The 132,186-nt window shown below is 62.1% G+C and overlaps 4 protein-coding genes across 5 annotated transcripts; 1 reads left to right on the top strand and 3 right to left on the bottom strand.

Annotated features, from left to right (window-relative positions):
• Positions 1-19,314: 19,314 nt before the first annotated feature.
• MKNK2 (MAPK interacting serine/threonine kinase 2) lies at positions 19,315-28,027 on the bottom strand. The gene is made up of 14 exons (XM_058282146.2): positions 27,942-28,027; positions 27,716-27,834; positions 25,327-25,414; positions 25,144-25,245; positions 24,964-25,061; positions 24,341-24,420; positions 24,083-24,156; positions 23,875-23,979; positions 23,730-23,785; positions 23,550-23,645; positions 22,914-23,108; positions 22,203-22,367; positions 21,445-21,488; positions 19,315-21,338 (listed from the first exon to the last, which is right to left on the bottom strand). Exons 2-14 carry the CDS (start codon positions 27,764-27,766, stop codon positions 21,095-21,097), a joined length of 1,398 nt encoding a protein of 465 aa, XP_058138129.1. The 5' UTR covers positions 27,767-27,834; positions 27,942-28,027; the 3' UTR covers positions 19,315-21,094.
• Positions 28,028-48,961: 20,934 nt separating this feature from the next.
• On the bottom strand, positions 48,962-59,537 carry MOB3A (MOB kinase activator 3A). Its single transcript, XM_058282143.2, is given in 5 exon segments — positions 48,962-50,511; positions 52,685-52,887; positions 59,038-59,059; positions 59,061-59,120; positions 59,122-59,537. Coding segments are annotated over 5 exon segments (654 nt in total). The 5' UTR covers positions 59,461-59,537; the 3' UTR covers positions 48,962-50,481.
• A 16,655-nt stretch (positions 59,538-76,192) lies between these two features.
• On the top strand, positions 76,193-78,292 carry IZUMO4 (IZUMO family member 4). 2 transcript variants are annotated; one of them, XM_058282144.2, is made up of 10 exons: positions 76,211-76,439; positions 76,525-76,605; positions 76,678-76,749; positions 76,932-76,958; positions 77,041-77,116; positions 77,206-77,253; positions 77,329-77,343; positions 77,631-77,648; positions 77,843-77,857; positions 77,998-78,292. In XM_058282144.2, exons 1-10 carry the CDS (start codon positions 76,226-76,228, stop codon positions 78,086-78,088), a joined length of 657 nt encoding a protein of 218 aa, XP_058138127.1. In that variant the 5' UTR covers positions 76,211-76,225; the 3' UTR covers positions 78,089-78,292. The 2 variants fall into 2 exon arrangements, with proteins under 2 accessions (XP_058138128.1, XP_058138127.1); XM_058282145.1 differs by lacking the exon at positions 76,932-76,958 and having other exon boundaries at positions 76,193-76,439.
• A 1,634-nt stretch (positions 78,293-79,926) lies between these two features.
• AP3D1 (adaptor related protein complex 3 subunit delta 1) lies at positions 79,927-124,226 on the bottom strand. Its single transcript, XM_058282142.2, is given in 33 exon segments — positions 79,927-80,157; positions 81,352-81,431; positions 81,517-81,638; positions 81,843-81,928; positions 82,027-82,115; positions 82,420-82,609; positions 82,941-82,988; positions 83,168-83,317; positions 84,048-84,143; positions 84,254-84,364; positions 84,495-84,684; positions 85,928-86,001; positions 86,322-86,363; positions 86,365-86,528; positions 87,206-87,281; positions 88,965-89,036; positions 89,764-89,905; positions 90,186-90,331; positions 96,636-96,867; positions 98,438-98,668; positions 99,838-99,986; positions 100,063-100,208; positions 101,221-101,269; positions 101,971-102,020; positions 103,289-103,338; positions 103,997-104,070; positions 104,232-104,371; positions 107,350-107,479; positions 108,481-108,588; positions 110,339-110,419; positions 111,877-111,957; positions 112,411-112,506; positions 123,992-124,226. Coding segments are annotated over 33 exon segments (3,687 nt in total). The 5' UTR covers positions 124,088-124,226; the 3' UTR covers positions 79,927-80,061.
• Positions 124,227-132,186: the final 7,960 nt, after the last annotated feature.

Genomic DNA, 132,186 nt, shown 5'->3' with positions numbered 1-132,186 from the left:
TGTGGCACAACACTCCTTGCGTGCATCAGCACTGCGCATGGGCCAGCTCCACACGGGTCAAGGAGGCCCGGGGTTTGAACCGCGGACCTCCCATGTGGTAGACGGACGCCCTAACCACTGGGCCAAGTCTGCTTCCCACCAATGAAGGTTCTTGATGAGTTCTGGGAGACGCTGTCTGTCCAAAGATGACCTGGGAAATTCTAACTCAATGCTGGAATCACTTCCTCTTTTAAGGGACTTAACTGATTGGGTTAATTGTCACTCATTGCTGATGGCAATCTCCCTGATTAATGTAACTGTAACCAGCTATCTATGATTTACCACTGCAGTAAAGTCAATGGTGACTAAAGTCCATAAACGCCCTTGTATTACAGCTAGCCCAGTGCTTGCCTAACCAGACAACTGGGCACAATTACTCGACTGAATCGACGCAGTAGCCTAAGCATCACAGAATGCAAACTAAATGTTTTCATTTTTATTTTTTAAATTTTGTTCCCATTTTTATTTATTTGTTTGTTTTTGATTTTTAGGAGGTACTGGGGATTGAGCCTGGGGCCTGGTACATTGGAGCAGGTGCTCAACCACTGAGCTACCTCCACTCCCCTAGACATTTTTAGTTTTTTTTAATTTTTTCTGGTTTTATTTATTTGTGTGTTTGCTTCTTTATTTTTAGGAGGTACCGGGGATTGAACTCGGGGCTGGTGCATTGGAGCAGGTGTTACCTCCACTCCTCTAGATGTTTTTCTTTTTCACCATCCTGTGGGCTGGCTGGGCAGGTCTTCTGGTCTGACTGGGGCTGACTCGGGAGGGTGAGCTGAGCTGGACCCCCCAGGTGGCTTCATTCGCACACGGGCAGGCAGTGCTGGCTGTTGGCTGGGAGGCCTCATTCCCCACACGCCTCTCATTCTCCGAGAGCCCACGTGGGCTCCCTTCCATCACGGCGGTCTCAGGACAAAAGCAGACGCTGCAAGACCTCTTCAAGAGTTGTGAGCCCAGAGCTCCAGAATGTCCACCCCCTTCTTTCTACCACATTCCATTGGTCAGAGCAAGTCAAATGGCCATGCCTGCAATCAGGGAGGTGGAGGAAGAGATTTCCCTTTTCTGGAGGGGAGGAGCATCAGCGTCCCTTTGTAGACGGTGCTGCATATTGGGACAAGAGGACTCGGTGACCACTGTATACACATCCTCCACCAAGAACTCTGGTCTAATTGTTTCAGTTCATGGACTGTTCTAGAGTGTCAAGGGCACCCCAACTCCTGACACTTCTTACTCGGTGAATGTAAGCCATCGGTTCTTACCTGATGTGACTACTTAGTTATTTATGAATCTCAGGAAAGAAAGATTATGTTTGCAAATGAATCTGTGTTTCTGGGTGTAATACCCTTCGATTGCAGTAAATTCAGCTGAGGGGTCTTTGATTAGATTACCTGTTAAGATTAGGGCTTTCGATTTGACTATGTCAGTGGGCATGACTCAGGTGGAGTCTCTGCCCCCTTGCTGGGTGTGATATAAACAGACACTCAGACAGACATACAGAAAGAGAGAGCTCTGTCTCTTTGTTGTTGTTGTTTAATTTGTTCTTCCTTTCTTTTTCTCTGTTTTTGCTCTGTCATTTTTGATCCTGCAATGTGACAGAAAGGAGAAACTCAAACAGCTAAGGCCCCAGGCTGATCCATTTGCCTGATAGCTTACAGCTGACCTTGGGAAGAGGTGTGGGACAGCCAAAACTGATTTAGGAAGCCTTAACAGACAAGCCCTGGGAAGCGGGTGTGGCTCAAGTGATTAAGCTCCCACCTACCACATGGGAGGTCCCTGGTTCACTTCCCAGTGCTTCCTAAAGAAGACGGCAAGCTGGCACGCAGGCAGGTTCAGCAAGTTGATGCAACAGGGTGATGCAACAAGAGACACAAGAAGAAAAAACATAATGAGAGACACAAAAAAAGCAGGGAGTGGAGGTTACCAATGCCTCCTAAAGATGAGAAAGACAGCAAGCTGATGGAATGGGCAGGCACAGCAAGCTGACACAACATGGTGACACAACAAGAGATACAAGAAGAAAAAACGAGAGACATAACAAAGCAGGGAACGGAGGTGGCTCAAGTGATCAGGTTCTCCCTCCCACACTGGAGGTCCTGGGTTCGGTTCCTGGTGCCTGCGAAAAGAAACAAGGAAAACAGACAGACACAGCAAGTGCAAACAACGAGGGGGTAGGGAGAAATAAATAAAATAAATTTTAAAAAGAGAGAGAGAGAGACAAGTCCAATGCCAGCTTGCAGCTGAAATTGGGAAGAAGTGGAGCAGCTGAGCCTGAGAGAGAAAGCCTGGAGGGGAAGGAGAGACCCAGCAGAGCTCACCCGCCATCTTGCCTCAACACGTGGCAGCAGACGCTTGGTGAGAAAGCAGCTCTAACGGTGCCTTGATTTGGACTTTTTACAGCCTTGGAACTGTAGTATTTACCCCAAATAAATACCTCTTATAAAAGCCAACAGATTTCTGGCACTTTGCGTTGGCAGCCTAATACACTTAATGATAGAATTTTACTACGGGAAGGTCAATTTTCAGCAGTTCACTCTGGGAGAAAGAGGGAAGGAAACACGAGCCATTCCACGCCCAGAGGTTTCATGGAGAGACCCGCAAGGGATTCCACAGCACACCTTCTGCTCAGCCCAGTGGCGTCGCCCCGTTCTGACACTGGAGAGCTGCTGAGATCACCCAGCTTCGTGGCAGGTGGGGCAAACAATCGTCCTGAGAGATGGCAACCCCTCATGAAACGATCGTTCAGCCAAAGCTATCGAAGATGTTGTGCTGGTTTGAGGTGTGTGGACCCCAGAAAATCCTGTTCTTCAGCAAACCCATTCCCGTGCCTGTAAACCTGCTGCCGATGGGGCCTTTTGATTAGATTCAGATAAGGCCCTTTTGATTAGATCATGGGGCCCTGGGTGGGTCTTCATTCTTACTGGAGTCGTTTAAAAATGGAGGAATAAAAAGCTGCAGACAGGGGAGCGGAAGTGGTTCGAGCAGTTGAGCGCCTGCTTCCCACATGGGAGGTCCCGGGTTCGATTCTCAGTGCCTCCTGAATAAAAACAAAAAAAAGATAAAACCAGCTCAGGGGAGCCGATGTGTCAGTGGTTGAGTACCAGCTTCCCACATATGAGGTCCCAGTTTCAATCCCTGGCCCCTGTACCTCAAAAAACAAAAACCCACAAACACACAGAAAAAAACTGCAGTGATCGAGAGAAGTCTCCAGATGGTGACAAACCTGGGAGAGAGAAAAACCACAAATGGAGCGGCCCGAAGCTGAAGCAAGGAGGCCCAGAGGAGAGCGGACCCTGCCACGTGCCTGGCCGCCCACGGCTGAGCTCGGGGAGCAGGTGAGCCTGGAGGAGAAGGCAGAGATGGGCAGAGCCGCTGTTGTGCCTCGCCACGTGGCAGGAGCCCAGGACCGCCAGTAGCCGACCTCCGGTGGGACAGCATCTCTGACGATGCCTTGACGTGGGCATTTCACAGCCTCAGAGCCGTAAATTTTTAACCTCATAAATTCCCATGGTAAAAACCAACCCGTTTCTGGTCTATAGCTCCCAGCAGCTTCTAGCCACCCCATGATTGAGCTCACCATTCTACTCTCCGTGGTTTCCATGTGGGGCCGTGAGCAATAGAGCTGTCCTTGGCATTCTAAAATTGACTTTTGTTGAATTTGTGCACACATCTCTACTGAGACTATTCCCAGGATACAGTTGAAGCGGTAGGTGAGTCACCGGTGGGAACCAGCTGACCTGGGTGTGCTGAGTCTCGTCACATACTGTAGTGTTGGTTCCAAGACCTCATACACATAGTGTCATTAAGACAATGGCTTAATAGGCAAGTTGGGAGGCGGGCATGGCTCAACTGATAGAGCATCTGCCTACCATATAGGAGGTCCAGGGTTCAAACCCAGGGCCTCCTGACCTGTGCGGTGAGCTGGCCCATGCGCAGTGCTGCCGCGTGCAAGGAGTGCCGTGCCACACAGGGGTGTCCCCCACATAGGGGGACACGTGCAAGGAGTGCGCCCTGCAAGGAGAGCTGTCCCGCATAGAAAAAAAAAGCACAGCCCACCCAGGAGTGGTGCTGCACACACAGAGAGCTGATGCAGCAAGATGACGCAACAAAAAAGAGACACAGATTCCCAGTGCTGCCTGACAAGAATGCGGGTAGACAGAAAAGAACACACAGCAAACAGACACAGAGAGCAGAAAACAGGGGGCAGGGAAGGAGAGAGAAATAAATTAAAAAATAAATCTAAAAAAAATAAGAATAGGCGAGTGGATGCCTTGGAAGCCCCCTAACAGAGCACACCCACGTCTCAAAGATGCAGTAAGGTGCTTCCCCACAAATGCCGCTGGGACAATCACAGCGGGAGAAAGAATGAGACCCCCCCTTCACACCACGCACAAAACCAGCTTCAGGAGGACGGCAGATCTCGACATGAAAGGTAAAACAACTCTAGGACACAGGATAGTACTCTTACAACCTGGGGCTGAAGGATTTCTGAAACAGAACGCATAAAACACTAACAGTAAAGGAAAAGAATGAGATGTTGGATTATATTAAAACTCAGGACTGGTCAGATACCCAGTAAGAAAGCAAAAAGGCAAGTCACAAAATGGAGATGTTTGAAGCACACGTAACTGATAAAAAAAGGTTCATCTCCAGAATATGTAAAGAATTTGTAGAAATCCATAAGAAAAAGTTAGGGGAATAAGTTTAAAATGGGGCAACACTTGACAACATGATTCACAGAAGGGGAATCCAAATAGCCAACGAATGTATGAAAAGGGGTTCAATCTTATTAGTAAGGAGAGAAAGGGAAATTAAAATCACAATGAGTTACCGCTACAGACCCAACATGTTGGCAACAAAATTTCAGGTCTGTTACTAACAAGTGTGGACAAGGATGCAAGGCACTGGAAATGATCAGATCCTTGTGGTGGGAATGTAAATTGAATTGATGCAACAGCTCTGAAAAAGACTTTGGCCTTATCAGGTGAGTCTGAAGATGCATGAACACTCCAACCTGGCAATTCCACTCTGGTGTATACATACACGTGTGTGTGCCCAGCTACATGTACCAGAGTATTCCTAACTGCTTGTCGTTTTTTTATAATATCCAAAACCTTTAACAACTCAGGTCAAATAACTTAATGTTATGTTCATTATGCAATTATGAAAATAAATAAACTCAGCTACATGGAACAACATGGACTGATATTAAGAAACCAGATATAAAAGACTAAAAACAGCATAATCCCATTCATGTAAAGTTAAAAAAAAAAAAACCACAACTACATTTATTTAGGCTGTGTACTTATGTGGGCAAACTGTAAACTAAGAAAGAAATAAATGATCCTAGAGCTCACATTACTGGTCACGTCTAAGGGGAGATAAAGATGCGTCTCACAGTTGAAGTGGGTGATGACTTCTTGGTTCTGGCAATGGCCTGTGTTTTGGCTTCATGGCAACATGTTAAATTATCTATTTGTATTGTATATGCTTTTCTGAACCTGGGTTAATTTCATAGTAAAAGTGTTTTCCCAATTTTTTTTAAGACACCAGCCAGATTACAGCACACTTCAGTTGCAGAGCTGTATTCACAGCTCATTTTACAGTCTCTGAAAGAGCAGTTCATCTAAAGGTAGAGGCTTTATTAAAGCAAATAAAAGGGGCTCAGGACCTTTAGCCTTTTCAGCAGTGATAGAAAAGCACGAATCTTTGCTGTGGGTAAAATATGCCATGCTTGGATCCCCAATTTTGCATTCAGCTGAAACTGTCCTATTTATTGCAACAGAGATGAAACGCAAGGTTGAAGTTAAAAAAAAAAAATTCCCTGAGACGTATTTCTTTTAGCAATAATAGAGAAATATTATGACATGTGAAAAATAAAAGCTCAATTTTAATATGCCATCTCCTTTATTCTCTTTTAAACAGAAAGTGTTTAACAGAAGCTCTTAATTTTGAAAACGTTTTTAATTTGCAAAATCTAAACACCTTCCGTTAGAACGCGGACCACCATCATCACCCCCTTTAAAATATCAGAGCATCAGGGAAATGCTGATGAGTCTGTCATCCTCGGCTTTTTATCCCCATCAGCAAGATTATTTTTCTAAGCAAAATGAGGATGAAGCACAAAAACTGGCGGGTCCGCCATAATCCTGTTTCAACTCACCGTTTTCAGGACCCACAGGGAGTCAAGGGGGTTACCACTGCTTTTTTTTTTTAATCTTTTTTTTAAAATAGGTCACATGCCATTGCTTCTGAGGTGTAACTGACAAGAGCTTCACTTTGAGTTGTGGGTTTTTTTAAGGTTTTAGTACAGAGTAACGCACCCACAGAAAAGGCACCCACCTCAAAGGCTCCGGGCGATGGTGCTTTCGCCAAGCGAGCACGCCTGGCGGTGTTTCCAGGCCAAGCATTAGAACGGCCGCGGCACCCCCTAGAGCCTGCGTCGTGTCCCCGCAGTTGGTGAGTCCCCCGAGAGTGACATTCCGCTGAGGATCGTCACCATCAACAGCTTTCGCCCGATCTGAACTTTCATAAACGGGGTCACGCGGGGTGTCCTTTCACGCTGGCCTCTCGTGGCCAGTGCGGCGTGTCAGGTCGTCCGTGACTCCGTGGCACCACAGTCCCGTCGCGCGTCTCGCTGAGCGGCCACCCCGCGACGGGGCTCTCGGGTCTGCTCTCGATGGGGTTTCCCTCGCGTCGGCGCTGGCCCTCGTGTCCTGTGGCCTTCGCTGGAGGTCGTGCGTGCATGTCTATCGAGCACCTTCCTCGGACGCAGATGCGCGCAGCCTTCCTGGGCAACGCCGAGCTGTTTTCCCGCGGGAAGACCTTGGAATTTTAAGCCATCTCGCATTTCCGTTCCCGGCAGGGAAGAGCCACACAGCTATCAAGAAAACGGTTTATGGGAGTGGATGTAGCACATGTGGTTGAGCACCTGCTTCCCATGTACGAGGTTCTGGGTTCAATCCCCAGAACCTCCTTAAAAAAAATAATGAAACAATTAAGGGGGGAGCAGGTGTGGCTCAAGTAGTTGGGTGCCTGCCTCCCACATGGGAGGTCCCGGGTTCAGTTCCTGGTGCCTCCTAAAAAAAAAGACAACGAGCCATAAAAAAACAATGAGCAGACAACAAGCAAAAAAACCCCACAAACAACAAACAAAAACAACGAGGAAACAGACAAGGAAGCCATCTCGGGGCGGGGGGAGGAATAAAGGGGGAATTTTTAAAAAGAAAAAAAATGGTTTACATTGCAATTAACATTTAAAACATATTTTTTCCACTTAGAACTCACTTTTTCCAAAGGCAAAATTTTCTTGAAGACTTTCTTCCCTGAACGCAAATCCTCCTACCTCAGGTAATACATTGGCAAAGTCCGGGTTCTTTAACCAGACCCCGAAGGCTTCCGGGTAAAGTTCCAGAATCAGCAAAATGTGTGCGGTGTAGAAATCAGGAAACATGGGTGTCTGGGGTGCTGGAATGTTCTAGATCTTGATGGGGGTGCAGGTGACACGGCAAGCCTTTCTCAGAACTCATCAACTGGGCACTTGGTTCGGCGCTTTCCGCCGTGACTAAATTATACCTCAGTTTAGTCCAGTTGGCGTAAAAAAATCACAGTGCTGCCTTCAGGTCCTGGCAGCCCCAGTCCGCTGCAGTAAAATTTTCAGAGCGTTTTTGAGTTTCTCTCCCCCGTTGTCCTCCACCTGCCACCACCCCGTCGATGCCCGCGGCGGCCTCCAGAGGGCGCCGCGTGCAAAGCCTGTCCCGGCAATTTTGAGTTCGTGGCTGGAAGTTCTACAAGCTTCTGTGACGCCGGCCCTGATGAGCAGGCGCTGCCCCTTTCCCAAAGGGGACCGGCGCCCTCCCACCGCCCAACGCTGAGATGCCACCCGCCCCACAGGAAGCCGACTCATGCCAACTAGGCCTGACGTGGAGGGAAAACAGAGGGGGTGGGGGGGTGCCCGCTGATTTGCCGGGGTCCGAGCCAGGCCTTGGCGACTCGAGGCGCCCTCGGGTGGGCCGGGGGTCCTGAGCAGGTCAGGCTGACCCGGCTGCCCGTGGCCTCTGCCCGGATTTGACCCCTGGGCAGTTTAGAATTCCACGCCCGGTGGCATTTGCCCGGCCCGGCCTAGCCCGCGAGGGAGAGGCCAGCCTCCCGGGCCGCCGGCACGTACCCCGCTAGGTCCTGGGTGCGCGACAAGGGTGTGGGGGAAGGAAGAGGCCAAAGAGCAGCTGTCTGCAGCCATTCGTGAGGCTTCCGCTCAGGTAGTGGTTATCGACCGCGTCGCGGGTCGAGGTGACTCATCGAGCTGGAACTGGGCCACCGCGCCGAATGCATGTCACAAACGACACCGTCGAGCCGTGGCCTGGTGACCTCACAGAAAAGAGGTCAGGCTCATCCTCTAGCCCGACGGTGAGCTGTGGCCCCCCGAGACGTGGAGCCTCTCCGGGGTGAACTAGCCGGCGCCACCCTGAGATTGGTCAAGCCGAAAACGTCTCTCTCGATGCCATCGTCTTCAAATCTAAGTTCCTGCTTGTAAGAAACGAGCTGAACAGGCCCCGGAAGGTGGCGCAGCCTGTGAGACGCGCGCCCGGGTCTCCTCGGCCGGGCGGGCCATGAAGAAGGGGGCAGGGGAGGCCGGCTGTGGGCAGGTGGCCTCGGTTTCCCGCCCTCCGTGGCGCTGCTTGACCGTCCTCACGACATGGCGGCCGCTGCCCCTGGAGCGAGGGGTGGAGAGGGCGTGGGGGGGGAGTCGCAGTGCCCCCTCCGCCCCACCCTGGGAAGCCACACGCCGTCCCTTCACCAGGCTCCAGGCAGAGCCCCGACTCGGGCGTGGATTCCAGGCTGGAGCAGCAAGGACAGCCGTTGGCAGCGGCTGCCCACGAAGCGTGAACGGGATGACCCGGCTCGGCCCTGAGCCCTGATCTGAGGCTGGCGGCTCCCCGCACCGGCCACCCCAAGTGGGGGGCCCCTTGCTAGGTCTTCCACGCGCCCCTGCTTTGGGTACAGCAGGAGGCCCGGGGCTCAGCCCCTCCGACTGCTCTCTTGCCTTGATCGGTTACGGCCACCCCCCGTTAGAAAGCAGGCTGCGGGCCGAGCTGTCCGAGCGGCTACTTGTGTTTGGCGGGTGCCAGCCCTGAGCCGGAGTCTCCCTCCAGGGGCTTTTGTCTGACGCTCCCCCACTGCTGACATGAGGGCCGGGTTTTTCTCTGGGGTGGGGCGGTCCCGGGCACTGTGGGGGGCTGAGCAGCTGCCCTGGGCTCCCCCAGCTTGAGGCCAAGGGCAGCCCCTCCTCCAAGCTGCGGCAACCACACGTCCCCAGGCAGTCGCCCCCCGTTGCAGACCCCTGCCCTACCATGTTTTCCCGCAGAATCCAAATAAGCCGTCTCCCCACAAGTCCCCGTGTCAGGATCCACTCTGGGAACACCACACAAAAAGCCAAACCAGACTTGCTCAGTGTAGCAGTTTGACATGTTTATGAATTCCAAAAATAGATACTGGATTATGTTTGTCATCTGGTCTGTACCTGGGTGTGACTGAGCTATGGTTGGGGTTTTGATTGGGCCACGTCATTAGGGCGTTGAGTCCCAGCCTCTTGGTAGGTGGGGACTCACAGATAAAAGGCATGGCACAGGACAGAGGTGAGGGTTTCTGATGCTGGAGTTTTTTGTGTTTTTTTTAAGATTTATTTTTTATTTATTTCTCCCCCCTCCCATTGTCTGCTCTCTGGGTCCATCTGCGGTGTGTTCTGCATCAGCTTGCATTATCAGGCAGCACTGGGAAACTGTCTCTTTTTTGTTGCATCATCTTGCTGCGTCAGCTCTCTGTGTGTGCGATGCCACTCCTGGGCAGGCTGCACTTTCTTTGGCGCTGGGCGGCTCTCCTTGCGGAGTGCACTCCTTGCGCGTGGGGCTCCCCTACACGGGGGACACCCCTGCATGGCAGGGCACTCCTTGCGCGCATCAGCACTGCGCATGGGCCAGCCCCACACGGGTCAAGGAGGCCCTGGGTTTGAACCCTGGACCCTCCATATAGTAGGTGGATGCTCTGTCAGTTGAGCCACGACTGCTTCCACGATGTTGGAGTTTGATGCTGAAGCCTTAAGCTGGAGCCCCGGGAAGTCAGCTCACAGAGGAAAGAGAAGCCAGCACAGGGAAGAGAGGAACCCTGAGCCCAGAGAGAAGCAAGACCCTGGAACGTAGGAACCCAGGAAGCCTGAGCCCTCGCAGACGTCGGCAGCTGTCTTGCTCCAAATAGACTTTGGTGAGGGAAGGAACTTACGCTTTATGGCCTGCTAACTGTAAGTTTCTACTCCAAATAAATACCCTGTATAAAAACCAACTGATTTCTGGTATTTTGCATCAGCACCCTTTTGGCTAATACACTCATAAACAGAAACTTGGGATGTCTTGTTTTGTTTTTTACAACCCCAAGCAAGTAAACCCTACATGGATCACATTCTAGAGATGGACGGAACTCTCCAATGTGTGACAAGCGTCAAGGTTGGATATTGCAGTCCAGGGATGTTAGCCAGGAACTTATATTTAACAAGAGGGAATAGTCCGGAATATTCCGGAAGAACTTTGCACACCGCTCAGAAAGGAATGTGCATCTCTCTGGAAGCTTCTCTCGAAAGCGGCAAGCGGCAGGCCCTGAAACAAGTGAGTGGACTCGCACACACTCCTCTCCGTCCTCCACCGCCCCCTCTCCCTCATCGAGCCGCGCGAGAGCCACCTGCCAGCCTCGACCCTGCAAACTCCAAAGTCCCCGGCGCAGGAGGGCTGCTAGCGAGACGCAGCACCGATGTCTTCTCACGCCACGCAAGCTGCACAGAAGCTCTGAGGGTCGTCGCTTCTGTTTCTCGGAGCTAGCGTCTGGGAAAGGGGGCCCTGGCCGTAAGACCTCGCCCGGCACAGCGGCCCACAGGGCGCCCGACGCTGTGGGTCTGTGCTCGGGGGGCTCGCCCGGGGCCCGCGTGGGGACACGGCCGGGTCTGCCCTGCTCATCTCCGCAGGGACGCTTCTGCCACGTTCGTCCGCGTTGTGTGCAACGAGCGGCTCTGGGCTGGGGCTCCGGGAGAAAGCACGCAGGGAGCTGCGCATGGAAAGGGGGGGGGTCTCCCATGCCTCGGCTGTAAAAGAGGGGTGCTTCCTCCCTGCCCGTGTGGCACGACGGGGACGGCCAGGCCTGCCCCTGCTCCCTGCCCCTCTCTTCGGGCTCATCTCATCCTTCAGCCTGCCCGCTGCCAGGCACGGCTCTCGGTCCTGCTCCAGGTGCAGGTGGACGAGGATGTGGGGTTACGCGGGTGGGGGGGCGGCCCGGGGGGGGGGGCGGCCAGGGATGCTCCCCCCACGAATTGGGGCCTCCACCTTCGACGGGCGCTTCCTGATCAGGGGGATGAGGGGTTCCCGTGACCCTGGCCAACAAGCCATCTGCACTGTCCCCCCAGAGAGGGGCCGCCTCTGCCCGCCCGCACTGGAGCTGGAAAATAACATGGTTATTTAAAAAAACCCAAACGGCTTTATGGGATAGAATTCTCGTACCACTCAGTTCACGTCTTTAGTGCAAACAATTCAGTGGTTTTTAGCATAGTCCCAGAGTTGTGCACCATTGCCACCATCAATTTTATTTTTTTATTTTTTTAAAGATTTATTTTCTGTTTATTTCTATCCCCTCCCCACCCCACCCCAGTTGTCTGCTCTCTGTGTCCATTCACTGTGTGTTCTTCTGTGACCGCTTCTATCCTTATCAGTGGCACGGGAATCTGTGTTTCTTTTTGTTGCATCATCTTGCTGAGTCAGCTCTCCATGTGTGCGGCGCCATTCCTGGGCAGGCTGCGCTTTCTTTCGTGCAGGGCGGCTCTCCTTATGGATGCACTCCTTGAACATGGGGCTCCCCTACGCAGGGGACACCCCTGTGTGGCATGGCACTCCTTGCGTGCATCAGCACTGCGCATGGGCCAGCTCCACACGGGTCAAGGAGGCCCGGGGTTTGAACCACGGACCTCCCATGTGGTAGGCGGACGCTCTGTCTGCTGAGCCAAATCCACTTCCCACAATTGATTTTAGATTCATTCATTAACCCCCAAAAGAGACCCTGGGCCCCTCCGCCGTCACCCCGTCCCCTCATCCCTCCCCGGCCCTCGGCCGCTGTGAATCTGCTTTCTGTCCCGTGGACGTGCCTGTTTGGGACGTCTCGTAGGAAGGGTCCCGCGAAACGCGGCCCTGGCAGGCTTCCTGCGGGGAGCGGCTGCGCCCGGGTTTCCGCGTCGTGGCGTGGCTCCGAGCGCCAGCCCTCTCCGTGGCCGGTCGCAGTCCACTGGGGGGTGGGCCCTGTTTTGTTCGTCCTGCACCGGTGGGACCTGTGGGTCGTTTCCGCTAACCGGCTCTTCAGAGGGCCGCCGCCGTGAGCGCATGTGCGTGAGGTTCTCATTTCCCTATGTCTCTCTTTATTTTTTACTTTTATTAGAGAAGTCGTGAGCTTACAAAACAGTCATGCGTGACGTGCAGAATTCCCCTGCTGTGCCCTTCCCCCCACGCCTTACGTCACAGTGGACCACTTGTCACGGTGAGGGGAGGTCACCACCAGAGAGTGGCCCCCTGACCACGGTCCAGAGCGAGCACTTGGTTTATTTTCTCCATACGCCCTGTATCAGTCAGCCCAAGGGTGCAGACGCAAAATACCAGAAATCTGCTGGCTTTTATGAAGGCACATTTATGTGGGGCAGGAGCTTACAGAGACCAGGCCATAAGGAGAAGTGCCTTCCTTCACCAAAGTCTACCTGGAGCAGGACGGCTGCCGACGCCTGCGAGGGCTCAGGCTTCCTGGGCTCCTCCCTTCCCGGGCCTTGCTTCTTCCTGGGCTCAGGGCTCCTCTCTTCCCGGTACTGGCTTCTCTTTCCTCTGTGAGCTGACCTCCCGGGGCCCCAGCTTAAGGCTTCAGCATCAAACTCCAACATTAGAAACCCTCAGCCCTGCCCTTTGCCTTTTATCTGTGAGCCCCCACCCACCGAGGGGCCGGGACTCAACACTGTAATCATAACTCACTCACGCCCAGGGACAGACCAGTTTACACACATAATCCAGTATCTGTTTGTGGAATTCATAAGCATATCACGCTGCCACGCGCCCTGTTATTAGCACCACATATTAGCATCGTACACTTGTCATAGTTCAGGAGAGACGCTCTCCCGTCTGCTCTGACCGCCACAGCCCACCTCCCGCCACGTCCTCCCCGTGCGACGCGGTCCCGTGCCCGCACAGCCCATCCCGAGGGGACACAGTGGCGCGCGCTTTCATCACGGAGTTGTCCAGTCCTCGCCTCCGTAAACCTGTGAAAGTTTTCCTCACTCCAGAAGCAAAATCCCAGGTCCCCTATCGGGGGCGGTTAGCTTTTATGTAGCACCTTCTTGACACGGATGCAGGAATAGTACAATATTGCTGTTAACTGTAGTCCCTAAGTTACATTAATTGCATTTTCCCATGCATCGCTGTGTTCTTGCCACCTTGGAAAAGTGACGTGCGTTTGTTCTAGTTATAGAAGAGCATACTTGTGCTTTTAGCCACAGTCTCCATCCACCTCTGGGCTCCCTGTGTTACTCAGTCCCTAGATTATTCTCTTTCTTTCCTTTGACATTTACTTCCCTAAACCACCCCTTTCAGCCACTGTCCTATTTATAAACCAGCCGTGTTAGTCCTACTCACTCTAATGTGTTACCATCAACTATTCATTTCCGCACTTTTCCGGTCAAGCTAATCAAAACCTCTACATACATTAGGGATCAGTGCCCCTTCTCAGCCCTCCTTCTTTCTCCTAGGAAATTATACGCTAGTGTATCAGTCAGCCCAAGGGGTGCTGATGCAAAGTACCAGAAATCTGCTGGCTTTTATAAAGGGCGTGTATTTGGAGGTAGAAGCGTACACATACCAGGCCGTAAGCAAAAGTTACTTCGCTCTCCAAAGTGTATTTCCACGTGTTGGAGCAAGACGGCTGCCGACGGCTGCCAGGGTTCAGGCTTCCTGGGCTCCTCCCTTCCTGGTGCTCGTTTCTCTCTGGGCTCAGCACCTCTGTTCTCTCCACAAGGCCAGCTGTAGACTGTCAGGTGAACGGCTCTGTCTCTCTCTCCCCGGGGCTCTTGCCATGTCTAAGGAGCTGTGTCTTTTCCTCTGTGTTCTTCTCCTGTGTTCACTTCCCAGGCTCCAGCTCGAAACACCAGCCATCTCTTTGTCCACGTCGTTTTCTCTGTGAGTCCCGGCTCACCAACGGGGCAGGGATGCAAGGTCCTACTGATGTGACCCAACCAAAGCGTTGATCATTATTTAACCAAATAAACCTCTGAATCCAATATAATCTAATATGCCCAGAGGAAAAGGCCAGCTTACAAACATCATCCCATATTTCTTTTTGGAATTCATCAATAATATCAAACTGCTACAGCTGGTGCTCCTGTTTCTTCCACATCCTCCCCAGCCCTTGTAGTTTTCTTTTCTTTTCTTTTTTTAATAATGGCCATCTGTAAGGTGTGAAGTATCTCATTGTAGTTTTGGTTTGCATTGCCCTAATAGCTAGTGATATGAACATCTTTTCGTGTGCTGTTTGGCCATTTGTATTTCCTCTTTGGAGAATGTCTGTCTTCTGCTCATTTTTCAATTGGGCTGCTTGCCTTTTTATCATTCATTGTGTGATCTGTTTCTATAACATGGAAATCAAACCCTTATCCAATATGTAGTTTCCAAATACTTCCTCCCATCAGGTAGGCTGTATTTTCACCTTTTTTTTTTTTAAGATTTATTTTATTTATTCCCCCCTTCCCCTCCTCCCGCCCTGCTGTTTTTGCTGTCTGTGTTGTCTTATAATTTTCTCTCCTCTAGGATAGAGAGGTTCCCTGTCAGCTATGCCACTTCAGTTCCTGGCTTCTGCTGCGCTTCACCTTGACTCTCCCCTGGTCTCTCTTTTGATGCGTCATCATCCTGCTGCGTGACTCACTTGCGCAGGCACTGGCTCACCGCACGGGCACTCGCGCTCACCGCGCAGGCACTCACACGGGCACCGGCTCGCCGTGTGGGCACGCTTTCTCTTCTTCTTTTTCACCAGGAGGCCGCAGGGATTGAACCCGGGTTCTCCCATATGGTAGGCGGAAGCTTTATCCCTTGAGCCACGTCCGCTTCCCTTTTCACCTTCTTGACAAAGTCCTTTGAAGCACAGAAGTGTTTAAATTGAGGAGGTCCCTTTTATCCATAGATACAGAGATCATACAAAACACACATGTATTTTATATACGTTTGTTCTGGGAAATAAATTACCTCTAAGCCGGTTCCAAATACAGGTTATTTCTATGATAAAAAGGAAGTGGGGGAAGGGAGAAAAATAGGGGAGAGGGAGGGAGAGAAGGAGAGAGGGATGGAGAGGAGGGGGAAGGGGGAAGGGGAGGGGGGGCTAGGTCTTGACGAAGCTCTGATCCACGCCACGGCGTGGAGGAAACGCGCAGGCACGATGCTCAGGGGACAAAGCCAGACACCAGCGGACACCCAGTGTCTGATTGCGTGAACGTGAAGTGTCCGGAACAGGCCAATCCCAAGGAAGAAAAAGTCGACGGGTGCTTGCCAGGGGCTGGCGGGGGAGGAATTTCACCTAAAAATACCCTCGCGGCTGCCCCACTAATGAAAGAAGCTGTCGATGTGGGAGGAGCGGGGGTGTGGGGAGCGGGGTGTACGGGAACCTCGTGTATTTTTAATGTAAAGTTTTGTGTCATCCATGTATCTTAAAAAAAAAAAGATGAAAAACGAAAATGAAATAAAAATATCCTTATCGCAACGAGGACAAGAGCCTTTTCGGCGCCCCCTCGAACTCGGCGCCTGAGGAACGTGCCTGGCGCGGCTCGCCGCGGGCCAGCCCTGGTCGTGGGTGGGCTCAAGCTGTGCTGCCCAGGCCCACGGAGAAGGGCCGGCTGGCCCAGGCTCGGCAGGGCTGGGCGGCGGGGAGGCGGGGGTCTCTGGCACGGGAGGGGGGTTGGACACGGCTTCCAGGGCCCTGGAGGTCCGCAAGGCCTTCCTTCGGTGCAGGCATCCCGGGACCCCCGGAGCACCCCCCACCCTGGCCCCTGAGCTCACAGGTGCCCACGAAGGGAAACTGAGGCAGGGAAGAGCAAAGGGTTCCACTTGGGGAAACTGAGTCACCATGGGTGGGAGGCTGCCTGCCTCCATCTAACAGAAGGAGCGGCACTGCCCAGAGAGGGCAAACGACGGGGCCGGTGTCACACAGCGAGTCCGCGGGCACTCGAACCCGGGGCCGCCGGCTCTCTCCACCCCTCCCCCACGAGTCTGTCCTTCCTCACGTCTGACCGGATCCCCTCATGCTTCGCGTTTGGGTCAACACCGGGCCCTGGGGCTGCCGTGGGACTCGGGGCCGCAGAGGAGCCAGAGGGGAAGCGGCGCCCCACGGCGTCCGGAAGTCAAGCCCACTCCCCCGCGCGGCTGTTGAGCAACTACTGTGTACGGGACCCCAGTTGTTGGCTTCTTTAGCCTTCGTTTGAAGTTCACAGTCTTGGTTGTTCTCAGAGCCGCGGCGGGCAATGCGCGTCGCCGAGATCGAGTTCCAGAACATTCCCACTGCTCCCAAGGGGGCCAGGCCCGCCAGCCACCACCCCGCGGTGGCCTGGGCTCTCCTCCCTGCCCCTGCACGGGGAACGGGCTCGCGTGCCCGGCTGTGTCCCGCCGGGTGACGTCCTCCAGGCGCGCCCAGCGCCACCTGCGTCGGGGGCCTTGTTCCATCTCACTGCTGGGCCCCCGCGGTCTCGGCCACGCGCCGTTTCTGTCGCCCCCTGACGACACCTGAGCCGCTTCCACCTTTTGGAGGCCGGGCGATGGCGGCACAAATGCGCGCAGCCAAGGACGGAGGTCCCGGTTCCCAGTTCCCCGGGGCGTTCTAGGAATGTTCTAGAATGACCGTCCCAGGCCAGCCGGTGACTGAGACCATCAAGTTCTCCTGCAACATTTTAGAGCTTTTTAAAAAGAAACGACTTTTATTTTTTTTTAATTTATTTCTCTCCCCCTCCACACCCAGCTGTCTGCTCTGTGTCCATTCGCCATCTGTTCTTCTGTGTCTGCTTGCATTCTTGTCAGCGGCACGGGAATCTGTGTCTCTTTGTTGCGTCATCTTGCTGTGTCAGCTCTCCGTGTGTGCAGTGCCATTCCTGGGCAGGCTGCACTTTCTTTTGCGCTGGGCGGCTCTCCTTACGGGGCACGCTCCTTGCGCGTGGGGCTCCCCTATGTGGGGGGACACCCCTGCGTGGCAGGGCACTCCTTGCGCGCATCAGCACTGCGCGTGGGCCAGCTCCACACGGGTCAAGGAGGCCCGGGGTTTGAACCCTGGACGCCCTATCTGTTGAGCCAAATCCGCTTCCAAAAAGAAACTACTTTTAAAAGGTTTTAGGTTTGGAGAAGTGTTTGCAAAAAGAGAGAGGATGTGGCGTGTCCAGATAGCCGTCGCCCAGCTCCTCTGACGCTGAAGTTTCCCGCTGCTGCATCCTGTTGTGTTTTCACGGGGGGGGGGGAGCGCGGCTCCCCCAAATCACAGGCCTGACGTGGACGTGAGTCCGGGTGACACGCGGCCTGTGAGCGGCGCCCGGGCCTGTTTCTCCGGAACCTTCCTGCCACGCCGGGCGCACAGGGCCTGGTGCAGGGCGGGCTCGGCCGGGAGGAACCGCGAGGACAAAGTCTGCAGAACCGGCCCGGGGACCAGCCGTTCCGGGCGGCTGGGGCTTGGCAGGTGGCTGGGCAGGGAGCGGTCGGCGGCCTGGCAGGCCCGGGCGGGGCTCGGTGCCACCTGGGGGAGGCGGCCTGGCCTGGGGCCCCCACGGCAGGCGGCTGCTGCCTGCCTGCGCCCTGGCCCGCACCCTTTGGGGGGAAGTCGGCCATCGTCGAGCTGGTAGAGCCACATCCCCTGCCCTGAAGGGCCCCCACGGCGGATCACGAGCTGTCCCTTGGACAGAGACATGGGCCTGAGCTCCTCGGGGTGGAGGCGGGGGCATGCTGGGAGGGCTGCCTGGAAGAGGTGAGCTATGAGCTGGGAGCCACCTGGGAATGTGTGCAAAGGTTCAGCAGCTGGAGGAAGCTGGGGCTGCAGAGATGAGAGGACGGCCTGATGGGGGGAGACCAGGGTACTGGGTGGGGGCCCGGGGCAGGCAGGAGCCCGCAGGCCCGGGGGAGGTGCTCTGGCTCGATTCTGAGGGCCGTGGGAGCCATGGCGGTGTTAGAGTGAGGGGCGGGTTGGTTTTAAGGTAGAAGGGAGGCAGGGAGGGGGTGGGGGCGGGAACGGAGCCGGCTGGCCTAGGGGTGAGGCTGGAGAGGGCGGGGGTCCGGGGCACGCTGGCGAGGACAAAGGCAAGCTCCGTCTATGCAGAGCTCTGCGCGCCCAGGCAGCCGGTGGCGGGAAGGGGCCACAGCCCGGGACCCCCGGGGGGCCTCTGGCACCGGGTGGCACTCGCCATGGAGAGGACCGAGCTTCTGGGACAGTGAGGACAGGGTGCGGCTGGAAGGCGAGGCGGCCGGCCAGCAAGGGCGAGTGCTACCCGCGTCCGCACAGCCAGGGGCAGCGAATCCGGACTGAGGGCGGCCGCGTTCGCGGGGGGCGGGGGAGGGAGTGGGGGTGACTGTACGGCGGGTGACAACAGCGTCCTGGAACTAGCGGGGACAGTTGACTAGGCAGGGAGAACACTAAGTGCCACTGACCCGGACGCTAGAACGGGTGGCCTGTATCGAAGAAGTCTCACTTGTGCCGTTGGCTGACCCCGGCCCCGCGCCACCTGCTCGCGACCTCACCTGGCAGGTGCACGGCAGCCGGGGGGGCGGCAATGGCTTCTGGGCTCTCTTGGGCCCCCCCCTCCCGGAAGCCCTCCCTGGCCTCCCCCCTGGCCGACGGGCTCACTGCTGCCACGGGACCTGGTGCAGGTCACTGCATACAGCAAGAACTTAATCACAGCGGAGGGCACGGGCCCCGTGGGGGTTGGTGCTCGAGCCAGCCGGGCTTGGCTGGACGGCGCTGCCTGGGCAGTGTCTCTGGCCCCCCAGCGGCCCCCCTCGCATGCTCCCTCCCCCCTTGACCTTGGCTTGGCCTTGCTTTCCTGACCGCAGGGACGGGATGGGCGAGGCCACAGGACCCCAGGCCGTGCAGCCCCCAGGCTCTCGGCCACCCTGGGCGGGCACACGTAACAAGCAGGTTTAGCTTCGCTAGCGCGGGGGCCGCTCGTTTCACAGCAGCAGCAGGACAGGGAGCAGGTGCACGCGGTGGGTTTTTATGACTTTTATTAAATCCTTACAAAACAGGATACAAAATTCCGGCGCTGACGGCGGTATAAAGGACGACTCCGGGGCTGTGTCCGTTCCCTGGTACACGGAGTTAAAGTGCTTGCATGTTCTTCCCCCGCTTAGAAAACCTCTGAAAACTTTTTTTTGTCTTTTTTTTTTTTTTCCAAACATCTCAACATTTAGACGCTGCCGTCCCCCCGCCTCCTGCATGGCCGGGGGCTGCCCAGGTCCTGGGCATGGCCAGGTGCCGCCTCGCAGTCCAGGCGCTGCAGGTGGCATGGTGGGCGGAGGGCACGGGCGCTCTTTTTATGGTTTTTTTTGTCTTTTTTTTTTTTTACAAAACGGCAGAGAATCCCCAGTTGCAAAAACGCGGAACCGCCGACGGGCAAGAAACGCTGTGGGGCGGCAGCCCCGGCCCCTCCGGGAGGCCGGCCCAGGGGTGGGGGCGAGGCCCGGGAAGGGGTGCCGGCTCGCCACCGCCCCCGGGACCGTGGCCGTGACCTGGGAGGACCGGGCGGGCCCCGCCCCCAAGCCCCCGGCCCGTGCCCCGACATTCAAGTATTCTCTGAGAACAGGGAGTCAAAGTCACCTGATGGTTTAAAAAAACTAACTAGCCGCGCGCAACCCCGACTGGGGGACGAGGCCAGCCCTGCCGGGGCCACCTGAGCAGACGGTGCCCCGGCACCGCCCGCCCCGACAGTCCACGGCGGGGCCGCGTGTGGGCGGCGGCGCGATTGCATAGTGAGTGTTCGCCCGCGCCGAGGCCGGTGGCGGTGTCCCCGAGCAGCGGCCACGCGGTGGCTGACCTGAGGGGCCGGGCGGCCGGGGCCGCTGTCCTGGGCTCCTAGAGGGGGCGGCCGCGCCTCTTCCTGGAGGCAGGAGGTGCAGGGGGCCGTGGCGGGGGCACCGGGTCCAGGCCCCAGCTCTGGGGGGGGTGACGGCCTCTGCAGCCAGTTGCCCAAGCCCTGGGGGGGGCCCTCGGCACCCAGGCAGGTGCCTGTGGCCCCCGCCTCGGCTGCAGGGCCCCCCCGGGGTACAGATGTGGGGGGGGTCAGGCAGGGCTGAGCAGCAGGTGCCGGCCCCGCCCCGGGAGTGAGCGGGAGGGTCGCGGTCCCCAACGTCCCCTGAAAGGCAAGGTCAGCGGCCGGGGCCATCGGCCTGGACAGGCGGGGGCCTCTGAGGAAGGCCCGATTGTCAGCTCTCACGGGAAAGGGGCGGGGGGGACACAGGCGCGGCTGGTGGGCCACAGGTGGGGGGGACCCAAGGAAGCCCCAGGGAGGGATGTGGGGCGCAGGGGAAAGCGAGCTGCTGCTGTCTCGAGGGGGTGGCCCGGGGCCGGCCTGTCCCTGAAATACTGAGGATGGGGCGAGAGCGACCCAGTGGGGGGAGAAGAAAAAGGGGAGGGGGGAGGGAGAAAAGGGGAGCGGCAACCCAGTGGGGGGAGAGGAAAGGGGGCATCCCTGGGCCACCACCCCAACCTGGAAGACGGGGCTGCCCTCCTAGGCAGCGGGGGGCACGTGGGGGGCACGAGGGGGCGCACGGGGGCCAGGAGCAGGCTTCACAGTACAGGTGGGCGGGGCCACCCCTGCGCGGGCGGGGGGACGGGGCAGGCCCTCCCTTGGCTACCCGAGCACCTGCTTCACTCTTCACGGGGTCACGAAACACAAAAAGGAAAGAAGCAGAGAGAAAGAGGCGCCCCCCGGGGAGGCCCCGCACCCCCCGGCCCGCGGGGCGGGCAGCAGCTCTGCAGCGCGGGCCGCTCACGCGCGCTCGCCCACCAGGACCACCGGGCCGGGCGCCGCCGACAGGCTGGCCCTCTGCCGCCGCTGGGCCAGCTGGGAGGCTGAGGGCGGCGACAGCTGCGGGCAGCGCGAGGCGGCCCGGATGATCACGGGCTGGCCCGGGCCGGCCTCCCCGGCCGCGTCCTCCTGGCGCTGGGCCAGCTGCCGGTTCACGGCGATGGCCTCTGCTGCAAACGACGTCAGGTCTTTGGCACAGCTGTTCCTGCAGGTGACGGGTAGGTGTCACCAGGCGGAGGAAGCTATCCCCACTGCCCTCCCCCACACCCCCGCGGAACCTCTTGGAGGGGGGTGTCCCCACCCGCCCTCACCTCTGCAGGACGATGGGCGTGGGCAGCGTGTTCTCCGGGGCGCGCTGCAACGAGAAGGGGGGCGCTGGAGCCCGCGGCCTGGCCACCTGGAGGCCTGCGTGCCACCCCGGGGAACGGGATCCCGGGACTCGTCAGGACACGGGGGTGGGGACAGAGGCCTCGACGCCCACCCAGCTCCCGTGGAACGCGGTCATGGAGACCAGCCCACCTGCCCGCCCGGGGCAGGGGGATTCTGCAGGCCAAGCCTGGGGCCCCTGGTGGCCCCGCCTCCCGCCAGGATTGCCGCAGGGACGCCGGGATGGGGGCAGCGGCCCCCGGCCCTGTGAGCAAGGCACTCCTGGCGACAACCCACTCTGCACCCTGCCCGGCCCCCTCTCCTTCCTGGGCACCACCCCCAGCTTCCACCGTGCCCCTCAAGCCCCCAAGCCCCGAGCCTGGCTCCCTCGCTGGGGTCACCGACTAGCAGTCTTTCTGCTGCCCTGGGCGGGCGCGGACCCCGCCACTCCTTGCCCATGGGTGTGCCAAGGCCCCCAGGCCTCCCTCCTGAGCTCTGGACCGCTCCCACACTCTGCGCTCCCCACCCGTGCTCCCCTGTAGACCCGCGAGGCCTGGAAGGGTTACAAGAGGATCCCCAGGTGACCTCTAAGTAAAGAGCAGCTCCGAGATGATAAGGTGGGACGGGAGGGAAGACATGCCCGCGGGAGCCTCCTAGGGGCACCGGCCCCACCCACCCGGCCTGCGGGTGAGCCCACACTCACCCCCTGCACCCAGGGGTGCTGCAGGACCTGGGCGGCGCTCAGCCTCTGCTTGGCGTCACGGACGAGGAGCTTGGAGATGAGGTCTTTGGCAGCGCAGGAGACGTGCGCCCAGTCCTTGTCGGGAAACTCGTACTTGCCCTCCTGGATGCTCTCGAACAGCATGTTCTGTGGGGGCAGCGCGCTCAGCCCGGCCACCCCGGGGGAGAGGGCACCCGCGGGCCCAGGCAAAGGGGGACCCCAACCCCCCAGGGCTGACGGCAGGGAAACGGGGAGGAGAAAAAAAAAGGTAGGGATAAAAAACAAGAATTTAATAACAAGTAAACAAATAGGCAGGATTAAGATTAAGATTGGGAACAGCTATAGAAAATGAGATGTAAGAGTAGAAAATCAAGGATAGAGAATTATTGTATTAAAGGAAAAAGCATAAAAAAGAAAAATACAAAAAAAAAGGTAAGAGTAGGAAAAAGTAGGGGTGAGAATTAGGAATTGAGGAGCACAATTAACGTTAGAGTGACTTGGTTAAGAAACACAAGTGCATTAAGTTATTACACCTAAAAGACAAAAACATGAAAAAGGAGACAAGGTGCGACTCCAGAGAGTAAAGCGCCCCCTCCCCTCCCCGCCCAGGCCCCTCCCCGCCCCGCCCGGCCCCGCCCCCGCAGGCTCGGCCCCGCCCCTGCAGGCTCGGCCCCGCCCCCGACACGCCCCCACCTGGCAGGCGGGGCAGGCCTCCCCGCGGTCCCAGCCGCAGTCGCTGCCGCAGCGGCCCACGAAGGGCGGGTAGCCGCTGAGCAGGATGTAGAGGATGACGCCCAGGCTCCACAGGTCGCAGCGCTTGTCGTAGATGCTCGCCTCCTCGCTGAAGGCCTCCACCACCTCGGGCGCCATGTACTCGGCGGAGCCGCACTGGGGGCGGGAAGGGGCGGGGCCGGGGCGCGGGCCCGGCGTCACGTACATCCCCGGCAGCACGTACAGCGCGCCGAGGGGAAGCCCGCCCCGCCCAGCCAGCCGCGGCCCCTGGGCCCGCCCCACAACCCTGCGGCCCTATCGGCGGCGGCCGCTGGGCCCACCCAATCAGCGGCTGTTGTCGAGCGGGACCCCGCCCGCCCGCCGCCCCCCGCCCAATCAGCGGCTGTTGTCGAGCGGGAGCCCGCCCAATCAGTGGCTGTTGCCGAGCGGAAGCCCGCGCTCCGCGCCCCACCCCCTCAACGGCGGCCGAGCGGGTCCGGCCCGCGAGGTCCGACACCACAGGTCCCGGTCCTGGCCCCGGCCCGCCCGCCCCTCCCCGCCCCGCCCCTCCCGCTCCTCCCCGCCCCGCCCCTCCCTCTCCGGCGCCCCGGGCCTCACCGGGGTGAGCAGCTCCGGGGTGGAGATCGGGGAGCAGTCCCCGTTGAGCTTGATGCCGCTGCCCAGGTCGAAGTCGCAGATCTTCACCGGGGAGACCTGGGCGGTGGGCGTGGCGGGGAGGGGGGTGAGGCCAGTCCCGGCCCCCGGGGGGGTCCCGCCCACACACCCCGCGCCCCTTACCTGGTTGGGGTGTTCACAGAGGATGTTCTCGGGCTTCAGGTCCCTGTGCGCGATGCCTGGGGGGAGAAGCAAGCCGGAGGGTTATTAGGGGTGGGGGCAGGGCGCGGTCGCCCCGGGGGCAGGGCGGGGTGTGGGGGGGGCGCACCCTTGTTGTGCAGGAAGTCCAAGGCGCTGGCCACGTCCTGCACGACCTCACTGGCCTCCAGCTCGTTAAAGTGCCGCCGCCGATGGATGTGGCTCAGGATGGAACCTGCAGAGGGGGCGCGGGGGCTTCACCTCCGGGCCGGCCCTGCCCGGTCCCCACGGGACCCCTCTACCCTCAGCCCCCCAGGCAGGACGCGGGCCCCGCCCACCTCCCCGCATCTTCTCAAACACCAGGTAGAAGCGGTCCTCCTCCTCGAAGAACTCGATCAGCTCCAGAACGTTCCTGGGGGTTGGGAAGGAGGTGCTGTGGCACCCAGAGGCCTCTGCCTCCTCAACGAGCCCACCTGCTGACGTCCCCCGGCCCACCCTTCCCCTTGGTCCCCAGCAGGGACCCCCACGACCCCCAGCACAGGCCTGGTACGCAGGTGGTGCCCAGCACACACTCGCTGGGCTGCATGCTGCCTTACCTGTGTCCCTGGCACTGGTACAGCATCTCCACCTCCCGGAAAACCCTGCCCCGGATGTGGCCCGGCTGCTTCTCGATGATCTGGAAAGCGCAGGGGACCTCGGTCAGCCAGACCCCTGCAGCCGGGGAGAGTGGGGCTCGCCCCATGGAATGTGCCAGAACCTGAGACTGCGTGGCCCACACAGGCCAGGGTACTGGGGTGGGCTGCAGCAGGTGGCTCTGAGCCCCTGGTCCTGGGCCAGAGGTACCAGCAGCCCCTCCCACCTTATCTGCTGCCAGGACCACCCAGGACTCAGTGGCCTTCCCGCCCCAGGCAGGTGCGGTCAGGAGAGCTCGGGGCACTGGCCAGCCCTGACTCGCTGCATGGCCCTCAGCCAGCCTGGGCAGATGCCCCTGGCCCGGGAGCCTGGCTCATGCTCGTGCCAGCCCACGTGGTCGCCTCCCTGTCTCAAGACTTAGCGCGGAGTGACCCGGATCCTCAGGGGTGGCCTGAGTCACCCGGCAGAGCAGGCGCTGGGGCCGTTTTTAGACGCGGGTTTTCCCCAGCACCACCCCAGGCGTGCCGAAGCCAGGGCTGCAGGGAAGGGGCCGGGCGGTGGGGCCGGGCGGGGCGGCGGCCCTCACCTTGACGGCGTACTCCTGATTGGTGATGAGGTTGACGCAGGTCTGCACGCGCGCGTGGGCGCCCTCCCCCAGCACGTCCTCCTGCAGCTGGTAGACGTCTGGGGGCAGCGGGGCGGGGCCATGAGAGCCGCCCCTCTGGCCCCTGCATCCCGGCAGCACCCCGGCCCCCGGCCCACTCACCTTCGAACCTGCCTGAGAAGCTGTCCGTGGCCCGGCACCGCTTCTTCTTCTTGCCCCTCTTCTTGGCGTCGGGGATGTCAATGGGCTGGCTGCTGGGCACATCTGCGGGGAGGCGGGGGTGAGGCCGGGGCCCCCAGGCTGGCCGGCGCCCCTCCCGCAGGTCCTCACCCCGTGGTGCCTCACCAGGGCGGGCCGGGCACTCCAGGCCAAAGTCGGGGTCTCCGCGGTGGACGTGCTCCAGGGAGAAGGCCAGCTCGAAGGGATTCGGGCCCTGCAGGGAGACGAGGCCCAGCTCAGGCCCGGGCCCCGCCCAGCTCCCCGAGGCCACACCTACAACCAGGGGGACCCCCGCAGGCTGCCTCACCCCGAGGGCCTCCCTGCTGGCAAACGGGGGGCTGCAGCCTCGCCCCTCATCCTGCGGGGCACCTCCCAGCCCCCACCCAGGTCCCAGGGAGGGGGGTGCGGCCAGGCCAACCCCTGAGCTGGCAGGGTCCTCCGAGGCCACGGGAGGGAGGGGTGTCACCAGTGTCCCTACAGGGCTCAACACCCCACCCGGGGCCTCAGGCAAGGCCCTCACCTCTCAGACCTCAGTTTCCCTCCTAAGAAATGGGTGCTGCCGCCTTCCCTGCCTTTAGCCCCGGCCTGAGCCAGGGGTATCTGTAAATTTAGTGCAGAGCTGGGTGGGGAGAGGGGCTGGCCCGAGGGTGGGGCCAGGGGTGCCGGCACGCTGAGCCAGAGTCCGGGCAGGCTGCTCTGGTCCCCGCAATAAGGGAGGTCGGACAGCCCTCGGCATGGGTGGGCTGCGCCTGGACAGCGGGACACAGAGCTCCCCACCCCATGCTGGGGACCCTGGGGTGGGCAAGCACTTGTAAACGCGGGGTACGGAGGGGACTGACGAGGGGTGAGAAGTAGGGCTCCAAGTCCTGACTGAGGACTGGCCACAAAGTGGGGGCTCCCCCAGAGGAGGGACCGTCCATCCCCACCTGCCAGGAAGGCCGGCGGCAGGGGCAGCGCAGGTCAACGGGAGGCTGCGAGGGAAGGGTCCCTAGTCCCCAGCCCGGGCCCCTGCCCACTCCTGACCGTGGCTGGGAGTCCCAGCAGGGACACGGCCACAGCTGTGGCCAGCCCCGCCCCGCGCTCCTTGGGGTGCCCCACAGGGAGCTGGACGCCACACACGGGCAGCTCCTGCCAACACTGGCTGGGCCGCCCGATAAGGCCTGATAAGGCCCCTGCAGAGCACGGGGCTTGGCGGGTGGGAGGGGGCGGCGGGGCAGGCTTCCTGGCTACCTGGCCGCCACCTTGCCCCGCTCAGCCGCACAGCTGAGATGGGGGACAGGGGAGCACCCCCAAGGACCCAGGGTGTCCGCTGGACCTGGCTGCAAGCCCTGGCTGTAGCTGCCACACCCCACGCGCCCATCCCAGAAATCCTTGACCCTAGAGGTGGATGGGGAAGCCACAGCAAGTTGGGGAGGTCACCCACCTGCGGGGACCCACGCCAACGCCCGCCTTTCCGAACCTGCCAGGCCACCGAGCACAAGACCCCGACAGAGCTGCCCTCCTGCTGCCGCAGCCGCGGGGGCGACTGGCCCGTGCGGTGCTCCTCCGGCCCCCCGGGGGGGTGGTCCGGTTCCCTCCCCTCCGGCCTGGCGGGTGGCCGTGCACAGACGGCCTCTGGGCCCAGCAGCGTGGGCGGCCGCTGGGCCCGGGGCTGGCCGCAGCCCGAGTCAGCAGGCTTTGGCAGGAGGCAGCTGGAACCATCCAGAAGCACGAGCCTGCCTTGGCGGCAGCACCAGCCCCGCGCGCTGACCCCGTCTCGGGGCCCAGGGGAGGCTTGGATCCCTCGCGATCCCGCCAGGGCCCAGGGCCTGCCCGGGACGCCCATGTCCCGGGGACGCTTCTGGCCCCGGGGTCCTTCCCCAGGCACTCCGCTCGCTCCTCCCACCGGTGTGCACACAGCACACTCACACCCGCAACCACGCTCACTCGCCCCCAAGTCCCTGCCCGAGGAGGCCATTACATAAGCCAGGCGGCCGGCGGGTGGGGCAGCCCGCTGACATCACTGCGTCCCCGGGGCCAGGCCCCCGGGGCCCCCTGCGCCACACCTGCCCTCCCCCATGGACACGCTCAGCTGCCACCCGGACCCGGCGGCCACCAGGGCCACCGCGGAAACTTCCCGCTCTGCCAGGAAATGGCCCTTGGGCCCGGGGTGGCCGGGAGCACCCGGCCCTCTCCGTTCCTGGGGGCACCCCGGCCCGGGCCGCGGCTCCTTGGGGCGCACTGCACCACCCCATGGCCTCCCACCCCTCCCGGCACGGCGCGTCGGGCTGGGGCTTGCAGGGCCCCGCGGGCAGAGGGCACCCAGCGCGGTCTGGGGACCCTGGAGACAGGTGCCCCCCAGGCCGCACAGAGGTGGGGACCCACCTGCGGCCCGCCGGCTCCCAGGGCCTCCCCCCCCACCAACGCACACTGAGCCCGGGAAGCGGGGCGGGGGCAGGGCACGAGCCCCGCGCCCCCACCCACCGCCGCTCGGAGGGGTCCAGCCCCGGGCCCCCAGACCGCCCCCGGGCCTGACCTGGAGCGAGCGGCGGAAGCCCTGAGGCTCGGCGGCCTTCCTCTGCACCATCTTCCGTTCGGGCCCCGCCAGCGGGGTTGGGGGCGCAGGGCCGGGGGGCGGGCGGCCGGGAGGGGAGCCTGCGGCGGGGCAGACAAAGGAAGGCGCTGAGCGGCCGCGGGGCCCGGGCCGGGGGGCGGCGGGGCCGGGGTCACCCAGGCCGCCGGGGCCGGCGGGCCGCGCTCACCGGGGTCGGGCCCGGGCCGGGGCCGCAGTGCCGCCGCCCGACGTCGCGCCGCCCGGACCCCGCTCCGCGGACCGCGCGGGGAGCAGCAGCAGCGCCGCCGCCGCCGCCGCCGCCGCCGCCGTCGCCGCCGCGGACGCCTCCGCCTGGGCCGCTGCCGCCGCCGCCGCCGCCGCCGAGAGGAGCCGAGCGCGCCCCGCCGTCGCCGCTTTTATAGGCACGGCCGCGCCCGGCCCCGCCCCCGACGGCCCCGCCCCCCGCGCGCCGCGGGGCGGGGCGAGTCGGGCGCCGAGTGCGGCTGCGCGCTCCGGCGCGGGGCGGGGCCGCGCTCCCTGGCGCGCACCTGTACCCCGCGGCCTGCCCGGCGCTCGGACCGCGCAGCCCAGGGACCCTTCGTGGGCACCCGCGGGACCCTCGCGCTGGGCCGTGTCCTGTCCCCCAGGCCCTCACGGGGCAACTCCCCTTGCCTGGGGGCCTGAGCTCAGGATACACTGACTCCTGCGTGCAACTCCTCCGCTCTAGAACCTGCTGTGGCTCCGTCATTCCTATTGTTTTTTTATACAAGTGAAAACCGCACGACATAAATTAGCCTTTTGAAGTGAGCAATTCAGCGTCATTTAGCACAGTCACCATGTCGTGTAACCACTACTTCTATTTAATTACAAAATAGTCCCTGTCAGTCTCCCCCAGCCCCTGTCTCCGTGGATTTGCCACGGGGATAATTCACGCAAGCAGAACCACGTGTCCTTTTGGGTCTGATCCCTTTCACCCAACATCGTGTTTTTGGGGTTCATCGGCCGCATCAGAATTCATTGCTTTTTACGCTGAACGAGATGACGGTTCCCGCCTGCCGCTTCCCTGACCCGGCCCAGGTGTCCCCAGACCCAGGGGCATCCCCCCTCCGTCCGGCCAGCGCTCAGCCTCCCTCCCCAAGAGCCCCTCCCACTGTTGGCAGGACGGTTTCAGGGAGAAGTGGGGACACATCTTCACCCCCATCCGGAACAAACCAGGACCGAGCCCGAGGCCTGGGGTCCAACAGTCCCACGGGGCTGGGCGCCCCCAGCAGGGGGATGGACGCCGCCCCCCGTCCCTGATTCAAGCCCTTCGCCAGCCCCCTTTCCTGTCGGACCCCACGCCCTGGGCACGCCGGGTGGACTGCCCTTCCCTCGGCCCCAGCCCCCAGCTTGTCCTTCCAGAGGCTTCCGCCGCCCATCCCTGATCGCCCCCCACGCAGACCCTCAGCTCAGAGAGGACGCAGCCGCAGTCGCCCCCTGGACAGCCCTCGAGGACGCCTGTCCTGAGCTACCCCGAGGGGCCTTCGGAAGGGACCGCCAGGAACCGGCCAGCCAGGCCCCAGGCCTCGACGCCGCCCCTCTGGGGCCGTGCGTGTGTGGAGACGCGTCGGCTGGCCCAGCTCCCTGCTGGCCTGGCCGGTGCCCTCTAGCCACCAGCAGGTGGGAAGGACCGTGGGGCCTCAGTACCTGCTTGTCCACGTGCACTGGGAGTCCACGCGCCCCTTTCCAGCGGGAGGCTGGGGCGTGTCTATCCCCCGGGGGGCGGGGGCAGGCCCCAGGTGCTCAGGGCTGGCTCGGGGTGCGATGGCTGGCGCAGGTGTGCTCCCCAAGCAGGGATGGGGGCCCAGCACTGCTCCCAGGACCTGCTCCCCCCTGGCCCCCAACAGCCCTTGCTGGCCCTGGGCTGCAGGTGAGAACGCCCAGAGCATGCTGGGAGCGGAGGCGGCCCCTGCCCCTGGCATCTTCTACAGGGCCAGGGAGGCAGGGAGGTCTGGGGGGCGGGTATGCGGGGCCAGCTCGGCCACCCCCATATGGCCCCCCAGGTGTCCTGGGGAGGGGACCTGCCTGGCTGGAGAGGCGGGAGGCCAGCACCCTGCCCCCCCGCACTGGTGGCCCCTACTTCTCCTTGTCCTTCCAGAGGCCATGGGGGCTGGGCTGCCCCTTGGGATCCCCCACCCATACCCTGAAAAGTGGGGGGCTCTGGACTGCCCTGGGGGATCAGAGCCAGCCTGGCGCCACGGAAGCCAGGAGAAGGTACTGGAAGGACAAACAGGAAATGAGGCAGGGCCCCTGAGTGGCGGGGGCGGAGGAAGCATCCTACCTCAGTGGAAACCAAACCCCCAGCCCCCAGCCGTCCCCTCCCCTGGCTGCAGGCCACCTCGGCCCCAGCACCCAGGTTTGCCAACAGCTAAAAAACACACCCACTGCCAGGGATGAGGGCAGGGCTGCACGGGAGCCACTCTGACCCTCTGCTCAGGCCCGGCCAGGCAGCCAGAGCCCAGGATCCTGGGCTAAGTCTACCCCAGTTACCCAGGGGCAGTCTGGATCTAAGTGGGCACCCCGTGTTTTGTCTGTACTCCCAACATCCGATAGTGTGTGGCCGCAGCTTCCCAACGCTTGCGGGTACATCCCAGTGTGTGAGCGGATCTGGGGGACGTGCTGTGCCAGTGGAGGCAGGCGCGCACTTAGAGCCGCCTGGGGCCGGGTGTACGTGTGGGGGCAGAGACGGGTGTATGTGGCCGCGGCTGAGACCCCTACACTGTTCTCTGGCCACTCCTCCCAAGCCTGTGCCTTGGGGGCCGGAGGGCAGCCGTGTCCCCTGGTTCCTCCCCAGAGCCAGGCACCTGGGTCAGGGGTCTGTGTGGCTGGCCCTGAGCCCCACGGCGGGTGTGCAAGGGCTGCCATGTGGCCTCGCGGGGATAAGAAGCACCCACCCCAGAGGGGGGGTCCCCGGATGCGCGAGGGGCAGGGGTGGGGTCCTCCGGGGCCCCCGGCCAGTGGGGCCACGCGGCTGGAACATCTGATGCAAGTGGCTGTAAAGTGTCCCTTCTGCCGGCTGACTCACGCCCGCCCCATTCCAGGGCTCAGCAGTCCTGGGGACACCGCCAGGGCCGGCACTGGGGGTGGGGAGAGGGCAGGGACACTGGAAAGCAGGAGGGTGTGGCCGCGAGCTCAGGCTGCACAGGCCCCAAGTGGGGTGGGGTCAGGTGGCGGGCAGGGCTGGCTGAAGGCCACCACCCTGCCCCAGGGACCGGGAAGGCATTTGTGCTCAGCTCATTTCCTCTTCTAGGAGCCTAGAGGACAGGGAGGGGGTTCTCCCGGGGACATTTACTCCGGGGCTGGACAGGTGTCTGGCTTTGCTGGCCCCTGCCCTGGCCGGGCCACACACCACTCAGCTCACTTGGCCCCAAATCCTCTGCCAGTCCCAAGAGCCTTTCCCGGCTGGGGGTGGCGGATGACCCTCCGCTTTGGATGTCCTGTTGACAGCCGGGCTCACCGCGATCTAATCTCAGAACCCGTGACCGTGGCCCCTGATGGGGAGAAAGGGACTTGGTGGCTGTGATTAAGTGAGAGGCCCCAAGGAGGTGGCTCAGAGCCAGAGAGGACTTGACCACCATAGCAGAGAGACCGGAAGATGCTCACAGGCTGGCCTGATGGAGGAGGGTCCCGGCCCCTAGGAGCTGGGGGTCAAAAGCCACGAAGCAGATTCTTCCCTGGAGCCTGGGGAAGGAACCTGCTGACCCCTGACGTTAGCCCAGCGAGGCCCACGCCGGTCCGTGACCTCCAAAACCGTGGGGGGCTGACAGGCGTCCTCTCCCGCCACCCCGGTTCCGGCCAGGTCCCAGCAGCCGCGGGGGACTCCCACGTGCGTGAACTGGCGTGGCACCAGGGCGGTCCCATTTTGCAGATGGGGAAACTGAGGCAAGTCCGCCCAGCTCCCTGGCCGCCGCCCCTGGATGGAAGGGGCCCTTGCGGGGACTGGGGCTGGGGTGATGTGTCCAGAGTGGGGACCCTCCCTGCACGGGGACATGTGCTTGCGTGGCCGAGTGCTGCGCGGCCCTCGCCAAGGGTTCCCACGCGCGGCCACCACCGAGGACCGTAGTCTCCTCCTCATTCCGGTTAGCCGGGGCGCCCCCCACCCTGCGACACCCCCACCCTGGCGTCCCCACTCCGGCGTCCCCACCGCGGCGCCCGCGGACGTGGGGAGCCCGGGCTGCGCGTCCCGCGGGCTGCGCGCCTGCGCCCTGGCTGCAGCACCCAGGCCCCTTCGCCCCCGGCGCCGGCAGAGGTTGCCGGGGCAACGCGTTTGCGTCAGCGGAACCCGGCGCGGCGCCGGGGCTCTCAAGGCGAGGGGCGGGGCGGACCCAGACGCTGGGCCAATAGGCTTCCAGGGGCTGAGGGCGTGGGGCGGGGCCGGGGCCCACCGACCAGCCAATGGGGTTGTTGTTGTCGCGGCCCCCGCGCGGAGGACCGCGCCCCTTTTAAAGGGACCGCGCGCACGGGTGTCTCCGCGCACGGGAATCTCAGCGCTCGGCTCACCAGCGGGCGGAGGGCGCAGGCCGCGGGTGGGGGTCCGCGGCCCGGGGCCGACCCCGGCTCTTTGCCTTGCCCTGCTGTGTGGCTCCAGGCTAGGCCCCCAGGCTCTCTGAGCCTCAGTTTCCCCAGGTGGGCAATAGCAGGGCAAAACCCACGGTGTGCCCCCGAACCGCAGGCCTCGCGGGGAACCTCCAAGAACCGACGCCGGACACGTCTCGCCCACCCTCCTGTGCAAATGCGGGGGCGGGGGCCCGTCTGCGGGTTCGAGGCCTCCAGCCCCGGGCACCCCCACGGCCCGCGAGGGCCCGGCGCTTTACCAGGGGTCCCCCGAGAAGGTCGGGGGTGCGGCGGTTTGACCCCAGACCCGGGGACGTCCCCCTACCAGGACCCTCCCTGGACCCCGGACCCCCGCCCCACCCCCCGGGCCCTCCCTCCCCTCCCTCCCTGTCCCCAGTCTAGGAAAAGCGGCACAGGAGGGCCAAGAGACGACACTGGTTGGCCCGGAAAGAGCTGGGTTGAGCCGGAGTAGAGGAAGCAGACACCCACAAACCACCCAGCCTGGCACCCTGGAGTTTGGGGGGGGACGCTTGAGGGGGTGCTTTGAAGGAGGGGGAGGGGTGCTGGGCCAGGGTAGGGGAATGGCAAGAGGAGGTGCCCAGAGGTGGGGGGTGGGCACTGAAAGGGGGCGGGGGCCCTGGCTCCGGCAGGCCAGAGCTGAGGGCAAGCCTGGCTTTGGGGTGCAGACACTCCCCAGCTTGTCCCTCGTGGCAATCCCCCTGCCGCCAGCTGCACCCCACACCTCCTGCTCTTGGCCGCACCCAGCCCGGGCTTTGCGTGCGACTGTCCTGCTGGTCCCAAATCACAGCGACAACCCAGGCGCCCGGCCCCGTGCGAGCGGATCAGCAAAACGAGGGCGACCTGGACAATAGAGCGTCAGTGGGCCGTGAAGAGGGGACGGCGTGGGGGCCTGGCACACGGTGCTCCATGAAAGGAGCTGGCCACGAAGGCACATGTCCTGGATTCCCATCGCAACAAAGGGCCGCAGGAAGCAAATTCCTAGAGATAGAAGCGGCCGAGAGGTTACCCGGGGACGAGTGGGGAGCGCCTGCTGCATGGCTGCAGTGTCCGTTTGGGGTGATGGAAACGTTTTGGTCACTGGTGGCAGTGATGAGAGCACAGAATTGCCAGCGTGGTCAGTGCCACCAAATCCTACTCTTAAAAGTGCTTGTGGAAAGCAGATGTGGCTCAGCTGATAGAGCATCCGCCTACCACATGGGAGGTCCAGGGTTCAAACCCCGAGCCTCCTTGACCCGTGTGGAGCTGGCCCACATGCAGTGCTGATGCACGCAAGGAGTGCGGTGCCATGCAGGGGTGTCCCCCGCGTAGGGGAGCCCCACGCACAAGGAGTGTGCCCCGTAAAGAGAGCCGCCCAGTGCGAAAAAAGCACAGCCTGCCCAGGAATGGCGCTGCACACACGGAGAGCTGACACAGCAAGGTGACACAACAAAGAGACACAGATTCCCGTGCCGCTGACAAGAATAGAAGTGGACACAGAAGAACACACAGTGAATGGACATAGAGAGCAGACAACTGGGGAGGGGAGTGGGGAAGGGGAGAGAAATAAATAAAATAAATCTTAAAAAAAAAAAAAGGTGATTTGATGTGACAGGCAGGCATGGCAAGCTGACATAACAAGGAGACACAAGGAGGAAAACACAATGAGTGCACAACAAAGCAGGGAACAGAGGTGGCTCAAGCCATTGGGCTCCTCTTTTCTGCATGGGAGGTCCCAGGTCCCTGGTGCCTCCTAAAGAGAAGCAAAGCGGACACAGAATGCACACAGTGAATGGACACAGTGAGCACAAACAATGAGGGCTAAATAAATCTTAGGAAAAAAAAAAAGGTTAAAGAAAGAGAAAAGGAATGGTGAGGGCAGGGCCTGGCAGGCAGAGAGCTCTTGGAGCTCTTTGGCCATGGCTCTTGGCTGACCCTGCCCTGCCTGGGGTGACCCCCCCCCATGCTGGATTGGGAGCCTGGGGGTCTCCCTGGGGGCAAAGCCCATGGCGAGGTGTCCTGAAAGACTTGCAGTACAACCCATCAGCACGGCCCCTGCAGTAGACAGACAGCCTGGCTGGGTTCTGCCGTCACTTCCCGTGCAAGCCTCTCGGGGTCTTTGGAATTTGCAGCTTGTTCTTCAAGGTCAAGACACCTGGTTGCTCAGGGCGGGGCCAGGACACACCTGCAGCCTTGCGGTGGGGGGCTGGCCCCCCTAGAAAGACCAACAGGTGCCTGAGCTGCGGCCCACAATCCCACCTTCCCAGCCTCCGGGAGCCTGGGTGCCGAGGTCCCGTAGAAATTCGGGGTGCTGGGACCTCAGAGGGGTCTCCAGGGTTGACGGCGACCGTGCCAAGCTGGAAAGCCACGAAGGCTGCACCTGAGACCCCAGACCCCTCAGGGCCTCTCCCTTCTGCTGCTGCTTCTTTGCATCCTTTTTCTAGATGAAGCGGCTGTCATGATGCGGTTTTTCACGAGTTCTGCGAATCGTCCCAGCAAACTAACCCCAGGGGCGGCACGAGCCCCGGTGACAGCGGCAGGTTTCGTTTTTTTTCTTTTCCTTTTTTTTTTTTAGGTACCAGGGCCGGGAATTGAACCCGGGACCTCGTGTGTTGGAAGCGGGTGCTCAGCTGCTCGAGCCACATCTGCTTCCCCCAGGTTTCTGACAAGCTGCACAGCTGGGCTCGGATCGGGCAGCCGGAATGTTCCGCACCGGAGCCGGGCTTGGCCATGGAAAAGGCAGGAAACAGCTCTGTCCCGCTAGGCACCGGCCTCGCGATGTCAAGGTTTCGGCCCAGGGGGGTCCGGCCGGCCGGCCGCGAAGCCTCACGGGTTGTTTTCAGCCGCCAAGTGTGTGGTGTTTCATCCCCGCCGGGCCTCCTTGAAGGGAGCGTATGAGGCTCCCGGTGCCACGTAACAAACAGCCCGCGCAGCCGCTTGGTGTCTTTGGGTGCCTGGACTGATGGACGAGGAGAAGGTGGGGCACGGGGAGCAGCCTGTTCCGGGCCTTTCTCCTTGGCTCGGCCGACTGGGTCGAGGGGGTCTCTCCTTCCCCTGTCCTTTTTAGTCCAGGCTGACAGCGGTTTTGCTCCTACAGCTCTCTCACCCAGCATTTTGCTATAAGCTGCGAGCAGAAGCCAAGCCGCATTCTCCAGGTGTATTTTGGAAATTTCTTCAGCTGAATGCCCAGGCTCGCCATTTTCAAATTCAGCCTTCCATAAAACACCAGGAGTTAATCTTGCTAAGTTCTCTGGAACTTTTTAAGATTTATTTTATCTATTTTTCTCCCCTTCCCCCTGTTGTCTGCTCTCTCTGTCCATTCGCTGTGTGTTCTTCTGGGTCTGCTTGCATTCTTGGTGGCACTGGGAATCTGTGTCTTGTTTTTGTTGTGTCATCGTGCTGCATCAGCTCTCCATGTGTGTGGCACCACTACTGGGTGGGCTGTGCTTTTTCACATGGGACAGCTCTCCTTGCAGGGTGTACTCCTTGTGCGTGGCAGCACTGCATGTGGGCTAGCTCACCACACGGGTCAGGAGGCTCTGGGTTTGAACCTTGGACCCTCCATATGGTAGGCAGATGCCGTATCAGTTGAGGCACGTCCGCTTCCCAGTTCTCCGGAACTTTCCTCCAGTTTCCAGTAATAGTTTCATCATTTACTTCTAAGGCACCATAAAAAGTCTCTTTAGCTTCCATATTGCTATCAACAGTCTCTTCAAAGCCTTTTCCATCAAGCATCTCACAATTCCTCCAAACAATACCCCTTACCCTTTTATCAAACTGTTCCAGCATTTTGGTAATTGCAAAAGCACTTCCCCACTCCTGGCACCAAATTCTGTATTAGTCAGCCAAAGGGGTGCTGATGCAAAATACCAGAAACTGGTTGGTCTTTATAAAGGGTATTTACTTGGGGTAGAAGCTTACAGATACCAGGCCATGAAGCATAAGTTACTTTCCTCACCAAAGTCTATTTGGAGCAAGACGGCTGCCGACGTCTGCGAGGGCTCAGGCTTCCTGGGTTCCTACGTTCCTGGGGCTTGCTTCTCTCTGGTCTCAGGGTTCCTCTCTTCCTGGGGCTGGCTTCTCTTTCCTCTGTGAGCTGACTTCCCAGGGCTCCAGCTTAAGGCTTCAGCATCAAACTCCAACATCAAAACTCCAACTTCAGAAACCCTCAACTCTGTCCTTTGCCATGCCTTTAATCTGTGAGCCCCCACCCACCAAGGGGCAGGGACTCAACGCCCTAATCATAACTCAATCATGCCCAGGGATAGATCAGATTACAAGCATAACCCAATATTTCTTTTTGGAATTCATCAATTCTATCAAACTGCTACAGTGCTCCACTTTGGCTCGCTCCCATGGCATGTGGATATATCTCAATAAAACTGCTCTAATATAAAATGTTTAACGAGTCAGAGGACAGTTCCTCTTCCAAGCGCATCTCTCCCTCCATGTCCCCGCGGAGAGGATCTGGGGGTGACGGAGAGAACGAGGTCCGCGTGAGGCCGTGACGGACACACGCGTGGACCGAGGGCTCAGCGCCCAAGACCGTGGAAATCCTGACAGTCGGACACGTTTGAGAAGATGCAGCTCGGCGCAGGCTCTGGCAGCAGCGCCCTGGGCGGCGTGGAGGCCAGTCTTGAAAGGCTGAGGTGCCTGTGGGGTGCCCGGGGCCCTGTCTCCTGCATGTAAAGCCACGAACCCGCACCCCCCCCTCAGAAAACAGAACACGAACGAGCAGAGGGTGGCGGGGGTGTGACGTCGGCAGGAACTCCCAAATTCTATCCAGGGGCGTGGCAGGCGCCAATGTCCTGGGGTCGGCAGCGCCTGTGCCGGGGCTAGCTCTGCCCCCGGGGGATGTCGGGAGGTGTCCCGGGACATCTGGGGTCGTCACGCCTGGAGGGACTCCTGGCACCTGGGGGGGCCCAGGGAGGCCGTTCAACACTCCACAGTGCCCAGGACGCCCTCGCCCCAGAGAAGGTTCTGGCGCGGACGTCAGCAGCGCCGAGGCGGGCAGCGGCGCTCCGGAGGGAGGAAAGCTGGGGACCGCGTCCAGAGGCGGCAGGTTCCGGCCCCTCGGCCCCCGCTCGCCACGTGGGCTGCGGCCCGGCGGCCCGAGGCAGCTCCAGGCAGGCGACTGGGGAGCCCCGCGGCGAAAACGCCGCGCAGCCTCGAAGGCGGCTTCTCCAGGGTGCGGCCAAGGGTCAAGTTTAATTTCCACCCGGGGAAGCCGAGCCCGCGGGCTGTGGGAGGGGGGAGGGGTGGGGGCCAGCGGCTTCCGAGCGCCAGGAATTTGAAAAGTGGCACCAAAAGGAGGGGGCCAATGGATAGTGCTGGGGGCGGGGCTAGAGTGGGGAGAGCCAATGGTGAGTGCTGGGGGCGGGGCTAGAGTGGGGAGAGCCAATGGTGAGTGCTGGGGGCGGGGCTAGAGTGGGGAGAGCCAATGGATAGTGCTGGGGGCGGGGCTAGAGTGGGGAGAGCCAATGGTGAGTGCTGGGGGCGGGGCTAGAGTGGGGAGAGCCAAAGGTGAATGCTGGGGGCGGGGCTAGAGGGGGAGAGCCAATGGTGAGTGCTGGGGGCGGGGCTAGAGTGGGGAGAGCCAATGGTGAATGCTGGGGGCGGGGCTAGGGGGAAAGAGCCAATGGTGAGTGCTGGGGGCGGGGCTAGAGTGGGGAGAGCCAATGGTGAGTGCTGGGGGCGGGGCTAGAGTGGGGAGAGCCAATGGTGAATGCTGGGGGCGGGGCTAGAGGGGGAGAGCCAATGGTGAGTGCTGGAGGTGGGGCTAGAGTGGGGAGAACCAATGGGGCGTGCTGGGGGCGGGGCTAGAGGGGGAGAGCCAATGGTGAGTGCTGGGGGTGGGGCTAGAGTGGGGAGAGCCAATGGGGCGTGCTGGGGGTGGGGCTAGAGTGGGGAGAGCCAATGGTGAGTGCTGGGGTGAGGCTAGAGAGGGAGAGCCAATGGTGAGTATTGGGGTGGGGCTAGAGTGGGGAGAGCCAATGTTGCATGCTGGGGGTTGGGCTAGAGTAGGGAGAGCCAATGGTGAATGCTGGGGGCAGGACTAGAGTGGGGAGGGCCAATGGTGAGTCCTGGGGCAGGGCTAGACCAAGGCGAGCCAATGGTGAGTGCTGGGGGCGGGGCTAGAGTGGGGAGAGCCAATGGTGAGTGCTGGGGGCAGGACTAGAGTGGGGAGGGCCAATGGTGAGTCCTGGGGCAGGGCTAGAGCAAGGCGAGCCAATGGTGAGTGTTGGGGTGGGGCTAGAGTGGGGAGGGCCAATGGTGAGTGCTGGGGGCGGTGCCAGAGCAGGGAGAGCCAATGCTGAGTGCCAGGGGTGGGGCTAGAGCAGGGAAAGGCAACGGTGAGTGCTGGGGCGGGTCCAGAAGTGAAAATGGTGCCAAATTTGAAAACTGTGCAGGGGAGTGAAAGTGGCCCCAAGCCCACGCAGCCTGGGGAGTGTAGGGAGCGGGGACTCAGAGCGGGAGCCGGGAGAGTCAGCTAGATCTCTGGATAGGCTGTCAGCCCTGAAGGACCCAATCAGGGGGGCACAGGGGAGGGACCCGCTGTCAGGTTTAGGGTATAAATGTCAGCGTTCCTTGCTGCTTGGCGCCCTGGCCATTTCATCCAGGTCCAGCGCCTGTTCCTGCAGGACGGTTAATAAAATTCTTTTCTCCTCCACAACCGGGTGAGCCCTTGTTTTCTTATAGGTGCAGCGTTCTTTCTAACAAGGGCACCCTCGGTGGCCCCTGCCCCTAACTGGGGAACGCGGCAGAGGGGACGGGACAAGGGCCTCGTGCCCCTGGTGGCAAAGCCGGCGACGTCCTGGGGGCCCGGGAGACCAGGGCTTGGAACGGGGTGTGGCCAACCGGCGCGCGATGGAGAGCCTGCCCCGGTCGAGCCTCCGGCTGAGACCCCAGCCCAGGCTGACCGCGCCGGAAGCTGGAGCCGGGGACCCCGCTGAGCTGCGCCTGGATTTTGGGCCCACGGAGACTGGGCGACTGAAAGTTTGTTTTCTTTGGTTTTTATATTTTATTTATTTTTTATTCTTTGTTTGTTTGTTTAAGGTGCGCTGCTTGAAGCTGGTATGTTGAAGCAGCCCGTGCCATGGTAACAGGTCAGGGATGCAGCCAGCTGCTTATCCGTGGTCAGCGGACAGCAGACGCGGCGAGTTGCGGTGATTTGTGCGCGGGCTCCGTTCTGCGGAGAGGAAGCTGGTGCCTTGCGGAGTCTGAGCCCCACTCTGGGATGGTCTGGCTCGAAAGCCAGTGCGCTCCTTCCTTCCACGTCGCGGGAGTCGGGGTGCGGCGCCCCCGTGGCCTGGAAAATCCGTGTAAAATTTTCGGCCCTCCCTTCGTACCAGAGAAGAAGTCTGAATTTTTTCTTTTGTCTTTGGTGGGGTGTTTATGGTACATTCTTGTAAATTTGGGGGGATGTGTATGGTATTAAAAGATAAAATGTGTTCTTATAGAACATGGCGGATATATTCCATGCATTTCTGAGTTTCTGAACTTTGACTGTGTCGTCTTCGGCTTCCGCAAAACTTCCCCCCAAATTCCCATTTAATTTCTCGTGCCACCCCGTGACGTGCCGAGACCGCGATGGGGAAGGGATGGCCGTCGTCCCCTGTGAGCGCCGGGCGGCGCTCCCCTCCGGGGGGCTCGGGAGGGCGGGACAGCCAGGGGCTTTCCACGTTCCCGGGCTGAGCCTGAGGACGCTTCCACTGCCGCCTTCTCGTGTCACTGCGCTCTGGTGACAGACAATGCCCTGGACAATTTCTGTTTCTGTTTCCTCTGGGGGAGAATTTACCATTTTTCTTATAGTCTAATCTAGTCTAATCTATGGCCAAGTAAAAACTAAAATCATTTTCACCAATGCTTCCACCGGTCTATGGCATTCTGGCAAAAAAGGGGATTCTCTAGTTTTAAGTTCTCTAGTTTTGGCATTCTGGCAAAGAAAAAAGAGGTGGGGTGGATTCCCTAGTTTCAAAAAATTTTGAAGAGCAACCAGTAAATCAACCTAGAAAATTGTGTGTGTGTGTGTGTGTGTATATATATATATATAATATAAATATGTATAATATAAATATAAATATTTGCCTATGAGAAATGTCAAGTAACTTAAAATGTTGATTACATTATTTCACTGATTGTTTTCTATATTTTTCCTTGAATTTCAATTTTATTTAATATATTTCCATACAAAAAGTTTTTTTCTACCTGGTGTATCTTCCCCGTAGATTTTACCCTGGGTCAAAATCAGCAGAGTCTGTCCCGTACATGCTTGGAAGTCAACTTGGATATTAAAATTGCAATCTTTGCCTTCCTGTGTTTGCTTTATTTTGAGGTAACTTGGCCTAAGTCTCTGCTTTCACTCTTTCGATGTCTACTTTATGACAGCTCCATTGTAACATAATTCAGATATATCTTAATAGCTGCTCTTTGAAAGTGGACAGTTCCAGGCTTTTAGCATGTTTATTCACACGCGTGTGCAGCCATCCTCCCTGTGCCTCTTTTAATTAGTTTGTGTTCACTTGTGGTAAAATGCACGTAATGTAAAAATCATTGCAGGGAGCAGAGGTGGCTCCAGTGGTTGAGCACCTGCCTACCACAGGGAGGTCCCGGGTTTGGTTCCTGATTTTCCTAAAAAAGATGAGCAAGATGGCAAGCTGATGCAACAAAGAGAACACAATGGGAGACACAACAAAGCAGGGAGCAGAGGCGGCTCAAATGATTGGGTCCCTCCCTCCCAAGTTCAGTTCCCAGTGCCTCCTAAAGAAGATGAGCAGACACAACAAGCTGATGCAACAAGTTGACGAATGAACAGACACAGTGAGCAGGGAGTGGATGTGGCTCAAGCAGTTGGGCACCTGCCTCCCACATGGGAGGTCCTGGTTTCGGTTTCTGATGCTTCCTAAACAAGAAGAGCAGACAACGAGCTGAGACAATGAGCAGACACAGCAAGCAGAGACAATGAGTAGATACAACAAGCAAACAATGAGCAGGCAGACAAGGGAGCCATCTTGGAGGGCGGGAATCATTGTGACCATTTTAAACGTACGATTCTTTGGCATGAAGCACGTTGACAGGACTGTGGAACTTTCACTGCCACCTGTTTCCAGACAATTTCCCCCATTCCCAAGCACCCTCCTGCTCGTTTAGCGGTAACTCTCCAGGCCCCCTCCCGCCACCCCTGGTAACCACCGTTCTGCTTCCTATGTGGGTTCTTTAAAATGTGCTTTTCTTAATAACGTGTTTGTTGTTAGAGAAGTTGTAGGTTTACAGAAATATCACACATGAAATACATAAAACGCCGAGCCCCGTTGGGGACACCTTGCATTTGCGTGGCCCATTTGTCACGATTCAGGAAAGAACGTGTTTACCCGTGGACTAACCAGGGCCCAGCGTTCACGGTCGGGCTCGCTGCGCTGCAGTCCCACCTTCCAGCTCTTAATCTCCGTTCCCCTGACACACCTGTGACCTCCGGCTCCCCCGCCTACCCACACTCGCACACACAGGCCACCGCCGTCAGCACCGCGCTGGGCTCAGTCACCGCCATCCGGTTCCGAGACTCGCCCATCCAGCCCAGCAGAGACTCTGCACCGTGGGAGCATCACCCCCCACCCCCTGCCCCGACGCCTGCGGCTTCTGAAAAGAAGAACAAGACAAGGCTCTGCTTTTACCCCGACGTGGGGGTCTTCGTGTTTCAAGAGGAGAACCAGCCTGTGTCTTTACGTCAGGGGTCCACAAGCCTTTTCTGTCCAGAGAGTTGATATTTTCAGCTTCGAGCCTCGAGGGCCTCTGTCACAAATAATCGGCTCTGTTGTTGCCGTGCAAGAGGCCAGAGATGAGCCCACACGGGAGATCTGAGGGTCAGTTCCCAGTGGCTCCTAAAGAAGATGAGCAGACGCAATGAGCTGACACAATGAGAGATGCAACAACCGGGGAGCAGATGTGGCTCAAGGAGTTGGGCACCTGCCTCCCATACGGGAGGTCCCAGGTTTGGTTTCCAGTGCCTCCTGAAAGAAGACGAGTAGATACAAGGAGCTGACGTGACGAGCAGTGAGCAGGTGTGGCTCAAGCAGCTGGGCACCTGCCTCCCAAATGGGAGGTCCTAGGTTCAGTTCCCAGTGCTTCCTAAAGAAGGTGAGTAGATGTGATCAGCTGACGCAATGAGCAGGTACAACGAGCAGGGAGTAGATGTGACTCGAGTTCTTGGGCACCTGCCTCCCACACGGGAGGTCCCAGGTTTGGTTGCCAGTGCCTCCTAAAAGAAGGCGAGCAGACGCAACAAGCAGACACGATGAGCAGACAATGAATAGTCAGACGAGGGAGCTACCGGGGGGGGATTTTACTGACAAAACAGCCACCTCCTGACCTACGTGTGCTTTACGTGTGCTTCTCTTGTTTCAGAAGATTTAGGGACATCCACTCTTGCCGCCTCATTTTCAATCACTTGCTTTTAAAAGCTACTCGTTTTCTGCCTTTTGCCCCCTCCAGCTAATTCTGCCTTCACCCACTGCCTTCAGGTGCACCTGCGGCCCACTGCCTGGCTTTGGACAACACACACACGTACTTGCTGTCATTTCCCAGGCCGCTCAGGCAAACGCCGCGAAATGAGTCGACGTAAACATGGGCATTTTTTTGCTTAGGGTTTTGAAGTCGAGAGAAAGTTCAAGTCCAGGCGTCATCTGGGTGATGCTGTCTCTCGAAGACCATGGCCTGCTGGTGCCGCCGGCGCTCCGTGGCCCGTGGCTGCGTCTCGCGGCCTCTCCCCGCTCCTCCGGGGTCTGGTGACGTCCGGCTCCCGGCTGCTGCTCTGCGCCCTGCTCCGTCTGCATTTCATTCTCTCGGGAAGGACTCGAGTAACAGACCACGGCCCCTCGGCCTGGGCCCGGCCATGCCCGGCTGAAGCCCCCTCCCGGCAAGGTCCTGTTTACAACACATCCACACCGCGGGGTGGGTCAGGGTTAAGGACGTGTGTTCCTTTCCCTTTTTTTTAAAAAGATTTATTATTTATTTCTCTCTCCTCCCCCCATTGTCTGCTGTGTCCATTCACTGTGTGTTCTTCTGTGTCCGCCACTCCTGGGCAGGCTGCGCTTTCTTTCGCGCTGGGCGGCTCTCCTTACGGGTGCACTCCTTGCGCGTGGGGCTCCCCTACGCAGGGACACCCCTGCGTGGCACGGCACTCCTTGTGCGCTGTGCATGGGCCAGCTCCACACGAGTCAGGAGGCCCTGGATTTGAACCCTGGACCTCCGGGTGATAGGTGGACGCTGTATCTATTGAGGCAAAACTGCTTCCCAAGAACGTGTTTTTCTGGGGTCTGTCCAGCTCCAAACCACGACGACACTGAACTTAATTTTGCTGGTTCTCGTCATCTGTGAACCACTGTCAGCTGATTCTGGTCACAAGGGACGCAAATGTGAGTCCCCGCCTAGCAAATGCAGGAGAATAAACTCAAAATTCGGCCAAGAGTGAAGCAGACTTGGCCCAGTGGTTAGGGCGTCCGTGTACCACATGGGAGGTCCAGGGTTCAAACCCCGGGCCTCCTTGACCCGTGTGGAGCTGGCCCATGCGCAGTGCTGATGCGCGCAAGGAGTGCCTGCCACGCAGGGGTGTCCCCCGCGTAGGGGAGCCCCACGCGCAAGGAGTGCGCCCCGTAAGGAGAGCTGCCCAGCGGGAGAGAAAGTGCAGCCTGCCCAGGAATGGCACCACACACACGGAGAGCTGATGCAGCAAGATGACGCAACAACAAGAAACACATATTCCCGTGCCGCTGACAACAACAGAAGCGGACAAAGAAGAACACACAACAAATAGACACAGAGAGCAGACAACTGGGGGCGGGGAAGGGAGAGAAATAAATAAATCTTAAAAAAAAAAATCAGCCAAGAAGCCAGGGACAAAATCACTGACCGGATGTACTGGCCTGAGGCTTTCGTGGACCCTAGAAAATGACGCGCTGACGCGAAGCCTGGGTGAGTGGCCCTTGCGTGCGGGACTCTGGATTAGACCGCTTGGCTGGGGGCCTTTGCTTAGATGCGGGGCGCGGGAGGGTCCTGACCCTGCGTAGACAGGGAGAGAGAAGAGGTGCCGCGCGACCCTGCGAGGGAGAGGACCCCGGATCACCCACACCTGCAGCAGGAAGCCCCGAGAGGCCGAGGCGGAGGCCGAGCTGGGGTCAGCGGGCAGCCCAGAGCTGGAGAGTCGGGGCCGGGGAGGTTCGAACCCGGGCCTGGCCGCCCACAGCTGAGCCGGGGAGAGAGCCGGCCTGGGGGGAAGGGCAGACCGGCTGCCATCTCGCCTTGCCACGCGGGAGAGTCCGTATCGCCAGCAGCCGACCCTGGCGACTGCACCTCTGACAGTACCCTGATGTGGACGTTTCCAAGGCCCCGGAATTGTAAGCTTTTACCCTAATAAATTCCTGTTACAAAAGCCCACCCATTTTTTGGTATTTTATATTTTAAAGATTTATTTTATCTCTCCCCACCCCCTTGTTGTGTGCACTTGCTGTGTCTGTTCGTCTTTGTTTCCTTAGGAGGCACCAGGAACCGAACCCAGGACCTCCGATGTGGGGGGGAGGTACCTGATTGCTTGAGCCGCCTCCGTTCCCAGCTTTCTTGGGTCTCTCATTATGATTTCCCTCTTGTCGCGTCATCTTATCGCGTCAGCTTGCCTTCCTGCTCTTCCTCTTTAGGAGGCACTGGGAACCTCTGCTCCCTGCTTTGTCGTGTCTCTCATTATGTTTTTCTCTTTCTGTCTCTTGTTATATCATCTTGTCGTGTCATCTCGCCACGCCTGCCCATCATGCCTGCCTGCTCTCTTCTTTAGGAGGCACTGGGGGGAAACGGACTTTGGCCCAGTGGTTAGGGCGTCCGTCTACCACATGGGAGGTCCGCGGTTCAAACCCCAGGCCTCCTTGACCCGTGTGGAGCTGGCCATGCGCAGCGCTGATGCGCGCAAGGAGTGCCCTGCCATGCAGCGGTGTCTCCCGCGTAGGGGAGCCCCACGCGCAAGGAGTGCACCCGTAAGGAGAGCCGCCCAGCGCGAAGGAGGGAGTAGCCTGCCAAGGAATGGCGCCGCCCACACTTCCTGTGCCGCTGACGACAACAGAAGCGGACAAAGAAACAAAGACGCAGCAAAAAGACACAGAGAACAGACAACCAGGGGAGGGGGGGGGAATTAAATAAATAAAAATAAATTAAAAAAAAAAAAAAAAAAAGGAGGCACTGGGAACCAAACCACGGACCTCCCGCGTAAGAGGCGGGAGCCCAATCCTTTAAGCCACATCTGCTTCCCGGTGTTTTTATTTTTTTCTTCAGGCGGTACTGGGGAGTAAACCCAGGACCTCGAACGTGGGAAGCAGGTGCTCAACCACGGAGCCACACCTGCTCCTATTTCTGGCATTAAGACTGTGTCAGCAGCCTCTGGCAAACTGAAACCTGAGAAGTCACCGTTTCAAATGTATAATGGGAAAAAAAAAGTCATCATGGGAAGATATGCCAATCACTGTAACAACCAGAAATAACTAAGAATTAATTGTAAGAGAATTGGGCTGATGGGAAATGTCCAGAGCGGACAAAACCAGAGCGAAAGCAGATGACCGGCGGCCAGGACCTGGGAGGGGAGGGTGGGGGTGGCTGCGCCTTGGCACGGGGCTCCTTCTGGGTTGAGAGAATGTTCTGGAACGAGGCAGTGGTGACGGCTGCACAACCTTGTGAATACAATAAAAACCAATTAACTGTACACTTTAAAGTGGTGAATTTTATGGTATGCAAATTTTAAAAATTATCTGAGAGGGAAAAGAAAAAGTCACGCAGCGATTTTTATGGGGTTTCTCCGGCCAGAATCAATTAAGACGCAGCTGGCCTTGGGACAACTCAGTGTCCTGAAGGTGACAGCAGGAACCAAGTTATTTTCCAAATTCACTATTTTTACCAAAACCCTAAAGGGAGGCTTTTTGTTTTTGCTTTGGGACCTTCAAATAATTCTGAAATACATACTTAGAAGAGTCAAGAAAATACAAAAATGGCCACGAGGAGGCATTTGTACTGCCAGATATTAAAGTTACTCTCACTTGATAAAATACATGAAAACGGGATGAAGCAAACGCCCAGAAGATTCGGAAACAGAGTCCTGTAAATAAGGAGCCCCGAGTCCCCTGGACGGGCCGCAGGCCAGCGGGAGAGGTGGCGAACGCGTTAAAAAGAAAGCCGCCAGGTCCTACCGCACACCGTACGGGGAGCTTAAACCCTCTGGCTTTTCTGGAATTTACTGGAAAAATAGGAAACCACGGAGAACTAGAAGAAAGTAGAGGTGGCTATTTATTTATATAAAGGCCTTCTCCAGCCTGAGTCTGTGAATTTGTCATCGAGGAGTGAAACCATCAAGGAAAAGTTTGATCAGAACTGGGACTAAAAGGTGAACACTTGTTCAGCAGGTCAAAACTGCCAGGAGCAGAGGCCGACGTGGCTCAGTGGTTGAGCGCCAACTTCCCACACACAAGGCCCCAGGTTTAACCCGGGGCCCCAGTACCTCAAAAAAAATTGCCAGGAGCAAAATCAAAGGCATAAAACAAAACCAGGAGAAAGTTTTGTGCCTTCGATGTCAGATATGTAAGAAAGCTTTTATAAACCGTTGTGGAAAAAATGTTTATACCACAGTACGTAAAAAGGTTTTACAAACCAATAAGAAAAAGACCATTTCCCAACGGGAAAATGCAAACGAATTGGCCATAAAAATAGGCAATAACGCATTATGAATTACTCTTCCCTCCAAACTGTTAAATAACCTAAGACCTAAACTGCAGTGTTGGAGGCTGTAGGGAAACGAGTGAGCAAACACAGCAGCGGAAGTCCCAGTCAGGCCCCCGTTCCTGCAGGGGAAGCACAGCATATTAAAATCATCCCCAAATTCAATTCCCTTGGGCACAGATATCGGTCTCAGTATTTTTCCTTATTAATAATTCGGGAAAGCAACTAAGTTTCAATTAAAGACACATAACAGGATTAACCAACATTTCCACCAAGAGGGGACTGGTAAATCATGGGGCGTTTTGGGGACACTGGAACTGTCCTGCGTGACAGTGCAATGACGGATACAGGCCATCATACCTGTCAAAACCTAGAATTGTGCGGTGTCACGTGTATACCACAATGTCAGCCATGGCTCACGGTTAGCAGTGCGGCTTGAGTATGCTCAAGTGTGTAACAAACGTGCCACACAGATGAGGGATGTCAATGCGGGAAAGTGTGCGAGGGGGTGAGGTATATGGGGGTCCCCTACATTTCCCGTGTAACTTTCCTGTAAGCGAAAACCTCCCTAGGGAGTGGATGTGGCTCAAGTGGTTGAGCACCTGCCTCTCACATAGGAGGTCCCGGGTTCGGTTCCCGGTGCCTCCTAAGGAAAAACAAAAAAAACAAAAAAACCGAAAAAGCGAACTCAGGGGAGCCGATGTGGCTCGGGGGTTGAGCGCCGGCTTCCCGCACACGAGGTCCCGGGTTCGAGCCCTCAAAACAAGAACAAGTGAATCGCGTCTGGAAATAGAGCTGCTCACACGGGACTGAGGGGCGTGCTCGTCTCCACGCGCGGCCAGGCTGCGCCTCACGCCCGGAGGTCCCGGTGCTCCCCCAGGCCCCCCAGAAGCCGCTCTGGGCCCTTCCCAGCCCCTCCTGGCCCGTGGCCCCCTCCACCCGCGAAGCCCCCGGGGTCCTCTCCCCACCCCCGGCTCTGCCCCCCGCCCCCTGCAGGGCCGGTCCCGACGCCCCCCACGGTCCAGGGGAGCCCCCACCCCAGTCCCTTCATGCGGCCCCACGTGCAGGTGCACCCGAGGGTCCCAGGCGTCAGGGGGAGGGGCTGTGAGCGCCGCAAGCCCCCAGGTGCTGCGGAAGGTTCTGGAAACAGCGGGGGGGGGGGCGCTGGTCTGCCGCAGGGGGGCTCCCTTGGGAGACGGAGGCCCAAGCGCCTGAAGGAGAAAAGCGTTCCCTAGGGACCGAGCCTTCCAGAAAGGTTTTCCCGCAGAAGGGCGGGGGGGCGGCCGGTGGGGGGAGCCTGGAACTGCGAGCTCCGCAGCTGAAAGGGGCCCCTAGGGCGACACAACCAATGCCCCACTCCTTTTCACATTAAAAAAACAGGTTTTGGGAGCGGATTGTGGCTCGGTGGCTGAGTGCCTGCCTCCCACGTATGAGGCCCTGGGTTCGATCCCTGGTACCTCCTAAAAACCAACCAACCCTCACTGGGGAGAGGGTGTGGCTCAGTGGTTGAGCACCCGCCTCCCACATATGAGGCCTTAGGTTCCGTCCCCGGTACCTCCTAAAAAAAAAAGTGTAGGGTTAACGCACCACCCCTTCCCAGCTTTCCCCCCAAACCCTCCTGATCCTGGGGGAACGTTTCCTGCGCCCCTTTCTTTGCCGAAGCCAGCGAGGCAGAGAGCTGTCCCTGCGCCCGGCGAGTGCCAGCACCTTCTCGCCGGCCTCCTAACGACGGGGCTTCTGAGGGCGGCGTTTCCAACCGGCGCCCCTGCCCCGTGGGGATCTAACAGCGCCAGCGCCGCCCCCTCGCCGCGCCCCGGGTCTTTGTGGCCTCGCTCTGCGCGTCCACCCAGCCGGGCCCCGGGACTGCACGGCGATCGACGACAAGGCAGGCAGCCGTGGAGACAGCAGGGTTTATTCCGCTGCCCCCCCTCCCGGCACGAGGGTGCGGGCGTCTGGGCACTTGAGCCCCGGGCAGGGACCCTCATCGCGCGGGCTGCGTCTTGCCACCCACGCTGGGCCTCGGACCCCCTGCCCGGTCGGGCCCGACGGCGCCACACCGTGTCCCCGAGAAGGCAGGAGTGGTTTTGGTCCTTGGGCGGTGGTGGTGTTGGGTTGGAAAGGAGGTACATTTGGTAAAGACGGCCCCGGCTCCGTGGGCTGCGGGCGCGGGGTTCGAGTCCTGGCCCCAGCTGAGCCCCGTGGGGGCGGGGGCCGCAGGCCACTCCCAGCGCGCGCACAGCGTGGTTTTAAGACAGTGGAGAGCCCCGTAATTGCACTTGTTCACGCTCCCGGCAGGAGCCGGAGGGGCAGGCAGATGCCCCAGAAACCAGAGACACACGCGGGGTCTGGGGGAGTGAGAGGGGCCACCGCGCAGCTTCGCCGGGTCACCTTGGCGTGCCGGGGTGGAAGCGGTGGCCGCAGCGTCCAGGGCACAAGGCTTTGGGGCGGTGGTCCCTCGGCCTTGGGGGGGTCATGCAAACCAAAGGGGCTGGCGGGAGGCTTGCGGGCGAGGAAGAGCCCACCCCGGCCGAACGTGCCGCACAACGCGGCAAGATGCCAAGCCCGGGAGCCTGGGGTGCGCGAGCAGAGGTGCCGGCGGGGGGCACGGGGCCGGGCGCCATGGTGTACAGGTAAAAAAACGTTAAAAAACAACAACAAAAGCATCTCGAGCTGGGCGTAAACGAGGCTGCGCGAAGACGACATCTTCTGGGGCACGTGACGGGCCTCTGGGGAAAGACACGGCCCCGGGGTCCCAGGTGTGGCTGCCGGGGTCATCTGTGGGTGTCGGGGGACCTGAAGGAGAAGAGGGCAGGGAGCGAGGCCCACGTCGTACCGCTGGGGAGGGAGGCCGTGGCAGTGCTGGGGAGCCCCCGCCCCACCCCTCACGAGTGGGCCTGGGCTGGGGGGCCCGGCACGCCGGCCTCCCCAGGGGAGAGGGGCCCAGGGCCGTCGCGGCCACCTGACCGTCCCAGCTGCTTCCCGGCGTAGGTCCAGGTGGGGCGGGGGGATTGGCGGCAGAACTGTCCCAGGAGGGCGAGACCAAAGGCCGGGAGCAGTTCTGGAGACACTCCCCGGCGTCCCAGTGCAGGGAGGCTGCTTTAAAAATGAGGTGGGCTTAAAAACAAATTGCTGTGTGCGGGCATGACACAGGACAGCCTGACAGACGAGGAGACTGAGGGTCAGGGAGGTTCAAGGAGGAGGGCGGGCCGGGGGTGTCGGCCTTGACCACCCGCTGCCACTCCACCAGCCGAGGGCGGAACAGGCCAGGTGTGGGGTGTCCGGGATGGTCTCCGTGGAGGCGCCAGGGGACGCCACATCTGGTGGGGAGCTCAGGCTGGAAACAGAACGCCCTCCGCATCGGCGTGGCTGCGCGGCGCGTCCTGGGGGCGGCGAGGGTCTCAGCGGTGGCGAGGGTCTCAGTGGCACATCCGCGCCGTCATCTCTTTCTGTTAAGAACAAACGCCCTGAATGTAAGACATCAACGACGCTCGTACCAGAGGCGACGGAGCCGCACGTGGAACGGGGGCGCGGTGGTGTGCGCCGGGGGGCCCTGCTCAAGCCTGAGACATGAAGGCGGCCGCAGGCGCGGGGCGGCCCCTGCCTCTGCGAGGGCCGGAGACGGGGTATTTCTGGCTTTCGTGGGCCTGAGCCTGTCGTGACTACTTAAATCTGAAGCTCTGGCCACAGGCAGGCCGCCCGAGCACAGGTGGGGCCGGGGGCCAATAAAACTTTATTTACAAAGCCAGGTGGCGCATGCGGGCCGTGGTGGCCCGTCCCTGCCCCGGACCGTTGCCCTGGCCTTGGGACCAAGCTCCCGGAAACCGCCTGGAAATAAAGGTGGAGGCTGTAACGCTGCGTTGCGGCCTGGTGGCCCCGGCGCTGCAAACGACCCCAGGGGGACGGGCAGCAGGTGCAAGACAGCTGGGCGCGAGGAGCCTTCCCTGCCGGGCGGCGAACGACCCGTAACGCGCACAGAGCCTCGTCACGCGAGGACAAAGGATGGCCAGGCCACAACGAAGGTCACCCGTCGAGTCAGTTCCAACGAGAAAACCACCGAGGGGAGGCGGATGTGGCTCAGGCGGCGGCTCCTGTCCACCACACGGGAGGCCCTGGGTTTGATTCCTGGGGCCTCCTGGTGAAGGCGAGCTGGCCCGCGCCGCCGTGGAGAGCTGATGGCAGGCAGCAAGCGTAGACAACGAGGGGGCAGAGGATAAATAAACGAAATGAGATGAATAAATCAAAAGAACAAAAACAAAAAACCCCATGTGACAACATGGAGAGAAGTAGGGGATGGATTTCTTTATCCCCCAACTTTCTCAGAAAGAGTTGTGGGCAATTTGTGTAAGAGACACTCTAGAAGAAAAAAGCTAAAAGCAATAAACTTAAAAGAACTAAGTTATTAAAAAAAGAAAAACAGACCACAGAATATAACTTCCACCGGGAAAATGTCAGCCTAGGGGCAAATCCCACCAGAGAATATACAAAATTGGAGAAGTTGCATGAAGGATTTTCTTCCAATTTTTAAAGACTTGTTAAAAAAGAGAGAGAACGGTCTCCCCAGTCCAAGCCACTGGGGAAAGGAGAAACGCCGACACCGGACTCAGGCTGCCCTGAGAGGCCCCCGTCAAGGAGGAACCCCAGGAGAGCGACGGCTTGGGGCGTCTGGAATCCAGCCGGGCCGGCTACCGCGGCACTCCGAGGGGGACGCCCGCGGGGACCGCCGTGGCCACCAGGAGAGGGCGGGGGCCGGGCCGCTGAGCCCTGACGTCCGGCCGCTGGCTGGGCGCCCTGCACCCCCGGCTCGCGAAGGCCTGGGTGTTCGGTTGCCCCTGTGGCCCCGAGTGGCCGCCATGGAACGTTCTGGAACCAGGGTCTCCGGGATCCTGCTCCACGTGACATGGGGGCCCTGAGTGACCCCGGCTTTGGGGGTCTCCACGCTGGCCGCGTGGCAGACCCGTGGAGTGGCTGGGGCTGGGGGGGTTCTTTGCGGGATGAGAATGTGCTGGAACCGGCGGGGGCGTGACTCCGTGGGCCTGATGAGAGCCACTGCGCCGGGGCTACAACGGCTCAAATGGTGAACTGTACCTCGACTGCAAAATTAAATTTTTTTACTCTGGAATATGAAAAAAATCCCACCAGGAAATGCCCCCAAGGACGCAGGCTGGGGGGGTGGGCAAGGAGCTGGTGGGGGCTGGGGGAGCCACCGCGGGGTCTGCAAGGTCGTCGAGGCTTCTTTCCACGCCCCCGCCCCCGCGCCCAGCCCCCAGCCCCAGCTCCGGGCCCCGTGCCCTGGCCCCCTGGGCCCTCACCCTGGGCCCTGCCACCGGCCCCCGCGCCCTGCGCCCAGGCCCCCTGGGCCCTCACCCTGGTCCCTGCCACCGGTCCCCCGCGCCCTGCGCCCAGACCCCCTGGGCCCTCACCCTGGTCCCTGCCACCGGCCCCCGCGCCCTGCGCCCTGGCCCCCTGGGCCCTCACCCTGGTCCCTGCCACCGGTCCCCCGCGCCCTGCGCCCTGGCCCCCTGGGCCCTCACCCTGGTCCCTGCCACCGGCCCCCTGCGCCCTGGCCCCTGGCCCTCGGTGCCCCCAGCCCCCGTGGCCTCGCCCCCGCGCCCCGCGCACCAGCGGCTCCAGCTCCTTGGTGTCGATGAGGCCGAACTCGGTGACGAAGTAGTAGAAGTGCTTGTAGCAGGTGTTGACGTGCGCCTCGGAGCCGAGCTGCGCCAGGCGCTCGAAGTGGTGGATGTAGACGTGCACGAAGACGCGGAAGAGGCGCGACAGCATCTTCTTCACCACCTGCAGGAAGTTCCGCGGGAACGGCGTGCCTGCGGGCGGGGCGGCTCAGCGGCTCCACGCCCCCACCGCCCCCGCCCCCGCCACGGGCCGCGCCCCCCTCCCACCCCGCCCCCATGGCCCCCCCCCGCCCCCGCCCCCGCCCCCCACGGCCCCCATCCCCACCCCGGGCCGCGCCCCCCACGGCCCCCCGCCCCTGCCCAGGGCCGCGCCCCCCACGCCCCCCGCCCCCGCCCGCGCCCCCCACGCCCACGCCCAGCCGCGCCCCCCCCCCCGCCCCAGGCCACGCCCCCAGGCCCCCTGCCCCCGGCCACGCCCTCCACGGCCACCCCGCCCCCCCTGCCCCGGGCCACGCCCCCCCACGGTCACCCCGCCCCCCCGGGCCGCGCTCGCCCCCAGGCCGTGGGGACCCTCAGGATACACCGGCCGCCCCCCAGGAAGCTGAACCCGGAGGCCGTGGGCGGGTGGCGGCCAGAGCGGGACGTGGACAGGTGTCCCCCCCCCACGCTCGCCGCGGGCGCCCCCGACAGTGGGGGGGTGGGGGGGGCGGAGGCCACAGTGCCCGCCGGGGACGCACAGAACGGAGGGCGCTCGGCCGGGAGGGACCCCGGGCGCCGCTGGGGGAGGGAGGGGGGCGCAGGTGGCCGCCGTGGGACCCTCCGGGCCAGCAGGCGGCAGAGGCCGGCCCCCCCCCTCCCGGGGCCTGCGCAGGGGGAAGACGTCCCCGGGGAGGCAGGGCGAGGGCACGGGGCGCCGTGGGCGCAGGCGCGCTGGGGGATCGCGCACCTGCCACAGGTAAGACAAAGCAAAACCGAAACACAGGGAAGGAGGGCCCGCGGGCCGCGTCAGGCCTGTCCTGGGAGCGCACGTCCCGGGGGCCACGCGCCCTGAGCCTTGCCCGGCCTGCGCGGCCGGCTGCTCCCGCCACCTCTGCGCCTGTCCCCGCCCACCTCGCCCCACGCCACCCTGAGCTGGCTCTAAGCCGCGTTTCTTTCCTTTCTGTATTTCTAGCGGTGGGGACAGACAGACAACAGGTTTCCGCCTCAGCCCCTCCACGCGCTCCGCTCCCTGGGGCCCTCGCCGCCTCTGGGCTGGAACTTTCCCGTCTCTCCAAACAGAAACCCCCGCCCGCCCCCCGCGCGGGCAGCCTGTGCTCTGGTTTCAGTCCCCGCGAGCTCGGATACGCCGGTGCTTTCTCTGGAGTTACCCCGAATCTGGAAAGATCCCCCACGGCGTTGGCACCAGCTTCACATCACTAGTTACCCACGCTGGGTCCCTCCCCCCAGCCGTGGTCCTTGTCACACATTCCGAGTCCCAAAACACTGATTTCTCATTATGTTTTGTCCGTTGGCGTTTTTTTTTTTTTAAGGAGGCACTGGGAATTGAACCTGGGGCCTCGTTCCTGGGAAGCAGGCGCTCAACCCCTGAGCCGCCCCTGCACTCTGGCGTTTATCTGCCTCTTGCGTCCGGCGGAAGCAAAAGTGGGGTCACCGATGCACAGCAGGCAGTCCCGGCCTCTGCACCCACCCACTGCCACGCTCGCTGGCGGCCTCGCTCCATCTGACCAGGACAGCGGCCACCAGGGCGTCCCGCCCCCAGCGCCAAGCTCTCCAAGGGCCCGGAAGACGGGTGGGTGGCGAGCCAGGGCTGGCGGGGAGAGGCGAGCCCGGTTTTGGGGACGCCGTGAGCTCCAAGGGGCCGTGGGAGCCCGCGTGACAGTGGCAGTGCATGGACAGGCGTGTGACGTCCTTCCCCTGACAGCTCCCCCGTCCCCTGTGGTGGCCACAGGGGCCTCTGTCCAAGGACCTCCACTGCCTTGTCTGGGAGGGTTTTCTCTGCCGACTCACTAGAGAAGCTGCTAGAAGGCCGCCGTGCCCCTCTCCCTCGCGGGAGGGGTCCAGGCTGGGTGGAGGCAACGCAGTGGACGAGGAGGGGGCTGCTTCAGTATTGGCTTTTTTTGTTTTTTAAAGATTTATTTATTTCTCTCCCCCCCCGCCGTTGTCTGCTCTCTGGGTCCATCGCTGTGTGTTTTTCTGTATCCGCTTGTATTCTTGAATCTGTCTCTTTTTGTTGTGTCATCTTGTTGTGTCAGCTCTCCGTGTGTGTGGCGCCATTCCTGGGCAGGCTGCACTTTCTTTCACGCTGGGCGGCTCTCCTTACGGGGCGCACTCCTTGCACGTGGGGCTCCCCTACGCACGGGACACCCCTGCATGGCACGGCACTCCTTGCGCGCATCAGCACTGCGCAGGGACCAGCTCCACACGGGTCAAGGAGGCCCAGGGTTTGAACCCTGGACCTCCCATGTGGTAGGTGGACGCCCTATCCACTGGGCCAAATCCGCTCCCCCATATTTCAAATATTAGACACGGAGCGTCGAATGGGCCACGTTTTGGTCTCTGTTTTCCTTTTTGGTGGTGGGTGGCAGGTTGCGACTGCTTTGAACGGAAAGAGGAAAAACCTTGACTCCATGATGAGGCGACAGGGGAGTACGGAAACACCCAGAGGGGCTGGCAGCTGGCACAGGGCGGAGTCAGGCGGGTGAGGTGGCGCCTGCGTGTCAGGAAGCGCCGGCAGCGCGCCCTCAGTAAGCGCGCTCACCCGTGCAGAATCCTGGGCTGAATCCTGGGCTGGTGGTTGTCGCCTTCGCCACAACCAAGGTGTCACTCCACCGTTTCTCAATGGCTCACCGCTGCTAAGCTGTCACCGTGACCACTGGTCTCTGACCATCCTGTTGTCTCAGATGTGCTGCAGTTTCGTGGCATTCCACTGAGGAATGGATTTCTTTTTATCTTATTTTTAAATGAATTATTTTGTTTTAAAGAATTATTTTAATTCATTTCTCCCCCACCTTGCTCATGGCACTTGCTGTGCCTGTGCTGTGTGCTCGTCTTCCTTTTAGGAGGCACTAGACGTCCCATGTGGGAGGGAGGCGCCTACTTGCTTGAGCCACCTCCACCCCCTCCCCTTCTGTATCTCATTATGTTTTCCTCCTTGTGTCTCTTGTTGCATCATCTTGTTGTGCCAGCTGGCTGTCTTGCTTGTCTTCTTTGAAGAGGCCCCGGGAATGCCCATGTGGTAGGCAAGCGCTCAATCACTTGAGCCACATCTGCTTCCTGGATTTTTTTATTTATCCTGCCTGGTTCCTCAGGTGCTTTGTGGACTGCATCCCTTGGGTGAGTTTTCGGCCCCCGTTCCTTTGATCGTCGCCCCTGCCTCAACGCTGCCCCCTCTCCTCTGGGAGCCTGGGCGGGGCCCTCGGGTCTCTTCGGCTCCAATTCTGACCCTCTGTGCTGTGTTCTCCGGGCAGTTTCCTCCTCACTACCTCAGGGTTCGTGGGTCCCCGTGGGTCCCAGCTCGGGGAGGGCCTCCCGTTGGGTTTCCCACCATGGCTGGACCCCCGGCTCCGCGCCCACTGCCGCTCGCCCTGCGAAGTCCCCGGCTGAAGCTCACGTCGCCGGGAGGGCAGGCGCCTTCACGCGCTCGAGCCTTTGTGTCCCCAAAGTCCCTGCTCGCACGTCGACGCGGGGATGCTTGCACGGTTTCAGCAAACACCCCGCCCGGTGTTTCAAAAAACAGCCCGGCCCGGTCCGGAAATGACAGCAGAGTTTGAAAATCCCCAGCGCCCCGTGACCCGGGAGCTGCACTTCAGAGCCTGAGTCCGCAGGAACAGACCTGCCCGCGGTGACCTGCACGGGAGCAGAAGCCGGTGAATTTCTGTGAAGCAGATCAAAGGCGGCAGAAAGGATCGGGGACCCTGGTTTGCTGCGGACAGGAGCAGCTCGCGCGACGCCTGCTCGGGAGCACGGAACAGAGCGTGCTCCAGACCCGAGTTTGCACATGGAAACGGGGACAGAAGCACCTGCCCCTGCTCGGCCACGTCCGAGGCCTCAGGGAGCAGCGGGATGGCCTGGAGAATGGGGCGTCCAGGAAGGGTGTCCGTGTCCTAGGAGAATGCGAATAAAGGAGAGCGGGGCGGCGGGCGGCGGGGTGCCGAGGACTGGCGAGTGTTTTTGACATAACGAACCAAAAAAATTTTCTTATTGTCAGAGGTGGGGGCCGAAGTGAGGGGCTGACGGTGGATGGATAGATGGATGAACAGATGGATGGAAAAATGGACAGATGGATGGATGGATAGATGGAAGGATGGATAGATAGATGGGTGAGTAGATGGATGGGTAGACGGATAGACAGATGGTTGAGTAGGTGGATGGGTAGATAGATAGATGATGGATGGATGGATGGAGAGATGGATGGATAGATGGATGGACAGAGAGATGGCTGAGTAGGTGGATGGACAGACGAATGGATGGATATATAGATAGATGACAGATGATAATGGATGGGATGGATAGATGGATGGGTGAGTAGGTAGGTGGATGGATGGAAGGATAGATAGACAGACAGGTGAGTAGATGGATGGATGGATAGATGGACAGATGGTTGAGTAGGTGGATGGATAGATGGATGGATGGATGGATAGGCACAGAGATGGTGGAGAGATGGATGGATGGGTGGATGGATGGACAGATGGATAGATGGATGGATGGATAGAAGGATGCAGTGAACAGGCAAGAGTTAAAGCAGATGGAGCGGGGCCTGGGGGCGAGGCGGGCGCCCCGGCTGGCTTGCACGCGCCCCTGACTGCGCCGTGACTTTGGGCGCGCTGCAGAGCACAGCTTCCCCACACACCGCCCAGTGTCCGGGGCAGACTGGCCATGGCGAGAGGCTGGGCTGGTCCGCAGCTCCCACAGGGTTGACCTTGACGTCCAGCCGACCTCCTCCGCCCGCTCGGGCCCCCGCAGCGGGACCACGACCAGTGTTGGACGCATGGCGGTGCAGGGGGTCTAAGGAGAGACCCCTGCTCCCGGGGGCAACCTGCAGGCTGGGTGAGGCCGGGTCCGAGTGCTGACGGTCACCACAGTGCGGCTGTGCTGGCAGGCAAGGTGGGCAGCCCAGGTGTCGGGGCTCAAAACGCGGCCGAGCGCACCAGGCCCCCCTCCCCCTCCCCAGGGGACACGCCAGGGCGGTGGGGGAAGGGCCACGGGCCCAGAGCAGGGTGGCGTCAGCAAGACGGATGAGAGTGAGGGGCAGCGGGATGGGTTATGAGGAGGGGGACGGGGGATGAGGGGAGGGGCATGAGGGGAGGGGGATGGGGCGAGGAGGGGGATGGGGTACGAGGAGGGGACGGGTTACGAAGAGGGGGATGGGGTGGGGAGGGGGAGGGAGCGAGGGGAGGGAGATGGAGTATGAGGAGGGGAGGGGGGAGGGGAGGGGGATGAGGGGAGGGGGAGGGGAGGGGGATGAGGGGAGGGGGAGGGGGTACAAGGAGGGGACGGGGTGAGAGGAGGGGACAGGTACGAGCCGCGGCCTCCTCCGCTCTGTGGCCACTGTGGGGACCCCTCCCCACTCTGAGGACGGTGAATGAGCGGCCCCCAGGTGGCCTCCCCTAAGAAGTGGCCGCCGCGTCCCCACAGACGCAGGCTCACGAGCGTCCGCGAGGCCACAAGAGCTAACATGAGGGAATGGGCCAAGGGCCTCGCCGGAAGGACGCGTCAACGCGGACGCGGATGGTCACTCCACTGTGGACAGGGACGCCGCGGCCGGGCGGACCCTGGAACCCCGTGGCGTCGGCAGCCAGGGGCCTTCTGGAACGGGGAGCCCCTCAAGCATGGGGCGGGGCACATGCCCCGCTGAAGCCCCACGAGCCCAAAGCTGGGGCTCCCGGAGAAGCACCTTCTCAGGGATGGCACTGCCGCCTGCGTTCACCGCCCGCCAGCCTCCCCGTGGCCTCGGGTCTGCCCGCGCCATGGCCCCTAAGCTGCACCAGCCCGGACTCCAGAAAGCTCCACCCGATGGACGTGCTGGATGAGCCGGGGCTCAGTGCCTGATCCCGCAGACACAAAACCCCCAGATAACCGCGATCCCTAGAGACGGGGGCTGCGGGGTTGCCCTGGGCTCGGGGGGCCGCGCTGGGGTGGGGACTGGACACCCACAGACGCGGCGTGCTGAGAACGTTCCAGAATGGGTTACGTGTGCCCGACCCAGCACGCGTGCTGAGAAACGCCGCGCGCTCGCTCCGTGTGGCGGGGGGGGATGGGTGCCGTGCCGGTGGAAACCACCCCGAGGGGCGGAAGACGGGGCGGGCTCCCGCGGGGCCCTTGCCGCCCGGCCGGCCACTCCACCGACGCTGGTGGGGAAGACGTCCCTCGTTGTTGATCTGCGCCTCGATCCAGTCCATGAGCAGGTCCATGTACTGGGGGGGCGGACAGCGCCGTGGGCTTGCGGAAGCGGTGCTCGTCCTGCCAGCGGTACTCGTACTTGGGGCCGCCCGCCATGACGGGGCAGGTCAGCTCGGTGCAGCCGTCGCTGATGGTGCCGTAGATGAGGTTGACGCGGTTGAAGAAGTCCACCACGTGCACGGCCACCCAGTCGTGCAGGTCCTCGCCGGGCGGCAGCTGCACCGCCAGCTTCAGGTCCAGCCCGGCGTTGAGCGACGCCTGCGCCCGCTTGTGCAGCTCGAAGCGCTGCGTGCCCGGCTCGAACTTGCGCTTGGGCCGGAAGGTCTTGTCCTTGTTGAACACTTGCTTGAGGAACGGGTTGGACATGCTGAGCCGCCCACACGGGAGCCCCCGGCTCCGCCCCGGCCGCCTGCGAGAGGAAACCGGGGTCACCGCGGCACCGGCCGGGGCGCGGCCAGCGCTTCCCGCCCCTCGTGGAGAGCGTCGGCACCCGCGGGCGCCCAGGCCGCCCCCCAGGCAAGACGCCGCGCGCGCCGACGCCCTGGGCGCCCCCTGAGGCCAGGGAAGAGGGCGGCGGCGGGCGCGGCAGTGGGGTTCGGGAGCGCAGAAAGGCACCGGCTCTGTCCCCTCCGTGCCCCGCGGGCCGGGGCCTTCTGAGCCGTCCCCGTCCATCTGTCCGTCCGTCCGCCTCTCTCCCGAGTCGGCCCCCGCGCTCCTCCCTAAACACGCCGCACGCGTGGGTCCCCCGCGTCTCCATGGCCAGACTTTCGCCAGCCGGGCCTTCCGCCGGCCGAAGGGGCCTCTGGGGGCCCGGCCCCGGGAGCGTCCAGGCAGGCGGGGCCGTGGAGGGCGCCCCCCGCCTCTCGAGGGGGGAGGGCCGGCGCCCAGGCTGCCCCCTGCTGCCCCCCTGCGGCCTGTCCCTGGGCACCAGGGACATCACAGACTCAGCGTCACGCAGCAGGGGCGGAAGGACGAAACGCAGGGGGCAGGGGTCCGCTCGCGGCTGGGGCAACTGGTTCTCAGTGGCATCAAGAGCGCCGAAGAGGCGATGACACCCACCCCAGCCCCACCCACCTGGGCTCACCTGGGCACGTGCCCACCCCAGCCCGCTCACCCTGGGCTCACCTGGGCACATGCCCACCCCCAGCCCGCTCGCCTGGGGCTCACCTGGGCACATGCCCACCCCAGCCTGCTCGCCTGAGCTCACCTGGGCAGATGCCCACCCCAGCCTGCTCGCCTGAGCTCACCTGGGCACATGCCCACCCCAGCCTGCTCGCCTGAGCTCACCTGGGCAGATGCCCACCCCAGCCTGCTCGCCTGAGCTCACCTGGGCACATGCCCACCCCCAGCCCTGCTCGCCTGAGCTCACCTGGGCACATGCCCCACCCCAGCCTGCTCGCCTGAGCTCACCTGGGCAGATGCCCACCCCAGCCTGCTCGCCTGAGCTCACCTGGGCATATGCCCACCCCCAGCCCGCTCGCCTGAGCTCACCTGGGCGGCCGCCCACCCCAGCCCGCTCGCCTGAGCTCACCTGGGGCGGCCGCCCACCCCAGCCCGCTCGCCTGAGCTCTCACCTGGGCACATGCCCACCCCAGCCCGCTCGCCTGAGCTCGACCTGGGCACATGCCCACCCCAGCCCGCTCGCCTGAGCTCACCTGGGCACATGCCCACCCCAGCCCACTCGCCTGAGCTCACCTGGGCAGATGCCCACCCCAGGCCCGCTCGCCTGGGCTCACCTGGGCAGATGCCCACCCCAGCCCCGCTCGCCTGAGCTCCCCTGGGCACATGCCCACCCCAGCCCGCTCGCCTGAGCTCCCCCTGGGCACATGCCCACACCCAGCCCGCTCACCTGAGCTCACCTGGGCGGCTGCCCACCCCAGCCCGCTCGCCTGAGCTCACCTGGGCACATGCCCACCCCAGCCCGCTCGCCTGAGCTCACCTGGGCACATGCCCACCCCAGCCCGCTCGCCTGAGCTCACCTGGGCACATGCCCACCCCAGCCCGCTCGCCTGAGCTCCCCTGGGCACATGCCCACCCCAGGCCCGCTCACCTGAGCTCACCTGGGCGGCTGCACCCACCCCAGCCCGCTCGCACTGAGCTCACCTGGGCACATGCCCACCCCAGCCCGCTCGCCTGAGCTCACCTGGGCACATGCCCACCCCAGCCCCGCTCGCCTGAGCTCACCTGGGCACATGCCCACCCCAGCCCGCTCGCCTGAGCTCACCTGGGCACATGCCCACCCCCAGCCCGCTCGGCCTGAGCTCCCCTGGGCACATGCCCACCCCCAGCCCGCTCGCCTGAGCTCACCTGGGCGGCTGCCCACCCCAGCCCGCTCGCCTGAGCTCACCTGGGCACATGCCCACCCCAGCCCGCTCGCCTGAGCTCACCTGGGCACATGCCACACCCCAGCCCGCTCGCCTGAGCTCACCTGGGCACATGCCCACCCCAGCCCGCTCGCCTGAGCTCACCTGGCACATGCCCACACCCAGCCCGCTCGCCTGAGCTCACCTGGGCCACATGCCCACCCCAGCCCGCTCGCCTGAGCTCACCTGGGCACATGCCCACCCCCAGCCCGCTCGCCCTGAGCTCACCTGGGCACATGCCCACCCCAGCCCGCTCGCCTGAGCTCTCCTGGGCACATGCCCACCCCAGCCCGCTCGCCTGAGCTCACCTGGGCACATGCCCCACCCCAGCCCGCTCGCCTGGGCTCACCTGGGCACATGCCCACCCCAGCCTGCTCACCTGGGCTCACCTGGGAGCAGAGGATGAGCTCTTGGGGGGCTCCTTTGGGCGCCTGGGGGCTCACAAGGAGGAAGCGGCTGGGAGGGGAAGTGGCCCGGCGGCTGCACGCTGCCGCCCCGGGCGCTGACGTCCTGGCCCCCCCGATGGACCCGCCCGCGTCCTGGCCCCTCCCTCTGCCTGACCGCGGGGGCCACTCTCTGCTGGGACGAGTCTTGGGGGCAGCTCTGCTTGTGCCCCGGCTGCTGCCGTGGTGACCACAGAGGCCCAGAGCCACAGCACCCGCTGCCCTCGGCCGGGCCGGGAGTTGAGATGTCGAGACGGGGCCCTGTGGCCGCCCGCGCTCCCGGGCCACGGGCCCCTCCGCCCGCGCAGCCCCCGGCGGCGCCCCCCACCCTCTGCCCCTCTGAGGACCTGCGTCGGCATCAGGCATCCAGGGACGTCTCCACTCGAGACCCCCAGCTCGTCCTGTGCCGAGTCCCCTCCGCAGCGCCCCTGGCAACCCGCCCGGTAGGCGGGCAGAGCCACCTGGGGGGCCGGCAGGCATGGGGGGGCGTCGGCTTCAGAGCCGAGCCAGCCTGCCGTGAGGCGGCGGGGGGCCCAGCAGGGCAACGGGGCGCACCGAGGCCACGGCTTCAAGGGGTGGGCCCGAGGTGCCTGGGGACGTGAGTGGCCTCCCCACGGGGGGGCGCAGCACCTACAGGCCTGACCCGCGCCGGCAGAGCGCCCACGGAGCCGTGGTGGGAGGTGAGTCACGGCGCTCCTCACCACGGAGTTCCAGAAACTCGGGGGGGGGGGGGGGCGAGGCGGGACTGGGGTCACCACGGGTCCAGCTCCCAGAGGGACCCAGCCTGGGCTCCGGCCTCCACAACCCTGGGCTGGAGGCCCCCAGCGTGGTGGGGGGGGCGGGGAGGGAGGAGAGGAGAGGGAGGAGAGGAGGGGGGAGGGGGGAGGAAGAGGAAGAGGAAGGAGAGGAGGGGAGAGGGAGGGGGGAGGAGAGGAGGGAGAGAGGGAAGGGGTAGGAGGGGAGGGGAGGCGGGAGGGGCGGACGGGATGAGCGGCGCCCCTGCTCACACTGGCCCAGGGTACATTGCCGGGGGGTGGGGTAAACCGGGCGCCCCCGCTTCTGGCCCCCTCGGCCCCCACTTGCATGTGAGCGGCTCCTGGCGCCAGCAGGGGGCACGTTGGGACACAGAGTCCTCGGGGTCGGGGGTCTCAACAGGGGCCTCAGCTGCGGGGACACGGGGGGCACCCCGGCTCCCGGCGGGGGCCCAGGGAGGCTGCTCAGCACCCGCAGGGCCCCGGGCGCCCCCACCCAGGGGGGCCTGCCGTCGCCGTGCGGGGGGCCCGGGCTAACCCCGCTCGGGCAGCGCAGACGCGGGCGGGGGGCTTCACGGGGCCGGGCGCTCAGGGCCCCGGGTGGGGAGGGGTAGGGGCTCCTGCCCTCTGCGCCACCAGGCTCTTGGGGTCGGGCCTGGCGGAGCCCAGCGGGGGGCCCGGAAGCACCCCCGGGCAGCGCACCAGGGGCCAGGGCGGCCACGAGCGGCCCCCCTCCTGGGAGCGGAGGACGCGGCCCCACGGAGAGGGGGCTGCCGGGCTGGGGGGTGGGCCAGTGCTGATGCCATCGGGTCTGCAGAGCAGGGGGGGGCGCGGGGGAGCCGAGGCTGGGCTGCGCAGATCCCCGGACGCGGAAGGTGGCCCCGGGGCTGCCGGGGCTGGGGGCCGAGGCGCCTTTTGGGGTGATGGAAATGCCCTGGGCTGTACCGTGGGGACAGCTGTGTGAAAGGGGGACCCACGTGGCCTGCGTGCCGCTAAGGAATTGGAGCCAGGGCGGGCCGGCGAGCCTCCTCAGGCCAAAACTGTATTTATTTAAAACCTGATGGTGTTTTTTTTCACCTCAGGGTGTAGCACAACTAGAGAAGAAGGACCCAATAAAGGGGTGCCGTTCAAGGACACCCGCACCCACCACCGTGATGGTGGGGCCCCGCCCTGGGGGGCGGGAAGGATGCTAACGAATTAGAGCCAGGGCGGGCCGGCGAGCCTCCTCAGGCCGAAACTCTATTTATTTAAAATCTGGTGGTTGTTTTATTACTGTGGAGTGTAGCACAACTAGAGAAGAAGGACACGATAAAGGGGTGCTGTTCGAAGACCCTGCGCCCACCCCCGTGACGGCGGGGCCCCCGCCCTGGGGGACAGGAAGGATGTCTGTCCTGCCCCCCCCCCCCGAGGTGCCTCCACTTCCCCAAAGCTGCCGGGGCCTGGGGCTGCACGTCACTTCCTGTTTCGGTCAAGGCTGAGCTGGGCGCTGGGCGGCAGCTGGGGGAGCTGAACCGTATCCCGTTTTACAGCTGGAGGGCCAAGGCCCAGGCAGGCATCCCGGGGGCTGCGGGGCATGAAGCAGCAGCCCTGGGCTCCCCCCTCGATGCCAGGAGCGCCCCCAAGTCATGACGGGCACAAATGTCCCCCAACCGTCACCAGTGTCCTCTGGGGGCAGAAGCTCCTGGGTTAGTGGCTAACAAGCGACTGGTTAGTGACGAGTTAAAACCCGAGCCCCCTGGGGCCCTGCCTGTCACCGCGTCGTGGCCCCGACACCCACGCCCCCTCCCACTCCGGCCCCTGCCCCGGCCCCCCCTGCTGTGGGCTTGGGACAGCGCCTGCACGACAGGCTGCGCGCCGTGCGGGGGGCTCCTGGCTCCGCGTCCGGGGGGACGGCGGGCTGGGCAGGGGCCAAGATCAATGGGGGCCGACGGTTCGCGCTGCCCTCGCGCTCCCCGTGTCGCAGACATACCGGCGGAGAGGGCGACGCCCCCGCGGTCAGTCCAGCCCCGAGCTCCGCGTCCCGGCCTGGGCTGGGGGATCGCGCCGCAAACTGGGGCTGCTCTCGGGCCGTCCGCCTTGTTTCGGGCAGGACCTCCCCCCTGGACCAGCGAGCAAATGGTCGCGTTCCCTTTGGCCCCTCTCCCGCGCCCCCACACGCGGTCTTTGGGCACAGGAATCCCCGGCCCCCTCCCGTGGGGCGCATCGCCCTTGTCCACCAATGGTGAAACAAATGGGGGACGCTGAACCCCTCGTCCGATGAGCCCGGGGCGAGCTGCGCCTGCCAGGAGCTTCCGCGTCCTTGTTTGTTACGCAGCTGACTCTCTGACGGTGACAGCACACAAAGCAACGAGAACTGTGAAGGTTCACCGGGACCGGGGACACGGAGCCCCCGTGCGCAGTGCCTGAGGGGTCGCGAGGGGCCCGGCCTGCGCGGCGGGCGGCTCCTCAGGGGCCCCGCTGGCCCCCAGCCCCACCCCACGGGCTCATCTTTGGCCATGGCTGCCCGCCGGGCCGACCACGGCAGTTCTTTAGACAGGAAATCAGGAAACGGGGCGCGGCGGCGGTTCTGCCGCTTCTAGAAGGATTTACGGCTGCTGGTTCCGTCCTGTCAGAGGTGCCGCACCCCTCGCTGCCCCCCGCGTCCCCCAAGCCCCGTTACCGTCTCTGGGGCCCCTTTCCCCTGCTCCTCCGAGACGCCTTCTGAGGACCCCGTGGGAAGGACACGCTGGCACTGGCGCCTCCGGACCTCTCCGGGCCTGGAAGCTTCTAGAGCAGCACCAGGTAAGGCGACGGAAGTCCCCCGCCTTTTTCTTCTCCCCAAAACAAGGCGACACCGCAGCTGCTCCGAGCGGCCGGCGCGGGCCCCGCCCTGGCGCGGTGCGCAAACGCCCCGTCACTCGGCCTCTTCCTTCCGGCGACAGTCTGTGGGGACGCGCCTGGGGCAGCCCTAACCTGCCCCCGGCCCGCGGCCCGCGCTGGAGCCCACCCAGCGCCGCGGGAGGCCCGGCCCCGGCCCCGGACGCCTGGGTTTCTCACTCGCGTCTCCGCTGTCGGGGGGCAGCTGGAGGGGGAGGCTGGAAGGGGGCTTGTCGGGTGCCCCGGCGGGCGGGGGCTCCGGGGGCTCCACGAAGCCACGGGCCGCCTCTTTTATTTCGATCTCAGACCATGAAGGTCCCCCCAGAACGCGGACAGGCCGGCGCCAGCGGTTTATCGCGCAGTTCTGCGACCTGCGCCGCTGTCCAGTTCTGGAACATTCTTGCCAGCCCCTCAAAGCGCTGAGCCCGTGAGCGGGCCCCCGCGCCGGCTCCCAGCTCTGGCGACCTTGATCCTGTGGTGTGTCCCTGCGCCCGGCAGACAACAGCCCACGGGGGGCTTCCGAGGAGCCCAAGGCCTGGCCAGGCCGGACCCTCGGGTGGGCTCAGGCCCCGGGGCTCCTGTGCGGCCTGCGCCCCAACGGGCACACCCCACCAGGCCCCCCGCCCCCAACGGGCACGCCCTGCCAGGTCCCCCGCCCCCAACGGGCACACCCTCCAGCCCCCCGCCCCCAATGGGCACGCCCCGCCAGGCCCCCCCGGACCCCGCCCCCAACGGGCACGCCCCGCCAGCCCCCCCCTGGGCCCCCGCCACCAATGGACACGCCCCCCCAGCGCCCCCCCAGCCCCTGCCCCCACTGGGCTTCCCACATACAGCTCCTGCCCTGCATCCCCACCCCAACGGGCTCACCCCGCACAGCCCCTGCTGGACCCCCGCCCCAACGGGCACGCCCGGCACAACCTCCCAGGACCCCTGCCCCCAACGAGCTCCCCCCCACAGCCCCTGCCTTGCACCCCCGCCCAACGGGCAGCCCCCGCCCTGGACCCCCACCCAGTGTTCCCTGCAGGTGGGTTTGGGGCCCCGAGCGCCCCCCGCGCTCACTTCCTTTCCCACCACTGGCGCCTCATGCCCTGTGGGGTTCCAGGGGGCTGAGTCGGGACTGCCCGCCGCGCCCCCCAGGGCAGGTGGAGGGGCCCGCGGTGAGGGGAAGGGGGGCGGCCGGGGAGGGAGCCCGTGTCGGGGGAGCCCACGTGTGCTGCGCCGTGTGGGGTGGGCCGTGTGGGCCGCGTGTCGTGTGTGTTTTGCTTGCATGTGTGCTGAGTGCGGAGGGGTGTGATTGTTTTTGTGTGGGCTTTGTGTGGTATTTGTGTGAGCGCTTGTGTGTTTGAGTTCATGTGCATGTGACGTGTTCGTGTGTGTGCTGCGTGTGAGTTCATGTGTGCGTTGTGCGTGTGAGTCATGTGCTATTTGTATGGTGTGGGAGTTCGCAGGTGTGAGTCCCGCGTGTTCTGTGTGGGGGGCGTCTGTGCTGCTCACACACGTGATGGGTTTTGTGTGTTGTGTGAGTCTTGAATGCGTGTGTGGCATCTGCTGCTCCCACTTGCTGTGTGTCTTGCGTGTTGTTTGTGTGTCTGACACCTGGCTGCTCACGTGTTGTCATGCGTGTTATTTGCATCGCGGTGCCTGCTGCCCACACGTGTGTTGTCTTGCATGTCATTTGCATGTGCACACGTGTTGCCTTCGTTTTTGTGTTAATCGCATTGTGGTGCCCGCTGGGCACATGTGAGCTGCGTCTTCCCCTGGCTCTGAAGGGCCCTGACCCCGCAGTCTGTGCAGAAGGCGCTGCCCGACCACCCCCAGGCAGGCAGACCCCGCTGCCCTGGGGTCCCGGCGCCGCGGAGCCCCCCGTGCGCCCACGCACCCAGCGGTCACGGCGGGCTGAGGGCCCTGCTCTTCCCTGGAGAAGCAACGCCCGCCCGAGCGTGGAAGCGTCTGTGCGGCCGGCGTGGGGCCTTCACAGCAGCCAGGGCGGCCCCCATGCGTCCGCAAATGCGCAGCCGCCCCGGGCGCGGCCTTCATCGCAGCCCCCCGCTGTCCCCAGGACCAGGCACGAGCTTTCCCCGAGAAGGGCCGGCAGGTCGACACCCTCGGCTCTGCCACGTGGCACGTGCGCAGGCCGCACGCCCGGCTCAGTGGCGAAGGGCTTGCGTGCCGGGAAACGTGCTCGACACGCGCCTCGTGTCATGCCCGTGAGCCACGCCGCTCCTCTTGCGACCTTTTTTCCCCCAGGGGAACATGTAAGCACTGGCGCTCGAGGCGGCGGCACACGCTCAATTTGGAACAATACAGAAAGCGGGCGGCGGCGACGGGAGCCCGGAATCGCAGACGCCGCCAGCAGCGTGCAATACGGATACGACCGAGGGGGGACGCTGCACTGTGTGCAGGGTAACGGCATGAAAACGTTTTAGGAGTTTGCGGACCTATGCGACCCCAGAAAGCCTGCGTTGAACCACGGCCGTCCGCTAACGGCACCCGTTGCTGACGTTCCACTCCTGGGCAAGGCGCTGGGGTGGCGCGTTGTATGGGAATCCTGGGTTTTGTGCACAATTGTTCTGTAAAGCCACAATTTCTCTACTAAAGAAGGTTAAATAAGAACAACTCTGATTGGGGAACGGATGTGGCTCAGTGGTTGAGCGCCTGCTTCCCATGTACGAGGTCCTGGGTTCAAGCCCTGGCACCTCCTTAAAAAAATAAAAAATTTAAAAAGTATACGAAAATCGTTGTTAACTGCACAAACTCAGGGGGTGGGACGCGCGGGGCCGTGGACGGTATTTGCCAAACGCCGTGTCAGATGGGAGCCCGTGCACCGGTGTTCACTGCAGTGCTGTTTACAACAGACAGAGGGCGGGGGCCACCGCAGCGGACATCCGCAGGTGACGGAGAAACACGTGGAATACTACTCAGCCCTGGAAAGGGAGGCGGGTCCGGCTCACGCGGCAATGCAGGTGAACCTGGAGGGCGTCCTGCTGAGGGGCAGAAGCCAGGCACAGAGGAAGAGACGCCGCACGACTGCGTCCGCTGAGTATCTACAGCAAGGCGCCCGTAGGGAGGTGGGGGTGGGCGCGGCTGCTTTGCAGGCGCCGTTTCCGTTCCGGGGGCATGAAGTTTGGGAGCTGGGTGGCGGTGAGGGGGGCACGACAGGGTGAATGGAATCGGTGCTGCCGAATCATACGCTAGAAAGGGGATGAAATGGGGAATTTCATGTTTGTTTACGTTACCATGGTAAAAATGGAAAATTAAAAAAGGAAGTTACCCTTCCTACCAGAGAACTTTCCAGAGGGTGTGCACCAGCAACCACTGGGCAAAGAAGAGCTGGGGTCTGGGGCTCTGGAACCCTCTTGTGCCATGGCGGGGGTGGCATGGGGGCTGGAAGGGGTGGGCGGCAGGCAGGGCGGGGCACAGACGTTCCTGCCGGAGCACTCTCAAATGAGCAGCTCAAACCAGGGGGCGAGAAATAAATTAACCAAATAAATAAAAAAATAATACATAGGGAAGTGAATGTGGCTCAACCAGTTGGGTGCCCGCCTACCACACGGGAGGTCCAGGGGCTCAGTTCCCGGTGCCTCCTAAAGAAGACGAGTAAGACAGCAAGCTGGCGCAGTGGGTTGGTGCGGAAAGCTGATGCAATAAGGAAACACACTGAGACACAACAAGCAGGGAGTGGAGGTGGTTCACGCAGTAGGGCACCTCCCTCCCACATGGGAGGTCCCGGGTTCAGTTCCTGGTGCCTCGTGATGAGCTCACAGCGAGCACAAACAACGAGGGGGAGGGAGAAGAAATAAGTAAATAAAGTAAATCTTGAAAACAATAATAAATAATTTAAAACAATGCTGGGGCAAGCGGCGCACCTCCTGCGTGGGAACAGACGTAGCGCTATCAACAGGGAACTCGAGCCGACTCACGGCCGCCTTCTCAGGCATCTGGCGCGGGAACGTTAGGGAGAACGGGCAGGATGCCCCAAGACGGACAGGAAGTCCGTCTGCTGTGAGACGTGGGCTGCACCCTAAAATCCAAAGGGCTGGCAGGCGCGGGAGGCCCACGGGGACAGCCCGGGCGGCCGGGGTGGCAGGAGGCGGCGGCAGTGGCCGTGGGCTGTCCCCTGGGAGCCCCTCGGTCCCCGGCAACCCAGGATGGCTTGTCCCACCGCCCGCTCCTCGGGACGCAGCCCGCAGGTCAGCGGGCACCCGGGGAGGCCTGTGGCATTTCTAGGACCCCGGGAAGGAGAAGCCAAAGCCTCGTGCCGGCCAGGTGATGGGAAGGAGCTGGGGGCTCCCCCGAAAGGGGGTGCAGGGGCAGCCGCGGGCCCGGCCCCGAGCGAGCGGCCCGGGCCGGGGGTCACTGGGCAGCAGGTGGCCCCGGGGCCTCTGCTCAGGGCTCGGGCGGGTCACTGCCGCCCCACACCTCCCTGGAGCTGGGGACACGTGCTAAGTAACAGCGCGGGGCCATCCTGCCCCGGGGACTCCGACAGTGTCTGGAGATGTCAGCAGCAATTGTGACTCAGGGGCACTCCTGGCATGGGGCGGAGGCCCGGAGAGGCTGCTCAGCACCCCACAGCACCCAGGGCACCCCCGCCCGAGAGCGACGTGCCCTGCTGCAGCGCTGCCGTGGGCGAGCCTCTCTGGGCCTGGCGGGTGAGGTGCGCACAGTGGGCACGACGACCAGGGAAACACGGAGGACGTGTGCAGGGGACGTTCAAAGTGAGAGACTGAAACGTGAGCGCCGCGTCAACTTCCAGAAGGCCCTGGAGGGAAATAAAGCTAAAGAGCTTGTGGGAGACAAAAGGGAGCGACCAAGCGAGAAGACACCTCTGCGTGGAAGATCCCTCACGGGGAGGCAGAGGTGGCTCGAGCAGCTGGGTGCCTGCCTACCACATGGGAGGTCCTGGGTTCAGTTCCTGGTGTCTCCTAAAGAAGACGAGTAAGACAGTGAGCTGATGCGACGGGCTGGCGCAGCAAGCTGAGGCAATAAGGTGATGCATCGAGGAGACACAAGGAGGAAAACACAACGAGAAACCCAACAAGCAGGGAGTGGAGGCGGCTCAAGGGATAGGACACTGCCCTCCCACACGGGAGGTCCCGGGTTCGGTTTCCCGGTGCCTCCTAAAAAGAAGACGAGCAGATACAGAGAGCGCACAGCAAACAGACACAGAGAGCAGACGGTGAAGGCAAACAACAAAAGCGGGGGGGAGAAATAAATAAATAGAAAAAAAAAATCCCCTCGTGGCTCAGTTGAGAGGCGGCTCCAGCTGTCCTGCTCTGGCAGAGCCACTCTCAGACCCGTGAAGGCAAAGAAAAGCCGTCAACTTTCAAGAAAACCCACAACCGGCCCCCGCACAATCAAGGCCGGCACAGCCACGAGGTCTAAAAAGGGACGAGGTGCCTCCGAGGTGGACGGGCATCTGGGACATGTGGCGTGGAGAGAGCTGGCGGGGATCCGCTGGCAGTAGGACCGCTGGAGCTAAAATCGCCACCGCGACAGGCCGGCCCGTTCGTCAAAGAACCAGGACGAGCTGCGGTGGCCTTGACGTGGTCACCGGGGAAATCCCCTCCCCGTGTCACGTGGTTCTGGCTTCTGGGAAGCGTTACGGGGAATGGACATGATATTTTTCCTGGTCTGGTTATAAGAGAAGAAAAAATGATTTTGGTATCATCCTAAGGAAAAGGAAACGGCCCGGGGGGTCGCCCGCCGGCAGCCGCCCATGTCCGATGGTGGAGGCCCGCGGGGTGCTCTGAGCTGGGCCGCAGAAGTGAAGGTCTCCTTCCCAGAACCCAGTTTCTTAACTTGGACTGGCCTTTCCTGGCGAGACCATCTGAATCTCTCAATTCCAGGAAAGCAGGGAGAGGGACTGTTTAAAACTTTCCAGAGTCAAAGCCTCGTTTCCAGGTCAGCCGTGTGGGAAATTTACTTTATAATATTTTTTAAGCCTCTGTTTTATGAGGCACTTAGCACGGGAAAAAAACTCACTGCAAGTTATTTATTACAGTGTGGGCGCGGCTTCCCGGAACACCAAAAGCTCTAGGAGGCTTTTCGCGCGTGGGGAGGACTCTCGTGGACTGCGGTGAGGATGCGAACCCACGGTCTAAAGAGTTCAGCAACTTTTCACCCTCCCGGGGAGCTTTAAAAGGCTGCTTTTTGGGTGCAGCTCGGCGGCTGAGCGTCTGCTTCCCGTGTACAAGGTCCTGGGTTCAATCCCCAGTACCTCTAAAAAAGATAATAAAGAAAATAAAAGACTGCTTTTGCAGAGCAAAAAAGAGAGGCACAGTTAGTTAAAAATCGGTCCTAGGGAAGCGGATGTGGCTCAGGCGACTGGGCTCCCGCCTACCACACGGGAGGCCCTGGGTTCAGTTCCCGGAGCCTCCTGGTGAAGGCGAGCTGGCCCACAAGGAGAGCTGGTACAGCAAGATGACGCAACAAAAGACACAGAGAAGAGAGAGAGACCCCGCAGACCAGGGAGCTGAGGTGGCGCAAGCGATCGAGCGCCACCCACATGGGAGGTCCCAGGGTCGGTTCCCAGGGCCTCCTAAAGAGAGAGATGAGAAGAAAAGACAAGCAGACGCGCAAAGAACACACAGCGAATGGACACAGCAGCAGCGAGCACAAACAACGATGAGGGGGGGAATAAAAATAGAATAAAAATAAAATCGATCCTAATCCTAAAGGTGAAGTTAGAATTCTTGGTATCCAATTCGGTTTGTCGCAAAAGTTATTTTGGGGAGCCCGGTAGGCTGAAAGCACCGCAAAAGTGTCAGGGGGGTATAGAGTAATGCAAATCAAAACCACAGTGTGGGTGACGAGGTTGGAGCTCAAGCGACTGAGCTCCTGCCCACCACACGGGAGGTCCCTGGTTGGGTTCCCGGTGCCTCCTAAAAAAGACAGCGAGCTGGCACGGCGGGCAGGTGCAATGAGCTGATGCAACAAGAGGCACAAGAAGGAAAACAGAATGGGGGACACAACAGAGCAGGGAACGGAGGCGGCTCAAGCGATCAGGCACCTCCCTCCCACATCGGAGGTCCCGGGTTCGGCTCCTGGTGCCTTCTAAAGAAACAAGGAAGATGAACAGACACGGCAAGTGCAAACAATGAGGGGCTAGGGAGAAATAAACTAATAAAATAAATCTAAAAAAAACACAAAAACCACATCAGGGTGCCATGTTACACCCACTAGGATGATTGCAAAGCCAGAAAACGGCAGACATCGGTGAGGACGTGGATGGGAACGCGTGTGCGTTACTGTGGGATGTAAAGGGCTGCGGGAAACGGCGCAAAAAACAAGCCAGACGCCGAAGGCCATGGGTTGTGATTCCACGGCTTAGAAACATCTAGAAGAGGCTAAGTCTCGGAGACCGAAAGCGGTGGCCGGGGACTTGGAGAGGGAGCTGCAGGCAACGGGGGGGCGGGGGGAGTGACTGCTTCCTGGGCCCAGGGCTTCTCTTTGGGGTGGAGAGAAAGTTCTGGAAAGAGTGGCGATGGTTGCACAACCTTGTGTGTTCAGTGGCCCCGAGGTGTAGGCTTGAAAGCACTTTAAAATAGTAAATTTTAAGTGATACACATTTCACCATATAAAAAAGAAAAAATGCCCACCCAGTCCCCCGCCTTGGGGAGGTTTGCGTAGAAGCTAGAGCTGACGTGACTCCACCGACGGCCACGCGCCCCCGTCTGGGCAAGTCCCTTGAGTTACTGGCCCCCCTTAAGAGGTAAAAAAGCCACAAACAGGAAGCGGGAAACAACGACCTGCGTGAAAGCAGGGCCTCTGCTGTCCCCTGACGAAACGCGCCTTCCCAGGGCGGCATTTCACACGCGGCAGGGGCGCGATGGCGGTACCTGTTGGCTAAAAGAATAAACGCCACAGAAAGTGCTAGAAATATAATGGGGGAGCAGATGTAGCTCGGTGGTTGAGCGCCTGCTTCCCATGTGTGAGGTTGCAGGGTTCAATCCTCACGATCTCCTATTAAAAAAAAACGTCAGCGACGCAGTCCGCGTTTTCCTTTTCCCTCCACGCTAAGTCTCGGAGCGCCCGCGTGCAGTCTGCCCATGCGCCACGTCTCGGCTCGGACCGAACACGTCTCACGTGGCTGCTGGACTGGCCGGCACGGCCATCGAGGGCAGGAAGACAGAAGGGGGGTGCCACAGAGCAGCCCCCAGGAAAGGGGGGCCCTTAAACCACAGTGGGATGGGGGGGAGACGCAAAGGCCGCTCTGGGGGTGAGGGGCGAGAAACGGGCGCCACGGGCGCGGGGGCGGGCGGGACGCTCGCTCGGTCTGCTCTCCCTCTCGGGAAAACGTACCCGACCTCGGATTCCAGGCATTTCCGGAGCTGCTGGGGACTGAGTCACCTCCCCCAGCAAGGGCGCGTTCGAGCAAGTCCCAAGCCCGTCCCGTGGCTGCAAGGCCATCGCCAGCGGCTCCCTCAGAAGATGCCATCGTCACTCGGAGTGGGGCCAAGATGAGCTGGCAGGCCCTGGTCCGCCCTGCGGGCGGACAAAGCCAGAAGCCAGGGGGACGGGCAGGTTGCCGTGGGACGGACGTTGGCTGCCACCACGTTCCAGGGTACCAAGCCGGCACTGGGATTTGGGGCTTCTGGTCTCCAAACTGCAAACCAGTAAATGGGCTTGGTTTGAGCCGTGTCACGGGGGGTGTTTGTCATAGCGGCCGTGGCAAACTGAGACACCACTGGATAGTCCTTCCCTTCTCTCTTTGCAGGTGCAGGACTGGTTGTGAGGGCCCAAGGGCCCACCTGCCTCCTCGGGAGTTCACAGGAGTTACTCCCCAAGTCACCTACACTTCTAAAACACACATACACACACACACCAAAATCCATCCTCCCCTCTACTGGCCAGAAAAGGAAGAGCACACGAGTTTGATCTAAACCCAGGAGAGGGAAGTAGACGTAGCTCAATTGATAGGCTGTCTGCCTACCACATGGGAGGTCCAGGGTTCAAACTCCGGGCCTCCTGACCCGTGTGCTGAGCTGGTCCACGCGCGGTTGCTGATGCGCGCAAGGAGTGCCCTGCCCCGCAGGGGTGTCCCCCGCGTAGGGGAGCCGCATGCACAAAGAGTGCGCCCCGTTAGGAGAGCCACCCAGTGTGAATAAAGTGCAGCCTGCCCAGGAATGGTGCCGCACACACGGAGAGCTGACACAAGATGACGCAGCAAAAAGAGACACAGATTCCCCGTGCCATTGACAAGAATGCAAGCGGAAACAGAAGAACACACAGTGAATGGACACGGACAGCAGACAACTGGGGGAGAGGGGAGAAGAGAAATAAAATAAATCTTTAAAAAACAAAACAAATGAACACCCAGGGGACCACAAAGATGGGGGGCAGGAGTTTTATGAAACGGGAGGTGCTGGCCAGGGACCCTGGTAAAGGAAGAGGCTCGAAACCCCCCGGTGCAGGCGGCGCAAAGCTGCGCGCCCATCGTCAGGCCTGAAGGGATCGCCTGGACACAAGTGCAGGTTTGTGGCGCGTGGATTCCACCTGCCAGCAGTTAAAAAGCGCAGAGAAGGAAAGCCGCCCCAAGGCGCGCCTGGGGTGGAGGCGCCGACTTCTTTCCTCTTGCCAGCCCTCCCCTTTTAGTGACTTTTCAGGGAGCCAGTGGTGGACAGGGGGGTGTGGAAACTCGCCCAGGAGCACCGGCAGCCCCGGCCTCGGCGCCACGGGCTGCCACGCGCTCTGCGGGCCTGGCCCAGAGGGGGTTTCCGCGGACACCGAGCCCAGGCCCCGACCTCAAAGGGCGTTGGTAAGCTCCCCCTCCAAGGACTGCCCGCCGGCCTCCCCGCCGCCCGCGTTCGCTCCTTAGGTCGGCTCGGGCCTCCCCGCTGCCCACGTTCGCCCCTCAGGTGGAATCGGACCTCCCGCCGCCCGCTTTCGACCCTGGGGTGGGATCGGACCTCCCCGCCGCCCGCGTTCGCCCCTCGGGCCTCCCTGGCTTCCCCGCCGCCCGCGTTCGCCCCTCGGGCCACTCTGGCCTCCCCGCCGCCCACATTCGCTTCTTGGGCCTCCCTGGCCTCCCCGCCGCCCGCGTTCGCTCCTCGGGCTTCTCTGACCTCCCCGCCGCCCGCGTTCGCTCCTCGGCCTCCCCGCCGCCCGCGTTCGCCCCTCGGGCCTCTCTGGCCTCCCCGCCGCCCGCGTTCGCTCGTCGGGCCTCTCTGGCCTCCCCGCCGCCCGCGGTCGTCTGCTCACCGCTCACCGCTCACCGCTCGCCTCCGCGCCTCCGCCGCCGGCCGCGCCCCTCGGCTCCGCGCGCCCAAGCCCCGCCACCCCCGCGGAGGGACACTGGACACCAAGCCCGCCCAGGCCCCGCCCACGAGGGCCGGATCTACTTCCCGTAAAGGGCCACCGCGCCGGTCCCCGAGGGCTCCAAACCGACCTCGACCTGACCGGGGCTCCCGGAAGTCAAGGGTCCCCGAGGCAGCCCTGGGAGGCGGGAGACCTCACTTGCCGCTGCCTAGCAACCGGGGGCGACCCCTGACGCCATTGGCCAGCGGCCACGGACGGAGCATGCGCAGTCGACGCAGCGCGGGCATGGGCGGTGCGTGGGCGGGGCCAGCGCGAGGGGGCGGGGCCCGACCCCGTCTGTTGCCCGGAGGGGCGTGGCCGCGCGGGGGCGTGGCGCGGGAGGCGCCGTTGGTTGGCGGGCGGGCGGGGGCGTGGCGCGGGCGGCGCCGTTGGTTGGCGGGCGCGCGGGCGGGGGCGGGCCATGGCCCTGCTGCTGTGGCTGGGCCTGACGGCGGCGCTGGCGCACGGCTGCCTGCACTGCCACGGCAACTTCTCGGAGAAGTTCTCCTTCTACCGCCACCACGTGAACCTCAAGTCTTGGTGGGTGGGCGACATCCCCGTGTCGGGCGCGCTGCTCGCCGACTGGAGCGAAGACACGATGAAGGAGCTGCACCTGGCCATCCCCGCCGAGATCAGTGAGCGGCGCCCCCGGCCGGGACCCCGGCCCCCCGCTCCCCGCGGCGCCCCCGCGCCCTCACCCGCCGCCCCTGCTGCCCCCAGCCCGGGACAAACTGGACCAGGTGGCCAAGGCCGTGTACAAGAGGATGGACCTGCTGTACCAGGGCAAGATGTACTTCCCAGGTAAGCGCGCGGCCGCCCCGCGGGGCCCCCGGCCCGGGAGCCCGGCCTCACGCCCCCCCGCGCACCCCGCAGGCTACTTCCCCAACGAGCTGCGTGCCATCTTCAGGGACCAGGTGCACCTCATCCAGAACGCCATCATCGAGAGTGAGCGCGGGCACCGCAGGCCCCCACAGGCCGCCCCTGCAGCCCCTGGCCCCGATGGCCCTTTGTCGCCCTGAGATAGAGGCACACATGGGAAATCCGGGGTGCCAGGGCCCTGGGTGGCCATGGGCGGTGGGCAGAGCAGGGGCTGGGTGAGGACCCGCCGTTTCCTTGTCCTTGCGCAGGCCGCATCGACTGCCAGCGTCACTGCGGTAGGTGGAGGCCCCAGGCGGTGGCGGCGGTGGCCCCGGGGTGGCGGCCGAGGGGAGCCCGCGGCCTTGTGCTCTGTTGCAGGAATCTTCCAGTACAAGACGGTCTCTTGCAGCAACTGCACTGACTCGCACGTTGTGTGCTTTGGCTACAACTGCGAGTAAGGGCTGGGGCAGGGTGGAGGGGGGCCGTGCCGGGGTGGGCGGGGGGTGTCCCGCCCGCAGCCCCCAAGCCCCCATGTGCCCGCAGGTCGTCGATGCAGTGGGAGACGGCGGTGCAGGGGCTCCTCCGCTACATGTGAGTGGGGTGGTGGGGCGGCTGGGCTCGACCGAGGCCACGGGGCCCCCTGACTCTGCGCTGCTGTCGTTGCAGAAACAAGTGGCACAAGTAAGTCCCCCTTCCTTAGCCCCGGGGTGTCCGAGGCAGCACGCGCAGGTGAGTACGTGCGGGGCCCGGGGCCACCAGGAGCAGGAGCACCTGCTGCTCCGGGCCTGCGGAGGGGGCCACGTGGACCCTTCACCCCCCAGGGACTCCGGGCTCAGCGCTGCCAGGGCGATCCCTGGAGAGGCCCGGGGCAGTCATGGCCCAGCTGTGGCCAGACCCTGGTGGAGGGGCCCGAGGTCACAGCCTGCCCAGGCGCGGCGGCTAATGGGGGCCCCTGTCGTGTCTTTCAGAGAGGAAACCAACACCAGGTAGGCGGGCCTGGGTGGCCTTTCCGGGTGGGCGGAGGGCAGCGCGGGCTGGGCGGGCAGGGCCGGGCACCGCCGGGCAGGGCCCTGCGCTGCGGATGTGATGCCAGCTCCCCGAGTGGGCCCCACATGGCCGCTTTGTGGCCCTACCATGTGCTCCTCCTCCTCCTGGGACTCGCCGGATTCCGGGACCACAGGAACACCCCAGCCTTGTGAGTGATGGGGGGCTCGGGAGCCGGGCACGACACCCAGTGGCCCCCAGCGGGGTGGGCACCCGGGGCCGTGGCCTGGCCTGGCCCAGGCCCCGGGCAGGGAGGGAGGCCGGGGTGACGCCACCCCACTGCCCCTGCAGCCTGATCTCGCCGAGCTTCACCTGCCTGGAGCCCCCGCACCTGGCCAACCTGACGCTGGAGAACGCCTCCGAGTGCCTCACACAGCACTGAGGCTGCGGCCGCGCCCCCGGCAGTGCCGGGAGCCCTTGGCTCTGCTGTCCCAGCCGCGCCCCAAGGGAGCAGGCTGGCTACTGCCCTGGGGACCCCTGACCCAGCCCGAGGGGCCTCGGGCCGGGAGGTGGGGGAGAGGGAGATATGTCTGTATAGGAGAACGCAGGGCGATGCACTGTACCCATTAAACTGCCCTTCCGATTCTCCTAAGAGGTGTCTTGAGAGGGCCTGGGCAGGGAGCATGGCTGGGGGGCAAAGGTCCCAGTGGACCCCGGGCGGGCCGGCTCAGAGCCCCCAGGCCATCGAGCGTGTCCTCCACGGCCAGCCTGCGATCCCCCAGTGCACGCGGTGAGACGCCTGGAAACAGACGTCGGCGGGTGGGTTCTGTGGCCTCAGGTGAGCCTGCAGCATCCACCGAGGCAGCGCCAGCACGTGGGCTGAGGTCACCCCCAGCTGAACCCCAGCCCCGACCCGGGAGCCGCCCTCTCGGTCACAGCGTGGCAGCATGGAGCCCCAGACGGTCCGACACCCAAGGGCATGACGGCTCGCCAGCTCGGCCCCAGAGCTGGCCCTCATCCCCGCCCTCGTCGCTGGGGTCACCGGTGCCCGTGCCGCGGTTTCCTCCCCTGCTCCTGGCGCACCCTCCAGGGAGCTGCCCCGTGGCTGTTCTCACGGGGACACCCGCATCCAGGCCACGAGAACACAACCTCCCAGCTAATGCCTGGAGCCGGCAGCGGGCGCGAGGCCAAGGGGCCGCCCCCCCCGCACCCACCGCAGCTGACGCCTGCCGGAGGGGCTGAGGCGGGAGCCCAGGGTGAGCGTCCCCGCCGCCACAGCCCTAGAGGCACGGCAGGGCCGGGCGGCCCGGGGAACGGGCTCCTGGCGGGCACTCTCCCGCACGCAGGCAAGGAGGGGCCCGGGCGGGCAGCGGGGGTGCCCAGCGGCAGTGCTCAGGGCCTCGCCCACGCGGGAGCGTGCCTCCAGCTCGAGCCCACTGGCTGTGCCTTTTGCTGACGCGGCGTGACCCGAGCTGCAAACCTGAGTTTTGTGTTTTTATTGGATCATCTTGACACAGAATCATTACAGCAGCATGATATGTCTCCTTTATATGGGAATGTCGATAGCAAGTAGGTGCTCATATGACACGTCATACGGGTAAAAGTCCTAGAACCACTGCCGGGATTCCGCGGTAGATCACATGCTAAAGTGATGGTTTTCATCAAAAGGAAAAGTTAAAATGTCACAAGGACCATCATCTGAGGGACTTCAGCGTCACACGCAGCTGCCCAGCACGGAGGGGTCTCGGCTGGGGTACCCTCACCCCAGCAGAGCCGCCCCGCCCAGCGGCTCCCCACGTGGGGCACCCAGCCCCCTGGCAGCCACGGGCGACAGGAGCCAACCTCGTGGTGCGCAGTGCAAGGCGGGGGGCACGGAATGGCCGAGGGCCACCCACGCAACCCGGCCGAGCAGACGCGCTTGTCCTTAGTGGGAAACCAGCGCAGGCGCGGCCCCGCCCTGCCGGTGGCGCGGGCTGTGGCTCCACCTCACGACCGGGTGTCCGCAGTCCCCACAGCCTGGCCCTCAGCCAGGGCAGACGTCCAGGACGCCCACAGGGGCAGTGGGTGGTGGCTCGGGTTCCCCAGCGGCGGCCAGTTGGGTCTGGGCGGGCGGGTGCCGGCCATGTCCTGCCCACTCGGCTGTCACGCTCGTCCCTGGGGGCGGATGGGTGAAGCCGCTGCCTGAGAGGGGCACAGAGAGCGAGCAGTCGGGGGCACGAGACAGGAGCCCCTGGTGTGGGGACCGAACAGGGCTCCCAGCACGGGGCACGGAGAGTCAGAGTAGAAAAGGCAGGAAGGTAGAGGAAGGGGTGGGAACGCTGGGCTGCCCAGGTGCGGCGCCCGCCTGGCCGGGCTCTCGCCCCGTGGGTGCAGGAGCCACGCACACCCGGGCCCCACCGCGGCTCCCACCGGCCGTCAGCACTGCGCCAGCGTCGCCCGCATCTCCTCCAGCACGTTGCTGAGCAGGGTGGCGTCGCTGCACTTCCCGTCGACCGACACGGAGTTCTCCCCCTGCAGGGAGCGGGTGACACGCGTCAAATGAGGAGCGGGGCGCCCACGTCCTGCCCACGCCTCCCCAGGGGCACCCGACACCGTGCTTAGGGGGGCTCCGGGCGAGGGAAGCGCAGCCCCACCGGGCGGTGCAAGGGTGCCGCTGAGATGGAGAAGGCCTGGCTTTGCTCCGCTCTGTCCCTCCAGTCCTCGCCACAGGCCCGGGAGGGGGCAGCTGGGAGGGGGCCGCAGGGCGGGCCAACAATGATGGGGGCAGGCCTCGGGGAAGGCCGCCCCACGAAGCCCGGGGAGCCCTGGGGGCCTGAGCGAGGCACTGAGGTGGCCCCAGAGCCACCGCCCACGAGGGCGCTGGGAGCCGGGACCGGCTGAGCCTGAATTCCAGCCTGCCCCAGGGCCCGGGGGCCCCGAACCTCGCGCATGACCAGGGCCCCTCAGCGGAGCCGGGAGACCTCGGGCCACCGGGAAGGTCATTGGAAGCAGGCACCGGACCAGCTGACAAGGCTGAGGGGACGCCCGGGGGCCCCGCAGGGGCACTGCACAAGGGACCCCGAGAGGGTCTGGGAGGGAGGACACGGGAGCTGAGCGGAGCCCTCGAGGGGGTGACAGCCCAGCCAGCCTCTGCCCAAGCTCACCAAGGCAGAGCAAGGGGCCAAGAGGCTCCAGAGGCCGCTGCCCGCGGCCCTGCCCTCGCGGGTTCAGTGCCCAGGTGAGACGGGCATCCCGGGGACACTGCGACTGCTAGAAGTCACCGGGAGGAGGCAGACGGCCTGAGTCCTACGGCGACCACAGGGCCAACGAGCCCACCCGAGACCCACCCCAGGGCCGCACCGGGGGATGCCACCGGGTGTCCAAGAAGGAACTAACAGTCTGTTCTGGAAAAAGAACGCTTCCCAACCCGCTTTACGAAGCTACTGTCGCCTGATGCCAAAACCAGACTGAGGCAGCACCAAGAAAAGCCACAGGCCCACCGACTGCCACAGGCGCCCGTCCACGGCCGACAGCCCACCCGAGTCCCACAGCGCGGACGGACAGCCACCCCCTTGGCGCCCTTCCTGGGAAATCAACGGCAGGAGGCCGGGGGCCTGGGCAGCTGCGAGCGTGGGGGCTGGGCCTGAGCTGCCCCCGCGCTGACGGGCGCCCAGGGCAGCGGGCGCCCGGCCCCACGCCCCCTCGGGCCCATGGCCCGGGACTCACCTTCTTCACCAGGAGGCAGACGTGGTGGCCCTGGATGGAGCGGCTGTACATGGATGCGCAGGAGTCCACCCGCTCCACGACTGCAAGAGCGCGAGGCGGCAGGTGAGGCCCCGCCCCTGGGGCCCCCGCCCCTGCGCGTGGCCAAGGCCAAGGCGGACCCCTCACCGGAAAAGTGGTGGTGAAAGGAGATCTTGGCCAGGAGGCTGGAGAAGGACGTGCTGATGCCGTCGACCTTGACTGAGCTCATGCCCAGGTCCCCGGACTCGAGCAACTTGGCGAAGGCGTCGCTGTGGGAGGGACCCAGGCCAGGGGTTCGCCGAGTGGGACGGGGCCCGGGTGCCCCCAGGGCCTCAGCCGGGCCCAGCTCCCGCGCCAGCTGTGGGCTCCCACCGTCCAAGGCCGAGGTCCACGCGGGGCACCCCACCTGGGCAGGTGGAGGAGGAGCTGGACAGGCCGACGCCCCGGCGGCACAGCGGGTGCAGGGCCCTCACCTGTAGCAGGGCGTCGTGACCAAGTAGGACGAGCAGCTGAAGTGGAGCTTGAAGTCGAGCTTCTCGTGGGTCGACCCCTCGTCGTTCTGCAAGGGGGCGAGGGCGGCCGGCGTGGGGGAGCCGCTGGGCCCGCCTGCCCTGCCCCGGGGCCCCGGCCAGCCCGCCACCCCCGGGGCCCGCCTACCTTGGCGATGAAGGACAGGGTGCCCTTGAGCTTCTGCGCCATGGCGATGCTCTGGACGGTGAACACAAACTGGGCTTCGTTGGAGACCCCTGGCAAGGCGAGAGGCGGAGACTGAGCAGCCCGGGCAGAGGCCAGCGACGCCGCGACCGAGCAGGAAGCCGGCCTCGTCCCCAGGTTCAGGGGCAGCCGAGGGGCCCTCCCTGCGGGCCCCGGGGTCTGCCCAGCAGGCGGCGCTGTCCACCGCTGCGCAGACGACAGCGCCCCGGGGAAAACGAGCCGCTTGCTTGAAGACCCCTGGCTCGCGGGAGACAGGCCGAGGCAGGCCCGAGCACGCAGCCCCGGCAGGGCCTGCCTCGAGCAGCGTCTGCCGCGGGGAGACGGGGCGCAGCTCACCTGGGGGCAGCTGGAAGGGCACGGGGACCCCGTCGTGCACGGAGGCGCCCTCCGGCCGGCTCATCTTGGCGTTCAGCGCGTCCAGCACGTTCACCTCCATGCTCTTGAGGAAGCTGCCGCTCCGGTTCTCCAGGATCACGGACACGGTGACCTGGCTCTCCTTCTGCAGGCTGGCCTGGACGTCGTAGGTCTGCGGGGCCCACGGTCAGTGGGCAGGCCACAAGCCCACCAGGGACCCCGGGCACCACTTAGTGCTTCAACTAACGGTAAAAGCGCGCTCCTCTAAGCGCAGGAGGAACCGCAGGAGAGCACTCTCGCCCCACCCAGAGGAAACCTTGCTCCAACGGGCACCACTTCCGGCCATTCCCGTCCTGTCCTAGACCCACCGCGGGCAGCAGGACATACGGGACGCACAGCTGGCGCTCCCGAGGGGCGGGCCCCACGCGGCGTCTCGGGCGCCAGCCTTCCTGCCAGCGAGGAAGCCCCCAGCCCAAGCCCCCCGCCACGCCCACGCCGCTCACCATCTTAACGTAGGCATTCTCGGCAAGAAGGCAGTAGCTGGACATGGGCTGGGGAGCAGGAGAGCGTGCTCAGCCGCGGCGCCGAGGCCGCCAGGCGCGCGCGGGGCGGGGCTGTCGGAGCCCGGCTGCGAGGAGGCGCCAGCAGCCCTCAGCTGCCCTGCCTGCCCCAGTGTGGAGGCCCTGTGGGCCGGGACGCGGAGGGGGGGAGGCGCTGAAGTACCCCTCACCGGGAGTGGCTCCTCATCCAGCGTGCCGTTCTCCAGGCCCTCGGCCGCTGGCTCGCCGCTGGGCTGCTGCTTCCTCTTCAGCTTCTTCTTCTCTTTCGACTTCTCCTCCTTTTCCTTCTTGTGCTTCTTCTTCCTGGCTTTGGGAGATTTCTAAAACGGCACGCGGGGGTCAGCCCCTCACCGGCACGCGGAGGTGCCGCGCAGAAGGCCCGGCAACAATCACATTCCTGTCCTCGAGGACAGGAGGCAGGGCCTGGAAGAGGCTGGGCCCGGCTGAGACCAGGGCCTGGAGCTCATTCGTCACCAGCGTGCAGCGCAGCCAGCGGGGAGCACGGGGCCGCCGGGCCCAGCCCTCTGCTCGCAGGACACCGGGACTGGAGAGCCACAGGCCAGGGCAGCAGAAGCCAAACGCCCACAGGAGCAAACCACCCCGTGCCTGCCACAGCCCGGGCAACCAGACAGTGGAGAGCCCCGTGCCCCGCAGGGGGCTCTGCTCCTCATCGGGGGGCCTGGGAATGCGAGTCAAGCCGAACGAGACACAGCGGGACTGACGGGGCCCGAGGACGAGGCCGCGTGGCTCCCCCACCGTGCACGTCCAGACGGGCCGGCCACAGGCAGGAGGCAGCCTCGTGGCCCCGGGGACGGGAGGGGAAGGGTGGGAGGGGGCAACTGGGCACTGCTGACAAGAGCATTTTGGAGGACGTGGTGGCCACAGAACCGGGCTGGACTAAAGCCAAGAGGCATGCTCTGGTGGGGACGTCATGGGGCACGAGCCCCCTCAACGAGGCTGGCACGGGGAAAAGCAGCGTGGGTGGTGGGAGGGCGGCCCGGGGACACGGGCGCGCCTCCTGCGGGTGGGACCGGTGGCAGCCCTCCTCACCTGGCCCTCCTCCTTGGCCTCGTCCTCGTCGTCCTGCTCGGGCTCTCCCCCCTCCTCTTTCGGGGCAGCGACAACGGCGCCCAGCCCGGGCTCGTCCTGCGGGGACGGGCCGTCAGGGGCTCCAGGCTTGCTCGAGCACGAGGGGCAGGAGCGAGGCGCGGGTCCAGGCCCCAGGGTGCGGGGCGAGCGCGCCGCGGGGCCCTTACCGTCGGCGGGGGCAGGGCGGCAGCGGGCGGTGGCGTGGTGGACAGCCAGAAGTCCAGGTCCTCGCCCTGCAACGCGGGAGGTGGCCGTGGGGCAGTCTGCTCCGTGCCCGGCTGCGGGGCGGGGGCGGGGACAGGAGGCGGCAGTGGGGCAGTCTGCTCCGTGCCCGGCTGCGGGGGGTGGGGGGTGGGATGGGGGCGGGGACGGGGGCGGGGCGCACCCCTCGGCCACGGGTCTGGCTACCTTCCTGTCCTTCTTCTCCTTCTCCTTCCTCCTCTCCTTGTCCCGCTCCTTCTCCCTGTGCTTCTTCTCTTTCTTCTTGGCTTTCCTGCTCTTCTTCTCCCCCACGGGGACTTCCTCCTTCTCGGGGGACTTCGGGGTCTCGGCGTTCCTGTGCTTCTGGACAGGCAGCTTCTCGCTGTCGGCCAAGGGCCTGGGGGGGAAGGCCGCTCAGCCTGGCTGCCCCCGCCCCGGCCGCAGTGCTGGACGGCGGGAGGACGGGGAGGGTGACAAGGACGAGCTGGAGCTGGCCGGGGCCTCCGGGCGGCCAGGGCTCGCCGGGGGCTCCCCACGTGCGCCCTGTCCAGGGGTGCTCGTGCGGGCTGCAGCCCCGGCGGGAGGCGAGCTGAGCCCGGGGCGGCACATGGGGCAGGCGGAGGGGCGCAGCGCAGCCGACCCGCGAGGCTTTCCAACCCCAGGCCCAAACACAAGGGCAGCGCTGGCCCGGGGGCTCGAGGGAAGACGAGAGGGAGGCAGAGAAAGGAAACAGACAAAGGGACTGGAGACACGAAGAGGCGAAGAGGCGGGCGAAGGAGGGAGCGAGGGAGCGAGGGAGCGAGGGAGCGAGGAAGCGAGGAAGCGAGACGTGGAGGGCGCGGGGCGGGGAGGGGAGCCAGCCTGGGGGCAGCAGCCCCGCAGTGGCCCTGGAACACTGCTGCAGGGGCCAGGGCCACGACCGGGGTTGCAAGTGAGCACCGCCCTTGGCCTCGGGCGCCGATGGAGGAGGAGCCGGCCTCCCCGCAGGTCTAGGGATGGCTGCAGGTGTCCCTGAGCTGGGCTGGCGGGGGTCTGGGAAGGAGGGCAGGGCCCCAGGCGGGGCTGGGAGGGGCCGGTGTAGGGAGGGCATGCGCCCGTGTGTGTAGAAACTCGAAGGGTGCAGCAGGGGCGGGGCCGGGTGAGACCCAAGGGGCCTGGAGGGGACCTGCCCTGCTGCCAACGGCCACCGCACAGGTGAGCAGGGCGCGCGGACAGGGGTGGGACGTTCAGCCGCGGGAGGTGGCGAGGGCCCCGCCGCAGCATGGCTGGGATGAGCCCCTGACCAGAGAGGGCGGTCAGGTCACTGGTTCCCACGTAAGAGGAAGGTACGTGGGAGGGAGGGGACGCTGTGTGGCGGGAGGCCCTGGTGGGAGCCGAGGCCAAACGAGGGGAGGCTCGAGGGGACGGTGTGGGGCGTGGGAGGAGCATGGGCTGAGCTGCAGCCTGAGGACGGCGCCGGCGTCGGGGCTTAGTCCTTGCCTGGGGAGGTGCTCGCCACCCGGCCCGGGCGGCTGTGGCCTGAGTGCAGGGAGCAGCGCGACGCGGGCTGGCTGCGGCCAGGGTGGGGGGCGTGACCGGGCCTTGGTGCATGCGCTGGGACGGGACGCCCACCCGGCAGCTCCCGAGGGCTCCACCCCTACCTGTCCAGGTCCATGTCCAGGGCCCTGTAGGGGTCGTTGGGGTCTTTGTCATCCTCGTCGCTGGGCAGCGCGTTCTAGAGGCAGGGGGGGGCTCAGTGCAGCCGCGTAGGCCCCTCCTCAGCCCCACCCCGTCACTGGGCACCACGACGGGCCCCGGCCCTGCCCTGGGGTCCCTGGTCAGCTGGCACAGAGCGGCTTGGTCGGGCACTGCGGCCGCAGCCGCGCCCCCTGCCCCGAGGCTCTGGCGTCTCCGGGGCACGGATCCCGCCCACCCCAGAGGGGGAGGGGGCGCAGGTACTTAAGAGCGGGCCGCTCGGCCAGGTGGGCAGGGACAGGCCCCTCCGGAGCCAGCGCCCGCCTGCGGAGCCCTGCGCCCGCGCCCTCCGCGGCGTACCTCGGGCATCTCCTCCGTGACGATGTCCACCTGCTGGGCGGGGCGCGATGTCCTCGTCGCTCTCCGTGTGCAGCGAGCTGTGGCGCCGGTGCCGGCCGCGCTTCTCCTTCTCCTTCTTCTGCTTCTTCTTCTTCTTGTCCTTCTCGAGCTTCTGGCGGTGCCTCCGTTCCTCCTCCAGCTTCACGTACTGGTCTGACATGGGCATCCCTGCGGGGTGGCGCAGGCGGCTCAGCGGGCGCAGGGGACCCTGTCCGTACCCAGGAAGGGCTCTGCAAGGCCAGGGCCAGGCGCAGCGCACGGAGCGGAGGCGCGGGGCGTCCCAGGGCTGGCGGGGGCACCCGGGAGCCGGCGGGGGCTTTCCGAGGCACGACGGGCACCCCCAAGGCGGCGGGGAAGGCACCAAGGGCATCGTCCTTCCAGAAAGGATGAGGGGCCGGGGGCCAGGCTCCCCGTGGGGGAGGAGAGCTCACGTAACGGAGGGCAGTGCTGGGTGCAACCCTGGCGTGGAGGTGACACCACCGGGCTGTACGCCACAGAAGGCCGTCACCACTTGCCACTGGGGGGTCCGCGGGGAGAGGCCTCCGGAAGCTTCCGCCTGCCTCCCTGCACTTGGCCTCCAGCTTGTGCCCTTGCTGAGTGTGCTCAGGCCCCCGCTGTACCGAGCCCCGGGAGCCCCAGTGAGTCCCCAGCCGGGGGACAGTCTGGGGACAGAACCCAGTAGGACCCCCGCTCCCGCCTGAGCTGCCCTGGGGTGGTCGAGTGTGTCCTTTGGGATACCTGCGGCCGCGAGGCCCCATGCCCAGCTGCCAGGCTGCTGGGGCCGCTCCAGCCCCCCGCCCTGGTGGCCCCGCAGGGCAGAGCCTCACCTGGGCCGAGACACCTACCTGGGACCTTCAGAGGGACCGAGAGGTCGATGTGGACCACGGGGATGTGCTCCACGCCCGGCGCGTCCTGGTACCGCTGCAGAGGCAAACGCGGCAGCGTCACGGGGAGGGCCGGCGTGCGGGTGGACGGCCGAGCCCTCCCTGGAAGAGAAGCGGCGTGTTGGGGATCGGCCCCGCCCAGCCGCGGGCCTGCTGTAGCAGAGGCCACCTGTGCCACCTGTGCCCAGACCCCTCAGGCCAGGACAGCGGCACAGGCCGAACTGCTGGCCATCTCTCCCCATTCGGACCGTGAGGCCCTCGGCTGGCCCTGGGCACCGGCGAGGCAGGCGCTTGGGGCAACAGGCGTGTGGCCGCCGCTCAGCGTGCCAGTGATGGCAGGAGAGGGGCGAGGCCCTGTGGAAAGCAAGGCCAGACGCTGACCTTCCCTCAGATCCAAGAGCGGAGGGGACAGGACCTGCGTGCCATCGACACTGCCGGCCCCCACGGGGACTGTGGAGGCAGGCGGCTCCGGTCGGCCGCGCAGCCATGGGACGCGGGCGCGGCACCAGCAGCCAGGAGCAAGGGCCCTGTGGCACCAGGCCTCAACTGCACAGGACCGCCCGCAGAGGCGAGGCCGTGGGGGCTGGGGTCCGGGGCAGGGTCCTGGCCCCTGGCGGGGGGTGGCTGCGCAGCTCTGCAAACACGCTGAAAGCCGCTGGCCCGGGATTTAAATGGGGGTGTCAGTAAGCGGGCGTCACGCCAGCGGAGACGCCAGCACGACGCTGGCAGCCAGCCGCCCGTGGACTGGGGGGGGGGCAGGGAGCCTCGTGCCCCCAGCAGCTTTCTGGCTTCTCCGGCCCCACCCTGGCTCCCCCGCCATACGGCACCAAGTGATGGGGGCAGCGGGCACTGGTCCTCTCCCGGACATGAGAGGGAACACTTAGGACGGCCACGCAGGCGAACCAGGAGACGCTGTGCTGGGCGAGGGAAGCCAGGATAGGACTGACGGACGCGCCCATCAACGAGATCGTTAGGACGAGCAACGCGGCTCGCCAGGGGCCCGGCCGGGCGTCCCACGTGGTCCCTGTGTGGGACGGGGACACCGCGGGGGCAGGAACCAGCGCTGGGAACAAGGCGCAGCACCGTGTCTGAGCGCGGTCGATAGGAGTGGTTAGGGCGCACACGGCATCGGAAAAGGATAAAAACCGCAGGGCCAAGCGGCGCCGGCCATGAGCCCTGTGGAAACCGAGGCCCAGAGCCGGCCAGGCTGTCCCGACAGCTCCCGTTGACTGTAGCAGCGCGCCATGCCAAGGCACAGGGCTGGGGGCTGGTGTGTGGGCACCGCGCAGCTTCCGCAACTGCTCTGCAACCCGCACCCTGACACACGGAAAGTCAAACGGGCGACGTGAGCTGCCGCGGTTGGCAAACCGAATCCGCCCAGCTCTGCCCTGCCCCGAGGCCCAGCCCAGCGCCTGCGTCTCCCAGGGCACCCCCCTTCAGGCCCCGCCCGGCCCGGCCCTGCCCTGCACACGCCTCTCTACCTGAGCACTAACGCTGCGGGTGGGCCCACGTCCACCTCCCCTGCACGGGCGCCTGCGACCCGCCCTGGCCGTGCAGCCTCGGTGGTTCGTCTCTCCTCTGCACTGGACGGTGTCCGTGCTCAGTATGGATCCCCTGTGACCACCGCCCTCTCCTGTGCACGGATGCTAGCTACGGGCATGGCTTCCGGAACGTTCCCGTGCACTTCTGGAGGATGCGGTGCGCGCCTGGCCAGCCTTACCTTCTGGGGGGACGGGGAGCTCTTGATGTAGAACGGGTTGTTGGCCTGCTCCTGCTTTCGGGCCTCCCGCCGCTGCGGGGGAAGGTCACGAGTGCGTAAGTGGAAGGTTTGCGGGCCCCCTCCCTCGGCCCTCGCCGTCTCTACCGCCGGACACAGGCCCAGAGGGGGCGTGGGAGCTGTGGGGCTGCGGAGCGGCTTTGCGCAGGAGCCTGGCAGGAGGAACAGAGGCCGAGGCCGCTCCCGGCACAGGCGCAGAGCCGAGCCCAGCACCTGGCCGGCAGCACCAGCCAGAGCTCCCGGCGCGGGTCACACTGCCCAAAACTCCGCCAGCAGCACGCAGGCCCGGCCCTGCAGACGCACAAAGCTGGAATTCACCCGCTCCCTCGGCCTCCATTAGGTCCAAACCGGGGCCAGCCGCCCTGCCCCGAGCCCTCCAGAGGGCAGGACGCAGAGCGAGGGCCGCCCTCCTCATAGAGGGGGGGCTGGGATGGGGGTCCGGGCAGGGACGAGAGCTTTTCAGAGGAGTGCGACCGTTCCCTGTTTTTTAAGAACTCGGGGCACCCACACCCCTGGAAAGCAGGGGCTGAATGCCCGGGTAGGAGGCGCCGAGCAGGCAGGGGCCGCGCCCAGGACCAGCGGGGGCTCCTGAGGACAGAGCAGCCCGCCCTGGCGTCTCAGGGGAAACCTCGTTCAGAGGGGAGCCTGGTGCCCGCGCGGGGCCCAGCACCCGACGCGCACGCGGGGCTCCTGGGGATGCAGGTTCCGGCACCTGCTGGGGGGCCCGGCCCGCAGCACCCACCCGGGCCAGCTCCTCCTCGTCCGCCTCGGGCGGCCGCGGCCGCGCGTGCCTCTGCTCCTCGTCGTGGAACATGGCCTTGGGCTTCTCCTCCTCAGACTCGCTGTCCGAGAGGGGCTCGTTGATCCAGGCGTCCAGGTCCAGGCTGCAAGACAGGCGCGTCAGCGCGCCCCTCCTGGGCCCCTCCCCACAGACCACGCCCTCCCCGTCCCCCCACCCGAGAGGCCGGCTGGCGCCCCACAGCCCTGGTGAAGAGCAAGCGCACAAAGCCAGTCCTGAGCGGGGCGCCCGGTCCTGCCCTGAAGCACAGGGAGAGGCCGTCCTGCCCGACGGAAGCGCCTGAGGCCGCCTGGTGCCAGCATGGGCGGCTGGGAGCCCAGGCCCCACCCTGCGCCCCCCTAGCCGGGTCGCGGGCACGGGCTCACCCTTCGGGAACAGGCACCTTCTTCTGGGCCTTGGGGGCCACTGGGTTCAGCTCCCCAGCAAAGAGGGCGCCCACCTCCTCTGCCACCGGCACATCCTTGGCCTGGAGCTTCTGGATGTACTTGACCAGCTGCAGGATGCAGGACGCCTGTGGGCATAGCTGGGTGAGAGCAGGGCCCAGGGCCCAGGGCGCAGGCCGCAGCCCACGGGGCCGGAGCGCAGGGCTCGGCGCAGCGACACAACCCGTGCCTCCTCCCGCGAGCGGGTCTCGGCTGAACCGCCCCAGAAGGCTGGACGGGGAGAGGCTGATGGAGCACGGCTGCGCCCTCCGGGTCTGCCTGGCCATTGGCCGTGCGCCCCCAGGCCCAGCTCCCGCCCACCAGCTGTCATGGGCTCCTCCTGTGGCCACAAGCAGGGTCCCCGTCCTGCCCTGCAGGACAGGCTCCTCTAGAACCACCAGACACATTACACCAAATGTCAAAATTCAAAGGCAGGATCTCAATAAACTTAAACTGAAATTACACAAAGCACTTCCTCTGATCATAATGAAATAAAGTTGGAAATCAACAAGGAGCAGAAAAAGAGAAAATTCATACACATGGAGATTAAAAACACTCTTTAAATAACCAGTGAGTCAAAGAAGAAATTTCAAGAGAAATCAATAAATATCGTAAAACAAATGACAATGAGAATACAACACATCAGAACCTACCAGATGAACTGAAAGCAGAGTTGAGAGGAAATTTTATAGCCCTAAATGTTACATTAAAAAAGAGCTAAAATCAATGACCTAACTACACAGCTGAAAGAATTAGAAGAACAGCGAACTAATCCCAAAGCAAGTAGAACGAACGAAATAACAAGGATTAGAACAGAAATAAATGAAATTGAGAACAAAAGAACAGAATTAACAAAGCTAAAAATTGGTTCTTGGAGAAGATTAACAAAATTGACAAACCCTTAGACTGACCAAGAAAAAGAAAAAGAAAAAGATGCAAATAAATGAAATTAAAAAAGGAAAAGGGGAAGATTATTGATTCTACAGAAATGAGAGAGATCATAAGAGGCTACTATGAACAACTTTATGGCAAAAAACTAGACAATGTAAACGAAATGGAAAAATTCCTAGGAACGAACGTACAGGACCATACAAACAACCTACACTGACGACCTCAACAAGCCAATCACAAATTGAGATCGAAACAGTCATCAAACAGCTCCCCAAGATGAAAAGGCCAGGATCACGTGGGTACACAGGTGAGTTCTGCCACACAGTAAAGAATTAACACCAGTCTCACTCAAGCGCTTCCAAAATACTGAACAAGAAGGAGCACTACCAAAATCATTTTATAAAGCCAGTTATTACTCTAATACTAAAGCCAGATAAAGATATTATGAAAAAAGAAAATTACAGACCCATTTCTCTAGTGAATACAGATGCAGAAATCCTCAACAAAATACTTGCTAATCGAATCTAACAACACATTAAAGAATTATTCATCATGATTAAGTGGGTTTTATAACAGGCACGCAAAGGTGGTTCAACATAAGAAAATCAAGCATAATACACCGCATTAATAAATCAAAGAAGGAAAATCACATGATCTTATCAATTGATGCAGAAAAGGCATTTGACAAAATATAGCACCTTTTCTTGATAAAAATACTACAAAAAATAGGAATTGAAGAAAACTTTCACAACATGATAAAGGCCATACATGAAAAACCCACAGCTAACACTGTACTCAGCGGTGAAAGACGGAAAGCTTTCCTCTTGAGATCAACAAGACAAGGGCCCCACTGTCCCCACTGCCCCCACTGTCCCCACTGTCGTTTAATATAGTGCTAGAGGTTCCAGCTGGAGCAATCGGGCAAAAAATAAATAAATAAAATAAAAGGCATCCAAATCAGAAAGGAAGAAGTAAAACTTTCACTATGTACAGACAACATGATCCTGTATCTAGAAAGTCCTGAAAAATCTACAAAAAAGCTACTAGAGCTAATAAACTACTTCAGTAGAGTGTTAGGATACAAGATCAATACCAAAAATCAGTGGTGTTTCTACACAATTGTAATGCTCAATCTTAGGAGGAAGTCAGGGAAAAAATTCGGTTTGCAATAGCAAATAAAAGAAACAAATATTTAGGAAAAACCTTAACCAAGGATGTGAAGCACTGTATCCAAAGAGCTATAATGCATCGCTAAAAGAAATTTAAAAAAGACCTAAATAATTGGAAGAACATTCATTCCACGCTCGTGGATTGGAAAACCAAGTACTAAACATCTTTAAAAGGACAAGGAAGGACTCTCGCTTCCAGACTTTAAATCATATTACCTAGCTACAGTGCACACAGCATCGTACTGGCCTACAGACAGACACACAGACCAACTGAACCCAACTGATGGTTGAGAAACAGCCCCGCACGTCTGCGGCCAAGTGGTTTTTGAGAAGCCCCCCAAGCCCTCCCAGTTGGGGCAGAACAGTATGTTCAACAAATGGTGGAGAGAACTGGATATCCACAGCCAGAAGAAAGAAAGAGGACCCTCTCTCACACCTTACACAAAATTAACTCAGAATGGATCAAAGACCTACACATAAAAGCAAGGACCATGAAGCTCCTAGAAGATGTAGGGGAACATCTTCAAGACCTGGTGGTAGGTGGTGGATTCTTAAACTGTGCAATGAAAGCAGGAGCGACGAAAGAAAACATGGATACATGGGACCTCCTCAAACTTCAACCCTTCTGTGAGCCAAAGGCCTTCATCAAGAAGGTGAAAAGGCGGCCCACGCAATGGGAGAAAATATTTGGAAAAAACTTATCTGATAAAGGTTTGATTTCCATTCTATATAAAGAGATCATACAACTCAACAAAAAAAGAGCAAGCAATCCAATTAAAAAATGGGCAAAAGATTTAAATAGACATTTCCCCAGAGGAGATAGAAATGGCCAAAAAGCACATGAAAAATGTTCCATATCACTAGTCATGAGGGAAATGCATATCAAAACAATAATGAGTTATCATCTAACATTGCATAAAATAGCCATTATTTTAAAAACAGACAACAGTTAAGTGCTGGAGAGGATGTGGAGAAACAGGAACACTCTTTCGCTGTTGGTGGGGGTGTATAAATGGCACAGCCTCTGTGGAAGAGAGTTTGGGGTTCCTCAGGAAGCTAAATATAGAACTGCCATCTGATCCAGCAATTCCTCTACCAGGAATCTATCCAGAAGAACTAAAAACTATGACACGAACAGACATCTGCACACCCATGTTCACAGCAGCGTTGTTTACAGTTGCCAAAAGGTGGAAACAACCCAAGCGTCCGTCCACCAATGAACGGATAAACAAAATGTGGCATATACATACGACGGATACTATGCAGCTGTACGAGAAAACGAAATTGGGACACATATGATAATATGGATGAATCTCGAAGACATTACACTAAGCAAAGTAAGCCAGACACAAAAGGACAAATATTGCATGATCTCACCAATATTGACTAAATACAAAGAATAAACACATGGGATTATTTAATAAAACCTAGAATATAGCTTATTAGGAGATAAGGAGAAGACTGAGAACTACTGATGCTTCATATGTTTAGAAATTTTAATTAACTTGATTGTAAAAGTGTAGAAATGGATAGAGTTGATGGTAACACATTATAGTGAGTAGCAGCTGGTTTATAAATGGGACTATGGGGAAACGGACTTTGGCCCAGTGGTTAGGGCGTCCGTCTACCACATGGGAGGTCCGCGGTTCAAACCCCGGGCCTCCCTGACCCGTGTGGAGCTGGCCTAAGTGCAGTGCTGATGCACGCAAGGAGTGCCGTGCTACACAGGGGTGTCCCCCGCGTAGGGGAGCCCCACGCGCAAGGAGTGCACCCGTAAGGAGAGCTGCCCAGCGCGAAGGAGGGAGCAGCCTGCCGAGGAATGGCGCCGCCCACACTTCCTGTGCCGCTGACGACAACAGAAGCGGACAAAGAAACAAGACGCAGCAAAAAGACACAGAAAACAGACAACCGGGGTAGGGGAGGGGAATTAAATAAATAAAAATAAATCTTTTTTAAAAAAATAAATAAATAAATGGGACTATGGCTGAAAAGGGTAGTCTGGGGAAGTAAATGTCAATCGAAAGAAAGCTAAAGAATAATCTAGAGACTGAATAACACAGTGAACCCAGAGTAGATGAGGATTGTGGTTGAGGGTACAAATGCAAGAGAATCCCTGTGAGCTAGAGCAGATGTACATCAATATTGCAGGGTTGTGGGAATGTGGAGAAGCATGGGAAAACTATAATTGGTGTGACCTACAGACTGGTTAACAACAATACTGTTAATATTCTTGTATCAATGCCAAAGATGTACCGCGTTGATAATGGAGGTGTATGGGAAAAAGGTGCCAAATGTACGCTGTGGACCATGGTTGGGGTAACAGTCTGATATTATCATCTCATAATTTGTAACAAATGTTCCACCATGGTGTGGTGTGTTGGTGAAGGGGTTTTGTATGGGCATTCTACACATGCATGCAATAGCTTTGCAAGTTCACAACTTCTGTAATAAAAATATATTTTTAAAAAATAGGGTGGGTTGGGGGGAAAATACACCAAACGTAAGATAGGAACTAGAGTTAGTAGTAGTATTTCACCAAGCTCTTGCACAGTTTGTAATACATGGTGGAGGGGTGATGTAGGAGACCCCTGTATGATGTCATGCATGCTTATTTTGTAAGTTCACAATCTTTACTATACACTCATTGTTTATGCATGTTCATGTGTTAATGCTATACTTCAATGAAAAACTTATTTTGAAAAAAAATCCAAAAGCAGAGAGCGGATTTTGAGGGCAGGAGAGAAGTGGCGTGTCTCACACAAAGGGTCCCTGCGGAGATGAACAGAGGATTCCTCCTCAGAAACCGGGGACAGAGGCGGTGGCATGATCAAGTCCTCAAAGAAAACACTGTCCGCCAAGAATCCTAAGGGGAAAGATAATTTCTCAAAACTGAAAAAAATTGAAACACCTACAAGTGAACAAAAGCTGAAAGAGCTCATTACTGGGGCCCCTTCCCTCCAGGAAATGCTCAAGCGAGCCCCCAAGTCGGCCTTGACAGTAACTTGTGGCACAACCCTCAATTACGGCACTTCTGGTGGGTGACCGCCCCCGTAACTGGACAGGCAACGCGTAAAAGGACCTTACAGATCAACATTAAATGGCAGGCAACATTTACAGACACAACCTGAAACGACAACCAATTAAAACAGAAAGGGACAAAAAGACAGGAGTTGGCAGACGAGTAAGCCTAGGGGCAGTGGCTTAAGAACCCCAGTTACAACTGCAGCTAACCATGAAGGAAATTATGAAAAACAGAAACAGAAAAGAGGGACCAAAAGGGTGTATTACAAAAGCAAGTAAATACAAATAAAATGGTAGTAACAGTAAAGGAGGAACAAAAAACATACAAGACAGAAACAAAAGCTCAACAGCAGAAGCACATCGTTCCTTCTCAGCTACTACCTTAAACGTCAAAGGACAAAACTCCCCACTAAAAGGCAGAGACCAGCAGACTGGATGAGGCCTGTCCACAGGAGCCTCGCTTCAGCTACAAAGACGCAGAGAGGCTGGAGGTGAAAGGGCAGGAAAGAAACATGACACGCAGAGCGCTGGGCAAGAAACGTCTAAGGCTGCGCTGTTGTGCGGCCACAGCCGACAAATACTAAGAGGAAAAGCCTGTGAGAGAGAGAGAAGAGCACATGTGATGGAACACGGGCCTGCGGAGAGCGGCTGCGCTCTGCACTGTTTGTTCAGCGTGCGCGCAGGTCAGGGATGAGCAAGAGCCCAGCACGCGGCGGTGCTGAGACCACCAGGGCCTTGCCCAGGGAAGACCCTCAGGGCTCGGCCAGGGTCACACACAGCCAGGCCAGGTACCCCCACCCAGGCTGTGCCAGCCCGGCCGCACCTGCTGAGACCCCGGCACGCCTGCCGAGCCCGGGAGCACCTGCCGAGCCCCAAGTGACTTACAGCGACCCCGGCACGCCTGCCGAGCCCGGGAGCACCTGCCGAGCCCCAAGTGACTTACAGCGACCCCGGTGCACCTGCCAAGCCTGGGAGCACCTGCCAAGCCCCAAGTGACTTACAGCAACCCCGGTGCACCTGCCGAGCCCCGCGTGCAGCCATGGAGGCACGGGCACCTCAGGCCCAGAAGGCTGAGCCCCAAGAACCCCGCAGACTCACTCCCCAAGGCCACCCAGGGTTCCGGCAGAGAGGGGGTGGCCGCGCAGGGCTGCTGGCTCGGGTGGGGCATACGGGCCCTGCCACGCTGACCCGTGCTCCCGCTGCCAAGGGTGAAGGGAGACCCCAGCAGGGCTGCTGACAGGCCCGGGTGGCACGGGGCGGTGACCGAGAGCACAGAACCGCAGCGCGGAGGCCCGAGGCGCACGGCGCTCACCCGCTCCTGGACCTCCAGGTCCGCACTCTGTACGAACTGGGGCAGCCGCTCCGCCAGCAGCTGCGTGACGTCCCGGGCCGCCTCCCGCTCGGCCGCCTGCTCCCGCTGCTGCAGCACGGCTGCATAGAGCTTGGCCACGTTCTGCACGTACACGGCCTGGATGTGCCCCGGAAGGGTGGTCACGCGGGGCCGCAGCATGGCCTCCAGGGTCTGCTGGGGCTCCTCCAGGTGCCTGGGGGCGAGACGACGCTGAGTGCGGGCCTGCTGAAGCCGCGGTGCCGGAGCCAGAGTGGGGAGGACCAACCCCAGCTGTTCCCGGCGTGGCTGGTGGCACTTGGTCGCGGTGGCCCCAGCCAAAGAGACTGGGAGCTGGGCAGTGGGGTCGCGCTCCCACGGACGGGTACACTGGAAACCTCCCTGCTTCCAGGCAGTGTCAAGGGCCTGGCGGCCTCATGAGACGTAGGAGGCCATCGTGTCCCCTTAGGGGACCACTTCAAGAGGCCCCCGCGCCAGCGCCGCAGTCTCAGCCCCAGAAAACCCACGGCTGTGTCGGGCAAGGCCAAGGAGGCACCTCGGGAAGGAGGCCCAGCGGCCGGGGAGCGCGAGGGCCCTGGGGCTGGCTGGCCCGCGGGGTTTTGGCTGCTACAGTCATCAATGAAGCTAAGAAGCTTCCTAACAAGAAAGCGCCATAACCCCCGTGGGAGCCGCGTTACAGGAACAGGAAAGTGGCTGAGGCGGGTAGCGGTGAGGCCGCAACTCGGGGCCAACCTTTAAGATCTGCCAAAAGAAACCGCAAACCCAGGTTCTGGGGCAAACACCGGATCCAGAGGCTGCGTGACAATCCTGAACTTCACGTGGGGCCCGACGAAGTTGCCTGCAGGCAGCTCCGCCCGATGGGCAGCGAGAAATGGGCCTCGGAATTATAGCTCCCCAGGGTGCACACCGCGGAGCTGTCCCCACCACATGGGACGCCCGCCCACCCGCCCTGCAGATCCTCCCCTGTGGGCACAGGCAGGGGTGTGGCATGGTGCCAGGGGAGCCCCGCCGGCAGCCCCACCCACGCCCGAGCCCCCCCAGCACCCCGAGCCCCTGCTGCGGAGGAGCCCCCGCCGGCAGCCCCACCCACGCCCGAGCCCCCCCAGCACCCCGAGCCCCTGCTGCGGAGGGGCCCCCGCCAGCAGCCTGCCTGCGCCCGAGCCCCCCCAGCACCCCGAGCCCCTGCTGCGGAGGGGCCCCCGACAGCAGCCCCGCCTGCGCCCGAGCCCCCCCAGCACCCCGAGCCCCTGCTGCGGAGGGGCCCCCGACAGCAGCCCCGCCTGCGCCCGAGCCCCCCCAGCACCCCGAGCCCCTGCTGCAGAGGGGCCCCCGACAGCAGCCCCGCCTGCGCCCGAGCCCCCCAGCACCCCGAGCCCCTGCTGCGGAGGGGCCCCCGACAGCAGCCCCGCCTGCGCCCGTGCCCCCCCAGCACCCCGAGCCCCTGCTGCGGAGGGGCCCCCGACAGCAGCCCCGCCCGCGCCCGAGCCCCCCCAGCACCCCGAGCCCCTGCTGCGGAGGGGCCCCCGACAGCAGCCCCGCCTGCGCCCGAGCCCCCCAGCACCCCGAGCCCCTGCTGCGGAGGGGCCCCCGACAGCAGCCCCGCCTGCGCCCGTGCCCCCCCAGCACCCCGAGCCCCTGCTGCGGAGGGGCCCCCGACAGCAGCCCCACCTGTGCCCGTGCCCCTGCCTGCACCCCGAGCCCCCGCCACAGGGGAGCCCCAACAGCAGCCCCGCCTGTGCCCGAGCCCCTGCCGGGCAGGGACTCACTCGGAGAACTCTCCGCAGATCCAGGCGGCGGCGTGGAGCACCTCGCAGATGCCGCTGCGCTGGGCGTTGCTGGCGACCAGGTGGGCGTTGTCCAGGAGCGTGGCCATCTGGGACACGGCGAACCTGCGGATGGCCTTGACACGGATGGCCACATCCAGCATCTGCGCGGCGATGAGGTGGCCGTGGCGCGTGCCCTCCAGCCGCGTCAGCTCCACCAGGATGCTGATGTACCTGGGGGCAGACCGTGAGGGCGCAGGGCCGTGAGGGCGCAGGGCCTGGGGGGGGGGCAAGCCGTGAGGGCGCAAGGCTTGGGGGGGGCAGGCCGTGAGGGCGCAGGGCCGTGAGGGCGCAGGGCCTGGGGGGGGCAGGCCGTGAGGGCGCAAGGCTTGGGGGGGGCAGGCCGTGAGGGCGCAGGGCCGTGAGGGCACAGGGCCTGGGGGGGGGGGCAGGCCGTGAGGGCACGGGGCCTGAGGGGGGGCAGGCCGTGAGGGCGCGGGGCCTGGGGGGGGTGGGCGGGCCGTGAGGGCGCGGGGCCTGAGGGGTGGGCGGGCCGTGAGGGCGCGGGGCCTGAGGGGGGGCGGGCCGTGAGGGCGCGGGGCCTGGGGGGGGCGGGCCGTGAGGGCGCGGGGCCTGGGGGGGGCGGGCCGTGAGGGCGCGGGGCCTGAGGGGGGGCGGGCCGTGAGGGCGCGGGGCCTGAGGGGGGGCGGGCCGTGAGGGCGCGGGGCCTGAGTGGGGGCGGGCCGTGAGGGCGCGGGGCCTCAGGGGTGGCAGGCCGTGAGGGCGCAGGGCCTGGGGGGGTGGGCAGGCCGTAAGGGCGCAGGGCCTGAGGGCGGTGGGCCGTGAGGGCGCGGGGCCTGGGGGGGGCGGGCCGTGAGGGCGCAGGGCCTGAGGGGGGGCAGGCCGTGAGGGCGCAAGGCTTGGGGGGGGCGGGCCGTGAGGGCGCGGGGCCTGAGGGGGGGCGGGCCGTGAGGGCACGGGGCCTGGGTGGGCGGGCCGTGAGGGCGCAGGGCCTGAGGGGGGGCAGGCCGTGAGGGCGCAAGGCTTGGGGGGGCAGGCAGTGAGGGCGCAGGGCCGTGAGGGCGCGGGGCCTGGGGGGGGGGGCGGGCCGTGAGGGTGCGGGGCCTGGGGGGGCGGGCCGTGAGGGTGCGGGGCCTGAGGGGGGCGGGCAGTGAGGGCGCGTGGCCTGGGGGGGGCAGGCCGTGAGGGCGCGGGGCCTGGGGGTGGGCGGGCCGTGAGGGCGCGGGGGCCTGGGGGGGCGGGCCATGAGGGCGCGGGGCCTGAGGGGGGCGGGCCGTGAGGGCGCGGGGCCTGAGGGGGGCGGGCCGTGAGGGCACGGGGCCTGAGGGGGGGCGGGCCGTGAGGGCGCAGGCGCCTGCCCGCCCCCCGGGCGCGGCACGCACCACTCGAAGTTGGTGATGTGCTGGTAGTTGGACTGGCTGCAGATGTCGATGATCTTGGTGAGCAGCTCGTCGCGGTAGGTGGTGCCCTCGGCCTTGTCCACGTGGGTCATCAGCTTCTTGACGATCTCCATCAGGTTCTTCTTGGACACCTGAGGGAGGGCGCCGTGAGGGGCTGCGGGGAACCCGAGCGCCGCGAGCCCGCGGCCGCAGGACCCCGCCACGCACCATGCCGTAGAGCAGGTCGAGTGCGCGCAGCCGGATGGACTCGTCCTTGTCGTCGAGGCACTGCAGGATGAGGTCCTTGTGCGCCTGCACGGACTTGGGGTGCGTCTTGAGGATCTTGGACATGGCCAGCAGCCCCAGGTACTTCACTGCGGAGTGGGGCAGGCGGACACTGGCCGTGGCTGCTCCCGGGATGGGCACAAGGCCAGGAGCCGCCGGGCGCCCTCGGGGCAGAACCCACGGGTGGACGCGCAGCTCCCCAAGCCCCGAGCGCCCGACTGGACGCCTCAAGGCCCTGAAGCCACCGCACCCTCCAAGCGCCACTGCTGCTGTGCCCGGCGTAAGCCACCTCCACGCGCTGTCTCTTTTACGAGCGCACGACACGTGCCGATGCCCGCCTAGGGCAGGTTACCCACCCCGCGGGGCAAAGACGGCTCCCGCAGGCCGAGGCCAGGCTCCGTGTGTGACAGGGCCGCCCGGGGCAGAGCCGAGCTGCAGCCTGTCTGTGCGCCTGCTCTCTGCACTGCTTTACTTCAGGCACAGCTCTGGGGGCGCACGGGCGGCTGGGCCCGTCCCAGGCTGGCAGCCGTGCAGACGCCCTGGCTCTGCTCAGGCAGAGTCGGGCTCAGCAGGCCCCCGCCCGCCTGTTCGTAAAGCTTTACTGCCCAAGCCACAGCCCCGCACGCCCACCCTGCCTGGCTGCTCCGCCCATGGGGCCAGGTCAAGTGCTCAGGACAGCGGCGCCCGGCCGCACAGCCAACCAGCCTTCATGGGGAGCTGCGCGTCTCCTGGCCTAACAGGGCTAAGAACGGCGCTGAGCTCTCCTGGATCTCTCTCCAGACCTCGCCCCGAGTTCAGCTACCTCACAGAGCCCCCCGGAAACTCCCGGCCTGGACACAGGAAGGGCTAACCCCCCCAAGAGCCGGAAGCCCGAGCGTGGCAGCCACAGCCGGGGCAGAGGCCACCAGGGGCTGCCGGGCACCGGGGGCTCAGCCCTGCCCGTAGCGGCCCAAGGGCCCCTCTGCTAACGGGCTTCCCTGGAGGACGAGGACGAGCGCACCAGTGGACCGGGGCCCACGCCCTCCTGCGCCCCAACGCCGGGAAGCACAGGACGTGCCAGGTCAAGCCCATGGGATGCGGAGGAAGCAGAAAACCACTCACAGTTTTGGTCGGAATCTTCTATCAGTATCCGTAACTTCTGGACGCAAAGCTGGAAAAAAGGGGCGTCGCTGGGTCCTCTGGGCGTGAGCTGAGCTGGGGCCCGCCCCGCCCCCACCCCGTGCGCCCCCAGCCATGAGGCGGCAAAAGCCAGGAGGCCAGGGGACTCCCAGGACGTGGGATGCACAGCGAGCCTGTCGTCAAAAGGCAGAGGCGGGAGATGGCAGCGACAGACACGCATGGAGGTGCGTGATGGCTCCCACGAGAGCAGAGCCACCACTGCGGGGCCGCACAGGGGCTGCTTGGACTCTCAACTATGAGGCTGTGCCCTCTGGGAAGGGGACTGGGGCTGGGCAGTGACTTCACGTGGGTCTCGTGGCCCCTGGGCCAGCGGGGGAGCCTGAGGCTGTTCCAGGTGGGCGAGGCCTGGCAAGGCCCAGGGCACAGGCCAAGGGGACGGCGCCCAGGGACTGGCTGGACCTCGGGGACTAAAGAGTCACACAGCCGGGATGGGGGCAGGGGAGCCGCCGATGCCTGTCACTGCCTCCGGCTGGCACCAGTGCGCCCGTGTCCCAGCAGCACGGAACCAAGCCAAGGCCAGGCCCCTGGGGTTCTTGGGCTGTGGATGCACGACGGGTGGCCAGGCAGAGACAGGGGCACAGCCGAGAGGGACACACAAGAGCCAGAAGCTGAGGCCAGGAGGGGCCCGGGCCTCGAGACCCCTTCCGCCGGCTCGGCAGGGTGGGTGCGTACCTGGATGCTGGCGCTGTGGTTGGGCATGCCCGAGGACAGGGAGATGAGCACTGCAACGCAAGCGCAGCGCATCAGCCACCGGCGTCTCCTCAGGGGACCTGCCCCAGCCAAGGGGACCCCTGGAGGGACGCCCTGCTGAGGCCCGAGGCTGCGCACGGCGCCCGCATGCCAAGCAGCCCTCAGCCAGGTGCGGCTGGGAACGCCGGCTGGTGCCCTTCCCCTGGGGCCGGGCCAGGCAGAGGCGCCACGGGACCAGTCCCAGGAGGCCCCGCGCAGCGTTCCGCTCGCCCGCTCCTCCGTGGATGGGTACCGGGGCCTCGCCAGCCTGCCAGGCCGCACGGCAGCCCCCGAACCTGCCGCAGCTGCACCCCCAGGCTCCTGCCGCCGTACGAGGGCGCCTGCGCCGCGCCAGCACGTAGGTCCGGCTTTTAAACTGCAGCCCTGCGGGCGGGAGGCGGGAGGCCGGGCCGGGCCGGTGGGGGTTTGCGCCGGCCGCTCATCCGCCCCAGCGCCTTCCCTCGGAAGCCGTCGGCACGTCTGCCGCGGCGAGGGGCCTCCTGGGCCATGGGCCCTTCTGCGCGTGAGCGCCACCTCCCACGCGCTCTACCCGGGCCCCGCGTCAGTCGTGTCCCCAGGCCCCGCGGCTTCTCTTCACTGGAGCGGCCTCTGAAGCACCAAGTTCGCTTGGCCCCGCCCCGCCCACCTCCTCCTTTCGCGGCCTGGCTTCCGGTGTCCTATCGAACCAAAGACCCCGCGGGCCAAGCAAGATCCCCGGGACCTCCTCCTCCGCTCTCCTCTGGGTGGGGCACAGTGTGGGCTCTCACAGGTGGCCTTTGATCTATTTTGAGTTTTGGTGTTTTTCCCCCAAGGAAACAAAAATCATCCAAGAACCCCCAGACAGACCCCCCGACACGTGACCCGCCTGGTGCGCACGTGACCAGCCCCAGCACAGCGCCTGGCACGGGGAAGCCGGAAGGACTGCGCGGCTGTTGGGGGGCAACGCCGCTGCCGCCCCCTGCGGGGCAGCCTGGGGGTTGCCCGGCGGCGCCCGGCGCAGGTTTCCTGCTCCTGCTCGCACACAGGTCAGGAGCTGAACGAGCCCCGGGGGTGCCGGCAGGGACGTCCCTGGACTCTGGGGCGAGCTGAGAGGCTGGGCAGCCTCTCGGGGATGCAGCTGCCACGCACCGAGCACCGCAGATGGCGCAGTCTCTGGCCTGGGGGAGCGGGCTGCACGCCGGGACTCGCACGCCCGCCGTGCCCCCCGTGCCCCTGGGGCGAGTCCCAGGCTCAGCCCCGCAGCCCGGGCACACCGGCTCACCTGCGATCACAGTATTGACGCACTCGTAGAGCAGGGACATGGCGGAGGTGCTGCAACAGAGACGGGGGTCGGCAGGGTGCGCGCGGCCCAGGCTGCCCTGCGCTGCGAGTCTTGACCCGCCTCCCCACATGGCGAGCTGCTGCGCAGGAGGCCCCGGCAGAGGGTCGGCTGGCGCGGGCCACTCGGCCTCGCTCCACCCGCTCTCGGCAAGTCCCGGCCGAGGGGTGGCCAGGAGGTCCCTGTCAGGGGCTGGGCAGGAACCCCGCCCTGGCCTGGGGGCGCCGTGCGTGGGGCTGGGTCCCTGGGTGCCTGGGGGCCCCGGGGAAGCGCCAAGACCGCACAAGCCCAGCAGCAGGGCCCACTGCTCTCCACAGGTGCAAGGACAAGTCAACCCCAGGGCCCCGATGTGCTGGGGTCGTGGCATTCAGGGCTGCTGCCGTCCGAGCCCCCCAAAAAGCACAGCTGAGTCATCAACATGCTCCTCTAAAATCTGGCGTCCCGAGCCCACACCCTCCCCCAAGTCTTCACAGCAACCCACCGCTCGCGCGCAGACCCCACATCCAAGGGCTGAAAGGAGAGCGCCGCCCGGGCCCCCAGGCCCGCCTGCCGCCTGCGAGGTGGCCGCTGCGTGACTGCGGAGCTGTCCCCGACGCCATCCCCTGGCGGCCGCCCCTCCCTGCCCCGTGCGTCCAGGCGGCCCCAGCTCACCTGTGGATGAGGTTGGTGAGCGGCTCGATCAGCTTCTTGCCCAGCCTCGGCTCCAGCGGGGTCAGGGCACCGAACTGCAGGGCCGAGAGAAGCCAGCGTCACCCACAGCGGGCGGCGAGGGCACGAGGCCCGCCCCGGGTAGCCCCGGGCGCCTTTGAGCCCGCCCGCCCTGCTCGCCAGCAGTGCCTGCGCGGCATCGCCCGCCGGGACAGCCCCCCCGACGGCCAACACTTGCCAGCTTGATGATCTTGATGAGCACCCAGTTGTTGGTGGACGAGGTCATGAGCTTGAAGAAGAGCGGGGCGAGGGAGAGGTAGTTCTTGGGGTTGCGCCGGGCCAGCTCGCAGATGACGTTGACCGCCGCCGACTGGACCCCTGTGTGGGCGGGCGGCAGTCAGCGGCGCCGGCCCCCACCTCCGCGCCCACCGAACAACCCAGGGCGCCGTCTCACCACCATCTCCCAAGGTCGGCACTCACTCGCCCACACCCAGAAGTCAAGCCCCCTTGCGGCCCCCACGGGCCCCCCCTCCCATGCCCCTCCCCACCCCTGCCCCCAGGCCTGCTCGTGCCTCCCGACTGCAGGGCCCCCCAGGCCAGCCCAGTGCGCCAAGGGCAGCCCGTCAATCCCTCCTGCCCAGGAGTCAGGAGGGGCTGCGAGGGACAAGCCTGCGCGGCCAGGAGGGGCGCAGAGGGCCTGACGCTGTTCTAGGGGGGCAGGCGGCAGGCAGACGCGGGCGCCTGAGCGTGAGAACGCACGTGGGGCCGTGAGTGTGCGCACGTACAAGCATCTCCCACCCCCAGGTGGGCGACCGTGTGCAGGCCGGGGGCAGGGCTGAGGGTGCTGGGAGGACGGCAGAGCTCAGAGGCAGCGGGGGCGTCCAGCAGGCATAGCACCCCAAAGGGCACCCCGCAGCCCCCCAGACAACGCAAGGGGAAGGAAACCGACGGCAATGGGCCCCAGGCACAGCAGAAACGACCGAGCGTCAGGGGAGGGGGGGCTCCTCCTCTGTCAGGTCCCCGGCCTGCAGCGAGGAAGCGCGGCAGGAGGGGGCCAGGGCCCTGCCGCTCCGCTGCAGGCCCCCAACAGCTCTGCCGGCATGGGGTGCGCGGACTCGACGCCGAGGGAGGGGCTCGGTCAGCGGGTCGCGCTCAGGGCCACCGGGACACACGGAGGCCCGAGGCCGCGGGAACACCGAGGTGCGCTCAGTCCCTCCCCGTGGCCGTCAGCCTCGGAGGAGGACGCGCAGCCTGCCACGGGAGGCCGCAGATGCCCCGAACCAGCCGCCTTCACCAACGGGCCGCTTCCCACCGGGCTGCGCAAGGGGACCTGGCACCGTCCTCACGACACGCCAGAACTCTGCCGAGATGTGTGGTGACCAGACACGACCACAAAGGCCACGTGGGGCCTGGGCTGGGTCGGGACCGTGGTGAGGACACGAGCAAAACGGCGAGAGCTGAGGTCCACCTGCAGGTCAGCCTGCACCCTGCACCCACGCCCAGCTCCCCATCCTGCCGTCTGCTCTGGGACGTGGGGCGAGCGGCTGGGGTGAGCACAGGCACCACTCGTCACTCCTGAGCCTCACTCCTGAGCCAGGGCCACCACAAAGCGCAGAGGAAGCACCCAAAACCCCTGCTGAGCCCAGCCCAGGGCAGCCCGTGTGTCCCCGCCCCGCTGACCGGAGGGGAAGGGAGGGCCTGGGCGTGGCGCACCAGGAGCCCCAAGGTGCTTCCAGGGCGTCCCTGTCTTCAGCAGGGGTGCCCCAAGCACACTGCTCCGCCCACTGCCCCCTGGACGGGGCAGTCGCCTCCCACCAGTGAGGCCACTGGAGGAACAAAGACTGAGCGGGTGTTAGGTAGGCCCAGGGCAGGGCCAAACCTAGGACACTTCTCTGCGTCTCCTGCCGTGCCAGGGCAGGGACTTTGGCTGAAGCTCAGGCCTGCTGTCGGGAGAGGCTTCCAGAAGTATCCATCGGGCAGCCACCTGCAGGCCAGCGGCATCTGGCAAAACCCTGGGCCAAAGCCGTCCAGCCCCAAGGCTGAGCCGTTGGCGTCAGCACAGACCGCAACCCCGGGGCACTGGACGGACGCTCCCTGCACACAGCGCCAGGGGCTCGTGTGCGGTGGGGGCTCTCAGACCGTGGCTGAAGATGGGCGCGCGCTGGACACCTCTCCACACGTGGCCCCAGGGACGGGCGGCACGACAGCCACGGCCCTGGGAGGCCACTGAAGTTCACACTCACGAAGGGCAGACAAAAGGCAGGCCTCGGCGCCGCAGCTGCCCGGGGGTGGCTCCCACTCAGGCGGGCGATGCGGTCTAAGGACACCCGTCCCTGCAGGAAGCCCCACAGGGCGACACTGGCCTGCTCCAACTGGCCCTGCCACCCCAGCTCCTGGGCAGCCCCGGGGCGCAGCCACTTCGCGGCACACAGGAAGCCCGAGGCTCCACCGCGCTTAGGTCCTGCCCAGGACCCCGGGCAAGGGGGGAAGCCCCCGACGGGAGCGCCCAGCTAGGCTAAGACCCAGACCGAAGGCGAGTGCTGTGCTGAGGGGGTACACACAGGGCGCTCTAAGGGGCCCTAAGGGACCCCTTGGGCTCTGTGCAGCTCTAACGGGGCCCGCGGGCTCTGCGGGGCTCTAACGGGCCCCCCCTGGGCTCTGTGGGGCTCTAACGGGGACCCCCGGGCTCTGCGGGGCTCTAACGGGGCCCTCCCGGGCTCTGCGGGGCTCTAACGGGGCCCCCCCGGGCTCTGCGGGGCTCTAACGGGCCCCCCCCCGGGCTCTGCGGGGCTCTAACGGGGACCCCCGGGCTCTGCGGGGCTCTAACGGGGCCCTCCCGGGCTCTGCGGGGCTCTAACGGGGCCCTCCCGGGCTCTGCGGGGCTCTAACGGCCCCCCCCCCCCGGGCTCTGTGGGGCTCTAACGGGGACCCCCGGGCTCTGCAGGGCTCTAACGGGGCCCTCCAGGGCTCTGCGGGGCTCTAACGGGCCCCCCCCCGAGCTCTGCGGGGCTCTAACGCCCCCCCCCCCTCCGGGCTCTGCGGGGCTCTAACGGGGACCCCCGGGCTCTGCGGGGCTCTAACAGGGCCCTCCCGGGATCTGCGGGGCTCTAACGACCCCCCCTCGGGCTCTACGGGGCTCTAACAGGGGCTCCCCGGGATCTGCGGGGCTCTAACGGGGGCCCCCGGGCTCTGCGGGGCTCTAACAGGGCCCCGGGCTCTCTGTGGCTCTAACCGGGTCCCTCCGGGCTCACACACCCTGGCCCCTGCCCATTGCTGTGGAGGTGAGCCCTGCCGCTGGCACCCACACCCCCTCAGCTCTGAAGAGCTGCCCCCCACTCCCGCCTGGAGCCACGCACCAGGATCGGGGTCCTCGAGCTTCTCCTTCAGGCGCGGGAAGGCGGGGCGCAGCGACTCGGGGTACCTCAGGAACACCTTGTACATGATCAGCACCGCCTTCTTCCGGATGTAGGGCTTGGTGTGCGACATCTGCGGCGGGTGACATGCGGTGAGGGCCTGCCCCGAGGCTCCGAGCACACGGCCGCCCCCAGCCCTGGGCCGCAGCACATCCGGGCTGCAGCACGTCCGGGCGGCGCCGACCTGCCTCCCCGCCTGGCCCACCCAGGCTCCCCCGCCCCAGCGGCCCCCACTCGCAGCCCCCCGGGCTGGTCCAGGACGGAACGCCGTGCCGAGGACAGCCCCCCGTGCAGCGCCCATCGCACCTCAGCGTGGGCGGGCGGCCGGGCTCTCAGGCCACCAGGGCGGGACCCCTGAGAGGAACCCCAAGGGGCCCCTAGGCCCCACCTCCCAGTGAGGGCCAGCGGAGCCGGTTCCACCCGTGAGCCTGGGGCCTGTTGTGGCCACTGAACCCGGCCGTGGCAGCAGCACGGCTGCTCCAGCAGGACGTCACTGGCCGGGCAGGTGGGCTGGAGTGGCCTGGCGGTGGTCGGCCCACCCCGCCTTCCCACTAGGCCGGCCACGCGTCAGCAGGACTCGCCGGGAGGGGACCAGCCCTTTCTTTTCCACACTGCCCTCGCGCCCGTGGCCCCTTCACAGCAGACAGGCCAGCGGGTGTGCGCAGAGCGTGTCGGGGCGCTGCCGCCTGGCGGTGTCCACGTCATGGCAGCGCTCTGGCCGCCGCTGAGGGCAGGGCCGGCCTGGGGCTCTCGCCCTTAGGGACGGCTTTACCACGAGAACACAAGCTTTGGCCCAATAGGAGGTGGGGGCAGGAGGGACAGAGGGACGCAGAGCTGAGGAAACAGTGTCTCTGCCTTGTTAAGGACAGATGCCCCAGGGCCCATGGTGCGCGGTGGACCTCGCTCGGAGGGGAGAACCACCCTTCCTTCCTCAGAAGGTACGGAGAGAGGGCAGCCGGAAAGACCCACGCCTAGCACGGGGTCAACGCGGAGGCCGGGCTCCGCCCCAGTTCCACCCAGCCAGGGTCCCTGGCGACCTTGGCCCGGCTGCGCCCCATGCGAGCGCACACTCACCAGCGTCATGATGTCGTTCGCCAGGTCTCTGGCAAGATCTGGGGTGACAAAACAGGACAGGCCCGTCAGTGCCACCCCAGTGTCGTACTGGCTGGGGCTGCTCAGGTCCTGGAAGAGGAGGGGAGGGGGCGTCAGCGGGGCTGTGGGGTGGGCACTCCCCAGGCGGGCGGGCCCAGGGAGGGGTGGGCCTGCCCCGGGAAGGGCCTGCTGGGGTGGGGCGGGGTGGGGACACGCCAAGAGCCCCGCCCTCCAGGCAGAGGTTCCCTCCCGAGACGGCTCCTGTGGCTCCCGCAGCAGCGCTGGCCGGCCTGCCCCAGAGCGCAGGGTGCCCCGCACCCTAAACGAGAGCCCTGCTGTCGTGTGGCCGCCGGAGCAGCTCCCCAGGCCCTCCCCAGGAGCTCAGAGGCCTCAGCGCCCAGGACAGTTCAAGGTCACGAGGACACGGGGACCAGGCCGTGAGGCGGCAGGAGCCCCCCGCTGCGCCTCCCGATCACCGCGCGGCTCTAACCAGAACCGCCCCACGGGATCCCCGCCCTGACCTCCCACCCCTGACCACCGCGCTCGCGTGGAGAGACTCCCCAGGGACCCTTTCTAGACACGCACGAGGTGAGGGGAGCCTGGGTTTTCCTTCGAGACCACCAAGCCCTCCCGTTCCCAAGCCGAGGCCGGACAACCCCACGCGGGGTTCAGGTCGTGGACGCGGCGTCGTTTACGAGGGGCTGAGTGAGGGGGGACTGCGCAGTTCTGCGGCGTGGGCGGGCGAGGGGCACTGTGGGCCGCCGGGGCAGCACAGGGGACCAGCAGGGAACACCAGCGGGCCAGGAGCCACGGGCGTGCTGACTGGCCATGAGAGACGAGGAGGGCTGGGCAGACCTGCGTCACGGCGGCGCGTGGTGAGGCCGGCCTCGTAGCACACAAACCCCCACGGCCCCGGGCAGAGGTGGCCATGGCAGGGGGCCTGCACCTTGCAAAGCCTCCTCAGGGCAGCCGTCTGTCCCCGCCGTGAAAGGCCCAGGCCCCAGCGGCTGGCCAGGCCAGGGGGCTCTAACCCGGCCGGCTCCAGCCGCTCGCTCCCGTTCCGCAGTAGCGGTGGCGAGTCCCTGCCACGGGTCGTTAGGGTGCAGGGCTAGGCTGAGCTAGGGTGAATGGCAGCAAGTCCAAGGCCGTGCTGGCCCCCAGGCTCAGCTCCCTGCACGCCGGGCTGGCTGGCCCCGGGGGTGCATGGCCCTCCTTCCCAGGGGAGCCCTTGCCCGCCCCCACCCCTCCACGCCCCAGGGCTCTGCTGCCAGCCCGAGTACACCCAGAACGCAAGCAGCAAGGGCGCTCTGTGCAGGGGGACGATGGCAGGCTGGCCCCATCCTGTGCCACGCACCAGCACGACAGGCCCCCCTGCCCCTGGGCCGCCCCATGGGCCGGCAGCAGCCAAGGCCCGTGAGGAAACGCAGCCCTTGGAGACGTCAGGGCAACGGGACGCCTTCAGTCCCATGCGCCACGGCCAGCGCTCACAGCTCCGTGTCCAGAAGGTGGAAGAGGGCCGCAAACGGGGTGGGACAGACATGTATGACCTGCCTGTGCAGCAAAGGCCAGGTGCCCGCGTCCAGCACGCAGGAAAAAGGAGAAAAGCAGCGCCCGGAGCTGCCTGCCGCTCCCGCTGCCCAGAGCACAGAGGCTCAGACCCAGCACCACGTCCCCAGGCCCCTCCTCAGAGTGCACCTGCCCTGTGGGGAGGGTGGGCTTGCTGGGCGGACCCTGGGCGGGTGAGAGCCCGTCCCCACGCTGCCTTACGCCGCGCGCTGGAAAACCAGCGTGGAGGAGAGAGAGGGGCAGGGGCCGCCAGCGCAGACGGCCGTGCGCTCACCTTGCGGATCTGGTTGGTCGTCAGCATGATGACGTCGGTGCCTTCGTGGAAGCACTGGGAGGCGGCGAGGTAGCCGATCCGCTGGGGGACAGGACGGAGGCGTTAGCGTCGGGGACACGCCCGGCCCTGCCGCACTACCCGAGGAGCACCGGCCCAGGCAGCAAGCCCCGGGGGTGGGCGGCCCCTGGCTACCAGGGCCCCTGAAGCCCTGGGGCCACCAGACTGGGCCCTGTCCACACCGCGGCAGGAACGCCCCCGGGTTCAGGGTACAGTGCGCGCTGGCGCGCCCTTTTCTCCACACTATTAACTACAGCTCGTGGTTGGCATCGGGGTTCACTACGGGTGTGACTTTTAAACTTTTTAACAAAGCTCCGGCTGAGCTTTGCTGTTTTGCACCTTGTTACTGACTGTCCACACTTTACCTGACGGCTGGCAGCCTGGCCCTCTGCTGCAAGCGCCGTTCTGTGCTGCAGTCGTTCCAGCTCAGGGCCCGGCTGCAGGCTGCAGGCAGCGCCCGGAACCACACCCACACACGCTGGCAGCGCTGCCACTTGGCAGAGTCGGCGTTTCGCTTCCTCACCCGGGGGACTGGAGGCGGGCAGCCGCACTCCACTGGAAGCCGCGCCTGGCCGCGGGGTCCCCAGGGAGGTGCCAGGACCTCGGGACAGGTCGCTGGCAAGGAGGTCAGACCCAAACCCACAATGGAAGCCAAGAAGCCATTTGTGCAAACCAGAAAAGTGACGGGACACACTCAAGAGGCCACTGTTGATAAAAGCCACTCCTGGGGCGTTTAGTACTGGGGAGGCGCCGCTGCTAGGGTGTGAAGTGAGGAGCGCACAACGCTTCCAAAGCGCAGCTGTGGACACTGCCACGTACAGAAGGGCTCGGAAGGCACGAGAGGGCGGCGGGGAGGAGGGGGCAGGAAGGGGCAGGAGGGGGCATGAGGGGGAGGGGGCAGGAAGGGGCCGGAGGGGGAGGGGGCAGGAGGGGGAGGGGACAGGAGGGAGCGGGCATGCAGACGCCTCCAGAAGGTGCCACTGGGTTGATCTTAGGGAATATTGATTTTCTTTGCTCCTTTATAACGTTTTATAGAATGGATTTCCTTTAACGTGGATAAAACATGCTAGTTAACGCCAAAAAGTCTTAACAACATAAAGTCTCAAGGACATAAAGTAAATTTTCGAGGGACGGGATTATGGAATTGTCCACCTCCTCCTACCCTACCTGTTCTTTATCGTTTCTATATTCTCCTAACTTTCAAAACGTGATTTTTAGAGCCTCCAAAGAGAACTTTGGAGCACTGGTAGTCAGCGTGGTGAACGGGCTCTCTGGAAGCGGCGCGGGCGAGAGGCCGCAGGGTAGCTGGTCACGCGGCCCGTCTCCACGGCTGCACATGCTACGACTGGATCTCTGGGCCCTGCCTGGCGCGAGCGGGGTCCATGGGTGCTGACGGCTGGCCACGCCGCGCCCAGCGCCGCCCCTCGGCCCGGGGACCCAGCAGCCCCCAGCAGCCCCCCCCAGGCCTCGCCGACGCCCACCTTGCAGGTGAACTTGGAGGCGCTCATCACTTCCACGATGTTGAAGGCGGCCCAGCTGATGTCGTAGCCCAGCATCTGCAACTGGGGGCGGGCACAGGCGTCTCAGCTCGCGGCCGGCGCATCGGCCGGCGCCCAGGGCAACCGTGTTTCTTTTTTAGACAAAACGTCCTTTGTGTTCATAAGCCAGAGAGACCGACTAATACTCAACGTGAGAAGAATAAACTCCCACAACGCAAGGAGCGAGCTCGCACTGGCTAAACTGCCCCCAGTCCTTGCAGCAGCTGCGGTTCAGCAGCGGCACGGGACCCCACAGGCCCCCGCCCCTGCCAGGGCCGAGGAGGCCACTGCGGCCACACGGCTCCCGCTCTGGCCCCGCTCTGCGGCACCGCCGTCCAGCCTGCAGGAGGAGGGCCCCTCCCCGGGCACCAGCACGGCCCACGCACCTCCCCCACCTCTAGGAGGCGGCCCGACGGCTGGACAGACAGACGGGGGTGAGGAGCGGGGGGCGCCCGGGCCAGCTGCCGGGGCACTTACGTAGGTCAGCTTGCAGACGGCGTTCGCCTTCACAGCAATGTTGTCCTGCTTCAGCTCTTGCTTGATTTCGTCAATACACTGAGATATGTATTTCGCCTGAAAGGGGAAAAAAGTTTCTTTAAATGTTGCAAACATGTCCTTAATGGTTCCAAACAACCATTTCAGAAAAGCGGCCTGGCCGCATCCTGGAGCCGGCGTGGATCTGAAACGCCAGGGGCAGAAAGCAGACGAGGGCTGCCCGGGCTGCTGAAACGCAGTCCCTTTCTGGGGTGATGAGAATGTTCTAGAATCAGGGGTGATCGGTGCACAACTCTGTGACTAAACTGAAACCACTAAACTGTACCCCTTAAATGGGTGAGTTACGTGGCATAAGACTGATCTCTCAGTGAGGGTGTTGTTAGAGAAAGAAGAGACCTTTTGGTGAAATGACCGAATGCCTGGGATTTCCTCTAGACCCCTCCTGGGGCAGGGAAGAGAAGGGGGCAGGGAGGAGACAAGAATGGCGGAAGCCAGGGGCGGCGGGCGGGCGGGCTGGCGTCGTTACTGGTATCCGTGAAGGTTTTAAACAAGAATCACTCAGTGAGCCCTCCAGTTCAATGTTGTTTTAATAGGGATCCCTTGTTGTTTAAGAAATCCGCCCACTTGTAAAAGTCTAACAAAAAAGAGCCAAAACCTCCCGTTTCCTCCCACTGGAGACAGCTCCTGGCCACTCCTGCCACGAGCCACAGGCCAGCTGGCCAGGCACCCCTGCAGGGCCCGGGCGCCTGCGCCGCGCCCTCTCCATGCTGCCTGCTGGTCACGGAGATGGAGGGCCTGCCTGCGGCCCCCCTGGCTGCGGGAGGGTGTGCTGGGCCTGGGGGGAGCCAGCAAGATGGCCACGGGCAGCCCCGCCTCGCGGGCGCCCACGGGCTGACACTGACCGGCTGCGCTCCGCCCAGCGCCCGCTCCTAACCACACCCGCTGCCCACAGGTTCAAAGCCCAGTGCATAAGAGGCCTTCCAGAGGCAAGCGGACGAGCCACGTCAAGGCCGTGCACCTGAACTTGACGTCGGGCTTCCGCCCACAGCCCACGTGGGGGCCCTGAGGTAAGCGGGCCCACGCGGAGTCCAGGGGCGGGTGGGCGGGTGGGCACGCTGCCCTTCCCTGCGCACCAAGGGCTCGAGGAACAGGGGCTCCCTGCTTCGGTCCAGAGGCACTGGGCTTGAGCGGGCCTCCAGGGCGTCTGCAGGCCACTGAGGCAGGCCAGGGCTCCAGCAGGGGGTGGTGTGGGGTGCAGGGCAGGCACCGTGAGGGAGGGCGGGAGGGGAGAGAGAAACGGGAGGGGGGCAGCTCAGCGGTCCTCACCCGTCCACAGCCCCGAGCGCGCACCACCCGCATCCAGGACGCCTCGCCCTGCCCCAGTGTGTGTGGGACCCTCCGGCGAGGCCCCGTGTGCAGCGTGGCCTTGGGTCTGGCTTCCCTCCAGCCCGCCCACGCAGCCCGCGGGTCAGAACCCAGTCCTGTCCCCCGGGCAGGGCCCCGTGTGCATAGCACCTGCTGCACCCCTTGTCCCTGCGGGGACACTGGGCTGCCCTGCTGTGCCCAGGCCGCCGCGCCCTCCGAGCGCACGTTTCAGCATGGCCGGAGGCTTTGCTCCTGGGGCTCCCGGCACGTGCACCCACACGCCCTCCCCCTGAAGGCTCTGCCATGGCGCGGGGTGGCGCAGTCCAGGGGGCCAGGGGCTGACTCACGTCCCCAGGGACAAGAGGACATGAGACAAGCACCGACGTCACTGCGTTAGCCAGGGAGAACCTGAACCCCCCAGCGGCAGGGCCCCTCACCGTAAGACCCCCCAGCGGCAGGGCCCCCCACCATGAGACGCTGGCCCCAGCGCCCCGCGCTCCAGGCACGAGGCCCCACCGTCCACGACGCCAAGGAGCTGCCTGTCCGCGCGGCGCCCGGGATCACCGGGACCTCCTCTCAACTCCTCCACAGGGCGCCCTCGGCCCTGAGGTGTGCGGTGCTCCGGGCGGGCCCGAGACCCTCGGCCACTGCCCGCACAGGCTGGGGGAGCAGCGCGGCCACCCCAGGGTGCCCCGGCTTCGGGGCACGTTGCTGAATATTTCATGGCCGCGCGTCAGTGCACTAGAATAAGCACCACCAAGCGATTCAAAGACCAAACCCCGCCAGAGCGGTGCCCCCTCCCGCAGCCCAAGGATCATGGCTTTTAATGATTTACAAGGGAAAGAACAGGAAGACAGCGATGATGAGTGACGCGGCCAGGGGGCGGGAGCGCGGCACAGCCCCTGCGGCTGAAGCAGCCTGGCGGTTCCTCCTAAGGTGAGGCGGAGAGCCACCAGCTGACCCCGCGACCCTCCCCTGGGGACACACTCCAGTGAACTGGAAAGGCGCTCAGGCAATCGCCGGAAATGGGCTGCCACCCCAGGTCCACCAACGGACGAATGAACCAGACGCGGCCCAGCCAGACAGCGGAACGTGACTCGGCGGCGAAAAGGAGCGGCGCCTGACAGGCCACGACACGGGCGGGCTTGAAACCGTGACGCTCGTGCAAGAAGCCAGACACGCAGGACAGCCACTGCGGGGTCCACGGAAACGGGCGGGTCCCCGAGGCGGGAGGGGCTCCGCGGCCGCCTGGGGGGCGGGGGCTGCTCAGGCCCCGGCTCTACCTGGGTGATGAAACCAGTGATGAAAATGAGAAAGCACGACCCCGTGAACTTGAAAATCGGTGAGCTGCGTGCTCTAAAGGGGGAGCCCTGTGCTCCGTGAGTTACACCCCAGTAAAGCTGCTCGCAAGGAGGAAAGCAGCGCCCGGGGCTCGGCCCGCACAAGGCGTCTCGCGGGTTCCGAGCAGAACGCGACGCGCCGTCTCTCCTCCAGGGACGCATAGGCAATTAAAACATCTCACCTGAACTCACCTCCATCTCACACTTCAGGCGCCGAAAATAAACAACTCTCTGCTGGGAAAAGCAATATCCTACCACTTCTCTAATAAAGGGGAAAACAACTTTGAAGCAATACATAAGATAAAAAACGGACTCCGAAAAGCAAAACACTCCCTGCCCAGCAGGGCCATTCCCTTCCCAGTGGCGCTCTGGAAAGGGTCGGAACAGGAGGCCCCAGCGGCCAGGCTCCAGGCCGGAGCGCACAGGTACCGCGGCTGCTGCACGCCCGCAGGGGGCGACAGGGAGAGGCCCCCCGCCCCCTCGCCACCCAGGGCCGGCCCTGCCAAGCCTGTGTCCCCCCGTGCGTCCGCAGACAGAGCGCGCCGGCCCTCAGCCTGGGGCTGCGATCCCCGGCCAGGGTGGCAGGAGCGCTCCACGCAGCAGGGCGAGCGCTCCTAGAAGGCCCAGGCTCGCGGTGCGCCTCCCCCTCCCTGGTGGTGGTCGTGGCCAAAGCCCCCCCACCGCGGACTGCCAAGGGGTGTCACGGCCACCAGGCACAGCGCGCCCTCTGCGGGCCCTGAGCTGCTGGCCCCAGCACGCCTGCGCCCGCTTCCTCACCCCCCCGCCCGCCCGCCTCACAGGACCCCTGCGTCACGCCCCACGGCACTGACACCTGGGTCCTGCTGACTCCAGGGGCTTGCCCGATGCCCCCGCCCCCAGCCAGAGCTCCACCAGGGTGGGCAGCCCCGTGCCACTCAGGAGACAGAAACGCAGCCGGTGGCAGAACGGGGACATCAGGCCGCGACGAGCAGCTCTTCAGCCCGAGCTGACCGCATGCAGTGCCGGGCACATACCTACACTGACAACACATGCTGCTGCCTCCCGCCTCACGACCCCGCTGGCGAGCAGGCCGGCGCTCCACGGGCTCCGTGGGCAGCGCGTTGGCCCCACCTGAGGGTCTCCACACAGGCCTGCGCACCTGCTGCCAGAAGCATGCGGCCGAGGCTGGACGTGGACTCCCCGGAGCTCTCGGGGCTCCTTAAGCATCTTGAAGGGGAAGCCCTAGGCCAGAAGCAGCCGCCCGCTTTGAAGGCCCCCGGGACCCCCACACTGAGCCTACGTCACGCCAAACCCCCCTTGGCACCGAAAACAGACAGGAGGCCAGAAACCGCTACCTGGGCAGCTCAGGAACAGCAGGCAGCGTGCTCAGCTGAGACCCAGCACCCGAGAAGCCTCCTTCCTCGGCGCTGACCGCCGCCGTCCCGGCCCCAACCTCAGGGCGGGCCAAGTCCAAGGGGAAGCCACCTTGCCCACCCGCAAGCTTCTGGAAGGTGCCTCGGACCCCCAGAAGCAGTGACCCCGCTCTCTGGAGGCAGAGCTGAGCCGATTCCTCACGGAGAGCGCCCCCTCCACATCCAGGGCACCCGCTACCACCTGGCCTCGTGGGCACGGCCCCAGGCGTGTTCTCAGGCCCGGCCACGCCGACAGCGGGTCGGGACCCAGCAGGGCTCTCGAGGGAGAGAGTATGGGCGCAGGGCCAGCTCGCGGCTCTCGACAGACAGCTGCCGAAGGAATGGACGACGGAAGAACGAACGCATGCGCGCAGGCATCGTGTGGCGGTCAGGACGAGCACACCGGCAGGCCGGCCTTGCAGCTCTTCACCGCCTCCTGGTGGGACGCTCGAGCGAGCAGTCAGCCCCACACGGGGCGGGTCAGGGGCGGGAGGGGGCCTGCCCAGGGGCTGGGCGCTGGAGCCGGCCCACTGCCACCAGCGGGCCCGGACGGCCCCCACGGCAGGTGCGCTGAGCAGCAGGGCGGCGGCGGAGGACGGGGGATATTGCAGGCGGCCAGGCGGCCTGTTCCTCGGGGCTTGGTCCAAGGGCAGGCTCGGTCAGCGCCCGGCAGAGCAGCTCAAAGGAAGTAGGAAGCCTGCAGTGCAACCGGCTGAAAACCAGAGGCCCGAGCTCGGGGAAACAGGGCAGCCGGGAAGTGAGGAGGAAATCCCGGAAAGGAGAGGCCAGAGAGGGCCGCCCGCCTGCTGCACGGGAACTCAGCCCAGGCCGTGCTGCAGGGGCAGCCCCCACGAGCCCAGCTAAGTGGAGAGAAACAGATGTCAGCCAGGCTCCCCCAAGGGAGGCATAGCCAGCGTTTCAGCCCAGACAAATTAACTACCCAGCAAAGCAAACGCCAAACCAAGGAACAAAGTATTAATACTCTTCAGAGAAACCTAACAGAGTCCAAAGTCTCTACAGTGCACCATCTGTGACGACCACCTCTCAATCCAGATTACTCCAAGTGAGAAACAGGAAAACACAATCGACAGGGAAAAGACAACCACGGAGCCTGGCCAGGGACAACCTGGGGACTGGAAAAAGCAGACGCAGATTTTCACCCAGCAACTGCAGCTCTGCTCAAGGAGGGAAAGGAAACGCTCCTAACAAATACAAAGAACGCTCAGCAGAGAAAAAGAAACCATGTGAAGTAACCAACTGGAAATTCTAGAGTCAAAACACAGTATCTGGAACTGAAGAGTCACAGAATGGATTTAACAGCAAATTGGTGATTAAAGGAAAAAGTCTATAACTTTGAAGGCAAAACAATAAAAATTATCCAGTCTGAAGGAGAAAAGGAGAGGGGGAAAAAAGATGAACAGAGCCTCAGATGGATTCTCAAGGGAAGAAAATGGGACAGAGAAATTATTTGAAAAAATAATGGCTGAAAAATTCCCAAACTTGAAGAACATAAGTAAATAGGTTCAAGAAGTTCAGCAAACCCCAAGCAGGATAGAGAGAAACGCATGCTTAGGCATTGCTGATCTTTACGCCTAGGCTGAAGATCAAACCTAAAGAGAAAATCTCAAAAGTAGCCAAGAACATGGTAAAGCTACGGACAGAGGACCCAGGCTCCAACAACTGCGGACTTACCATCAGCAGCAGCGGAGGCCGGCTGACAGTGGAATGCACCCTCACCCAGTCAAAAGGAAAAGTCAACCCGGAAGTCTTTATCTGGGGCAAACATGCTTCTAGAATGAAGGCAAACTAGAAGACCCCAATGAGAGCCAGCATTTTCCACCCCAGCCTACAGGAAGCCCACACTAAAACGCTGCTCATGAACGGTCCTGAAGCAGAAGAGGCGCTCCCAGTTCCTACAAACAGAAGAAGGGAAACCAGAGGTGTCAATTACTAAAAATACTCTGAAAAGAAAAATGTGCTTTTCCAACTTCACTTGGCAGTGCTTAATTAAACATTTACCTCAAATGGTTACATCAAGTAGAAATCAGGAATGTGGGAAGACAGTGATTGTATTCATCTTATTTTCACACAACAGAGTTAACAAAAAAGTAGAATACTCATCCCCATTTACAAGAAAAGAAATTGAACTGGTCAGGGCCAAGGCACACCAAGGCCATCTAGGGCCAGACAGCCTAATGAAAACACAAAGTAGAAATTCTTGAAGGCCTAGGGTAGAAACGCCTACACACCATTGACACTTTTTAAAAAAGGAAATTAGAGATGCAAGCATGACCAAGTTTCTCAAGTACCTCAGCCCGTTCCCTGGACACTTCACACTTCAGCAGGGAGCAAGTGAGACACTAGGCAGTGACGGCCCCAGCAGCCGCCTGACCGCCAGGACCTGCCCTCAGGGAAGAGGAGACAGACGTCCTCTCTGGCATTCGCCCTCAGGACGGCTGAGCGACAGGCCCTCCCCGTGGGCTGCTGCTCCTATAACCCCGACGCCCGGGGCCCCCCTGGCCCGCCCAGCAGAGCCTCGGGGCCCAGGCCCAGCCCACCTGCCTCTTTTTTTTTTTTTTTTAAAGATTTATTTATTTATTTAATTTCCCCCCTCCCCTGGTTGTCTGTTCTCTGTGTCTATTTGCTGCGTCTTGTTTCTTTGTCCGCTTCTGTTGTCGTCTGCGGCACGGGAAGTGTGGGCGGCGCCATTCCTGGGCAGGCTGCACTTTCTTTCGCGCTGGGCGGCTCTCCTCACGGGCGCACTCCTTGCGCGTGGGGCTCCCCTACGCGGGGGACACCCTTGCGTGGCACGGCACTCCTTGCGCGCATCAGCACTGCGCATGGCCAGCTCCACACGGGTCAAGGAGGCCCGGGGTTTGAACCGCGGACCTCCCATATGGTAGACGGACGCCCTAACTACTGGGCCAAAGTCCGTTTCCCTCCCACCTGCCTCTTGAGCTCCGCAGGTCCTTCGAGAAGACGCCAAGCTCAAGGCTGCTCGACTCACGCCCAGAGGCACCCGCCAGGCCGGCCCAAGCCGCCCTGAAGTGCACCCACGGGGCTGACGGGAGCGCGTGCAGGCCCCATGCTGCCCGGCCAAGGGCCTGAGCCACACCGTGGCCGCCAAGGCCCAGCGCCGCCACAGGCCACCTCGGCACATTTGGGCAACGCTACAGCCCAGAGAAGCTTCAAGACTCCCCCCACCAGGCAGCCGGAGAGAAGGCTCCGAGCCGAGCACGACGGAGAGGAAGGCCAGGCCACGGCAGGCTCCAACCCGAGTGCGAGCCCCCCCTGCGCCCGCCTGCCAGGAGCGCGCTGCTGCCGCGACCGCATCCTGGAGGGGGCGCCCGCACACCTGCACCCCCGGGCCCCCAGCAGCCCCGGCCCCACACGTGCTCTTCTCCTACACCCCAAACGCCATCAATTGGGGAAGGAAGCGGAGCTGCAAGGAGACGGGTTTCCAAGGTCACAGGCCAGTCGCAAAAGCAGAGGCCACTCCCCGGGTGGGGGCGCTGGGCGCAGGAGGGGCTCGAGCAGCACCCCGGGCCCCCTCGACACCAGCAGCGCCCCTTCCTGGAGTGAGTCCCCAGATGCTGCCCAGCGGCCCCTTGGGGAGGGAGGGAGGCCAACCCACCCCAGGGGAGCCGCTGCCCCCGGGCAGGGCCAGGTGACAGGGCGAACAGCGCGAGAGAAAGGCTGACAGGCAGGAGCAGCAGGGCAGGTGGGCGGGGGCTGCTCGGCCCACTGAGACGCCCGCGGGGGCCAAGGCCTGCAGAAGCTCCGCTGTGGGGTCGGGAGTGCCCAGCAGGTACAGCACCCTGAGAAGCAAAGGGCCTGGCAGCAGGGTGGCGGGAGCGGGCCGTGGTTCAGAGGAGGGCCGGGCACTGGGCAGCATGGGTGTGCCCACAGCTGCGGTGGCCCCCGGTGCCCTCCCCGGCGGGCAGCCCTGCCTGGCCTGCCACCTCTAGAGCGCCCGCGTTCCCGGGCATGGCTGCCCCCCTCTGACCTCTGCCATCACTGCCCCTCCGACCCAGCCAGCCCACCCTCTGCTACGAGGACCCTGTGGTGATCTCGGGCCCCCAGACGTCCCAGAGCACCCCCCCAAGTCAAGGCCCCTCACTGCACCCGGCGCAGAGGCCGAGCGCCACATGGGGGAGCGCACCTGCAGGCTCCGGGGATGGGGGACGGGGCGTCTCAGGGGCCGTGCCCCAGCCGAGCCGTCAGGGCACTCATGGCCACTCGAGTCTCCCGGGGAAAAGCGCAGCAGGAGGAAGGCAGTGGTGGCCTCACAGCTGTGGCGCGGGGACCTGGGGATGGCAGGGCTGTCCAGACGGGCAGACAGAGCACGCTTGCAGAGGCGGGGGGCTTCCAGGAGCCGAGAGGAGGAGCAAGCAAAGGCAAGGAGAGGACCCCGCCTCTCCCAGAGCAACGCGCACCTGCGCCCGAGTCGAGGCCAGGTCAGCAGGGGCGCTCGCGCCGGCACAGCGAGTCCACTTTCCGAGGACTCGAGGCTGACAATGGCAACCAGCAAAACCTGGGACCTGCCTGAACACCCCAAAGGGGGAAGGCCAGAGAAACCCCAGTGCACTGGTACTAGGGAGCTACACAAGGTAACGAGGGAGAGCATCACAGACTGGCATCGAAAGCTCCAGGATTGCGGGGGCCGCGGCACAGCACGTCACCCTTACACAGTTGCCTGCGAGCTCTGTGCAGAGAAGAGAAAGCACGAGGTCCACACAAGCCACGAGAGCTGGACTCAGGAGGAGGAAAACCTCGTCAGTTTTCACTCAGTAGCAACAAGCTTGTGATAGCGATGGCCACCGCTTGTCATCGAAAACAACGAAGACTAGGTAAGGTACCTTTTACGTTATGTATTTTTTCCCACAACTACAAGTAAATAAAGCTTTAAAAATCAGGCCACAACAACCTGTTTTCATTTTGATAACATGTCCTTTAAAGTCTATATTAATAAAGAAAACTCTGGAAATAAATACAAAAACAAATAAAAAATAAGAAAAGCTTTCGTCAATATACGGAAAGTGCCCATGAAAGTACTCAGTTGTCTGCTTTCTTTCCGGCCATCTCAACGGCCGCTGGCACCTCCCTGTCATCGCTACCTTCGCTGTGCCGGAAGGAATGAAGCAGACCTGAGCTCAGCAGGAAGGTGTCAGAGCAGTTTTTAAAACTTTTCTGGTTCACTGGAAGAAATGTAGTTTCCGTCATCACCAATACACCGGTAAGTGAGTGAGGCCCACACACACTGAAGTTTTAAGAAAGGTAGTGACTTTAAGTGCCTGCATTTGGGATTTTCTGGTTTCCTTCTTTTTTCTTTTTTTCAACACAACCCATTAGATGGGAATGACCCCCGGCATGGAGCGGTGGCCTGGGGTCTGCGCGGCCAGCACCCCCGCTTCCAGGAGACCCTGCCCCGCGCCTCTTCATCCCTCCCACTCCTGGAGGAGGGAAGGCGGCTGCAGCCCCACTTGGCAGACGAGGAAACAGCAGCAGGGAGGTCGGGGGACGCGCCCAGGGTCCCCCAGGAATAAGCCTGAGCACTCTGGGGCGCCCTCACGCGGGCGAACTGGTTTCCAGCACGCTGCCCCCCGCAGGGCATGCGAAGTCCTCACAGACCCCAACTCCCATCGCGCCTCGAAAGTTCTAAAGTGACGCCCCTTGCGAAGGCCACCTGGGGTTGCCGCCGCTGCAGAGGAGGCACATCCGGGTAGTCTCAGGTGGGACGAGGCAGGCTGGGCGGGGAAAAACCTACCGCGGCTGTGCGGAACTTGCTGGGGGGGGATCTAAAACAATAACGCGACGGTCGCCTGCGGGTCTCCACGCGCCCACGGAGATGAATGCCCCTCACCTCAAGCCACTGACAGGGAAACCAGAGCAACCAGGGACCACATGTCCTGCCGGCAATCGCCAACCAGCCCCCAGGAGAGCCATGGGAACCCTGTGACTTCTCAGGGTCCCGGGCCCTGCGCCAGGCCTCTGGACGCCTCGCTGGGGGACCCTCGTGAGCAGCGCCCCTGGGGAACGCGGGGTCCAGGCCCTGGCCTACTGAAAGCATGTGTCCACCACGACACCACTGACTCAGCCCCAAGCCCCAAGCCAGGGAGAAAGGTGCTCTGGGTAACCCACACCTAGAGAGTGGGTGTGGCTCAGTGGTCGAGCACTGTGTGTCCCAGGTACGAGGTCCCGGGTTCAATCCCCAGACCTCCTAGTAAAACAAAATGAAATAAAGTAATAATCCACACCGGTGCAGACGCAGGACCCCCGTCTGCCTGCATGCCAGGCTGCGGCTTCAGAGGCCCAGCAGCGGCCCAGCTGCCTTGGGGGAAGGAGCAGGAGCGACAGGGAGGACACCAGCAGGAAGGGAAGGCGGCTTCCCCGGGGCGCCAAGGGGGTTCGCCACACCAGAGCGGAGTCCAGGACACTCTTTCCATTGGGTGAGAAACTGGAAACAACCCTGCATGAGTCACACACCGCAGCGGAGCGCCTAACGGGAGCTCCCAACGTGCCAAACCAAGGCCAGGCGGAGAGAAGGGATAGGACGAAGGCAGGTGAGCCAGGTACACTGCAGGTCATGCCACTTCTGGGAAAAGGGCAGGTTTCCCAGGAGGCGGGGCCTGGGGTGGGAGCCAATGCCTTTCTTTCTGAGCACCTAAGACTGGCCGGTGGCAGGACACTGGAGGCGGCCGCAGGTGTAAGGAGAGGCCACCTGGTTTCTGCTTTCCCCTGGGGACTGAGCATTTCTCTCCTGGGGCAGCCTCTCCCCTGCGGGCGCCCCAGGGAGGCCCGCCCCCCTCCCCGTCCCAATTCCCCCCTAATCTAGGTCACAGCTGGGGGCAGGGAAGGAAGTGGTGCCCGCAGTTATGTCTTGACTTCTGGACAACGCTTTCCTGCCCCTGGCCCGGGTGGCTCCCTGCTGCCCGCTTCCCCATTCCAGGAGCCCCTGCTTCCCTATTCCCGCCGCCCGCCCTCCCCGCAGCAACTCCCCCCCCCCCTTCCCGGGACAACGCGCCCCGGAGGCAAGGCCCCGAGAGCCCGCCCGGTTCCGCACCAGGCCCCTGCCAGCGGGACCTCCGCAGGGCCCGGCCCCCGCGCTCCCCAGGAGCGCTGCTCACGAGGGTCCCCCAGTCAGGCGTCCAGAGGCCTGGGGCGGGGCCCGGGACCCCGAGAAGCGCCAGCGGGGACCTGCGCGGTCGCTTCCAGGGACACCTGGCGCCGTCGGGGCCCGCTGGGGGCGGGGAGGCGGGCCCGGATCTCCCCCCGGGAAACTGAGGCAGCGGAGGGGAGCTGGGCCGGGACAGTGCCCCGCGCCAGGGGATCCGGCATGCGCGAGGGAGCGGCCGCCGCCCGCTGGTGGGGGCTCGGGGAGGGGAAACTGAGGCCCGAGGAGGGCGCGGCCGGGGGGCCTCGAGGCGGGCGCGGGGGCTCCGGGGGCCGGGGGCGCGCCGGGCTCACCTCGTCCTCCTTGTGGTTGCGGATGCCGCGGACCAGGTCCTGCAGGTTCTTGTCGAACATGCGGTCGATGCTGCCCTTGACCATCTTGAGGGCCATCGCGGCGGGCGCCGGGGGGCGCGGGGGGACGAGGGGCCGGGGCGCGGGGCCCGGGGGCCGCCCGCGGAGTGCTGAGCTGCCGGCCGCCGCGGCGGGGCGGGCGCCCGGGCCAGGTCGCCGGCGGGGGTCCGCGGGGACGGTGACGGCGACCCGCTGGGCTGGGGCCGCGCTCCCGCTCGGGGCCGACTGCAAATGGCGGCCAAGATGGCGGCAGGTCAGCTGACGGCGGGTACCCGGGTCCCGGCCGCCGGCTCCCCGCCGGAAGCCCCGCCTCCCTGCCGTGCCCCGCCCCCTCGCCTCCGGGCCCCCTCCTGTTGCCCTGACGACGCCGAGCTGGCCAATGGCAACTCCCGTCCCGCCCCCTTCCTCCGCTTGTCCCCGCCCCCGCTGCCTAAGGGCTCTTCCCCCTCATTGGTCAGTGGCCCCTGGGACTCCGCCTGCTTCCTCGTTCTAGATTCTGGCCACGCCCCATCTAGGGGCCCGGCTGTGCCACACCTCCCCTCGGAGTGACGTCTGTGGGCGGGCCCTCCTGAGGGCGGGGCGCCCACGTGGAGCCCTCCGCCTGGTGCCTCGGCAGACGAGTCCAGCTCCGCCTTTCCTGGACCTGAAAGCTGACGCGGCCGGAGCGAACCCCGTCTCGTCCGGTGCCACCGCGCAAAATTCTGCGACGTCGGCAGGGATTAACGTTCCCTGAGGACTTAACAAAGAACTTACATCCAAAATATAGTTAAAAATTATAAAGCAAAACCTAAAAATCACAAAGGACAACACAGTTAAAACGTGGCTAAAGACGTGCCTTCACGAGAGAAGACATTCAAATGGCCAGTAAGCATAGAAAAAAAAGAAGAGCGTTCTGTATCGTGAGGTATTAGGGAAGTGCAAATAAAGACCACAATGAGCTACCTCTACATCCTCACTAAATCAGAGGAACTAAAACCGGAAAGTCTCAAAGCGCAACATGGAGTGTTGCAAGGATGTGGAGGTACCCATGGGAAGATACAATGATAAGACTACTTTGAAAAACCGTCTGGCAGTCTCTACTACATACATGTACCCTACGGTCCAGGAATTTCACTCCTGGGTATATTCCCAATAGGAATGCAGGACTACATCCACCAAAGCGTGTTCAAAGCAGTTTTATTCATTTTAACCAAAAGCAAGCGCAAAACAAATGTCCATCAACTGAAAATAGATACATACATTTTGGTGTATTCATATAATGGGTTACTACACAAATTGCTGATACGTAGGAAAAAATGGATGAATTACACAGGAATACTGTTGAACAAAAGAAGCCGGACCCAAAAGCCTGTACCGTGGGTGATTCTATCCATGTGAGTTCAAGAACAGGCAAAATGAATCCTGGTAACAGAGTTATGTACCTTGTCACTCAACTATACATGGGAGAATGTATAAATAAAATCTGATATATCTATACAATGGATTTCTGCCCACCTATTTAAAAGAATGTGGTAGGGAACTGTTCCCATACTAAACAACTAGAAAGCTGGACAAAATATATGAAACAGTGTTTTTCACACATTAGTCAACAGGCAGTGCAGGACTGTAATCCCTGAGAGAGAGAAAATGAACAAAGTGAGTCTTACAATCGCCCCAGCTTTCTGTCTGGAGGCAATTTCCAGGATGCCACTCAAAAAAAGAGAAACGCACTCAGAACCCACTGGTCTCCCAATCTGAGGACACAGAGATGGGATATAAGGAAGGTCAAGGCAGCTATGTCAAGGTACAGGAGAGAGGGGAATTATGGAAAGAAAGAGCTCTTAAATTTCACAGGGCTCCCCTTGAGTCTTCGACTGAATAGCAAACCACACAAGCATCTGGTGAAATGCCAGGAGGCCAAGGACCCAGCTGGGAAAAGAGCAATTCCCAGAACTCACAGCTCTGGGTCTGCTTGAAGAATCTAGCAACCCAGGTCATTCAGTAGAGATAACAGAAGAGTTGCACCTTATTACAGAGCTAAGCTAGCCACAGCTTAGCTGTCCATAAAAAAACATGTTTAGGCATCATGTTTGGACAGTCCAAACTGTCCATAAAAAAACATGTTTAGGCATCAAAGGGATAAAAATAACTTACGAGTAATTTAGCCACTTGCCAGAACAAAGTCCAATATTCTTTAAAGGAAAACAACAAAATTAATGTGAGTTAATTACTGTCAAATTAGAATGATGAGCATTCAACACAAAATTAAGCAAATCTAAAAGGCAAATTAAAAAGTGCATGATATACATAGGAAGAAAGGTAAGAATAACTGAGATTTTTATAAGAATCTATTCAAGCGAGAAGACAATGGCATAGCAACCATAAAATACTGAAGGAAAAAAGATAGAATTTTATACCCAGCAATGATAGCCTTTAAAATTAAAGACAATATGTATTTTCAGACAAATAAAAGCTGAAAGACTTTGTTGGCCAGTAGACTTAATATTAAAAGAAATTTTAAAGGATGTTCTTCAGATAGAAGGAAAATAATACCAAACAGAAATCAGGATCTATGCTATATTAGTCAGCCAAAGGCTTGCTGATGCAAAATACCAGAAATGGGTTGATTTTTATAAAGGGTATTTATTTGGGGTAGGAGCTTGGAGATATCAGGTCATAAAGCATAACTTAGTTCCCTTACCAAAGTCTATTTTCACGTGTTGGAGCAAGATGGCTGCCAATGTCTGCAAGGGTTCAGGTTTCCTGGGTTCCTCCCTTCAAGGGTCTTGCTTCTCTCTGGGTTCAAGGTTCCTCTCTTCCCAAGGCTTGCTTCTTCCTGGGCTCAGGGTTCCTCTCTTCCTGGGGCTCCAGTTTAAGGCTTCAGCATCAAACTCCAACAGCAAAACCCCAACATTAAGAACCCCCAACTCTGTCCTTTGCCATGTGTTTTATCTGTGAGTCCCCACCCACCAAGTGGTGGGAACTCAATGGGTAGTGATGTGACCCAATTAAAACCCTAATCATAACTCAGTCAGGCCCAGGTACAGATCAGATTACCAACATGATCCAGTATCTATTTTTAGAATTCATAGCCATATCAAACTGCTACACTTGACCCTCTGAACCCCATTCCAAAAGTACATTAGAATATTTAAAAAAATACTTAAATCAGTTACAATGCAAGTGCAAAATCATATCACAATCAATATAAAGAAATACACTTTGTCTTGGGGCAAAGTCCTATCTGCTATAGACCTCTGAAACTTACAAAACAATTTATGTGTTTCCAATAAACAAATAGACAAAGGATAAACTTTTTTATTAGAATAAGGAGAAATTGGGAAGGAAACATGAGTCACGGGTCCTCTACAGTTCAGTAAACCTGCAGGGCATCCTCCATTTGATTTTAGTCTGAGAGTCATTCTTAAGATAATGGTTTCTTCTCACTGGGGCTTTATGGGAACCCACTCTTTCCACTGGCTTGTCCAACAGGCATTTTCTTGGTTTCACCGTCATCAAGCATCTGGTTGTCAACCAAGTTCCAGACCTCTTCCTCCAAGAGTATTTGGTTATTGCCACACCTTACCCAATCTTTGGGTCAGAGTCTTAACCCCCCTAGTGCAGTGACGTGAAGACAACATCCCCCCTAACCTTTGGCATACAGGCTCAACCCTCTCAGAGCAATGAGTTGACCACCTGCCTCCCCTAACCTTTGGGAGACAGGGCCACCCCTCTCAGACTTGTGGGGTGCTGATCTTAACTGCCCTAATCCTTGGGGAATGTGCTCCACCCTCTCTGTACCCTGGGGCAGCAAAACTCTCCCAGAACATCGGGCAGGAGCATTCACCCTCTTCAACTACTGGGGCAAACTCACCCTCTCTGTGCACATGGGTGGGGTTCCTCTCTTGGCCCAAGGTGATGTCCTGATTCCAGATCTCAGCTTCCATGATTTTCTTCTTGAAGTCGTTTCCCCTTCAATCTCTCCTTTCCATGTCCCTTTTAGTCCGAGCTGACAGTGGTTTTATTCATACAGCTCTCTCAAAAAGTCTGTTGGCTTAGCATGCAGGAAGCAGGGGTCCAAGCCATCAGACAGTAAGACTTTCCACAAATCTTTCCTAGATAGCTGCATCGTCAATCTTGATTTACCAGTTCCAAGTTTAGTTAAGTCCTCCAATGGGGCACTTTCATCTAGGTGCTTGATTTCCAGAGGCTTGGGATTTCCAGAATCAGTTTCTGTTTTCTTTGTGCCTGACAGTTCAGTCCTCAGCATATCTCTCTCATCTAGCATTTTGCTATAAGCTGCAAGCAGAAGCCAAGCTGCATTCTCTGGGTTTACTTTGGAAATTTCTTCAGCTAAATGCCCAGGTTTGCCATTTTCAAATTCAGCCTTCCATAAAACACCAGGAGTTAATCTTGCTAAGTTCTCTGTAACTTTAAAACACAGATCGCCTTTCCTCCAGTTTCCAATAACAGTTTCATTAGTCACTTCTAAGGCATCATAAAAAGTCTCTTTAGCATCCATATTGCTATCAACAGTCTCTTCAAAGTGATCTAGGCCTTTTCCATCAAGCATCTCACAATTCCTCCCAAAAATACCCCTTACCCATTTATAAAACTGTGCCAGCATTTCGGTAATTGCAAAGGCACTTCCCCACTCCTTGGTACATATGCCAAGAAATGAAGAGAAGAAGAAATGTTCAAAATGTGCTAAATAAAATCCTTTTTAAATTTCTTTAAATGATCATTGACTGTTTAAAGCAAAAATAACAACAATGTGTTGTGGAGTTTATACCATATTTGAGGTAAAACAAAAGCATGAAGAATTGGAGGTAAAAACGAAAGTATACTTCTGTAAGGATCTGACATTATGTGTGAAATAATATTATTAGAATCATACTGTGATAACTTAAAGGTGTGTATTATAGCCCTAGAATACCCACTTAAAAATAAAATAGAGGGAAGCAGATGTGACTCAACTGATAGGGCTTCCGCCTACCATATATGAGGACGTAGGTTCGATCCCTGGGGCCTCCTGGTGAAAAAGAAGAAGAGAAAGCGTGCCCGCATGAGTGAGCTAGTGCCCCACACAAGTGAGTCACACAGCAAGATGATGACGCAGCAAAAAAAAAAAGAAAAAGGGAGAGTCAAGGTGAAGTGCAGCAGAAATCAGGAACTGTGGTGACACAGCTGACAAGGAACCCCTCTCCCCATCAGAGTTCTCCATGACTGAATCCCAGTGAATCCTAGAGGAGAGAAAATGAGAAGAGAAGACAACACAGACAGCAAAAACAGCAGGGCAGGAGGAGGGGAAGGGGGGAAATAAATAAATAAATAAATCTTTAAAAAGCAAATAAATAAAAGAGGAATAGCTAATAAAACAATTGTTAGAAGTGGACGTGGCTCAACTGATAGAGCGTCCACCTACCATATGGAGGGTCAAGCGTTCAATACCCAGGGCCTCCTGACCCATGTGGTGAGCTGGCCCACGTGCAGCGCTGCTGCGTGCAAGGAGTGCTGTGCCATACAGGGGTATCCCCCATGTAGGAGCGCCCCACATGCAAGGAGTGTGTCCCGCAAGGAGAGCCGCCCGGAATGAAAAAAAAAAAAAAGCACAGCATGCCCTGGAGTGGTGCCGCACACACAGAGACCTGACGCAGCAAGATGATGCAACAAAAGGAGACACAGTTTCCCAGTGCCACCTGGCAATGCAAGCGGATGCAGAAGAACACACAGCAAATGGACACAGAGCAGACAACAGGGGGGAAGGGGAGAGAAATAAATAAAAATAAGTCTTAAAAAAATAAAAAATCCAACAATTGTAGATATAAAATGGAATAAAAGTATAATTTAAAAGAAGGCAAATTAAGGGGAAAATTTCAAAGAAGAGGCAAATAGCAAATAGGAAGCTGGTGATTTAAACCCAGTCCTATTGATAAATTCCGTTAAGTGTAAATGGTCCAATTACATATTCTAAATAAAAGGCACAATTGTCAAAAAAATTTTAAGTCTCAATTGGATATTCATTATTTAAACATAAAGGCACAAAGAGTTTAATAATAGAAAGATGTAGCACCAAACAAAGGGAAAAAAGGTGTACACATAGAAGTCTTAAGCTATCTGATTTCAAGACCCACTGTGGGAAAGGGTTAAGTTTAGTTTTCACAAAGGGGAAGCCGGTGACGGCTCTGCAGTTCCAGGAGGAAGAGTAGGGGTGCTGGAGGCTTTAGTGCGCCAGGAATTTGAAAAGGGGTGCCAGAACGAGGGGGGCCAATGGTGAGAAGTGAAGGTGGGGCCAAAGCAAGAAGGGCCAATGGTGAGTGCCAGGGGCGGGGCTAGAGTGGGGAGAGCAATGGCAGGTGCTGGGGGCGGGGCTAGAGCAGAGAGAGCCAATGGTGAGAAGTGAAGGTGGGACCAAAGCAAGAAGGGCCAATGGTGCGGGCTGGGGGCGGGGATAGAGTGGGGAGAGCAATGGTGAGTGCTGGGGTGGGGGTAGAGCAGGGAGAGCCAATGGTGAGGCGTGGGGACCGGGTCAAAATGTGATGGGCCAATGGTGAGTGCTGGGGGCGGGGCCAACAGTGACAGCTGCACCAAATTTGCAAAGTGCGCCAGGGGTGAGTTCGCCCAGCCCACTGGGTGCAGAGAGTGGGGGTGCAGGGGCTGAGAGCTGAAAGGGGGAAACTTAGACAATTCCTATAGGCTGTAACCCCTGAAGGACCCAATGAATGGGGAACGGGGGAGGGACCCGCGTGTTAGGTTTAGGGTATAAATGTCGATGTTCCTTGCTGTTTGGCGCCCTGGCCATTTTATTCAGGTCTAGTGCCCGTTCTTGCAAGATCCTTCATAAAATTCTTTTCTCCTCCACAATCGGGTAAGCCCTTGTTCTCTTACAGGCGCAGCTTTCTTTCTAACATGGCTATAAAGCCATATTAATCAGAACAGGAAAGTGTCAAGAAACAGACCCACACTTACATACATGGCCAACTGATTACCAACAAAGATACCAAATAATTCAGTGGGGAAAGAATAGCCTTTTCAATAAATGGTGCTGGGACAATTGGAAATCCAAATGGAAAAAAGTGAGGTTTGAGCCTTTTAAAATTACTATTATAATCTTTTTTTTAATAAGATACATAGATCACACAAAATGTTTGAGCCTATTGTATAACATATACAAATTAACTGAGAATGGATCATAGACCTATTGTAAAAGCTAAAACTCTTAAGACTTATAAAAGAGAAGAGAAAAATCTTTGTTAGTTTAGGTTACAGGAAGTTTTGGGGGTAGGGCTAGGACACATGAAGCACAAATCTTTTTAAAAAGTGATAAAATAGACCTTAGTAAAATAAAACTTTGCTCTACAAAAAAAAAAGTTTTAAAAAATGAAAAGGCAAGCCACAATCCGAGGAAAAGATAGTCACAATACATATGTCTGACCAAAGCCTCCTATGAGACTATATTTAAGAAAACACTTCCAACTCAATAATCAGAAAACAAACAAACCACATTTTAAAAATGGGCAATATATTTGGAACTAACACTTCACCAAAGATGTCTACATGACCAGTAAGTACAAGAGAAGATCCTCAACATAATTTGTCACTAAGAAAATGCTCCCAATGCGCCCCAACAACATGCCTATTAGAACGGCTAACATTTATAAGTCTGAAAACCCTAAATGTTGGGGAGAAGGCAGAGCAATTGGAACTTTCTTACAATGCTAGGGGAAATGGGAAGTGGTACAACCACTTTGGAAAATACCTTGGCAGTTTTGTTACAAAGTTAAACATGCACTTACTACAGGACCCAGGAATTCCACTGTAAGGGGAACGAAACCACATTTCCCAGCAAAGACTTGTATGCAGATATTCATAGGAAATAGATTGGAAATGTTTAAAAAATAGATGAGAGAGGGAGAGAGGGAGAATGATGTAACGAATGTGGCAAAATGTTTCAAGTTGACAAATCTGGATATGTGGGTAGGGGGTATATTTGAGTTCTTTGCATTGTTTTTGTATTATTTTTGTAACTTTCTTGTAATTTTGAAATTACAAAATAAAAGGTTGGAAAATATGAAAAAGAACATAAAGTTCTAAAAATTAAGGAGCTAAGCTACCAATTTAAGAAGCTAGAAAAATGGGAAGTGGATGTGACTCAGGCG

This window comes from Dasypus novemcinctus, chromosome 19, assembly GCF_030445035.2.
Source record: "Dasypus novemcinctus isolate mDasNov1 chromosome 19, mDasNov1.1.hap2, whole genome shotgun sequence".
NCBI classification, from domain to species: Eukaryota; Metazoa; Chordata; class Mammalia; order Cingulata; family Dasypodidae; genus Dasypus; species Dasypus novemcinctus.
This window is presented reverse-complemented; position numbering and strand designations above follow the sequence as displayed.

Coding starts and splice junctions, on each gene's coding strand:
- MKNK2 (XM_058282146.2), bottom strand. CDS start 27,766: ATGGTGCAGAGGAAGGCCGCCGAGCCTCAGGGCTTCCGCCGCTCGCTC. Junction 25,246..25,326: donor GGAGTGCCCGGCCCGCCCTG/GTGAGGCACCAC, acceptor GCCTCCCCGCAG/ATGTGCCCAGCAGCCAGCCC. Junction 21,339..21,444: donor ACGCCCATCGTCCTGCAGAG/GTGAGGGCGGGT, acceptor CGTCACCTGCAG/GAACAGCTGTGCCAAAGACC.
- IZUMO4 (XM_058282144.2), top strand. CDS start 76,226: ATGGCCCTGCTGCTGTGGCTGGGCCTGACGGCGGCGCTGGCGCACGGC. Junction 76,606..76,677: donor GGGCAAGATGTACTTCCCAG/GTAAGCGCGCGG, acceptor CGCACCCCGCAG/GCTACTTCCCCAACGAGCTG. Junction 77,117..77,205: donor TGCTTTGGCTACAACTGCGA/GTAAGGGCTGGG, acceptor ATGTGCCCGCAG/GTCGTCGATGCAGTGGGAGA.